General features: G+C 41.4%; 10 protein-coding genes and 3 pseudogenes across 10 annotated transcripts in view; 10 read left to right on the forward strand and 3 right to left on the reverse strand.

Moving 5' to 3' along the window:
• The first annotated feature begins 2983 nt into the window (after positions 1 to 2983).
• LOC114702033 (putative vomeronasal receptor-like protein 4) lies at positions 2984 to 3886 on the forward strand. The gene has a single exon (XM_028882272.1). It carries the CDS (start codon positions 2984 to 2986, stop codon positions 3884 to 3886), a length of 903 nt encoding a protein of 300 aa, XP_028738105.1.
• Positions 3887 to 21974: 18088 nt separating this feature from the next.
• LOC114700254 lies at positions 21975 to 23060 on the forward strand (annotated as a pseudogene).
• Positions 23061 to 27514: 4454 nt separating this feature from the next.
• LOC114700377 lies at positions 27515 to 28412 on the reverse strand (annotated as a pseudogene).
• Positions 28413 to 40547: 12135 nt separating this feature from the next.
• LOC114702029 (putative vomeronasal receptor-like protein 4) lies at positions 40548 to 41450 on the forward strand. The gene has a single exon (XM_028882257.1). It carries the CDS (start codon positions 40548 to 40550, stop codon positions 41448 to 41450), a length of 903 nt encoding a protein of 300 aa, XP_028738090.1.
• A 16783-nt stretch (positions 41451 to 58233) lies between these two features.
• LOC114700262 lies at positions 58234 to 59319 on the forward strand (annotated as a pseudogene).
• Positions 59320 to 69388: 10069 nt separating this feature from the next.
• LOC114700323 (vomeronasal type-1 receptor 4-like) lies at positions 69389 to 70367 on the forward strand. Its single transcript, XM_028879903.2, has one exon. The coding sequence runs from the start codon at positions 69389 to 69391 to the stop codon at positions 70310 to 70312; it is 924 nt and encodes a 307-aa protein (XP_028735736.1). The 3' UTR covers positions 70313 to 70367.
• A 5969-nt stretch (positions 70368 to 76336) lies between these two features.
• LOC114700464 (putative vomeronasal receptor-like protein 4) lies at positions 76337 to 77257 on the forward strand. Its single transcript, XM_028880094.1, has one exon. It carries the CDS (start codon positions 76352 to 76354, stop codon positions 77255 to 77257), a length of 906 nt encoding a protein of 301 aa, XP_028735927.1. The 5' UTR covers positions 76337 to 76351.
• Positions 77258 to 95807: 18550 nt separating this feature from the next.
• On the reverse strand, positions 95808 to 96876 carry LOC114700372 (putative vomeronasal receptor-like protein 4). Its single transcript, XM_028879970.2, has one exon. It carries the CDS (start codon positions 96874 to 96876, stop codon positions 95977 to 95979), a length of 900 nt encoding a protein of 299 aa, XP_028735803.1. The 3' UTR covers positions 95808 to 95976.
• A 20524-nt stretch (positions 96877 to 117400) lies between these two features.
• LOC114700409 (lysine-rich coiled-coil protein 1-like) lies at positions 117401 to 119006 on the reverse strand. Its single transcript, XM_028880040.2, is given in 3 exon segments — positions 117401 to 118446; positions 118448 to 118681; positions 118683 to 119006. Coding segments are annotated over 3 exon segments (762 nt in total). The 5' UTR covers positions 118733 to 119006; the 3' UTR covers positions 117401 to 117968.
• A 6286-nt stretch (positions 119007 to 125292) lies between these two features.
• On the forward strand, positions 125293 to 126617 carry LOC114700274 (vomeronasal type-1 receptor 4-like). Its single transcript, XM_028879860.2, has one exon. It carries the CDS (start codon positions 125611 to 125613, stop codon positions 126544 to 126546), a length of 936 nt encoding a protein of 311 aa, XP_028735693.1. The 5' UTR covers positions 125293 to 125610; the 3' UTR covers positions 126547 to 126617.
• Positions 126618 to 135691: 9074 nt separating this feature from the next.
• Positions 135692 to 137300, forward strand: LOC114700360 (putative vomeronasal receptor-like protein 4). The gene has a single exon (XM_028879943.2). It carries the CDS (start codon positions 136398 to 136400, stop codon positions 137298 to 137300), a length of 903 nt encoding a protein of 300 aa, XP_028735776.1. The 5' UTR covers positions 135692 to 136397.
• A 2100-nt stretch (positions 137301 to 139400) lies between these two features.
• On the forward strand, positions 139401 to 140588 carry LOC114700403 (transcription initiation factor TFIID subunit 9). The gene has a single exon (XM_028880028.2). The coding sequence runs from the start codon at positions 139588 to 139590 to the stop codon at positions 140371 to 140373; it is 786 nt and encodes a 261-aa protein (XP_028735861.1). The 5' UTR covers positions 139401 to 139587; the 3' UTR covers positions 140374 to 140588.
• A 143-nt stretch (positions 140589 to 140731) lies between these two features.
• The window catches only part of LOC114700386 (vomeronasal type-1 receptor 3-like), a 3563-nt gene continuing 115 nt past the window's right edge, over positions 140732 to 144179 (forward strand). The window contains 3 exon segments of the mRNA XM_028879988.2: positions 140732 to 140757; positions 143498 to 144126; positions 144129 to 144179. The exon segment at positions 144129 to 144179 is cut by the window's right edge and continues 115 nt beyond it. Coding sequence (XP_028735821.2) covers positions 140732 to 140757; positions 143498 to 144126; positions 144129 to 144179 — 706 coding nt within the window.

Here is a 144179-nt window from a genome sequence, read left to right on the forward strand (position 1 = left end):
ATGATTTCTTTAGAAAAATAATTCTGTTTCTGATACTTGACACCTCACAGTATGTTTGCATGGGACAAAGCAGCATCCTCAGGTTACAGAGGAGAACACTGGATGTGAGGAAGCCAGATTACATGATCAACGTGATATAAGCAGAAATGAGAGACTGGATTTGAGTCTGGAGTGGTTGATTGTAAACAAGGTTCTTGTGCATGCTTAACTTAGTGTGTGTGTGTGTGTGTGTGTGTGTGTGTGTGTGTGTGTGTGTGTGTTTCTCTGTGTGTGTCTGTGTGTCTGTGTATACAGGGTGGGGAGAACATGTTGGTATGTGCAAGTGGTGGGGGTACATTGGTATATGCAGGTAGAGGTGTCTGCATGTGTGTGCATGCATGAGTGTGTATGATTGTGTGTGGACAAGATATCAACCTCGCATGTCTGCAGCTCACTGCTTCTCCTCGACTGGCTGGCTAGAGACTCCAAGAGATCTTCCTCTCTCTGCATCCACAATGCTGGAATTAAAAGCAGGATGCCACATGGCATTTTTGTGGGGTTTCTGGGCATGGAACTCAGGTCCTCATGCCTCTACGGGGGTATTTTACCAAGTGAAGCATCTTCTCAGCACCATGTACTTTAAACTTCTAAAGTTTATGGTATTTCTCAAGCATTTGGTATATTTTTAACACACTCCCACATATTTTGTGACAAAAACCTTGATTTCATTTCATTCATGCAGAGTAAATTTACTGTTACATGCCTTAGGTGAGAAACATGTGAAAGCTTATTAAAATATGGCATAGCGGCCCTGAATTAGACAAGTGCTTATAGACATTAGACTTGAAGCTCTTTCAGTTCAGATGCAGCACTGTTAAGGAGATCAAGGGCTACTTCATTCTTACAAATTCTATTACCAATGGCTCCAAGAACTTAGAAGTATCTGAAAACCTCATCAAATCACAAAAAAAATTATTACAGAGATATTGCAAGTCAATTTAAACCACTATACTTTTATTAAAGGATAATTCATATCTTTCACTAAATTGATGGAAGCTTGCAAATTCGTGTACCAAATGTGTCACCCAAACTAAGTTGACTTCTTCAGGCCATTCAGTTTTTAAATATCATAAGAAAGAGACCAATTTGAGTGTTTCTACACGTGGGCTGCCAGCTTTCCTCTGTGTTTAGTGTGCAGTTTTAAAAAGAAGTGCCTCATTTAATAACTTGTTCATAAACTAGTTTTGAGTATGCATTAGCAGATTCTCCAAACCAAAGCAGTGTCTATGAGGCATGCTCACTATCCAGGGCAGGAAGGCAGCAGACCCACAGGGAAGACAGCCTGGAGAGTTCAGGGAAAGCACAGCAGGTGAAACTCGGAGCTGATATGGATAAGATGGAGAGTAGGTCGCTGTGAAGCATGATGCCCTGACAAAGATCAACCAGGGTATATTATGCACAGTCCTGTGGCTAGGAAAGCACCAGTGCTACATTTGAGGGGGTGAAGGGAATTCAGGAATAATTGTGATAAGGAAAGGATGCTAAATAGTGAAGGACAAAGACAATTAAGGTTGAATTGCATTCTGAATGTTTTCTAAGAGGTGAAGCAGATAGCATATTTGTCTGTTCCAACAGCATTGTGTGTTATGTGTAGGTGTTTTTTGGGGGGAGGGGGGTATGTGTGTGCAGTTAATCTTGCACACATGTGTGTGCAATTAGAGGCCAGAGATCAGCATTGGGGTCTGCTTCAATAGCTTTCCCCCATCAGTTTTCAGTCAGGTCTCTCTGAACATAGAGCTCCCTGATTCTGCTAGGCTAGCTGAGCAGAGAACTCCAAGGACATGTCTCTCTCCATATCAAACTCCTTCCCACCAGCACTGGGCTTCAAATCTGCACTTCTTTGGCCAGTTTGTATTTGGTTGCTAGGGATCAGACTTGGGTCCTCATATTTGGACAGCATTCCTTTTACAGACTACGCTGTATCCCCAGCTCCTAAAAGAATATTTTGACTTGAATATATAAGGAGAAATATGAAAAGGATTCATAAACAGTTTACACATTTGCATGGAATATTAGAGAGATGTAGTTCATTGGTTGTGGCATTTCTAACTGAGAAATTGTTCATCTCAACACACCTTAAAGCATATAATCAGCTGCATGCCTCTTGGGTTAGAGTCCATATAGCCAGTGCCTGAGCTAGGAAATGTTTGCGTGGTGTTTTCTTTTAGAGGAAGTCTCAGTAGAAAGAGAGAGCAAGAACAAGGTAGGTGGGAGGAAAAGGAAATTACCTTCCAGGTTTGTCGTACCTAGAAAGCTGGGAACACAAATTCCATCAGACTTACTCCCACCTTGATGAGAGAGGACAGGACTCCTGTCCTCTACATCCCACAAAACATTCACTTCTGTGCCACTTATGGAAAGGGATATGAGAAGTGGAGTATGTCATACAATCTCCCCTGAGAAGCCAGTCCATTTGGTCAAGAACAGTTTTCTGGAGGAGTGTCAAGCTCTTTATTAGTTCCACAACCACTTGAGTGATAGTTGCATATGGACAGTGAAGAGGACCAGGATGAGGCGCCAACACAGTCCAGGAGCCTGAGGTCACACTGGGTGTGAGGAGGGAAAAGGAAGAGGCCTGTCAGGCTAATAATCAGGACTGTGTTGTTTGGAAAACTGACAAAGTGATGCCATGCTTTTAGCTTTGTTCTAGGAAGAGCATGGTCACATGAAATTGAGGGAACGAGGATCATCATGAAAGGTAGGATTTATACCCTTATTGTAGCTATATCATTTCCATGGGAATGGAAAAAATATAAACCAAAAACAAATAAACAAACAAACAAAAAAAAAAGAAACCTAAAGACCAAGAATATGACCAGGCATCATTAAGAAAAGAACAGCATGTGCTTACATACTTGAAACCATTCTTTTCGTTGGAATAAGCAGAGAAGATCTGACATGTTTCTCACATGATTTTCCCTAGCGCTGTGCATGAAGTCAGAAGATGAAGTGGAGTAACATTATCCAGACAATAATCTTCCTTTGTCTTATTGGTCCTGGAATTGTGGGAAATATCCTAATGTTTGTGAGACAGGTGTACACGTCTGCCTTGGGCACTGAGAAAAAGCCTGTGGACCTCATTCTCATCCACTTGGCATTTTCTAATATGATCATTATTTGCACCACAGGGGTCAGAGACATAGCCACAGTGTTTTATTTCAGAAACTTCCTTGGAGATACTGGCTGTAAAGCTGTGGTTTATCTGGCAAGGACGGCCCGGGGCCTCTCCATCTGCACCACCTGTCTCCTCAGCATGGTCCAGGCTCTCACCATCAGTCCCAGGACCACCATTTGGAGAAAGCTCAAACCACAGACCTCATGGCAAATTCTTACCTATGTCTTACTCTTTTGGATCTTTAATGGCCTCACAAGTTCCAACTTGTTGTACTATATGACAGCAGGCGGCAGCTTGAACAGATCTAGAGTTGTAGGGTATATTGGATATTGCTATATGCTTCCATCCAGGGACACAGTCAAGTGGCTTTTCCTCTCACTCATGGCTGTTCGTGACCTCATCTTTCAGAGTCTCATGGGCTGGAGCAGTGGACACATTTCTTTTTACCTGTATAAACATCACAAGCAAGTCCTCTACCTCCATAGCTGCAGGCCTGTAAATAGTTTCAGTCCAGAGATCAAAGCTGCACAGAGCATTCTCATTCTCATGGCCTGTTTCCTTGTCTTTTATTGGGCAGACTTCATTTTCTCCTTTTACATAGGTTACATGGTGACTCATGACTCCATCATACTAAATATTAAAACATGTCTAGTACTTGGTTATGCTGTTCTCAGCCCCTTTGTCCTGATGAGCAGAGCTGTTCCTGTTGCTAAAGCCTTGTGTTCACACTGAGAAACACTAGGATTACATTTCTCTATGAGCTCAAGATACACAGTGTTATTTATTTGCCTTAATTTTGGAGGGCACATGGTGAGCACATAGCTTTGCTATGTATTGTAAGCTGTCCTGGAAGCATCTTTATAGTCCAGGCCCTGACCTAGTACCTTCCTGGGCATTACAAGCACTTGCCATCATACCACTATTTGCCTTGGTATGCTAATATATCCAAACATTAAATCAGTTAAGCATTATAATAATTTACTTTTAAAAATAAGTCTACTATGGTAGCTTGAATGTAATTGGCTTTCATAAGCTCATAGGGAGTGGCACTATTAGGAGGTGTGGCCTTAGAGGAAGTATGTCACTGTGGGGCCAGGCTTTAAGGCCTCCTTTGCTCAAGCTACACAGTGTGTGGACACAGACACCTTCTATTTTCTACTGCCTGTGGATAAAGATACAGAACTCTCAGCTCCTTCTCCAGCACCATGTCTGCCTGAGCACCACCAATTCCCACCATGATGATAATGAACTAAACCTCTGAAACTGTAAGCCACCCCAATTAAATGTTTTCCTTTATAAGAGTTGCCCTGGTCATGGTGTCTCTTCACAGCAATAGAAACCCTAACTAAGACAACTAGTACTAAGCGACTTAAGAGAAGTTTAGGGTTTCTAGGCAGGTGGAAAGTAGATTGTTACTATCTTTCCATTAACCATCCCTATCCTGTGACTTGTAGCTTCTCATTAGCATTGGGGAAAATGCTGGAGGCAACACTGTCAGAAATCAACAGTTTTCCCCTTCAAAGAAGAGGAAGAGAGCAAGACAGTGTAGGAGCCCAGGAGGAGGGGACCTTTTCTGGGGTAGTTTGTACAGCAGTGAGGAGGACAGGGAGACAGGAGATTTCATCACAGTCCTGCAGGTTTGCTCACCAGTTGTTTGACCTTGTCAGGTTCCAGAATGGTTAGGAAACTCGTGATGTCAACGCAGGACAATTCTCATCATGTTAGTTCTTAAATAATCACCACGGGAGGCTTGGCCACCGGGTTCTATCAAACGATGCCATCGCGGGTCCGTAGACCACGCTCCAGGCCAGAGCCTCACTGGCACACTGATGTGTAAATGTCTCACTAACAGATTGTTAGTAACACTGGGGTTTCCACCTCTCGCTCCCTGTCACTCACAATGATTTAAACTGCACATCTGGGGTTGGCTAAACCACTTTGCCTGGAATCCCAGGCTCCTTTGCGCCCTATGCTGCACAGACGCAGAGGAACATATGCAGCTGAGCTGTGGACTAGGAGACCAGGGAACTGAGGACGCACTGGAGATCTGCTTGGTGGAGGTCAGGAGGCACAGCCTTGCCAAGCAGAAGGATACTGGTGGTTGTGAGAACTCCACAGCCTCTGGCCAAAGAGGAAGTGGAGGGTCCAGAAAGCACCCCGACCCTGTGCCCTCCAGAATCCTGTGCTGTGGACTTCCCCTGGAAGATTCGAACAGTGCAGTGTGTTCACGGCCCAGAGGGCAACGAGGCTGGTCGCCAAAGCTGTCCATCAGCTCACTGCAGTTCCTGCAGGAAGAGAAACGGAAACACCTCCACAGTTCCCGAAGAAGTGGAGCCAAACCAACTCCCTGCAGCTCAGTATCAAACAAGCACCTGGCAGGAAGGAAGCTCAGTCCTCCTGGTCTCTCCCGGGCCCAAAAGTTGAAACTCTCCAGAGCACAGCAAGCGAAAGCCCAGGGCGTGGGTCTGTAAAATACTGCTCTTTTAAAGATAAACTAGGGTTTTACTAAGGTCTACCTAGGTTAAAAGCCACTTTCAGAGTATTATGAAGTAGATGCATGGCTAGGGAGGAGGACTGTTTCTCTACAGCAATTTTATTTACAGTTTGTGTGAGTCTTTCTTATGAGTGGACAGTGTGAACAGAATGACAGATCTGTTCCTAACCTAGCGTTTCTATCCAGATCTGTATATTGTCTACATTTTCTCTTACATCTTTAAAAGTAAAGGTGATATATAACTAACCTTCAAGAAATGTACCTTTGATACACAGTGTGTGATGATTCCCTTGGAAACGCTGAAATCACTTATCCACTTACTCTGGACTGTTATTTGGTGGGTATAGTGAAAACCCTTGAAAATTCTCCTAGGGAATTCCCAGTGTCCATTACAGTGGAAACAGTAGTCCCCTGCTCTGCAGGAGGTCTCTTTAGATAAAGAACAGCTAATGGTTGCCCACGTTTGTGCCCCCAGTTAGCTTCAGTAGTTATCAAGTAAGGGAACTTACCCAGCACTTCCTCCTTGTCACAGGCTCTCCCAGGAGCCATGAGCATGAGAACAACAGGGGAAGCGGTGTAAGGAGATCGGATACTTTAGAGAGAGACGTGTCCCCTCCTCTGAACTTCAGAATATTGATATACCCAAGGAATTACCATTTGGCTGTTTCCCTACTGCTTGTGTGTTTATCTCAAGAAAATATTCCATCTTTGGGCACACACTATAACTTTGGACGTTCAGGAGGAAGATTTTTGTATAAGTTGCATAATTCTGATGATTAGAAATAATATTAGCATAGTTTTTTATAACTGACACAGGAAAGCAACAGAATTCTCAGTCACAAAGACAGTTAATTTTAGATTTCAGAACAAATTCAAAACAGACTAATTGCCCCTGCAGAGAATTCACAAACCTACGTGTTCCAGGTGTTTATCACTAAATCGAGGTCAGAACTGAAGCACCTTTGGTAGCTCTAACCCTGTGCAGTAATTCTCTTTCCGCAGGTACCCAACCACTCAAGGTTGAGGCAAGTACTCTTATTGTTAAGTCCTGAATTTCAGTGTCATTCTCTGTCTGGGAACGCTAACCACTCAGGTCACCTGGTTGGCCAAGTGTTACTCATTGGCCGGTCAGCATGACCTTCTGCCCTGAGAAAAACTATGTGACCTATCATGAGAATGGGTCGGCCCCTAAAAATGTAACATATAATTGTCCAGAATTTGACTATGAGAAAGAGAAGGAGGAGTGAGTGTATGTGTGTGTGTGTGTGTGTGTGTGTGTGTGTGTGTGTGTGTGTGTGTCTGTGCGTGTGTCTGTGTGTTGGGTGGGTATATAGAAGGAGTTGAAGAAAGAACATGAGTAGGCAAGAGAGAGAGAGCAAGAGAGATTTTTCAGAGAGGATTTTTTTCAAGATGAAGTAAAAGAAAGTTACCATCAGAAAGCCTGTGTGTTTCCTTATTTTTCCCCTCAGATAGAAAAAATCTAGCCCTTGCTGCCTTCATGGATTATTTATATATACCATGGGCCCTCCAGCTACAGGTACCTGGTTAGGCCAAACCAAAAGAAGGCCATTTGCTTTGTCAGTTTGTTTCCGAATTTCCTTAAAGAAGCAGTGGCCTTGTGAAATTCTTTGCAGTTTCCATTTTTCATGTGTGTGTTTGTGCATGTTTGGAATGTGTGTCCATGCTTACAAGTGGATGGGCACAGGTGTGTGTGAAGTTGTACACATGCACATTTGTGCTCACCTGTATGCATGAGGCTGAGGTTGGTGTCAGGAATCATCCTCCATTTCCCATTTTACTGAGTCAGGGTCTTTTAGGCAAGCACAGAGCTCACCAAAATAATTAATCTCACTACCCAGCTTCCTCTAGGTCTAGTCTGTCCCTGGCTTCTGAGACTGGAATTACAGGCAGGCTGCCACCCCACCAGGCATTTAAATGAATTGGAACTCACACTTGGAAGCCAAGCACTTTGACCACTGAGCAAGCTCTCCAGGTAGGGTTTGTTAATATTAAACGCCACCCTGTTACAAGGAAATATCCTCTATATGGGATCAGCTTGTGGGACGATATGGAGGACACCAGTGAAAGAAGCGAACTCCCTGTCGTATAATAATTTCAGATGGTGGTGCTTTGCCATTACTTGCTTGAAAATTGCAAAAAAAAAAAAAAAAAAAAAAAAAAAAAAAAAAAAAAAAAAAAAAAAAAAAGTAAGAATAAATGAACTAAGATAAATCCAGACACACTGAAGACCTCGTAGCATGGTAACACAGAAGGGCCATGGCCCCAAAGCAAAGACAGGCCCATCAGGTGTGTTTCCCAGCCCACCACCCCACACACATTGGTCAGGTAGTTGGTTTCAATCCAGACCTGGATCTTGGCCAGAGAGGATGATGTCAAGAAAGCCATGACAGCCACCAGAAAGGTGCACAAAGGGAACCAGCAGGTGACCGCGGGTGACAAGCATATGTGAATCTTCAAGTAGGTCCTTTGGATGGAGCCAAAAGGGAAAGAGGAAAACAAGAAGAAGAGAGGTAAGGTTGTGATGTGTGAATCCAAGACCTCTCTGAAGACAGCTCCTCCCCAGGATGATAGACATGGACAGTGATGTCACCAAGCCGAGTTGCACAACAGACATCCCCCCTATCAGACAGACCGCAGCAGTGGCTCAGGCCTCCCCCAGTGCCCAGCGCAGTGTGTTCCTGGGAGGGCCTGGACACCAAGGCAGAGGAGACCCAGGAGCGAGTGCCTCACAGCTGAAGACACTTCCGGCAAGCAGGACTCAGGCTTCCATGGAAAACCTGATGAGCAGCTCAGGAAAAGCAGATCTAGGGCTGGCAGCAGAGACTTTCAGCGCTCTCTAAGGAGTGCTCGCTCTAAACAGATGCAACAGTCAGGCGCATAGCTCAGAAAGAGTGCCTCCATTCTGTAGGTTGTCTCTTTACCGCAGTAAATATTTTCATTGAGCTACCGAAGTTTTGAACTTTGTGGGGTCCCTCCTGTCAATCATTTGCTACTTTACTGAGCAACTGGAGCCACACTGAGAATGTGTTTGTCTATATCTTAAAGTTGTTTGTGTTTTGTTTTTTATATATTTTTTTTTTATTTCCTCAAGTAATTTCTTAATTCGCTATCTCACATTAAGGTCTTTGGAGCTGATTCGTTGGAGGATAACATGTACAGATCTAGTATACATCTTCTACCTGTGTGTTCCCAGTTTCCCCAGCACCATTTGTCCTTCTCTGGGGACCAAGCATGCTGAACTACCAAGGTGACACACAGGACATGCCCAACTGTTGCGATAAAGGCATGACTGACAGGGAAACAACCAGATGCTCTCTGGCTGGATCTGAAACCCCATAAACGAAGGGACTTCACATCTGATACAACAGAGCTGGTCTAAAGCCTGTGGTGGGGTGGGGTGTCCACAGCCCTAGTGGGGAGGCTGCAGCTGTTACTTTGCTAACTAGACATGATGGGCCTGTCAGATCCCACTGTAAATACTTGACTATACCCAAGTCAGTGTTGCCATAGGTTTAGTCATGGAAGCTTCTTTTTTGCAGTGGGTAGTTACTTCAAAACCTCAAAGCTAGAAACAATGCAGATAGTAAGTTTTATAATCGTCAACATTTTGCCAGTCATATTTCTTGTGTCTTCATGTGAGGCTGATTATGTTGTAATGGAGCTAGTTTAAAATAAAATCCATTTTGTCCTAAGATTTAGTGTAGCATAAATCTTAAAAGTTCTTATCAATAAAAACAAACCTGAGGCCAATTATTGGGGTGAACGCTGGAAGATCAGAGAGACAGAACAGGCCACAGCCACTTCACCTCACCAGTTCTTCAGCTGGTCCTGTTTCCTCAGACTAGAAGCCTCTGAGTCCTCATCCAGAATGAATCTCAGCTGAACTGCTGCTAGAAGCCTGAAAGCTTAACCAGCCAAATACTTCTAGTTTCTGGTCCTCACACCTTATATATCTTTCTGCCTTTTGCCATCACTCCCTGGGTTTAAAGGCTCACTTCTTGGGATTAAAGGCGTGAGTCACCATGCCTGGCTGTTTCCTATGTGGCCTTGAACTCCAGAGATCCAGAGGGATTTCTACCTCTGGAATGCTAGGATTAAAGGTGTGAGTGCCACCATTTTCTAGACTTTGTATCTAGTGGCTGTTCTGTCTCTGACCCCAGATAAGTTTATTAGGGTGTACAATATTTTGGGGAACACAATGCCACCACAATTTAGAGTTGATAGAGTATTAGAATTAAGGATGTTGTATTTTATGTAATACTGTCCTCTTATTTTTTTATTTTTTATTTTTTTTTTATTTTATAATACCATTCAGTTCTACATATCAGTCACGGGTTCCCCTATTCTCCCCCCTCCCACCCCCTCCCCTTACCCCCAGCCTACCCCCCATTCCCACCTCCTCCAGGGCAAATCCTCCCCCGAGGACTAAGATCAACCTGATAGACTCAGTCCAGGCAGGTCCAGTTCCTTCCTCCCAGACTGAGCCAAGTGTTCCTGCACAAGCTCTAGGTTTCAAACAGCCAACTCATGCAATGAGCACAGGACTCGGGCCCACTGCCTAGTTGCCTCCCAAACTGATCAAGCCAATCAATTGTCTCACCTATTCAGAGGGCCTGATCCAGCTGGGGGCCCCTCAGCCTTTGGTTCACAGTTCATGTGTTTCCATTCATTTGGCTATTTTTTTTCAATAATTGAGTAGAACCGAAATTTATTAATAAGCCACAGTCATCCTAGGGGCCTCCATGCTATATATATATAGCCTCTATGGTTCTAAGGGTTGTGGTCTTATTGTTCTTTATTTTATATCTAGAATCCACTTATGAGTGAGTACATGCCATGCCTGTCTTTCTGGTTTGGGTTACCTCACTCAGGATGATTTTTTTCTAGTTCCATCCATTTGCCTGCAAATTTCATGCTTTCATTGTTTTTCTCTGCTGAGTAGTACTCCATTGTGTGTATGTACCACATTTTTTCCATCCATTCTTCCGTTGATGGGCATCTGGGTTGTTTCCAGGTTCTGGCTATTACAAATAGTGCTGCTATGAACATAGCTGAGCATGTATCTTTATGGTATGAATCAGCATTCCTTGGGTATATGCCCAAGAGTGGGATGGCTGGGTCTTGAGGTAGTTCGATTCCTAATTTTCTGAGAAACCGCCATACTGATTTCCACAGTGGTTGTACAAGTTTACATTCCCACCAACAGTGGAGGAGTGTTCCCTTTGCTCCACATCCTCTCCAACATTGGCTGTCATTGGTGTTTTTGATCATAGCCATCATGACAGATGTAAGGTGGTATCTCAGAGTCGTTTTGATTTGCATTTCTCTGATGATTAAGGATGTTGAGCATTTCTTTAAATGTCTTTCAGCCATTTGTAGTTCTTGTTTTGTGAATTCTCTGTTTAGCTCTTTAGCCCATTTTTTAGTTGGACTGTTCAGTATTTTGATGTCTAGTTTCTTGAGTTCTTTATATACTGTGGAGATCAATCCTCTGTCAGATGTGGGGTTGGTGAAGATCTTTTCCCAATCTGTTGGCTGTCTTTTTGTCTTATTGACTGTGTCTTTTTCCCTGCAAAAGCTTCTCAGTTTAGAGATGTCCCATTTATTAATTGTTGTGCTCAGGGTCTGTGCTGTTGGTGTTTTATTTAGGAAATGGTCTCCGGTGCCAATGCGTTCAAGAGTGCTTCCTACTTTCTTTTCTATTAAGTTTAGTGTAACTGGATTTATGTTCAGGTCTTTGATCCACTTGGACTTGAATTTTGTGCATGGTGACAGATATGGATCTATTTGTAATCTTTTACATATTGACATCCAATTATGCCAGCACCATTTGTTGAAGATACTTTCTTTTTTCCATTGTATATTTTGGCTCCTTTGTCAAAAACCAGGTGTTCATATGTGCATGGATTAATGTCAGGGTCTTCAATTCAATTCCATTGGTCTGTATGTCAGTTTTTATACCAGTACCAAGCTGTTTTTATTACTATAGCTCTATAGTAGAGTTTGAGGTCAGGGATGGTGATGCCTCCAAAGGTTGCTTTATCGTATAGGATTCTTTTAGCTATACTGGGTCTTTTGTTTTTCCATATGAAGTTGAGTATTTTTCTTTCCAAGTCTGTGAAGAATTGTGTTGGGATTTTGATGGGGATTGCATTGAATCTGTAGATTGCTTTTGGTAAGATTGCCGTTTTTACTATGTTACTCCTACCTATCCATGAGCATGGGAGATCCTTCCATTTTCTGATATCTTCTTCAATTTCTTTCTTTAGAGATTTAAAGTTCTTATCAAAAAGGTCCTTCACTTGTTTAGTTGGTGATATCCCAAGGTATTTTATATTATTTGTGGCTATTGTAAAGGGTGATGTTTCTCTGACTTCTTTCTCAGCCCTTTTGTGTATCATTTGTGTATAGGAGGGCTACTGATTTTTTTGAGTTGATCTTGTATCCTGCCACTTTACTGAAGGAGTTTATCAGCTGTAGGAGTTCCCTGGTAGAGTTTTTGGGGTCACTTATGTATACTATCATATCGTCTGCAAATAGTGAAAGTTTGACTTCTTCCTTGCCAATTTGTATCCCTTTGATCTCCTTTTGTTGTCTTATTGCTCTCGCTAGAACTTCTAGTACTATATTGAATAAATATGGGGAGAGTGGACAGCCTTGTCTTCTTCCTGAATTTAGTGATATCGCTTTGAGTTTCTCTCCATTTAATTTGATGTTTGCTGTTGGTTTGCTATAAATTGCTTTTATTATGTTTAGAAATGTTCCTTGTATTCCTGATCTTTCTAAGACCTTTATCATGAAGGGGTGTTGGATTTTGTCAAAGGCTTTTTCAGCATCTAAGGAGATGATCATGTGGTTTTTTTCTTTCAGTTTGTTTATATGGTGTATTACATTGACTGATTTTCATATGTTGAACCATCCTTGCATCCCTGGGATGAATCCTGCTTGGTCGTGATGGATGATTGTTTTGATGTATTCTTGGATTCTGTTTGCCAATATTTTGTTGAGTATGTTTGCATCAATGTTCATGAGGGAAATTGGTCTATAGTTCTCTTTCTTTGTTGCATCTTTGTGTGGTTTGGGTATCAGGGTAATTGTAGCCTCATAAAAAGAGTGGTAGTGTTCCTTCTGTTTCTATTGTGTCGAACACTTTGAAGAGGATTGGTATTAGTTCTTCTTTGAAAGTCTGGTAGAATTCTGCACTGAAACCATCTGGTCCTGGGCTTTTTTTGGTTGGGAGACTTTTGATGACTGTTTCTATTTCTTTAGGGGTTATTGGTCTATTTAATTGGTTTATCTGGTCTTGATTTGATTTTGGTATGTGGTATTTATCCAGAAAATTGTCCATTTCTTCCTGGTCTTCCATTTTTGTGGAGTACAGGTTTTGGAAGTATGATATGATGATTCTCTGGATTTCCTCGTTGTCTGTTGTTATGTCTCCCTTTTCATTTCTGATTTTGTTAATTTGGGTGCTCTCTCTTTGCCTTTTGGTTAATTTGGCTAGGGGTTTGTCTATCTTGTTGATTTTTTCAAAGAACCAACACTTTGTTTCATTGATTTTTTTGTATAGTTCTCTTGTTTTCTACTTCGTTGATTTCAGCCCTCAATTTGATTATTTCCTGGCATCTATTTCTCCTGGATGAGTTTGTTTCTTTTTGTTCTAGAGCTTTCAGTTGTGCTGTTAATTCATTGGTATGGGATTGCTCCATCTTCTTTATGTGTGCATTTAGAGCTATGAATTTTCCTCTTAGCACTGCTTTCATAGTGTCCCATAAGTTTGGGTATGTTGTACTTTCATTTTAATTGAATTCTAGGAAATCTTTAATTTTTTTCTTTATTTCTTCCTTGATGTTTCAGGTGGGCATTATTCAGTTTCCATGAGTTTGTGGGTTTTCTATAATTTTTGTTGTTGTTGAGGTCTAACTTTAAGGCATGGTAGTCTGATAAGATACAGGAGGTTATTCCATTTTTTTTGTATCTGTTGAGATTTGTTTTGTGTCCAAGCATGTGGTCAATTTTTGAGAAGGTTCCATGGGGTGCTGAGAAGAAGGTATATTCTTTTGTGTTAGGATGGAATGTTCTGTAGATATCTATTAGGTCCATTTGAGTCATAACATCTTTTAGGTCCTTTATTTCTTTGTTAAGTTTCAGTCTGGTAGATCTGTCTTTTGGTGAGAGTGGTGTGTTAAAATCTCCCACTACTAATGTGTGGGGTTTGATGTGCATTTTAAACTTTAGTAGTGTTTCTTTTATGAATGTGGGTGCTTTTGTATTTGGAGCATAAATGTTTAGAATCGAGACTTCATCTTGGTGGATTTTTCCCATGATAAATATGTAATGTCCATCCTGATCTCTTTTGATTGATTTTAGTTTGAAGTCCATTTTATTAGATATTAGGATAGCTACACCAACTTGTTTCTTAGGTCCATTTGCTTGGAAAGCCTTTTCCCATCCCTTTACTCGGAGGTAGTGTCTGTCTTTGAAGTTAAGGTGTGTTTCTTGTATGCAGCAGATGGATGGGTCCTGTTTTCTTAATCATTCTGTTAGCCTGTCTTTTTATAGGTGAGTTGAGACCATTGATATTGATGGATGTTAATGACCAGTGATTGTTAATTCCTGTTTTTTTTGTGGTTGTGTTGTGTTGTCCTTCTGTGGTGTATGTTGGTGTGGGATTATCTATTGCTTGATTTTTCATGGATGTGTTTAGCTTCTTTGGGTTGGATTTTCCCTTCTAGTGCTTTCTGTAGGGCTGGGTTTGTGGACAGGTATTGATTAAATCTGGTTTTATCCTGGAATATTTTGTTTACTCCACCTATGGTGATTGAGAGTTTTGCTGGGTATAATAGTCTGGGTTGGCATCCGTGGTCTCTTAGTGTCTGCATGAGATTTGTCCATGATCTTCTAGCTTTCATAGTCTCTATTGAGTAGTCTGGTGTTATTCTGATGGGTTTGCCTTTATATGTTACTTGGTCTTTTTCCTTTGCGGCTCTTAATATTTTTTCTTTGTTCTGTGTGTTTATTGTTTTGATTATTATGTGGCGAGGGGACTTTTTTTTTTGGATCCAGCCTATTGGGTGTTCTGTAAGCTTCTTGTATCTTCATAGGTATTTCTTTCTTTAGGTTAGGAAAGTTTTCTTCTATGATTTTGTTGAATATATTTTCTGTGCCTTCGATTTGGTATTCTTCTCCTTCCTTTATCCCTATTATTCTTAGTATTGGTCTTTTCATGGTGTCCCAAATTTCTTGGACGTTTTGTGTTACGACTTTTTTGTCTTTAGTGTTTTCTTTGACTGATGAATCCATTTTCTCTATTGTGTCTTCAGTGTCAGAGATTCTCTGTTCCATCTCTTGCAATCGGTTGGTTATACTTGTTTCTGTAGTTCCTGTTCGTTTAGTCAGGATTTCTATTTCCAGCATTCCCTCAGCATTCCCTCTTTATTGTCTCAAATTCATTTATCAGATCTTGGAATGTTTCTTTCATCTGTTTAATTGCTTTTTCTTGGCTTTCTTTGATTTCATCCCATTTTTTGTTCGTTTTTTCTTCCATTTCTTTAAGGGAATTTTTTATTTCCACTTTAAGGGAGTTTTTCATTTCCTCTTTAAGGAAAGTTTTTATTTCCTCTTTGAGGGAATGTTTTATTTCTTCTTTAAGGGCCTCTATCATCTTCTTAAAGTCATTTTTAGGGTTGATTTCTTCTGTTTCTTCTGTCTTGTTATGTTCAGGTCTTGCAGGTGTAGAATCACTAAGTTCTGATGTTGCCATATAGGTCTTTATGTTGTTGCCTGTATTTTTGCACTGGCGTCTACTCATCTCTTCCTCTGTGTGGTGCAGGTGGTGTCTGTGTCTGAGAGTGCCTCTCTTGTTCTAATTTTTAGTCTTGGTGCTATTGGGCTATTTCTTTAGGGGCAGCTGATCTCAGTCGGTGAAGTATATACTTATGATTCTGGTGATCTAGTTTGGTGGCTGGGCAGCACCTTCTTCTGTGTTCCCAGGTCACATTTTGTTCATTCGTCAACTCCTCAGCTGATCTTGTTTCTTCAGACTTCCAACTGTAGGTATCTGAATCCTCTCCCAGATGGGTTTCAGCTGAGCGGGGTAGTCTCACCAACACCTCCAAGTTGTTGGGTTTCGCAGCATCAGCAGCTGGGCCCTGGGTTGTCCTCAGACGGAGTGTTCAGATTCGTTCTGGTTCTGTCCCACGGAGATAGCTTCTTCCCTGGGTGTTGGGGTTGGAGGCGTCCCTGTTCCACGCTGCATCTCCATTGCCGGGCCTGTCTACCTCTGCGGTCTGCCGCTGGGCCTGTATGTCCCTGTCAGCTGCCATTGGGTCTGTTTGCCTCTGCGGGCCACTGCCAGGCCTGTATATTTTTGCCAGCTGCCGCCAGGCCCGTCTACCTCTGCAGGCCACCGCCACGGACCTACCTGTGTCTGCTTGTCTCTGCCAAGTGGCCCATCTACCTCTGTGGGCTGCCACTGGGCCTGTATGTCTCTGCCGGCTTCCGCCAGGGCTGAATGTCCCTGTCAGCTGCTGCTGCCGGGCCCATCTACTTCTGCAGCCCATCGCTGGGCCCGTCTACCTCTGCGGGCTGCCGCCCTGGGCCTACCTGTGTCTGCTTGTCTCCGCCGCCACCGGTCCTGTCTCTGTCCTCTTATTTTATTAGCACACATACACTATTATAATGATCAGAAATTAAGCAATGATCTTTTAGTGTAAGATGTGAATTGAAGTGCAGGCTGGTACAGACTGAGGCCCATCCCTCTCACCAGGCAAACAGCAATCCTATAGCATATATAAAAGGTGATGGTGCTTGGCTGCATTCTTTGGAAAATGGGCATTTCAGCTGCCAAAGTCACATTCTTGAGATACTGTGTATACATTACTTCCTGGGGATCCCGTATAGACCTGTAATCCACAATACACAAACACTCCCCACCATGCCTAGTGCCATTAGGAAAAGACAACTGCTTCACTGACGAATCTCGGAACCAATTCCACTTTTCTAAAGGAAAACCTGGATCCAGGTAACACCTTTCTGAAGACAACAACAGGAATCAGTACATATCTGCAGCAAAGGTTTTATATTACGGAAAGTTTCTGGAGTGGAAGAGGCAGTCATGGTGAATGCCATCATGCAGATATTTGACAAAGGACTCTATCCTTTATTCTGTGGAACCATTTGTGGGTCAGTCTGAGTCTCTTATGCCTTCTAGATGAATGATGTTCAAACATCTATTTCTCAGTTCAGAATGTTCATGAGCTTCATGTCATCCAGACCAATGCACTTATTAAGTTGTTAGAGAAATGATGGTGAGAACCATGTCATTGAACTCAAAATAAATAAACTATTCTTTATGAAGTTAGCATGCCTCATGTGTTTTTCATAACAAAACTAGACAAATAAACACCATGACTATAGAATTATCCCCGAGCACATGACTTTTTCTTTGTTGACCACTCTCCATGTCTGCTGATGCAGAAATTGACAAACACTTAAGTAAGTAAGTAAGAAAATAAGGCTCAAAATTATAGAGAGTTGCTAATAGTCTGTTTAGAAGAAATGGATGCTCTGTCAAGATAGGACCTTCAATGTGAGAAGAAAATAAACAAGTAGTATGAGATTAATAAAAGTGGTAATGATTATTATTTTCTTCCTGTCAGAAAGCTGCAAAATAAAATGGATTTTTTTCATTATAATAATTCTGAGAGATGGCCTATTGCATGGCATCATGGCTGGCCCACTGGCTACATAGTATTTCTGCTCCAAGAATACCACCAGAATGCCCTCTGCCTATAGGTGACTAATTTTTTTTCTACAGAACTTGTCCTAGATGGAAGCACCATGAAGGTAGGTCTCTCTTTCTGATATTTTCTTGCCTTTTATTGAATAAATCAGGCAAACTTCTACAAGCTTTAAATTGCTTTATTTTTCTTTATACTTCAAAGGTAAGAAATTTTCTACACAAATTAACAGAGAGAACAGAGGAAAGTGCTCCTTGTTGAACCAGAAATAATTATTTTATTTTTCAACTTCTGTCCACCCTGACATATGTAATGTACAACTGAGTTTCTGTGCACCTGGATTTCCCCATTCAGTAGAGAGGGTGGAATTCCTGGTTTCCTCAAAAGCTGTCATTTCATTTACAGCAGAAGCATTTCTGATTTCTATTAGATGTCAGCTTCACCCACGTGTGTAGAGACACCACCACACAATGCACAAAGAGAGACGAGTGACCTCGAACTCATCTCCCAAGAAGCCCAGTGGTGCTTTCTCCTCAAGAACAAGACGATGATGCCATCATTTCTACAGTCAGCCTACACCCACATTTATTTACATCATTTTGCATTTGGGATAGGAAGGGCTCCTGGGCACTAGAATGCAAAATACACAGAAGGACCACTCTTGGACACACGTGAGTTTTAGAAGTGTCCTTGAAGTTTCATAACAAGTTAACATTGTTTTTGGAATAAGGTCGTGGTTGGGGAACGTTGGACTTTATATTTCAAGTCTCATATGATATTTAAAGTGCAGGAATGAAACAGTCAATTACAGCGAACACCTTAACTACCAACGGGCACAGGGAGAACAAGGGACCCTAAACTCATCCTGGTCCATGTTTGGAACTTGCTCAATAAGCAGAATCCCCAGTGCTGAGCATCATTTATTCTAATTCTGTAAAAGGAGGGATTTAAGAAAGAGAAGCAGGTGACTTATCTAAGAGTTAGAAGCCGGTCCCCTGCCAGATCATAGCTTGTCTCTTTGGGAAGGTGAAAAACAGTCTGGAGATTCTGGGAGCTCTGTACAAAGAAACTCAGTTAGTTGTTCATTTTCTCATCTCACATCCTTCCTCTGAAAATAATTTAAACCTAATTAAGCTTGAAATAACCTCTGAGGAAAACAGATGTAGTAATTGTGGAGAGAGGGGAAGCTGTACTTCAGGGACTGGGGCCCTGCAGAGGCCTTCCTTCCCCCCGACACTGTGACAACTTGAAACTTGAAGTCTGCACTACCTGATGGCAGCCAAGAGCCCCACAAATCCTGACAGTACAAATAGGACCTGGCAAGTGTCACCTCCCAGAGCTGCTCCAGAGACTGTCTGCACCACAGAGGTCCAGGTGAGTTCATGGAGGTAAGATCTTCAATCCCCTCAGCTGTGCCAGGGAGAGTTTCACTAAAGCAGAAGTCTCTCCCTTTGACTAAGCCATGGATCAGTTGAGAGGCTGTGATCCTCAGGACCTCTGCTCTCCTTCTGGCCCTGAGAAGATAGGTCCCTAGCTCCAGAAAGATCAAAGAAGACTAGTTCCTGGAGACACAGAAATAGAACAGAAATGCTGAGGCATCTCTATCCATCCTCAGGCTGGAGGATCATGACAGAGCTCTGGCTGGGTCTTTGCCTATGGTTACCTCCTTTCATTTTTTTTTTTAAAATGAAGCTATAGGATGTATAAAAATTTCAAGAGTGTATCAAAATATTGAGACAGGGACTGGAAAGATGACTCTGTGGTTAAAAGCACTTGCTGCTCTCCCACAGAACCTGGGTTTGTCTCAGCACTCACACCATATCTCACAATCACCTGAATCTTAGTTCTGGGAGATCTGATGTCTTCTTCTGGCCTCCACATGCACCAGGCATGCATGTTGCATATACATATGTGCAGACAAAACACCCATACATATAAATTGATAAAAAATGAACTAAAACAAAACAAAATAAATACTGAGACAGGCAGAATAGAACACTCCTACTATATCAGTACTAGGGTAATGAATTAGAAAGATTACATGCTGAGGACCAGCCTGTTACATAAGAAGACCTTGTCTCAAAAAAGAGAGAGAAAGCCAAACAAAATGTTGTTTTTTTTTCAGTCTCCAGATTTACTAGCATAATGATTCTAACATGTTATTACCATTGTGCTTATAAAATTTGTACTTTTCAATTTTGGTGCATTTCCATATTTCAAATATTGGCAAATGTTTTCTTTTACAAAGTATTGGTAGGTCCTAAAAACACTGAAGATGAACTGGAAGGTTTTTGTTAGAGTGTCTTGATTCTGTCTAATGATATCGTACACACTTGTAAGTCAATTTTAATCATTGTGTGCTGGAAGATGGGGAGAAGTATAAACCACTAGAGCAGCAGCTGCCGTTACCATCTTGAGAATCCCTGCCATAAAGGATCCAGGCTGTGAAGGAAACATCCTGAAACAGCTCGTCGTAATTTTATCCCAGTGCTAAGGAAAAGGAGCAATAATCTTATATTTATTGGCAAAGAAATCACTAATGTACCTCAGGGTTCTAGTGTTATGCAGTTTGTGGTATTCTTTGTCTCTGTAGACAGAAATCATGTCTCCTAAAATATTTCACAAGATAATCTAGGAGATGAGCTGTCTCTACTTCCCTGTGATTCTTCATATGAAAAGAGAAATCACTTTTGAGATGTCCCAGAGGATGGCTTCAAACAGGATGCAGAGCTTTAAAGTTTGGAGAAAAAGAAAAGAGTGTTAGAAAGTAGAATCCCTAGTCCCTTGGAGTAAAGAAAAGAGTTAGAAAGTAGAATCCTTAGTCTGTGAACAAGTGGAAAACATTCAATATTTTCCATCGGGACTAGAAGTGAAAGGATTGCAGGGATTTCTACAGATTCCAATCTCTGGGTGAAGAGTTAATGATTATTCCAAATGTAGTAATGAATGTAGTGATGCTGATATGCCTGCTATTAATGTCTGCAGCATGTTTCATTATTTACAGACATATAGGATGGTATCCTGAGTTCTAGCATGCAATAGCACAGGAGATAATTACTCCTTTGTTAGAGGAGTAGTTGAAAGGTCATAATTGACATTACTAGAGTCATTAGGCTACATGAACCCACAAGGCTATGTTCATGCAGGTCACAGGTGATATCATCAAGACGCAGACATTTAAAGCAATCCTGTAAGTGTAACAGGAGGGGGCATAGGGAACCAAGGCATTCCAAGTACTCAGAACACACAAACCCATGGAGCCACTGAAATATCGAGTTTCCTCTCATTCTAGAAGGTGCCCAAACTTACCATAAGTCCCTAAGAAATGAGAACGGAGTTCCTGAACATGAAGAATAACATCCTGCTGAGATCTAAGGTTCTTGAATCAGCTCACACCCTTGCACAACAAAGCAGCCTGCCTGATAAACAGGTTGGAGAAGAATCAGGAGAAGCAGCTGCAAAGCAAACTGACAAACTGCTGCTCACAAGGCCCCACAGAGGCAAATGACACTGTGAACTCTTAGATGGGATCCCTGGTCACACAGTATGCCCCAACCTACGGTACTGTATGTAGAAAATACTGAGGAGTCATAAGTCATGAACTGCACTCATTTCATAGCATCACATAATACTTCATTAATCTCCTTCTCCCATCCAGGTCATCATCATCCCCTGGTCCAGAGCTATTCCAAACTCTTTTAGATGCCCTTAGGTTGCTCATTGGGGTCACAGATTCCCTGAAGACATCCACCGAGATCACAGCCCACTGCTACCCACTCTTCTAGGAAATGTCCCAAGATTCCTCTTGATGCTCTTCCTAATTACAACGGGGTAGTAACATGACTTTTTAACCCAGGACTCTTTTTCAGGATGTCTTTTGATGATTCAGCTTTAATTGTTGGACCCTATCTGAAAAGATTATTCAATATGACTTTTCACTGAGGATTTTTTTTTTAAAGCATAATCATTTATATGGAGTGAAATCACAGAATAGTTAATGTCAAAACATTTAAATGGAGAAATCCAAATTATAAAGCTTTGAAGCCAAATGCAGATCTGGGAATGGTTCTACTAATCCAGATGCAGACAAGAAAGGAATATCAACAAAGGAGGAGACAGTGTGGAGGGTGAGGTACCAAATCTGAGATAAGTTACAGGTGGTGATCCAGCAGGAAATCCAGTGTCTGTGAGGTGATGTGAGGAAGGCACACAGATTCAGCAAGAGCCTCAGGCTTTGGGAGTCAGGTGAGAAAATATGATGAAATAGAATGAGAAACAGAGGAAGAAGTGTTGGTTAGATAAACTTGGAGTTCAATTCAGCTATGTTGAGAGTTAACTAGGATAATTCATGCACATAAACAGACAGACAGACACACACACACACACATACACACACACACAACCAAGTCAACTTTGCTAGTGCATGGCTCAAAAATCAAAATCTCCTTTGAAACTTTAGATTGTGAATAGCAGTTACCAAACTCATCTGTCAAAGAACACACAATATCTCAGAGTCCACAGTGGGAAAAAGGAGGCATTTCAAGGATCTAATCTGAAACATTACATGTTTCCATTGCTACCTCTTGCACACTAGAAAATGCCATTGTGCAAAATGTGTTTTTCAGATCCATGTCTAGCATTACTGATGCTTTTTTGAAAAGTGTTTACAGCGTGGAAACAAGTTTTTCTACCTAACAAGGAAGAAATGGTTCTGAAGGTTATTAAGGAAATAGTTTTCTTCTTCATGACTGTGCTTGGCACTCTGGGAAACATTTCTGTTTCTGTGAATTATATGTTCAGTTGGTGGAGAAGCCCTGAGAGGAAACCCATACACCTTATTCTCATCCACTTGGCTTTTGCAAACATCATAATCCTTCTTGCTAAAGGATTGCCAAAGACAATAGCAAATTTTGGTTTGAGAAACTTCTTAGATGACATAGGCTGTAAGATCATCGTTTACCTGTCAAGGGTGGCCCGAGGTGTCTCCATCTGCACCAGCAGTCTCCTCACTGTGGTCCAGGCCATCATCATCAGTCCCAGAGCATCTGGGTGGAGGAGGCTCAGACCAAAGTCTGCATGGCACATCCTTCTATTCTTTTTTTTCTTTTGGATACTCAATGCTTTAATAAGTGTGAACCTAATCCACTCCATCACAAGTATAAACCTGAATATATCACAGCTTAAGAGTGAAGTCAACTATTGTTATTTTATGCTAGGAAGTCAGAAAACAAAGTGGCTTGTTCTCCCTCTCATGGTCCTGAGAGATGCAGTGTTTCAGGGAGCCATGGGAGGGGCCAGTGGCTACATGGTATCTCTTCTCCACAAGCACCACCAGCATGTCCTCTACCTTCAGAAGGCCAAGCTTCTCTACAGAACTCCCCCTGAGCTGAGAGCTGCCCAGAGTGTCCTCCTTCTGATGCTCTGTTTTGTTTTTTTCTATTGGACTGACTGTGCTTTTTCTATATTTTTAAGTCTCTCTTCAGACTTATCTCAAAACGATTCTGAGATAATGATTATTCAAAAATTTCTGGTCCATGGTTATGCAGTCTTCAGCCCCCTTGTGCTGATTCACAGCAATGGACTTCCGACTGAGTGTTGGCATGCTCAGTGGAAGAAATTGAGGAAATGTCCCTCTCGTTTATTTGTTTAATAAGCATAAAAGAAATCTCGGGGGCTGGAGAGATGGCTCAGAGGTTAAGAGCACTGCTTGTTCTTCCAAAGGTCCTGAGTTCAATTCCCAGCAACCACATGGTGGCTCACAACCATCTGTAATGAGATCTGGTGCCCTCTTCTGGCTTGCAGGTATACATGCAGGCAGAACACTGTATACATAATAAATAAATAAATCTTTTGAAAAAAAAAAAAAGAAATCTCAGTTCTCTAATATTGTGGGTAAGACAAAATTCAACCAAAGCACTTTTAAGATGTTTTTATTCTTAGACAGTATTCCTAGTGACTCACAGCCTTGACTTGAGAGAGTTCTAAGCAAACTACAATGATATGGATATTTTCTCCAGCTACACACCCTGGAGAAGTGCCTTTAACAGTAGATTATGAAAATGATTTTCTCAGCACTGTGAGTCCAGGAGTGGGATGTGTGAGGACAAATTGGGTAAATTTTATCAAAAGAACTCGTCTTTCTCTCTTTTAGCTAGGAATTTCTTATCTTAGATCTATAGCCACAGGTAGATTTGTTCTTTGAGAATTTCACTGGGGGAAAATGTTATACATTATGGAATTGTTGTTTCCTAAAAACAATAATGTAACCACAAAAAGCCCATTTTTAACTGCTTGAAAGCAGGTTAATTATCAAGCCACTGAAAGGATCTTATGGAATTGTAAAGAAATGGTGAAGAATCAAGACACCTTTATCTGGAATGACATGTACTATGAAATTTCAGTCAATAGAATCCATTGACACCAATCACAGAACTGAAATGCATGGAAACATTAATCGATGCATGAAGAGAGTCTGCAGTAACATAGATTATAGACTGTGTAACCAGGTATTGTATGCACAGTAAAGTGCCATTCTATATCCCTCTATAATTGCTTTATTCATAAAAATGTGAATTCATTTTTCAATATTGATAAATAAATGTGTTTGCAAGCAAGACAGGACTTGTTGGTAGCTGCCCTTTGTTGCACCCTGACTCTTCACAACACTAATCATCTCTCCGTCATTAAAGAACTGCATAAGAATCTGATTCTAATTTAATTTAATTGACAATTTCTGCAATTACAGCCACACAGTAAGGTACTGGGTAGAAAATATGGGTCTAGTTATCAGATATCGGATGAACCTATTATGAAAAATACTTACTGATAGTTAACTTATTATATTATCTTTGAACTTAAAACTCTAGAATTGTTAGATACAGATTTGTACACTATTTGAAAATACCATTTCTATCACCTATGGCGAGAACCCCTGTGAACATCTGGGTACATCATGGTTCTACTTTACAATGGTGAATACATATTTATTTTGTGTTTGGTTGCACCAAAAAATGTTAGCAATTTCTGTTATAATTTTATGATATAGTTCCTTAAGTAGCTTGGCTTTCTAGTATAAATATTACCTTGCAGTATGAATGTAAAAATATCTTAGATTTCAAATTTTTTCTTCAGTTATTATTTATTCCAACATTATGAAAGGTTTCCTAGGCAATCATCACTGCAGGATTTGTTTTTATAGTTTTATTTTACTGGCAACAAAATCTATGAAGAGAAGAGAGTGAACGCAGCTCCAATTCCAGGCTGTCCTCTCTCGCGCTGTGTCAATGGTCATGCATCTGCTGTCTGCTCTTAATGCTCAGCAACCTTCCCTCATGTTCAGATGCAGCACACTGTGTGTCACCCCATCCCCAGGATCTTACATCACTTCCTTTGAGTCAGCGCTCAAAGACTGATTTAGAAAGTGCTTGTGTGAACTCTGGTTCCTTCAGATCAAGGCGTTTTGCCCAGTGTGGTGTGCATGCCTGCAATCTCAGGACTGAAGGGGTTAAGAAAGGAGCGACAGGGAGGGTGAGGATAAAGGAGGAAGAGGAGAAGGAGGTGGAGGCCAAGCTGGGAAGATGACTACACACACACACACACACACACACACACACACACACACACACACACAGTTTAAATAGAGCTACCCGACACAGAGGATAATAATCCTCCCAAAAGCAATGGACATAGAACCCTAGTGCTTAGTAAGGGATACTGCTCTTTGAGTTATTGGTCAAGGATATCCAAAGACCCCCAAAACAATATAGACTATAGCCATCATCCTTGCTTTGCAGTGGGATGTATTTCTATATGCTGTGAATATGTGTGGCTCGTGGGAAATCCAAGCAGAGATACAGAGAGAAGGGTGGAGTCAAGAGAGACAACAGCTCCTCCACAGGAGTAAGGAGATGCCAGCAGACCAGTAACGCCACAGCCACATGGCAACGTGTAGATTAATAGGAATGGGTTAATTTAAGATGAAAGAGCTAGCTAGCAAGAAGCCGAAGCCATCAGCCATACAGTTTGTAAATAATATAAGCCTTTGACGCTCGGTGGTGATAGTACACACTTTCATCCCAGCACTCAGCAGGCAGAGGTAGGCAGATCTCTGTGAGTCTGAGGCCAGCCTAGGCTACAGAGTGAGTTCCAGGAAAGGTGCCAAAGCTACACAGAGAAACCCTGTCAAAAGAAAGAAAGAAAGAGAGAAAGAAAGAGAGAGAGAGAGAGAGGGAGGGAGGGAGGGAGGGAAGAAGGAAGGAAGAAAGGAAGGAAGAAGGAAGGAAGGAAGGAAGGAAGGAAGGAAGGAAGGAAGGAAGGAAGGAAGGAAGAAGTGCAGATTGGTAGTTAGTCACCTATTACAACCAAGCTTATAGTCAAGTTACATATATTATCAATGTCAAACAGAGATATATTTTAGATAGATAGGTAGTCTTTAAATGATTCAAATATCAACAGAATATGGCATTCAAGATGTTTTAATAATATAAGACTTTTTATGACAATGAGAAATGTCTGCTCCTGGCAGTACCAATCTACATCAGAGAAGATGATGGGCATTGAAGAAAGTCTCCTTTGTGGCAAAAGTTAGCTACTGGACAAGAAATTGATCCTCCCTTAACTCCTGAAAGTATGCTGTCTAAATTTGTGAAGTGGGACCCAAAAGAAAGTGAATGCCAAATACCATGACAAGGCAGGACAGTCCTTCAAAATTCCTGCTTCACAGAAAAGTCTGTCAGATATGCCAGGTCTGTAGGCTGAAGATAAATGCCCCAGTGTTACAGAGGAACCTTGGGTGTTTGTCCAGGAGGTCTGCTGTCTCTGTCATTTCTTGGTTTTGGAAGTTGTTGCTCTGCACTTCCTGTTTACTCAGGTAATATCATATTCTTCTCAGGTCTCTGACAGAGTTGAAAACTGGATAGTTATAGTTATAGTCTTCCTTGTTACCAGATTCAGAAAAGAACTTACAAAAGGGGTGTAAAGGGTATAAGCTTGAGAGACAAAAAGTATAGTTTTGGGTTGGTAATATAAGTTAGGATAGAAAGTGAATTAGGTACAACACTTTGGACTCACCACTATAAAACAGAAAATGGAATATTTTCTCTGAATTTGCCAAATGCAAATGGCTAGAATTTGTGAATGTAATTCTTACCTGATATTTATTTTTAGTGTATATATTTTTATTAAGTTAAACTTAAAATCCTTCATTTTTAATTTGACAAAAGGAAGGAAATGCTGTGGAATAATCCTTTTGTATACCGTGAAGACATATTGCTCTCATTGTTACCAAAAAGATGATTGGCCAATGACTAGGCAGGATTTACGGGGCAGAGCAAATGCTGGGGGGAAAAGTGGAGTCAGAAGAGGTGCCATGAGATGTAGAAAGAGCAGAATGTGAAATACATAGATGGGGTGAATGAGCCTCAGGGAAGCACATAGGTTATTAGAAATGGGTTGATTTAAGTTATAAGAGCTACCTAAAAAACAAGGCTGAGTTATTGACCAAACATTTATAATTACTATTAAATCTGTGTAGTTATTTGGGGATTGGCTGGTAGGACAAAGCTAGTTGGCAGTCTAGACAGAAAACTCCTCCTACATTGGCCGGCCTGTGGGTGTCTTTAACTCACCTGGGGCTGAGTAGCACAAGGCAGGCCTGTGGATATCTTCAGCCAACCAGGATTGTGAGGACCCAGGCTGACCTGTACACTGCATTTATTTTCATTCTAAAAATAACATATAAATTGTATTATTCAATGGGAGTCACTGTGATATTTATGTATTGCCTCTATTGTGTATTGACGGTGTGCTTCCATGACTCTTTCTACTACCAGAAGTGGTGATCATGAATGATCCATTATACACACAAGAGAATATCAGCTATTTCATGGAGGAAGGCAAGATGGAGGAAGGGACAGTTGTGGCTTTGAACTTTCTTCAGCCTCATTATTAGCTAAGCACAGTCACCATTTGTTGAGTGTTTATCCACCACTATGTGTTGAGATACTCTTAGTAGATATGGTACTATGTGCACCTAAACAAAACTATCAAGTTTTGTGTTTTGTATGCTGAAAGGATACTTGGACATTTATCAATGCCTGACCTTTCTTACTGAGTGTGACAACATTTAGTCAGATGTCCATCTCTCTGAATAAGTATGAAGGGGCTGATAACTGCATAACCAAGTGTTAGAAACTCTGGAACATATAGTAATTTGGAATAATTCTCTATGAAGAAAGTAAAATATAAAGAAATAAAACAATCTGCCCAGTAGAAGAAAAGAAAACAGAACATCAGAAGGAGGACACTCTGGGCAGCTCTCAGTTCAAGGGGAGTTCTGTAGAGAAGCTTGGCCTTCTGAAGGTAGAGGACATGCTGGTGGTGCTTGTGGAGAAGAGATACCATGTAGCCACTGGCCCCTCCCATGGCTCCCTGAAACACTGCATCTCTCAGGACCATGAGGGTGAGAAAAATCCATCTTATTATCCAGCTTTCTGGCAGAAAATAGCAATAATTGCTGCCTTTTTTAACCTGTGTTATGTTCACACTGTTGATACTTTTGATGTAATATGGTAAATTCATGCTGATCAAGAAACTGAGTATCCAAAAGAAGAGCAACAAGGAAAGAATGTGCTATGGAGTCTTTAGGGTGAGCCTCTGCCACCTGGAGTGTCTGGGGCTGATGGTGATGGCCTGGACCACAGTGAGGAGATTGCTGGTGCAGATGGAGAGGCCCCGGGATGTTCTTGCCAGGTAAACAGCAACTTTACAACTGTTGTCATCTAAGAAGTTTCCAAAATTAAAGGCTTCTATAGTCTTCGGCATCCCTTTTGAAAGAAGCATTATGATGTATGTGAGTGCCAAGTGAGCAAGAATGAGGTGTATAGGTTTAATTCTCTGTGTTTTGGAACATGTGCATGTAACCCACAAAAACTGAGATGTTCCCCATGGTGCCAAGCCCAGTGAGACAGAAGAAGACTGTGCCCTTCACAGGGTCCAAAACCATCCTTATTTCTGAGGCAGAAATACTTGATCCAGCAAGCACCTTTTTGAAGAAATCAGTAAATCATGATAAGTATCAGAAAAAAAATGTTTTAAAGCCACTCAGTTTTCTGGAGAATAAGGGAATGATCTATATTATTGTTCAGATTTGTTGACCCAAAATTTCCTTGAAGACTTGTTTACAGAAATCTAAATTTCCAAGCTACGTGTTTAACTTAATTACCTAGTCTCAAATTATTCTAGTAACAACAAAATCAAGATGTTGACACAAAAACCAGTTGTAGATCAAGAAGATAAAGCAGAGAGTCTAAATACAAACCAATGCACCTTCACCCAAAACACACTGAGGAAAGTGTAGCCTCAGACAGAAGGCAGAAGCTAGATCCATATCCCTTATACTTCACCAAAAAAAGTGAAAACGTGTTCAAAGCCATGATGTAGGAACTGAAGCACTGGGAATGTACAAAAAAAGCTCAGGGAAAACAACTCAGGGCACAGCAGGATCCTCAGAGTAAGCTCCTCTCCCAGCCTGCACTCAAGTCAGCCCGCACCCATCACAGACTCCCCACTCATGTTAGCTGTGTTGGAAAGGCAGGATAAAACAGCCACAGAACCACCTGGCAACACTGCTGCTCCTGATGTCATGTTGTCATCAAGCAGCTGCAAAGAGCCACCCTGAGGATACAACCCAATCAACACCCAGGCAAACCAGTTGAACATTTCTGTAAGAGGCAGCAGAAATGGCCAATGAACACAGGAACAATGCTCTCTACTTTTAGCCACTGGGAAAAAGGCCTTTGAAAAAAATCAAATTATCAGCAGGCTGCCCCCAGGGAGGGTGCCATGTAGGAACCATGGGATTCTGCTATGGAGGGTGTTCAGAGGAACACTGGACTCCCAGTGAGTGGCTTTGGAACCCTTAAGGGAGCCTGGAGCAGTTCTAGATGTTTAGAAGTTTATCGTGTGGATTAAAAGATTAATTAGGCATGGTGTTATAAAACAAAGACATATTCAAGTAAGGGATTCCATAGAATTCTATTTAAAAATAAATAAAAGACCTGGCACCCATTATGGTCTCTGCCAGGATAAGTCGTGAAAGCAGGGCAATTCCTAGCAGGCAAAGCACACAGAGAGATATTTAAAGATAAAATAAATCTTATAAAAATAACTGATTGGCACATCCCTGGTGTGAATTGATCATTCACAGGAACAGTCAGGGTGGACTTTGCAGCTGCCCTGTGACATCAGGAGCAACAGTGTTTCCAGGTGGTTCTGTAGCTGTTTTATCCCTGCCTTTCCAACACAGGTAACACCACAGGAGACTGTGAATGTTGCAGGCTGTTCTCACTGCAGTCTGGGAGAGGATCTTGCTCTTCTAACTCTAAGAGCTTCCGTCTCCCTAACTAGGAATTCATGTCAAATGATGGGCACTTTCTACAGAGTGAAAGAGATCAGGATGCTTCATTCAAACTTTGGGATTTGTGCATGTTTTATATTCTTGAAATGCAATTCTGCAAGCCTCCTGCCTTTCCTTTGTATAAAGTATTAAATATTGTTGTATATTGGTGAAATTATAAGGCCACTCCACGTAGTTAAAAGGGAGGTTTATTTATTGGCGTAACTTACAAACAAAGGGATAGGAAGGTTGCAGGGTCTGGGAAAGATGTATCACAGTCCGGCGGTGTTCTCTGGAGAACTCTGCTCCATCTACCTCCAGCATCCAGAGTCCAGGAACCAAGAGAGACAGTGCATCCAGATCTCAGGTGTTCAGGGTCCTCTCTTGGCCCTGCCTTGTAAGCATGACAGTTACTGAAGCCTCAATGGGGCTTGGAACTTCCAGATCAAGGTTGGAATGGCTACCCACTACAGTTGTAGATCTCTGTCCTGAAGGTCTCTGACAACATGAACTATGGAAACTAGGCTTGTACCAGGTAGATACAGGCATCCACACTCTTCTAGGAATATCAGTTATTCCTTTCATCTCCCCTGACAAATGGGGTTATTAGTACCTGAGCCATTGCATTATAGAGAGCAGAACACTGCTGCAAATCCTTAGCACATAATGAAACATGCTGCAGCACTTATAGCAACTGCAGTAGTGCAAATGAACAAGCTTGAAATAAAAACCAAGTATTTAGTCGGAGATTAGAATGTACTAAAAGTGTCGACACTCAATGCATCTCAGAGTCCTGATGGACTTTTCAATTCTTTTCAAAGCCTTTCTGTCTGTCCATCTGTCTGGGACTGCATGCTTCTTTCCAGCCTTCTGTTCCTTTCCACAAACCTCAATGATCATATTTAATAAGTGATGTCTCTTTTTCTGAATGAAATGAACACTGTCAGAGGAAGACGGTACCATAATACTACAGAAAGTCCTTTAGAAAAGTAGGGGGTTTTTTCCTCCTTTTTTCTTTATTCTTCTCTCATAAAATACATCCTGACCACAACCTCCCCTTCCTCCACTCTTCCCACCCTCCACTTCCCCTCTCCCCCATATCCACTGTACCTCCATTTCCCTTCAGAAAAGAGCCAGTCTTCCAGGAATACCAACCAAACAAGTTGCAATAAGACTAGACACAAACTATATTAAGGCTGGATGAGGCAGCCAGTGGGAGGAAAGGGGTCCCAAAATCAGACAAAAGAGTCAGAGATACCCACCCTTCTCACTGTTAGGAGACCCTCAAAACCCAAAACTAAACAACTGTAGCATATATATATATGTATATGTATATATATATGTATATGTATATATATACATACACATACATACATACACATATATATACACAGAGGACCTGGCACAGACCCGTTGCCATCTCCGTGGTTGCTTCAGTCTCTAAAAGCCCCTGGGACGCCAGGGCAGTTGATTCTTTGGGCTGTGTTCTCCTAGTGTCCTTGACCCCTCTGGCTTCTAGAACTGTTCCTCCTCATAGAGAGTTGTGCATCCTAGTCTTGGATCAGCATAGGACTACTTATCCAATAGGTATCCCAGAGACCTGGCACCCATGGAGTCTCACTTGGCAAGGATCAGTTGACCCGGGACAGAATAAGAATTTACAAAATTCCTGCATTTTGCAGGTTCTTTTCTCTCTCCTTATATATTCTTTGGGCAGTTTTTCAGTTTTACTCTGTCAGTCACACATGCAACAGCTGTAATTTTACCTAGAAATTCTGTTTTTTCCAGAATATTTTCCAATAAGATTCATCAGGGGACTAATGCCTCTCAAATCTCTTATCTGGAATTGCTAACTACAACTCCTGGTAGCTTTTCTGACTCAGTAGAGACAGTTAGATACATATGAGAAAACAGCACTTGGAACTTTAACCATGTCTCACAGTTCTGGAAAGGAGAGTAAGGAATGTGTACACAGAATAGGGAAAAAGTCTCAGGAACGCACATGGTGCCTACCATTGAGAGTAAGTTCCCTGGACACCAAGCATTCAGAATCAATGGTAGGCTCTGGTAGGCTCCAAGAGGAAAATGTGCAGTGTAAAATATGGGATGGACAGAGCCATCTTTACTATACATAGGAGCTTATATGGTGGAAGAGTATGGTATAGTGAGTGGGGAAAAAAGTGCCTTATCAAAGTCTGCAGAGATAGAGATAGAGATAGAGTTGGGACCTTCTTGTGGAAAAGGGAACTATATAAAAACATACCTTGCAGACAGGAAAGAATTGTGTGGGTTTTAATATTGTTGTCCTTAAAGTGTTGTATCCATGTTCATTACTTTCTGACTTTGTAACTGCAAGTAGCTGCCAGATGAGGTAAGTACTGCAAGAGCAGGATGTGTCTGGCTCCAGATTTAGTTAAGCCTGCAAAATACTGAACTCTGTGTCTACAAGAAGGTTATGTAGGGGGTGGGAAAGTGTATTTGGGGAAGCATAAAGGGGAACAAGGGGGTCTTTTATAGTGATTACAATGTATTTCTTAAAATATAAAATATTTCTTAAAAGTCAAAAATAAGGGCCAATATTTATGCAAGCCTGGTAGAAAAAAAAAAAAAAAACTCTGTTAAAGTATAAATAAAGACAGCTCGAGCTATTCCAGGGCACTTAAGTGCAATCCACCTGGTGGTCAGATGTTTTCCTTCCTCTAAGGCCCCTTCCCCTTCTCAGGACCTGAACCTGAGCCAAAGCTGGACCCTGGCCAGCACTCCTCCTTTTCTGCGGGTTTCCCTGAGCTCTGCCTGACATTTGGTTATGGGTCTCTGCATGAACCTCGGGGCACAACAGTGGTGCCTCTGATTCCAGGAAGGTAGTTTCAAAAATAGACTTCGCAGGGAGGACCAGTGGGAGGGGAAAGAAGAAGGAACAGCAGTAAGGACAAACACAGGAAAACACAATGACATGTGCATGAAAATGTCTCAGTGGTTCCCGTTGCTTCACACAGTAACAGAAGAAAAACAGCAGCAGCAGAAAAAACAAAAAACAAAAAACAGGGTGGGCTTTGCATTCTGATGGGGGGTAATGTCCCACCCGGACTGGCTTCCAAATCAGCTGGCAGGGAAGTGAATCTATTTCTTAAATTAAAACATAAGGTTATTGCTCCTTGATTCACGTACTGGGGTGAGATCATCAGGAGTTATAGCAACTCAAGTTTGGCAAGTTTGTAACTATGTTTTTAATCTTTTGTTGTAGTTGTTGTTGTTGTTGTTATGAGATGCCTGGGTCTCTCCTAGACTGGTCTTGACCTCACAGAGATCCACCTGCCTCTGCCTGTCTGGTGCTGGGATTAAAGGTGTGTGCTACCATGCCAGGCTTACTTTTCCATCTTTGTAGTTCTTAACAGTCCTCACCACGGTCTAGGAACACAATGAAGATACTGACTTACTACTTCAGTACAACATCATGTGTCAGGATGGAGACTTTGAGGATGGATTCACCAAAGAAACCTTCATGGTGAACAGCAGCAGCCTGGAGAGTTAGCCGGCAGACTAGAACAGACACAGTTGCTGACAAAGGCCATGTAGAAATTCATCAAAAATGAAATGGATGGACTAAATTTACAACACTGACATCCTTATAAGGCAAGTGAACTTGAGATTAGAGAAAATGGACATTTTCCATAGAAATTTGAAAAGTTTCTATTTATTTTTTAGTTACTGGAAGAAAGGAGAGAACATTAGACAAAGATTCACCCCAAACTCTCTCAGGGTGGCAGACCCTGGGCACAGGGTAGGAAGCACCCTGCATCCTGGTGTTTTGTGTCCTGGAAATGGCCCCAGTTATTTCAAGTGTCAGCAGAAGGCTGAAGGTGACCAGGCTCAGCCTCTCCTCTCCTCCTCAGCTCATCAAAGAGTCACATGCATGTCTTTAAGCAAAACACTGCCTGGCACATGAGATTAAATGAAACTGTGACGTCTACTCACCACGATGATGAGGTGCACATGGGCTCTGGGTACTTCTGGCAAGTGAGCCTGCCCAGGTCATATTTGTACCTTCAGTGTGTGTACAGCACTTGTCACCATAAAGTATCCTCAAGACACTAACACATCGTGCTGTAGAGAAAAGGGAGCCCTCTGCAGAACCTGGTCCCTAAAGCATGGCTTTCCCTCTCCCTCCTCAATTACAACATCTGTTTGCCTCCAAAGTTACCCCTGGATTAATTAGGTTTTCATTACATCATAGAAACATATGAAGTGAGAAAGTGAACAACAGCAAAGTTTCCATGTCTAGAGTTCCCCCATATTCCTGATCCCTTCTTTACCTTTCTAAACTAAGTCTATGAATCAGAATAGAGACCTGCCTCTGGTACAGAGAGAAGTCAGTTCTCTTTCTCTAGCCCTTGTTGTGTGGAGGACATAATAGATGACATCCGTCACTTTACATCCATCCCAACCACACACGTGAGCAGAACAAGGTGTCTTTGCCTCATCTGCACATGTTCTAGGTCACCATAGTCTGCTGTGGGATGTTCTGTATGTCCTGTGGGAGCCCTTCTTGGGTTCTTTGTGGCGTTACCCAGCAGGTCCGCATAGAGGATGATTAGGACCATGGGCCTGAGTGCAGGTGTCTGAGATGGTCTGCACTTGGCTGTGCTGGGGGATGGTCTGTATGTCAAGTTGTTCTGATTGATCAATAAATAAAACCTGATCGGCTGTGGCTAGGCAGGAAGGATAGGCGGGACTAACAGAGAGGAGAAATAAAAGGACAGGAAGGCAGAAGGACTGACTGCCAGATGCCGCCAGCACAAGAAGCATGTGAAGATGCTGGTAAGCCACGAGCCACGTGGCAAGGTATAGATTTCTAGAAATGGGTTACTTTAAGATATAAGAAAAGTTAGCAAGAAGCCTGCCAGGGCCATACAGTTTGTATGCAATATAAGTCTCTGTGTTTGCTTGGTTGGATCTGAGCGGCTGTGGGACTGGCGGGTGACAAGGATTTGTCCTGACTGTGGGCAAGGCAGGAAGACTCTGGCAACAATAGTCTGCCATAAGAAATGGTTTTACTCCTTCTTCATTAAATAAATGGTATCCCCAACCAGATGGACCTCCCTTTTCAAATTCTGTCTTAATAACACTGTATCCTTGTAAACAAAGGCACTCATGATACCCAATGCAGGATAAACACACTTGGCTATAATTGAAGGAAATTCCTTTATCATCTTCATCCTTACTTTTGAACAGGAAATTGAATCTTGGATGGACCAAAGGTTCCATCATATTTTCAAGGGTGAATACAAATATAAAAATGAAAATCCTAATTCTCCCTGAAGCAAAAGGTCATGATTAATCTCAACTTCTTCTTTTAAAACATTTTCATCATACATTGTGTATATTTTTTCTCTTACCCCTTTGATATGTTTGCAAAGTTTCAATTTCATCAAGACAATAACCCTCCATTCTCTTAATGAACCTAGAATCAATCCTAGGGAAGATCCTGGTATTTGTATGACATGTAGATATTTTTATCATTGGTGCCAAGACAAAAAAAAAGACTTTATTCTCTTCCACTTGACTTTCTGAAGCATTTTTGTCATGGAGAGATTGACTGCAGAGAGAGACACAGGTTTTTTACTTTTTGACCAGTGGAGAGGGGCATTTACTGGAACTTGGAGACACAAAATGCAGGCCTGTGCTTCTGTTCTTGACTGTCAAAATATGTGATTGCAAGGTGTCTTTTAGGATGAGTCCCCATAGGGGCACCAGAGAGCCAAGAAATGCTGGGGATCCATTCTTCTGTGTCTGCCTTGAGGAATATACCATCTGGAGTCTCTGAGGTGTTCTCTTGCTAAAAGCCCTACAGAAGGGAGAGGATTCTCCCTTTACACGCCTTTTTGCCTTGCACCAGATGCTAGAGTCCGTGCTATCTCATTACAGATCTAAAACTGAGTATTTCTGAATTCACCTCACCTCTCTTCATCTACTCTTTACTATAACACAGCAGTGCCTTTCCCTCCCGCACAGTTCTCCTTTTAGTAAGAGCATCTGATGTTTTATTTCCGTCTTGTGGAGACTCCAGCCAGAGCTGACTGTTTCTAACCTGCCATCCTCCCCACATCACTGTTGCTATCTGTCATAACCAGCAAAGCCTTCGCTGTCACAGTAACACACGGAGAGGACATTCCACCCAACACACTGGGAAGCAATGGAAACAGGGGCAGGGTTTCCTTGGAAACTGCAGTTCTTTTTCTAAGGATGCTTTCCTGGCATTAGCATTTGAGAAACAGTCAACATTGGGGTTCCTTTAGTGACATGTGTCTTAGTTAGGGTTTCTATTGCTGCGACAAAACACCATGACCAAAAAGCAAGTTGGAGGAAAGGGTTTATTAGGCTTACAACTGGATCTCATCCTGGCGTTTCCTCAACTGAATCCTCTCTCTCTCTCTCTCTCTCTCTCTCTCTCTCTCTCTCTCTCTCTCTCTCTCTCTCTCTCTCCCCCACCTTGCTTGCTGGTCATGATTTCAGCTACTACTCCAGCTCCATGCTTGCCTCCATGTCACCATGTCCCCTGCCGTGGTGGTCATGGACTCACCCTATGAAACTGTAAGCAACTCCCCAATTCAATACCTTCCATCATAAGTTGTCTTAGTCACGGTGTCGCATCACAGCAGTAGAATAGTGTTTAAGAAACCTTGAAACTGCTTTCTTCACAAAACTCTGAAGCAGGCCTTGGATTCCTTGCCATTTTAAACTAAAGGAGAACCTAACAAGATATAGATGAAGTGATTAATAAAATGACCCTCAACCAGGAATCAGCGATTAGCCGTGACTCAGTACTTGATCATCTTCTATTATCAGTGCTACTATACTTTGCAGACATTCAGAAATTGACCCGTTGGGATCAGGAATGTTTCTTTCCAATCTGTTCCTGGCTTCAGTGTAATGGGAGGTGAGAGGAAACTGGAACCAAGTCTGAGAAAGCAGCACCCTCAGGACACTGCTCACCCTCACTTCCCACCTCATCACCCACAGACTCTGCAATTACAATCATAATGATTTGTGAATCAGCAAATGACAGAGAACCAGGGAGAGGGCTGGCCTCAGGGATGGAGATGGGAAGAAGGAGCCCTTTTCCCCTGTGAACCAAACTCCTGACAGCAGGGAGAGCTGCTGTGAACACAGGGAGTGGGGATGATAAACAGGGCCTGGCTGGTGCAGTGAGGACACACACTGAGCCCTGCACAGACTGCCCAGGTGAGTGCTGCTCTGTCACTGTAGACTGAAGCTGCCTTGGACTTTGGAAGGGACACTGTGAGGCAGGGTGACTTTAGGTGTGAATAAGAAGGGTCTCAGTTCATCTGTCACTGTGCAAAAAGGAAGGCGGCAGGACCCGGGGAGCAAACAGTTTATCACTTTCAACCTGTCATCCAGAACCTTGGTTAGTCAGAGTTTGCAGCAGTCTGTGGTGCATGGAGGCAGAGCTGCTCATCCCATGGCCCGGCAGAGACAGGACATGGGGGTCTGGGGGCATTTGAGTCTGGATGTGGGGAAGGACTTACGCTTTCCACATTTTACATTCAAAAAAAAAAAAAAAATCAAAGGCTTTGTTTGAGCTGAGCATCTCATTTCTCATGTTTTTCAGTCTTTTAAGATAGGGCTCTCTTGCCTCTGACTCTGGTTTTGTTTTTCTGAACTTGCCAAACTATAACACAGTGAACACAGTGTACAATTGCACAGACTTGGAGAAAGTGGACATTACTCTCAGGTAAGAGAAAAAAATGATTTCTTTAGAAAAATAATTCTGTTTCTGATACTTGACACCTCACAGTATGTTTGCATGGGACAAAGCAGCATCCTCAGGTTACAGAGGAGAACACTGGATGTGAGGAAGCCAGATTACATGATCAATGTGATACAAGCAGAAATGAGAGACTGGATTTGAGTCTGGAGTGGTTGATTGTAAACAAGGTTCTTGTGCATGCTTAACTTAGTGTGTGTGTGTGTGTGTGTGTGTGTGTGTGTGTGTGTGTGTGTGTGTGTTTCTCTGTGTGTGTCTGTGTGTCTGTGTATACAGGGTGGGGAGAACATGTTGGTATGTGCAAGTGGTGGGGGTACATTGGTATATGCAGGTAGAGGTGTCTGCATGTGTGTGCATGCATGAGTGTGTATGATTGTGTGTGGACAAGATATCAACCTCGCATGTCTGCAGCTCACTGCTTCTCCTCGACTGGCTGGCTAGAGACTCCAAGAGATCTTCCTCTCTCTGCATCCACAATGCTGGAATTAAAAGCAGGATGCCACATGGCATTTTTGTGGGGTTTCTGGGCATGGAACTCAGGTCCTCATGCCTCTACGGGGGTATTTTACCAAGTGAAGCATCTTCTCAGCACCATGTACTTTAAACTTCTAAAGTTTATGGTATTTCTCAAGCATTTGGTATATTTTTAACACACTCCCACATATTTTGTGACAAAAACCTTGATTTCATTTCATTCATGCAGAGTAAATTTACTGTTACATGCCTTAGGTGAGAAACATGTGAAAGCTTATTAAAATATGGCATAGCGGCCCTGAATTAGACAAGTGCTTATAGACATTAGACTTGAAGCTCTTTCAGTTCAGATGCAGCACTGTTAAGGAGATCAAGGGCTACTTCATTCTTACAAATTCTATTACCAATGGCTCCAAGAACTTAGAAGTATCTGAAAACCTCATCAAATCACAAAAAAAATTATTACAGAGATATTGCAAGTCAATTTAAACCACTATACTTTTATTAAAGGATAATTCATATCTTTCACTAAATTGATGGAAGCTTGCAAATTCGTGTACCAAATGTGTCACCCAAACTAAGTTGACTTCTTCAGGCCATTCAGTTTTTAAATATCATAAGAAAGAGACCAATTTGAGTGTTTCTACACGTGGGCTGCCAGCTTTCCTCTGTGTTTAGTGTGCAGTTTTAAAAAGAAGTGCCTCATTTAATAACTTGTTCATAAACTAGTTTTGAGTATGCATTAGCAGATTCTCCAAACCAAAGCAGTGTCTATGAGGCATGCTCACTATCCAGGGCAGGAAGGCAGCAGACCCACAGGGAAGACAGCCTGGAGAGTTCAGGGAAAGCACAGCAGGTGAAACTCGGAGCTGATATGGATAAGATGGAGAGTAGGTCGCTGTGAAGCATGATGCCCTGACAAAGATCAACCAGGGTATATTATGCACAGTCCTGTGGCTAGGAAAGCACCAGTGCTACATTTGAGGGGGTGAAGGGAATTCAGGAATAATTGTGATAAGGAAAGGATGCTAAATAGTGAAGGACAAAGACAATTAAGGTTGAATTGCATTCTGAATGTTTTCTAAGAGGTGAAGCAGATAGCATATTTGTCTGTTCCAACAGCATTGTGTGTTATGTGTAGGTGTTTTTTGAGGGGAGGGGGGGTATGTGTGTGCAGTTAATCTTGCACAAGTGTGTGTACAAGCAGAGGCCAGAGATCAGCATTGGGGTCTGCTTCAATAGCTTTCCACCATCAGTTTTCAGTCAGGTCTCTCTGAACATAGAGCTCCCTGATTCTGCTAGGCTAGCTGAGCAGGGAACTCCAAGGACATGTCTCTCTCCATATCAAACCCTTCCCACCAGCACTGGGGCTTCAAATCTGCACTTCTTTGGCCAGTTTTTATTTGGTTGCTGGGGATCAGACTTGGATCCTCATATTTGGACAGCATGCCTTTTACAGACTACGCTGTATCCCCAGCTCCTAAAAGAATATTTTGACTTGAATATATAAGGAGAAATATGAAAAGGATACCATTCATAAACAGTTTACACATTTGCATGGAATATTAGAGAGATGTAGATCATTGGTTGTGGCATTTCTAACTGAGAAATTGTTCTTCTCAACACACCTTAAAGCATATAATCAGCTGCATGCCTCTTGGGTTAGAGTCCATATAGCCAGTGCCTGAGCTAGGAAATGTTTGCGTGGTGTTTTCTTTTAGAGGAAGTCTCAGTAGAAAGAGAGAGCAAGAACAAGGTAGGTGGGAGGAAAAGAAAATTACCTTCCAGGTTTGTCGTACCTAGAAAGCTGGGAACACAAATCCCATCAGACTTACTCCCACCTTGATGAGAGAGGACAGGACTCCTGTCCTCTACATCCCACAAAACATTCACTCCTGTGCCACTTATGGAAAGGGATATGAGAAGTGGAGTATGTCATACAATCTCCCCTGAGAAGCCAGTCCATTTGTTCAAGAACAGTTTTCTGGAGGAGTGTCAAGCTCTTTATTAGTTCCACATCCACTTCAGTGATGGTTGCATATGGACAGTGAAGAGGACCAGGATGAGGCGCCAACACAGTCCAGGAGCCTGAGGTCACACTGGGTGTGAGGAGGGAAAAGGAAGAGGCCTGTCAGGCTAATAATCAGGACTGTGTTGTTTGGAGAACTGACAAAGTGATGCCATGCTTTTAGCTTTGTTCTAGGAAGAGCATGGTCACATGAAATTGAGGGAATGAGGATCATCATGAAAGGTAGGATTTATACCCTTATTGTAGCTATATCATTTCCATGGGAATGGAAAAAATACAAACCAAAAACAAATAAACAAACAAAAAACAAAAGACCAAGAATATGACCAAGCATCATTAAGAAAAGATAGTATGTGCTTACATACTTGAAACCATTCTTTTCGTTGGAATAAGCAGAGAACATCTGACATGTTTCTCATATGATTTTCCCTAGCACTGTGCATGAAGTCAGAAGATGAAGTGGAGTAACATTATCCAGACAATAATCTTCCTTTGTTTTATTGGGCCTGGAATTGTGGGAAATATCCTAATGTTTGTGAGACAGGTGTACATGTCTGCCTTGGGCACTGAGAAAAAGCCTGTGGACCTCATTCTCATCCACTTGGCATTTTCTAATATGATCATTATTTGCACCACAGGGGTCAGAGACTTAGCCACAGTGTTTTATTTCAGAAACTTCCTCGGAGATATTGGCTGTAAAGCTGTGGTTTATCTGGCAAGGACGGCCCGGGGCCTCTCCATCTGCACCACCTGTCTCCTCAGCGTGGTCCAGGCTCTCACCATCAGTCCCGGGACCACCATTTGGAGGAAGCTCAAACCACAGACCTCATGGCAAATTCTTACCTATGTCTTACTCTTTTGGATCTTTAATGCCCTCACAAGTTCCAACTTGTTGTACTATATGACAGCAGGCGGCAGCTTGAACAGATCTGGAGTTGCAGGGTATATTGGATATTGCTATATGCTTCCATCCAGGGACACAATCAAGTGGCTTTTCCTCTCGCTCATGGCTGTTCGTGACCTCATCTTTCAGAGTCTCATGGGCTGGAGCAGTGGACACATTTCTTTTTATCTGTATAAACATCACAAGCAAGTCCTCTACCTCCACAGCTGCAGGCCTGTAAATAGTTTCAGTCCAGAGATCAAAGCTGCACAGAGCATTCTCATTCTCATGGCCTGTTTCCTTGTCTTTTATTGGGCAGACTTCATTTTCTCCTTTTACACAGGTTCCATGGTGACTCATGACTCCATCATACTAAATATTAAAACATGTCTAGTACTTGGTTATGCTGTTCTCAGCCCCTTTGTCCTGATGAGCAGAGCTGTTCCTGTTGCTAAAGCCTTGTGTTCACACTGAGAAACACTAGGATTACATTTCTCTATGAGCTCAAGATACACAGTGTTATTTATTTGCCTTAATTTTGGAGGGCACGTGGTGAGCACGTAGCTTTGCTATGTATTGTAAGCTGTCCTGGAAGCATCTTTATAGCCCAGGTCCTGACCTAGCACCTTCCTGGGCATTACAAGCATTACCCATCATACCACAATTTACCTTGGTATGCTAACATATCCAAACATTAAATCAGTTAAGCATTATAATAATTTACTTTTAAAAATAAGACTACTATGGTAGCTTGAATGTAATTGGCTTTCATAAGCTCATAGGGAGTGGCACTATTAGGAGGTGTGGCCTTAGAGGAAGTGTGTCACTGTGGGGCCAGGCTTTAAGGCCTCCTATGCTCAAGCTACACAGAGTGTGGACACAGATACCTTCTATTTTCTACTGCCTGTGGATAAAGATACAGAACTCTCAGCTCCTTCTCCAGCGCCATGTCTGCCTGAGCACCACCAATTCCCACCATGATGATAATGGACTAAACCTCTGAAACTGTAAGCCACCCCAATTAAATGTTTTCCTTTATAAGAGTTGCCTTGACACTTGGCTCAGTCTGGGAGGAAGGGACTGGACCTGCCTGGACTGAGTCTACCAGGTTGATCGCAGTCCTCAGGGGGGAGGACTTGTCCTGGAGGAGGTGGGAATGGGGGGTAGGCTGGGGTAAGGGGAGGGGTGGGAGGGGGGAGAATAGGGAAACCCATGGCTGCTATGTAGAACTGAATGGTATTGTAAAATAAAATATATATATAAAAAAAAGAAAAAAATAATAATTTAAAGGCCATCAATGAGAAACAAAGCAGAGGGGAAATGTGAGAAAGTGTAGAATCAAAAGACGCGAGTGACTGGAGGTAGGAGACATGGAAATGGTTGGAGAGAGGAAAGGAAAGGAGAAAATGATGTAATTGTATTTTAATTAAAATTAAAAGAAGTGGTTTTTTTTATTTTTTTTTAATTTTACAACACCATTCAGTTCAACATAATAGCCACAGATTTCCCTGTTCTCCCCCTCTCGCCCCCCCTCCCCCTTCCCCCAGCCCACCCCCCATTCCCACCTCCTCCAGATCAAGGTCTCCCCCGAGGACCGGGATCGACCTGGTAGACTCAGTCCAGCCAGGTCCAGTCCCCCGCTCCCAGACCGAGCCAAGCGTCCCTGCATAAGTCCCAGGATTCAAACAGCCAACTCATGCAAGGAGCCCAGGACCCGGCACCAACGCACAGCTGCCTCCCTAACAGATCAAACCAAATGACTGTCTCACCCATTCAGAGGGCCTGACCCAGTTGGGGGCCCCTCAGCCTTTGGTTCATAGATCGTGTGCTTCCATTCATTTGGATATTTGACCCTGTGCTTTATCCAACCTTGGCTTCAACAATTCTCGCTCATATAAAACCCTCTTCTTTCTCACTAATTAGACTCCCAGTGCTCCACCAGGGGCCCAGCCGTGGATGTCTGCATCCAGATTCCTCAGTCCTTGGATGGGGTTTATGGCACGACTATTAGGGTGTTTGGCCATCCCATCACCAGAGTAGGTCAGTTCCTGCCGTCTCTCGACCATTGCCAGCAGTCTTTTGTGGGGGTATCTTTGTGGATCTCCGTGGGCCTCCCTAGCTCTCTGCTTCCTCCCCTTCTCATGTGGTCTTCATTTACCATGGTCTCCTATTCCTTGTTCTCCCTCTCTTTTCTTGATCCAGCTAGGATCTCCCACTCTCTTTCCCTCGACCGTCGCCCTTCATTGTTCCCACTCATGACCAGGCTGTTCATGTAGATCTCATCCATTTCTCCGTGTATTTGATGTAATTGTATTTTAATTAAAATTAAAAGAAGTGTATTTAAAAAATTAAAAGAAAAAAAAAAAGAGTTGCCCTGGTCATGGTGTCTCTTCACAGCAATAGAAACCCTCACTAAGACAACTAGTACTAAGCCACTTAAGAGGAGTTTAGGGTTTCTAGGCAGGTGGAAAGTAGATTGTTACTATCTTTCCATTAACCGTCCCTATGGTGTGACTTGTAGCTTCTCATTAGCATTGGGGAAAATGCTGGAGGCCACACTGTCAGAAATACAACAGTTTTCCCCTTCAAAGGAGAGGAAGAGAGCAAGACAGTGTAGGTGCCGAGGAGGAGGGGACCTTTTCTGGGGTAGTTTGTACAGCAGTGAGGAGGACAGGGAGACAGGAGATGTCATCACAGTCCAGCAGGTTTGCTCACCAGTTATTTGACCTTGTCAGGTTCCAGAATGGTTAGGAAACTCGTGATGTCAACGCAGGACAATTCTCATCATGTTAGTTCTTAAATAATCACCACGGGAGGCTTGGCCACCGGGTTCTCTAAAATGATGCCATCGCGGGTCCGGAGACCACGCTCCAGGCCAGAGCCTCACTGGCACACTGATGTGTAAATGTCTCACTAACAGATTGTTAGTAACACTGGGGTTTCCACCTCTCGCCCCTGTCACTCACATTGATTTAAACTGCACATCTGGGGTTGGCTAAACCACTTTGCCTGGAATCCCAGCCTCCTTTGTGTCCTATGCTGCACAGGCGCAGAGGAACACACGCTGCTGAGCTGTGGCCTAGGAGACCAGGGAACTGAGGACGCACTGGAGATCTGCTTGGTGAAGGTCAGGAGGCACAGCCTTGCCAAGCAGAAGGATACTGGTGGTTGTGAGAACTCCACAGCCTCTGGCCAAAGAGGAAGTGGAGGGTCCAGAAAGCCCCCCGACCCTGTGCCCTCCAGAATCCTGTGCTGTGGACTTCCCCTGGAAGCTTCGATCAGTGCAGTGTGTTCACCGCCCAGAGGGCAGCGAGGCTGGTCACCAAAGCTGTCCATCAGCTCGCTACAGTTCCTGCAGGAAGAGAAACGGAAACACCTCCACAGTTCCCGAAGAAGTAGAGCCGAACCAACTCCCTGCAGCTCAGTATCAAACAAGCACCTGGCAGGAAGGAAGCTCAGTCCTCCTGGTCTCTCCCGGGCCCAAAAGTTGAAACTCTCCAGAGCACAGCAAGAGAAAGCCCAGGCCGTGGGTCTGTAAAATACTGCTCTTTTTAAGATAAACTAGGGTTTTACTAAGGTCTACCTAGGTTAAAAGCCACTTTCAGAGTATTATGAAGTAGATGCATGGCTAGGGAGGAGAGCTGTTTCTCTACAGCAGTTATATTTACAGGTTGTATGAGTCTTTCTTATGAGTGGACAGTGTGAACAGAATGACAGATCTGTTCCTAACTTAGCATTTCTATCCAGATCTGTATATTGTCTTCATTTTCTCTTACATCTTTAAAAGTAAGGTGATATATAACTAACCTTCAAGAAATGTACCTTTGTTACACAGTGTGTGATGATTTTTTTGGAAAAGCTGAAATCACTTATCCACTTACTCTGGACTGTTATTTGGTGGGTATAGTGAAAACCCTTGAAAATTCTCCTAGCGAATTCCCAGTGTCCATTACAGTGGAAACAGTAGTCCCCTGCTCTGCAGGAGGTCTCTTTAGATAAAGAACAGCTAATGGTTGCCCACGTTTGTGCCCCCAGTTAGCTTCAGTAGTTATCATGTAAGGGAACTTACCCAGCACTTCCTCCTTGTCACAGGCTCTCCCAGGATCCATGACCAGGAGCAAAACAGGGGGAGCAGTGTAAGGAGATCTCATACTTTAGAGAGAGACGTGTCCCCTCCTCTGAACTTCAGAATATTGACATACCCAAGGAATTACCATTTGGCTGTTTCCCTACTGCTTGTGTGTTTATCTCAAGAAAATATTCCATCTTTGGGCACACACTATAACTTTGGATGGTCAGGAAGAAGATTTTTGTATAAGTTGCATAATTCTGATGATTAGAAATAACATTGGAATATTTTTTATAACTGTCCCTGGCTTCTGAGACTGGAATTACAGGCAGGATGCCACCCCACCAGGCATTTAAATGAATTGGAACTCACACTTGGAAGCCAAGCACTTTGACCATTGAGCAAGCTCTCCAGGTAGGGTTTGTTAATATTAAACGCCACCCTGTTACAAGGAAATATCCTCTATATGGGATCAGCTTGTGGGACGATATGGAGGACACCAGTGAAAGAAGCGAACTCCCTGCTGTATAATAATTTCAGATGGTGGTGCTTTCCCATTACTTGCTTGAAAATTGAAAAAAAAAAAAAAAAAAAAAAAAAAGTAAGAATAAATGAACTAAGATAAATGCAGACACACTGAAGACCTCGTAGCGTGGTAACATAGAAGGGCCATGGCCCCGGAGCACACAAATGCCCATCAGGTGTGTTTCCCAGCCCACCACCCCACACACATTGGTCAGGTAGTTGGTTTCAATCCAGACCTGGATCTTGGCCAGAGACGATGATGTCAAGAAAGCCATGACAGCCACCAGAAAGGTGCACAAAGGGAACCAGCAGGTGACCTCGGGTGACAAGCATATGTGAGTCTTCAAGTAGGTCCTTTGGATGGAGCCAAACGGGAAAGAGGAAAACAAGAAGAAGAGAGGTAAGGGTGTGATGCGTGGCTCCAAGACCTCTCTGAAGACAGCTCCTCCCCAGGATGATAGACATGGACAGTGATGTCACCAAGGCGAGTTGCACAACAGACATCCCCCCTATCAGACAGACCGCAGCAGTGGCCCAGGCCTCCCCCAGTGCCCAGCTCAGTGTGTTCCTGGGATGGCATGGACACCAAGGCAGAGGAGACCCAGGAGCGAGTGCCTCACTGCTGAAGACACTTCCAGCAAGCAGGACTCAGGCTTCCATGGAAAACCTGATGAGCAGCTCAGGAAAGGCAGATCTAGTGAGGTGGGGCTGGCAGCAGAGACTTTCGGCTCTCTCTAAGGAGTGCTCCCTCTAAACAGATGCAACAGTCAGGCGCATAGCTCAGAAAGAGTGCCTCCATTCTGTAGGTTGTCTCTTTACCGCAGTAAATATTTTCATTGAGCTACAAAGTTTTGAACTTTGTGGGGTCCTTCCTGTCAATCATTTGCTACTTTACTGGGCAACTGGAGTCACACTGAGAATGTGCTTGTCTATATCTTCAAGTTGTTTGTGTTTTGTTTTTTACATTTTTTTGCATTTCCTCAAGTAATTTCTTAATTCGCTATCTCACATTAAGGTCTTTGGAGCTGATTCGTTGGAGGATAACATGTACAGATCTAGAATACATCTTCTACCTGTGTGTTCTCAGTTTCCCCAGCACCATTTGTCCTTCTCTGGGGACCAAGCATGCTGAACTACCAAGGTGACACACAGGACATGCCCAACTGTTGCGATAAAGGCATGACTGACAGGGAAACAACCAGATGCTCTCTGGCTGGATCTGAAACCCCATAAACAGAACGGACTTCACATCTGATACCACAGAGCTGGTCTAAAGCCTGTGGTGGGGTGGGGTATCCACAGCCCTAGTGGGGAGACTGCAGCTGTTACTTTGCTAACTAGACATGATGGGCCTGTCAGATCCCACTGTAAATACTTGACTATACCCAAGTCAGTGTTGCCATAGGTTTAGTCACGGAAGCTTCTTTTTTGCAGTGGGTAGTTACTTCAAAACCTCAAAGCTAGAAACAATGCTGATAGTAAGTTTTATAATCGTCAACATCTTGCCAGTCATATTTCTTGTGTCTTCATGTGAGGCTGATTATGTTGTAATGGAGCTAGTTTAAAATAAAATCCATTTTGTCCTAAGATTTAGTGTAGCATAAATCTTAAAAGTTCTTATCAATAAAAACAAACCTGAGGTCAATTATTGGGGTGAACGCTGGAAGATCAGAGAGACAGAACAGGCCACAGCCACCTCACCTCACCAGTTCTTCAGCTGGTCCTGTTTCCTCACACTGGAGGAAGCCTCTGAGTCCTCATCCAGAATGAATCTCAGCTGAACTGCTGCTAGAAGCCTGAAAGCTTAACCAGCCAAATGCTTCTAGTTTCTGGTCCTCACACCTTATATATCTTTCTGCTTTTGCCATCACTCCCTGAGATTAAAGGCTCACTTCTTTGGATTAAAGGCATGAGTCACCATGCCTGGCTGTTTCCAATGTGGCCTTGAACTCATAGAGATCCAGAGGGATTTCTACCTCTGGAATGCTAGGATTAAAGGTGTGAGTGCCACCATTTTCTAGCCTTTGTATCTAGTGGCTGTTCTGTCTCTGACCCCACATAAGTTTATTAGGGTGTACAATATTTTGGGGAACACAATGTCACCACAATTTAGAGTTGATATAGTGTTAGAATTAAGGATGTTGTATTTTATGTAATACTGTCCTCTTATTTTTTTATTTTTTATTATTTTTTTTTTATTTTACAATACCATTCAGTTCTACATATCAGCCATGGGTTCCCCTATTCTCCCCCTCCCGCACCCTCCCCTTACCCCCAGCCTACCCCCCATTCCCACCTCCTCCAGGGCAAATCCTCCCCCGAGGACTGTGATCAACCTGATAGACTCAGTCCAGGCAGGTCCAGTCCCTTCCTCCCAGACTGAGCCAAGTGTTCCTGCACAAGCTCCAGGTTTCAAACAGCCAACTCATGCAACGAGCACAGGACTTGGTCCCACTGCCTAGTTGCCTCCCAAACTGATCAAGCCAATCAATTGTCTCACCTATTCAGAGGGCCTGATCCAGCTGGGGGCCCCTCAGCCTTTGGTTCACAGTTCATGTGTTTCCATTCATTTGGCTAATTTTTTTCAATAATTGAGTAGAACCGAAATTTATTATAAGCCACAGTCATCCTTGGGGCCTCCATGCTATATATATATAGCCTCTATGGTTCTAAGGGTTGTGGTCTGATTGTTCTTTATTTTATATCTAGAATCCACTTATGAGTGAGTACATGCCATGACTGTCTTTCTGGGTTTGGGTTACCTCACTCAGGATGATTTTTTTCTAGTTCCATCCATTGGCCTGCAAATTTCATGCTTTCATTGTTTTTCTCTGCTGAGTAGTACTCCATTGTGTGTATGTACCACAATTTTCCTTCCATTCTTCCGTTGATGGGCATCTAGGTTGTTTCCAGGTTCTGGCTATTACAAATAGTGCTGCTATGAACATAGCTGAGCATGTATCTTTATGGTATGAATCAGCATTCCTTGGGTATATGCCCAAGAGTGGGATGGCTGGGTCTTGAGGTAGTTCGATTCCTAATTTTCTGAGAAACCGCCATACTGATTTCCACAGTGGTTGTACAAGTGTACATTCCCACCAACAGAGGAAGTGTTCCCTTTGCTCCACATCCTCTCCAACTTTGGCTGTCATTGGTGTTTTTGATGGTAGCCATTCTGACAGGTGTAAGGTGGTATCTCAGAGTCGTTTTGATTTGCATTTCTCTGATGATTAAGGATGTTGAGCATTTCTTTAAATGTCTTTCAGCCATTTGTAGTTCTTGTTTTGTGAATTCTCTGTTTAGTTCTTTAGCCCATTTTTTAGTTGGATTGTTCGGTATTTTGATGTCTAGTTTCTTGAGTTCTTTATATACTGTGGAGATCAGTCCTCTGTCAGATGTGGGGTTGGTGAAGATCTTTTCCCATTCTGTTGGTTGTCTTTTTGTCTTATTGACTGTGTCTTTTGCCCTGCAAAAGCTTCTCAATTTTGAGAGGTCCCATTTATTAATTATTGTGCTCAGGGTCTGTGCTGTTGGTGTTTTATTTAGGAAATGGTCTCCGGTGCCAATGCGTTCAAGAGTGCTTCCTACTTTCTTTTCTATTAAGTTTAGTGTAACTGGATTTATGTTCAGGTCTTTGATCCACTTGGACTTGAGTTTTGTGCATGGTGACAGATATGGATCTATTTGTAATCTTGTACATATTGACATCCAGTTATGCCAGCACCATTTGTTGAAGATGCTTTCTTTTTTCCATTGTATAGTTTTGGCTCCTTTGTCAAAAACCAGGTGTTCATATGTGCATGGATTAATGTCAGGGTCTTCAATTTGATTCCATTAGTCTGTATGTCGGTTTTTATACCAGTACCAAGCTGTTTTTATTACTATATCTCTATAGTAGAGTTTGAGGTCAGGGATGGTGATGCCTCCAAAGGTTGCTTTATCATATAGGATTCTTTTAGCTATACTGGGTCTTTTGTTTTTCCATATGAAGTTGAGTATTTTTCTTTCCAAGTCTGTGAAGAATTGTGTTGGGATTTTGATGGGGATTGCCCTGAATCTGTAGATTGCTTTTGGTAAGATTGCCATTTTTACTATGTTACTCCTACCTATCCATGAGCATGGGAGATGCTTCCATTTTCTGATATCTTATTCAATTTCTTTCTTTAGAGATTTAAAGTTCTTATCAAAAAGGTCCTTCACTTGTTTAGTTAGTGTTATCCCAAGGTATTTTATATTATTTGTGGCTATTGTAAAGGGTGATGTTTCTCTGACTTCTTTCTCAGCCCTTTTATCATTTGTGTATAGGAGGGCTACTGATTTTTTTGAGTTGATCTCCTATCCTGCCACTTTACTGAAGGAGTTTATCAGCTGTAGGAATTCCCTGGTAGAGTTTTTGGGGTCACTTATGTATACTATCATATCGTCTGCAAATAGTGAAAGTTTGACTTCTTCCTTGCCAATTTGTATCCCTTTGATCTCCTTTTGTTGTCTTATTGCTCTAGCTAGAACTTCTAGTACTATATTGAATAAATATGGGGAGAGTGGACAGCCTTGTCTTGTTCTTGAATTTAGTGATATCGCTTTGAGTTTCTCTCCATTTAATTTGATGTTTGCTGTTGGTTTGCTATAAATTGCTTTTATTATGTTTAGAAATGTTCCTTGTATTCCTGATCTTTCTAAGACCTTTATCATGAAGGGGTGTTGGATTTTGTCAAAGGCTTTTTCAGCATCTAAGGAGATGATCATGTGGTTTTTTTCTTTCAGTTTGTTTATATGGTGTATTACATTGACTGATTTTCATATGTTGAACCATCCTTGCATCCCTGGGATGAATCCTACTTGGTCGTGACGGATGATTGTTTTGATGTATTCTTGGATTCGGTTTGCCAATATTTTGTTGAGTATTTTTGCATCAATGTTCATGAGGGAAATTGGTCTATAGTTCTCTTTCTTTGTTGCATCTTTGTGTGGTTTGGGTATCAGGGTAATTGTAGCCTCATAAAAAGAGTTTGGTAGTGTTCCTTCTGTTTCTATTGTGTGGAACACTTTGAAGAGGATTGGTATTAGTTCTTTGAAAGTCTGGTAGACATCTGCACTGAAACCATCTGGTCCTGGGCTTTTTTTGTTTGAGAGACTTTTGATGACTGTTTCTATTTCTTTAGGGGTTATTGGTCTATTTAAATGGTTTATCTGGTCTTGATTTAATTTTGGTATGTGGTATTTGTCCAGAAAATTGTCCATTTCTTCCTGGTCTTCCATTTTTGTGAAGTACAGGTTTTGGAAGTATGATATGATGATTCTCTGGATTTCCTCGTTGTCTGTTGTTATGTCTCCCTTTTCATTTCTGATTTTGTTAATTTGGGTGCTCTCTCTTTGCCTTTTGGTTAATTTGGCTAGGGGTTTGTCTATCTTGTTGATTTTTTCAAAGAACCAACTCTCTGTTTCATTGATTTTTTTGTATTGTTCTCTTGTTTTCTACTTCGTTGATTTCAGCCCTCAATTTGATGATTTCCTGGCATCTATTTCTCCTGGGTGAGTTTGTTTCTTTTTGTTCTAGAGCTTTCAGTTGTGCTGTTAATTCATTGGTATGGGATTGCTCCATCTTCTTTATGTGTGCATTTAGAGCTATGAATTTTCCTCTTAGCACTGCTTTCATAGTGTCCCATAAGTTTGGGTATGTTGTACTTTCATTTTAATTGAATTCTAGGAAATCTTTAATTTTTTTCTTTATTTCTTCCTTGACTCATTGATGTTTCAGGTGGGCATTATTCAGTTTCCATGAGTTTGTGGGTTTTCTATAATTTTTGTTGTTGTTGAGGTCTAACATTTAACGCATGGTGGTCTGATAAGATACAGGAGGTTATTCCAATTTTTTTGTATCTGTTGAGATTTGTTTTGTGTCCAAGCATGTGGTCAATTTTTGAGACGGTTCCATGGGGTGCTGAGAAGAAGGTATATTCTTTTGTGTTAGGATGGAATGTTCTGTAGATATCTATTAGGTCCATTTGAGTCATAACATCTGTTAGGTCCTTTATTTCTTTGTTAAGTTTCAGTCTGGTAGATCTGTCTTTTGGTGAGAGTGGTGTGTTAAAATCTCCCACTACTAATGTGTGGGGTTTGATGTGCGTTTTAAACTTTAGTAGTGTTTCTTTTATGAATGTGGGTGCTTTTGTATTTGGAGCATAAATGTTTAGAATCGAGACTTCATCTTGGTGGATTTTTCCCATGATAAATATGTAATGTCCATCCTGATCTCTTTTGATTGATTTTAGTTTGAAGTCTATTTTATTAGATATTAGGATAGCTACACCAGCTTGTTTCTTAGGTCCATTTGCTTGGAAAGCCTTTTCCCATCCCTTTACTCGGAGGTAGTGTCTGTCTTTGAAGTTAAGGTGTGTTTCTTGTATGCAGCAGATGGATGGGTCCTGTTTTCTTAATCATTCTGTTAGCCTGTGTCTTTTTATAGGTGAGTGAGACCATTGATATTGATGGATGTTAATGACCAGTGATTGTTAATTCCTGTTATTTTTTGTGGTTGTGTTGTGTTGTCCTTCTGTGGTGTATGTTGGTGTGGGATTATCTATTGCTTGATTTTTAATGGATGTTTTTAGCTTCTTTGGGTTGGATTTTCCCTTCTAGTGCTTTCTGTAGGGCTGGGTTTGTGGACAGGTATTGATTAAATCTGGTTTTATCCTGGAATATTTTGTTTACTCCGACTATGGTGGTTGAGAGTTTTGCTGGGTATAATAGTCTGGGTTGGCATCCGTGGTCTCTTAGTGTCTGCATGAGATTTGTCCATGATCTTCTAGCTTTCATAGTCTCTATTGAGTAGTCTGGTGTTATTCTGATGGGTTTGCCTTTATATGTTACTTGGTCTTTTTCCTTTGCGGCTCTTAATATTTTTTCTTTGTTCTGTGTGTTTACTGTTTTGATTATTATGTGGCGAGGGGACTTTTTTTTGGATCCAGCCTATTCCGTGTTCTGTAAGCTTCTTGTATCTTCATAGGTATTTCTTTCTTTAGGTTAGGAAAGTTTTCTTCTATGATTTGTTGAATATATTTTCTGTGCCTTTGAGTTGGTATTCTTCTCCTTCTTCTATCCCTATTATTCTTAGGTTTTGTCTTTTCATGGTGTCCCAAATTTCTTGGACGTTTTGTGTTACGACTTTTTTGTCTTTAGTGTTTTCTTTGACTGATGAATCTATTTTCTCTATTATGTCTTCAGTGTCAGAGATTCTCTGTTCCATCTCTTGTAATCGGTTGGTTATACTTGTTTCTGTAGTTCCTGTTCGTTTAGTCAGGATTTCTATTTCCAGCATTCCCTCAGCATGTGTTTTCTTTATTGTCTCAAATTCATTTTTCAGATCTTGGAATGTTTCTTTCATCTGTTTAATTGCTTTTTCTTGGCTTGATTTGATTTCTTCCCATTTTTTGTTTGTTCTTTCTTCCATTTCTTTAAGGGAGTTTTTTATTTCCTAATTAAGGGAGTTTTTCATTTCCTCTTTAAGGAAAGTTTTTATTTCCTCTTTGAGGGCATGTTTTATTTCTTCTTTAAGGGCCTCTATCATCTTCTTAAAGTCATTTTTAGGGTTGATTTCTTCTGTTTCTTCTGTCTTGGTATGTTCAGGTCTTGCAGGTGTAGAATCACTAAGTTCTGATGTTGCCATATAGGTCTTTATGTTGTTGCCTGTATTTTTGCACTGGCGTCTACTCATCTCTTCCTCTGTGTGGTGCAGGTGGTGTCTGTGTCTGAGAGTGCCTCTCTTGTTCTAATTTTTAGTCTTGGTGCTATTGGGCTATTTCTTTAGGGGCAGCTGATCTCAGTCGGTGAAGTATATACTTATGATTCTGGTGATCTGGTTTGGTGGCTGGGCAGCACCTTCTTCTGTGTTCCCAGGTCACATTTTGTTCATTCGTCAACTCCTCAGCTGATCTTGTTTCTTCAGACTTCCAACTGTAGGTATCTGAATCCTCTCCCAGATGGGTTTCAGCTGAGCGGGGTAGTCTCACTAATACCTCCAAGTTGTTGGGTTTCGCAGCATCAGCAGCTGGGCCCTGGGTTGGCCCTAGACGGAGTGTTCAGATTCGTTCTGGTTCCGTCCCACGGAGATAGCTTCTTTTTTTCTACAGAACTTGTCCTAGATGGAAGCACCATGAAGGTAGGTCTCTCTTTCTGATATTTTCTTGCCTTCTATTGAATAAATCAGTCAAACTACTACAAGCTATAAATTGCTTTATTTTTCTTTATACTTCAAAGGTAAAAAAGATACTAAGAAATTTTCTACACAAATTAACAGAGAGAACAGAGGAAAGTGCTCCTTGTTGGACCAGAAATAATTATTTTTCAACTTCTGTCCACCCTGACATATGTAATGTACAACTGAGTTTCTGTGCACCTGGATTTCCCCATTCAGTAGAGAGGATGGAATTCCTGGTTTCCTCAAAAGCTGTCATTTCATTTATAGCAGAAGAATTTCTGATTTCTATTAGATGTCAGCTTCACCCACGTGTGTAGAGACACCACCACACAATGCACAAAGAGAGACGAGTGACCGCGAACTCATCTCCCAAGGAAACCCAGTGGTGCTTTCTCCTCAAGAACAAGACGATGATGCCATCATTTCTACAGTCAGCCTACACCCACATTTATTTACATCATTTTGCATTTGGGATAGAAAGGGCTTCTGGGCACTAGAATGCAAAATACACAGAAGGACCACTCTTGGACACACGTGAGTTTTAGAAGTGTCCTTGAAGTTTCGTAACAAGTTAACATTGTTGTTGGAATGAAGTCGAGGTTGGGGAAGGTTAAACTTTATATTTCAAGTCTCATATGATATTTAAAGTGCAGGAAATGAAACAGTCAATTACAGCGAACACCTTAACTACCAACGGGCACAGGGAGAACAAGGGACCCTAAACTCATCCTGGTCCATGTTTGGAACTTGCTCAATAAGCAGAATCCCCAGTGCTGAGTATCATTTATTCTAATTTTGTCTAAGGAGGGATTTAAGAAAGAGAAGCAAGTGACTTATCTAAGTGTTAGAAGCTGGTCCCCTGCCAGATCATAGCTTGTCTCTTTGGGAAGGTGAAAAACAGTCTGGAGATTCGGGGAGCTCTGTACAAAGAAACTTAGTTAGTTGTTCATTTTCTCATCTCACATCCTTCCTCACAAATTCATTAAACCCTAATTAAGCTTGAAAAACTTACCGGCAAAACAGATGTGGTAATTGTGGAGAAAGGGGGAAGCTGTACTTCAGGGACTGGAGCCCTGCAGAGGCCTTCCTTCCCCCTGACACTGTGACAACATGAAACTTGAAGTCCTCACTACCTGATGGCAGCCAAGAGCCCCACAAATCCTGACAGTACAAATAGGACCTGGCAAATGTCACCTTCCAGAGCTGCTCCAGAGACTGTCTGCACCGCAGAGGTCCAGGTGAGTTCATGGAGGTAAGATCTTCGATCCCTCAACTGTGCCAGGGAGAGTTTCACTAAAGCAGAAGTCTCTCTCTTTGCCTAAGCCAGGGAAAGTTGAGAGGCTGTGACCCTCAGGACCTCTGCTTTCCTTCTGGCCCTGAGGAGACTGGTCCCTGACTCCAGAAAGATCAAAGGAGTCAAGTTCCTGGAAACACAGAAATGGAACAGAAATGCTGAGGCATCTCTATCCATCCTCAGGCTGGAGGATCATGACAGAGCTCTGGCTGGGTCTTTGCCTATGGTTACCTCCCTCCTTGCCTTTTTTTAAAAAAATGAAGCTATAGGATGCATAAAAATTTCAAGAGTGTATCAAAATATTGGACAGGGACTGGAAAGATGACTCTGTGGTTAAAAGCACTTGCTGCTCTCCCACAGAACCTGGGTTTGTCTCAACACTCACACCATATCTCACAATCATCTGAATCTATAGTTCTGGGAGATCTGATGTCTTCTTCTGGCCTCCACACACACCAGGCATGCATGTTGCGTATACATACATGCAGACAAAACATCCATGCATATAAATTCATAAAAAATGAACTAAAACAATACAAAATAAACATTGAGACAGGCAGAATAGAACACTCCTATTATCAGTACTAGGGTAATGAATTAGAAAGATTACATGTTGAGGACCAGCCTGTTACATAAGAAGACCTTGTCTAAAAAAAAAAAAAAAAAAAAAAAAAAAAAGCAAAAGAGAGAAAGAGAGAGAAAGCCAGACAAAATGTTGTTTTTTTTCAGTCTCCATATTTACTAGCATAATGATTCTAACATGTTATTACCATTGTGCTTATAAAATTTGTACTTTTTAATTTTGGTACATTTCCATATTTCAAATATTGGCAAATGTTTTCTTTTGCAAAGTGTTGGTAGGTCTTAAACACACTGAAAATAAACTTGAAGGGTTTGGTTAAAGTTTCTTGATTCTGTCACATGATATCGTACACACTTGTAAGTCAATTTTAATCATTGTGTGCTGGGAGATGGGGAGAAGTATAAACCACTAGAGCAGCAGCTGCCGTTACCATCTTGAGAATCCCTGCCATAAAGGATCCAGGCTGTGAAGGATACATCCTGAAACAGCTCGTCGTAATTTTATCCCAGTGCTAAGGAAGAGGAGCAATAATCTTATATTTATTGGCATGGAAGAAATCACTAATGTACCTCAGGGTTCTAGTGTTATGCAGTTTGTGGTATTCTTTGTCTCTGTAGACAGAAATCATGTCTCCTAAAACATTTCACAAGATAATCTAGGAGATGAGCTGTCTCTACTTCCCTGTGATTCTTCATATGAAAACAGAAATCACTTTTGAGATGTCCCAGAAGCTGGCTTCAAACAAAACAGAGCTTTAACGTTTGGAGAAAAAGAAAAGAGTGTTAGAAAGTAGAATCCCTAGTCCCTTGGAGAAAAGAAAAGAGTTAGAAAGTAGAATCCTTAGTCTGTGAACAAGTGGAAAACATTCAATATTTTCCATCGGGACTAGAAGTGAAAGGATTGCAGGGATTTCTACAGATTCCAATCTCTGGGTGAAGAGTTAATGATTATTCCAAATGTAGTAATGAATGTAGTGATGCTGATATACCTGCTATTAATGTCTGCAGCATGTTTAATTATTTACAGACATATAGGATGGTATCCTGAGTTCTAGCATGCAATAGCACAGGAGATAATTACCCCTTTGTTAGAGGAGCAGTTGAAAGGTCATAATTGACATTACTAGAGTCATTAGACTACATGAACCCACAAGGCTATGTTCATGCAGGTCACAGGTGATATCATCAAGACGCAGACATTTAAAGCAATTCTGTAAGTGTAACAGGGGGGAGCATAGGGAACCGAGGCATTCCAAGTACTCAGAACACACAAACCCCTGGAGCCACTGAAATATCGAGTTTCCTCTCATTCTAGAAGGTGCCCAAACTTACCATAAGTCCCTAAGAAATGAGAACGGAGTTCCTGAACATGAAGAATAACATCCTGCTGAGATCTAAGGTTCTGGAATCAGCTCACACCTATGCAGAACAAAGCAGCCTGCCTGATAAACAGGTTGGAGAAGAATCAGGAGAAGCAGCTGCAAAGCAAACTGACAAACTGCTGCTCACAAGGCCCCACAGAGGCAAATGACACTGTGAACTCTTAGATGGGAATCCCCGGTCACACAGTATGCCCCAACCTACGGTACTGTATGTAGAAAATACTGAGGAGTCGTAAGTCATGAACTGCACTCATTTCATAGCATCACATAATACTTCATTAATCCCCTTCTCCCATCCACGTTATCATCATCCCCTGGTCCAGAGATATTCCAAACTCTTTTAGATGCCCTTAGGTTGCTCATTGGGGGTCACAGATTCCCTGAAGATATCCACCGAGATCACAGCCCTCTGCTACCCACTCTCCTAGGAAATGTCCCAAGATTCCTCTTGATGCTCTTCCTAATTACAACGGGGTAGTAACTTGACTTTTTAACCCAGGACTCCTTTTCAGGATGTCTTTTGATGATTCAGGTTTAATTGTTGGACCCTATCTGAAAAGATTATTCAATATGACTTTTCACTGAGGATTTTTTTTAAAGCATAATCATTTATATGGAGTGAAATCACAGAATAGTTAATGTCAAAACATTTAAATGGAGAAATCCAAATTATAAAGCTTTGAAGCCAAATGCAGACCTGGGAATAGGTCTACTAATCCAGATGCAGACAAGAAAGGAATATCAACAAAGGAGGAGACAATGTGGAGGGTGAGGTACCAAATCTGAGATAAGTTACAGGTGGTGACCCAGCAGGGATTCCAGTGTCTGGGAAGTGATGTGGGGAAGGCACACAGATTTGGGAGTCAGGTGGGGAAATGGAACAAGAAACAGAGAAAGAAATGTTGGTTGGAGAAACTTGGAGTTCAATTCAGCTATGTTGAGAATTAACTAGGATAATCCATGCACATAGACAGACAGACAGACAGACAGACAGACAGACAGACAGACACACACACACACACACACACACACACACACACACAAGACCAAGTCAACTTTGCTAGTGCATGGCTCAAAAATCAAAATCTCCTTTGAAACTTTAGATTTTGAATAGCAGTTACCAAACTCATCTGTCAAAGAACACACAATATCCCAGAGTCCACAGTGGGAAAAAGGAGGCATTTCAAGGATCTACTCTGAAACATTACATGTTTCCATTGCTACCTCTTGCACACTAGAAAATGCCATTGTGCAAAATGTGTTTTTCAGATCCATGTCTAGCATTACTGATGCTTTTTTGAAAAGTGTTTACAGCGTGGAAACAAGTTTTTCTACCTAACAAGGAAGAAATGGTTCTGAAGGTTATTAAGGAAATAGTTTTCTTCTTCATGACTGTGCTTGGCACTCTGGGAAACATTTCTGTTTCTGTGAATTATATGTTCAGTTGGTGGAGAAGCCCTGAGAGGAAACCCATACACCTTATTCTCATCCACTTGGCTTTTGCAAACATCATAATCCTTCTTGCTAAAGGATTGCCAAATACAATAGCAGTTTTTGGTTTGAGAAACTTCCTAGATGACATAGGCTGTAAGATCATTGTTTACCTGGAGAGGGTGGCCCGTGGCCTCTCCATCTGCACCAGCAGTCTCCTCACTGTGGTCCAGGCCATCATCATCAGTCCCAGAGCATCTGGGTGGAGGAGGCTCAGACCAAAGTCTTCATGGCACATCCTTCCATTCTTTTCATTCTTTTGGATACTCAATGCTTTGATAAGTGTGAACCTAATCCACTCCATCACAAGTATAAACCTGAATATGTCACAGCTTGAAAATGGTGAAAACCATTGTTATTTTATGCTAGAAAGTCAGAAAACAAAGTGGATTGTTCTCCCTCTCATGGTTCTGAGAGATGCTGTGTTTCAGGGAGCCATGGGAGGGGCCAGTGGCTACATGGTATCTCTTCTCCACAAGCACCACCAGCATGTCCTCTACTTTCAAAAGGCCAAGCTTCTCTACAGAACTCCCCCTGAGCTGAGAGCTGCCCAGAGTGTCCTCCTTCTAATGCTCTGTTTTGTTTTTTTCTATTGTACTGACTGTGCTTTTTCTCTATTTTTAAGTCTCTCTTCAGACTTATCTCAATACGATTCTGAGATAATGATTATTCGAAAATTTCTGGTCTATGGTTATGCAGTCTTCAGCCCCCTTGTGCTGATTCACAGGGATGGACTTCCGGCTGAGTGTTGGCAAGCTCAGTGGAAGAAATTGAGGAAATGTCCCTCTCGTTTATCCGTTTAATAAGCATAAAAGAAATCTCAGTTCTCTAATATTGTGTGGCTAAGAAAAAATTCAACCAAAGCACTTTAAAGATGTTTTTATTCTTAGACAGTTATCCTAGTGACTCACAGCCTTGACTTGAGAGAGTTCTAAGCAAATCACAATGATATGGATATTTTCTCCAGCTAAGTACCCTGGAGAAGTGCCTTTAACTGCAGATTATGAAAATGAATTTCTCAGCACTGTGACTCCAGGAGTGGGATATGTGAGGACAAATTAGGTAAATTTTTTCAAAAGAACTCGTCTTTTTCTCTTTTAGCCAGGAATTTCTTATCTTAGATCTATAGCCACAGGTAGATTTGTTCTTTGAGAATTTCATTGGGGGAAAATATTATACATTATAGAATTGTTGTTTCCTAAACACAATAATTTAACCACAAAAAGCCCATTTTGTACTGCTTAAAAGCAGGTTAATTATCCAGCCACAGAAAGGATCTTATGGAATTGTAAAGAAATGATAAAGAATCAAGACACCTTTATTTGGAATGACATGTACTGTGAAATTTCAGTCAATAGAATCCATTGACACCAATCACAGAACTGAAATGCATGGAAACACTTAATCGATACATGAAGAGAGTCTGCAGTAACATAGACTATAGACTGTGTAACCAGGTAATGTATGCACAGTAAAGTGCCATTCTATATCCCTCTATGATTGCTTTATTCATAAAATTGTGAATTCCTTTTTTCAATATTGATAAATAAATGTGTTTGCAAGCAGTCAGGGCCTATTGGTAGCTGCCCTTTGTTGCACCCTGACTCTCCACAACACTATTCACTATCATGAAAGAACTGCATAAGGATCTGATTCTAATTTAATTTAATTGACAATTTTTGCAATTGGATTCACACAATAAGATACTGGGTAGAGAATATGGGTCTAGTTATCAGATATTGGATGAACCCATTATGAAAAATATTTACTGATAGTTAACTTATTATATTATCTTTGAACATAAAACTCTAGAATTGTTAGAGACAGATTTGTACCCTATTTGAAAATACCATTTCTATCACCTATGGTGAGAACCCCTTAAACATCTGCGTACATCATACTTCTACTTTACAATGGTGAATACATATTTATTTTGTGTTTGGTTACACCAAAAAATGTTAGCAATTTCTGTTATAATTTTATGCTATAGTTCCTTAAGTAGCTTGGCTTTCTAGTGTAAATATTACCTTGCAGTGTGAATGTAAAAATATCTTAGATTTCAAATATTTTCTTCAGTTATCATTTATTCCAACATTATCAAAGGTTTTGTAGGCAATCATCACTGCAGGATTTGTTTTTATATTTTTATTTTACTGGCAACACAATCTATGAAGAGAAGAGAGTAAACGCAGCTCCAATTCCAGTCTGTCCTCTCTCGCGCTGTGTCAATGGTCCTGCATCTGCTGTCTGCTCTTAATGCTCAGCAACCTTCCCTCGTGTTCAGATGCAGCACACTGTGTGTCACCCCATCCCCAGGATCTTACATCACTTCCTTTGAGTCAGCGCTCAAAGACTGATTTAGAAAGTACTTGTGTGAACTCTGGTTCCTTCAGATCAAGGCGTTTTGCCCAGTGTGGTGTGCATGCCTGCAATCTCAGGACTGAAGGGGTTAAGAAAGGGGTGACAGGGAGGGTGAGGATAAAGGAGGAAGAGGAGAAGGAGGTGGAGGCCAAGCTGGGAAGATGACTCTATCAGTAACGTGCTGGCTGTGCATTATGAGACCCTGAGTTCAGATCCCTAGGATCCGTGTAATAAAATAAGCCATGCACAGTGGCCTGTGTAACTCTAGGACAGAAAGGTGGAGAAAGACAGATCTTGGCAGCTCACTGGCAGCCAGTCTATCCAATCTGTAAGCTCTGAGACAGACCCTGTCTTAAAAGATAAGATGTAGAGGGCAGATGAGAGAGCTCACCAGGTAAGGGAACTTGTCACTAAGCATGATGAAACAAGTTCGGTCCTTGGGACCCACATAGTGCAAGGACAGAACTGACTCCCATACCTTCCCCTCTGACCTCCATGTGCATCACATGCACACACACACACACACACACACACACACACACACACACACACACGAATCAAAAAATAATGAAAGTAATGTTAATGTGTAGAGTTACTGTGGAAGATGATACCAGATAATATCAACCTCCATATTTACATGTGGGGAGAGAGAGGGAGAGAGAGAGAGAGAGAGAGAGAGAGAGAGAGAGAGAGAGAGAGAGAGAGAGAGAGAGAGAGAACGAGAGAGAGCATGCAAGGCTTCAGCAGTAAGTGAGTAAGTTCACACCCAGGCACATCATAAATTGCTAAATATTAAATCAATAAATTAACCTGAGAGAAACAAGACACTTCTTATGAAGAAACCTGGATTCTCAAATGACACTGGAGTTTTCACAGGGCACAGTGAATGTTATACAGAATTTGCGTTGATCACCTTTCCTTATGGAACCTCTACTCAGATTGGTGGGGCACAGTGACATTCTACACCTCTAAAAACTAGTGTGGGGGCCTGGAGAGATGTCTCAGAGGTTAAAAGAACGGAATGTTCTTCTACAGGACCCCATTTCAATGCCCAGCACCCATAGGGTAGCTCAAACCATCTCTAACTCCATTCCCAGGGGCCCTGATGCTCACTTCAAACTTCCACAGACACTGCATGCATGTAGTACAGATACTCATGCAAGCAAATACTCATAAATGTAAAATAAAAATAAAATATAAAAAAATATAAATATATTTCAGTTTAGCCGGGCGGTGGTGGCGCACGCCTTTAATCCCAGCACTCGGGAGGCAGAGCCAGGCGGATCTCTGTGAGTTCGAGGCCAGCCTGGGCTACCAAGTGAGCTCCAGGAAAGGTGCAAAACTACACAGAGAAACCCTGTATCGAAAAACCAAAAAAAAAAAAAAAAAAAAAAAAAAATTTCAGTTTAGACTAGTGTCCTATCAAACCTGAAAGGTGTAAGTAAGTTCATTTCTCACCACAAAGTAACCTAGCAAATGAGTGCAGTTTATTTGACCAGAAGGGACATTGACTGACAGCACATATTTGTGGTGGCGTCTACGAATGGGAATCTGGCTTCACCCTCTTTGCAGGAGCTTTGAGACTGAACACTGACTCATATCTGGGAACTTACTGATGAACAGTTCCAGTGTTTCAAGTGAGATGAATCCAGATCTGGTGATTTCCCCCTTGTATATAGCATATAGAATTCTGGTGGAGTTCTAGGACACTTGAATATTACAGTTATCAGATACCATGATCAGCCGATCAGCACAAGAGGTTTCTCTGCATTGATTGAACTGTTCTGATCACTGTTATTTCCATGACTGTAGCAACCTTCCCTATGGTGACTGGGTCTCATCACTTGTTCCCTAGCCCCTTGGAATCAGATCATCACAGTTTGACTAGAGATTCCATGTCAACTGGTGAGCCCCAGCACAGAGCTCATCAGAATGCTGGGGCCTGTCCATTCTCATTAATAATTTCTCACAGTCACAGTGCAAGGTTGTGCATCACTAAGACTATATAGTGTATAAAGTGATGTTCTGACACCTATGTGTACATGTGTCCCCACATACACAAGCACATTGTGAATTGTGAAAAATAAACGATCAACATGTTTACAAGATCGTCTCTTCTCACAGTGCTAACTAATGTGTGTGTAATCAGGTCCTGAACTTTTGACTCTGAATCTCTCTGAATCTTCCTCCCCTGGCTTCAAACATTTACAACCTTCTAATGTTGATCTTTAAAGGATTCCATATTGATTAGGTGATCATTGGAACCAGAAGGCTTATGAAGAAATCTGCTAAATACCAAGTGAACAATGGGTAAGTTAGGGTAAAATACAGAATTATCTAGGAAGTTTTCAACTGTCACTAGATAAATTAATAATGATCATTTGAAAAATAAATTTTGTCTGAAATAGAAAGGGGAGGATGATGGAAAGTAATACAAAGGGGTAAAAAAGGAGTAAGATAAATAACACTATAGGAAACTTCATAAGCTTACATTAAGATACTTATTATTTATCTTTGTATGTATATATACATGTGTGTGTGTGTATATATATATATACTTAAATATACACATACTACACACACACACACACACACACACACACACCAGTTTAAATAGAGCTAGCCCACACAGAGGATAATAATCCTCCCAGAAGCAATGGACAAAGAACCCTAGTGCTTAGTAAGGGATACTGCTCTTTGAGTTATTGGTCAAGGATATCCAAAGACCCCCAAAATAATATAGACTATCGCCATCATCCTTGCTTTGCAGTGGGATGTATTTCTATATGCTGTGAATATGTGTGGCTCGTGGGAAATCCAAGCAGAGATACAGAGAGAAGGGTGGAGTCAAGAGAGACGACAGCTCCTCCACAGGAGTAACGAGATGCCAGCAGACCAGTGACGCCACAGCCATATGGCAACATGTAGATTAATAGGAATGGGTTAATTTAAGATGAAAGAGCTAGCTAGCAAGAAGCCGACGCCATCGGCCATACAGTTTGTAAATAATATAAGCCTTTGACGCCGGGTGGTGATAGTACACACTTTGATCCCAGCACTCAGCAGGCAGAGGTAGGCAGATCTCTGTGAGTTTGAGGCCAGCCTGGGCTACAGAGTGAGTTCCAGGAAAGGTGCCAAAGCTACAGAGATAAACCCTGTCTCGAACAAACAAAAAAAAAAGAAAAGAAAAGAAAAGAAAACAAAAAAATATAAGCCTCTGAGTATTTATTTTATAAGCGACTGTGGGACTGCAGGTGGGAGAGCTTTGTCTGGACTGCTGGGCGAGGCAGGACCAGAGAAATTTCCAGGTACTTGGTTACCTCCCAGAAGTTGAGGGCAAGACTCTATTGCTGAGGATATACCAAATTCACATAAAAGAACTTGGGGGAATTAACCTGGTAAGTGACCTGGAAGCCTCCTTCCTGAGAGCTACCTCTTAATAGTGTTATAAGGTGATGTACACACTGCTGAGGGAGAAAAGCGAACAGTAGTAGTATTCAGGGGTAAAGCCTGCAAACCACAATGGGTGACCTGGCAAGGTATGTCTAATGGCTCAACAGAGACACATATATATTGGGTAACCAACAGCATCTGGGGGATAACCAACAGCATCTGGGGGATAACCAACAGCATCTTGGGGATAACTAACAGCATCTTGGGGATAACCAACAGCATCTGGGGGATAACCAACAGCATCTGGGGGATAACTAACAGCATCTGGGGGATAACCAACAGCATCTTGGGGATCACCAACAGCATCTTGGGGATAACTAACAGCATCTGGGGGATAACCAACAGCATCTTGGGGATCACCAACAGCATCTGGGGGATAACCAACAGCATCTTGGGGATCACCAACAGCATCTTGGGGATCACCAACAGCATCTTGGGGATAACCAACAGCATCTTGGGGATAACTAACAGCATCTGGGGGATAACCAACAGCATCTGGGGGATAACCAACAGCATCTGGTGGATAACCAACAGCATCTGGGGGATAACCAACAGCATCTGAGGGATAATCAACAGCATCTGAGGGATAACCAACAGCATCTGAGGGATAACCAGCAGCATCTGGGGGATAACCAACAGCATCTGGGGGATAACCAACAGCATCTTGGGGATAACTAACAGCATCTTGGGGATAACCAACAGCATCTTGGGATAACCAACAGCATCTTGGGGATAACTAACAGCATCTGGGGGATAACTAACAGCATCTGGGGGATAATTAACATCATCTGGGGGATAACTAACAGCATCTGGGGGATAACCAACAGCATCTTGGGGATAACTAACAGCATCTTGGGGATAACTAACAGCATCTGGGAGATAACCAACAGCATCTTGGGGATCACCAACAGCATCTGGGGGATAACTAACAGCATCTGGGGGGATAACTAACAGCTGTCTAAATGGATTTAATGGATGCTCAATAGGAGAAAACTCATGCTTGGCCCTATCTGTAAAGCTAGCTAAGATCACATGGGTGGAAAGGTCACAGACTGTAGAGGAGAAACCTACTACTGCCATTTTCCTAAATCAATAAAGCTCTAAACTGTGTTCCAAATATTTATGCTTATGCCCACAGATAAGTATACCTCTCACTAACTGTGATAGTTTGAATGAAAATGGACGCTATATACTCATAGGGAGCGGCATTTGAAAGAATTAGGGCATGTGGCCTTGTTAAAGTAGGTGTGGTCTCTTGTGTCACTAGGGATGGGCTTTTGGGCCCAGGACATCACCTTTCCATGATCATGGATCTCCTCATATCTGGCATTGGCCCTGATGGCTTCCACCAGCTTAGCCAGAGCTCCTTTGTCTATTTAATTAGCAGTAATATACTTGTCCCATGGACTGGCCAGCTTGCCCTTCCCCATGATGATGTAGTATTAGACTTCCATCTTGAAACATGGAAGGCAGGGAGACCACCATCGTGATGGAGCCTGTCATTATCAACTAGGCCTACTTGTTCTCCACCAAGTAGTGACAGTATTGACCTCTGCTTGAAAGACAGGCAGCCATTAGTGAGAATGCACAAAGCCAACAGAGAAACCTTTCCAAGATAAACTATGACTCAATGACAAATAAGGGGCATAACATTCTGTAAAAACACAGTTTATCCTAAATTCACCTGGTACTTTGGCTCCTTGTGTAAATTTACTGCCTCTACCAATAAATCTGCCAATAACTTTCCCGTATGTACTGACAGTCATTACGGGACAGGGCGAATCTTTCACATGGAGTTCCAGTGGGTTTTGGGGTCCTAGTTGCTGTTTAATGGACAAAGAAGGAAACAGTCATTCATGGAAGACCTTGAACCATCAACATGTCTACAGTAAGGAGAGCCTCTTGCTTTCAACTACGTATCTGAGACTTTTTCAGAAAGTGTAATCTCCAGAGGTAGTTGACATTTGCCATACTCTCACGTGTGGAACAGGTCAAGGAAAGAATAGGACATTGCTTTTTCTGTACCTGTAAAGCAAGTCCTTTCTAATTCCCAGCTTCAAAACTTTGTGACAGCGAAGAGACACAGACTGGAGACATAGGCAGCGAGACTCAGAACCTAGCTGCTGTTCACTTCCTCACTGCGTGTCCATTAAAGTAATTCAACTCCAGACTGTACTTCTAGGGATCACTTCTATAGTTTGTTACATACGGTAATTAAATTCCAATTAAGTCTGAAAGAGCTTCTAGAAGAAACCTATGTAGTAATTGTGGAGGGAGAGAGATGTGCCCCAGGGATGATTCTGCAGAGTAAAATACAGAGAGTGAAAACTGAAGCCCAGTGACAGGTTGTTGAAAACAAGACTGAATCCAGAAGGTTCAAACACAGCCCTGGAAGGCTCACCCGGCCAGAGGACTCACCCAGAGCCTGTCTTCCACCTCGGCCCTGCAGTGAGCACACCTGACCACTCTTTGATGTTCCTCCCTGGGGCTGCAAAATTTCCCTCTGAAGCACATCAGCTCCTTTTTCTTTGATGGTGAGGCACAGGGCTGGGCAAACCTGATCTCCACAGGCTGGAAAGATGGTTAAGTGCCAGGCTTCCATGCTTAGGAGCCAGTGCCTTTGGGGAGCTGGGGGCAGAGGGGTGTCTTTCCGTGTGTTGCCTCCTTCTTTTTGGGGAGAATAAGAAAGATACAAGAACATCTCCAGTTCCTAGGGGGAAACAAACCAGAAACCCTTCTCTTCTGTAAGCTCTGCTTCACCTGTACCATGACTGCACCATTATCAGTTTCCACACAATGTCTTCATGGCATATTTGTCCCTTACATATGGACAAACTTTGTCTTAACCCATTAAGATCTTAATTCTACAAATGGTCCCCCTCTGTCCCCCTGTCTTTCTCTCTCTCTCTGTGTATGTGTATTTATCTTAAATGTTTTTCTGCACTCATCCTCAAAGTCTCCCCTAATCTTATAAATAACATACTGTACCTCTGAGTCAACTTCATTATATACCAATATGATGGAGAAAACTACTAACAATTTGTATTGAAAATTATAATTATTCTTTATCTTGGCCGGGCTACAAGTTAATATGACCCATTGTAAATTAGACTTAGTTTTCTGAAGCATCAAGCACTGTTGCCATTGTTAGTTGAGAAAACTGTGTCTGAAATGGGCACAGTAGCCTGCCTGAGTTGTTACCTAACTCAGTGTACAGCACACCCTTTTAAGTAGTTTCCAACAATAATTCAAAAGCTGTTTAGGGAGGTAATTCCCTATTGTCCCTGCTACTGTTCAAATTGTTGGTCAAAAACTGCTGAAGTATTGTAATAGGTGTCTCAAAGCTTACCCCAAATCTGATTTGGAGCTTTGGGTCCTCACTAACATTAAGGTAGGAATCCTGGGAAGATGGGAAACACTAGACCAAAATCATAAAATCATAAATGTATTTGTTAATGACATGAGGGTATTGGGATTTGTTTGAAATTTGTTTTAAGATTCTCGATGTCTGACTAAAGTCTTAATTACCTCTTATTTAAATATACTAGTTACAGCTGTTCTTGCTGATGTGCCTGGCGCTTTATTGCACTATGGGCTGAGAATTTCAAACTCCAGCATTCTTTATTTAATGCATGGCTACAGATCGTAATCTCTCATCTTGCAGTCAAGGAAACTGAGGCTGAAAGACAGTACTTTGTGAGTGTTTCTACTAATGAGGATGCATCATCCCAGACTTGGGAACAAGCCAATATTCACACAGTTCTTGCTGCCAGTGATCTTGGAGATAAAAGATAAAAGACAGGCATAGAGGCACACATCTATGGAGTATAAAGATATATGAATCAAAGATACAGTAACTGGAGACAGGACATAAAACAGGTCTGTAGGGGGAAGTTTGTGCCACCCAGGCCCATGGTCTGGACAGATATCTCCACCCGCAGTCCCACAGCCACTTATAAAATAATTACTCAGACGCTTACATATCAATTACAGACTGTTTGGTCTATGGCTCAGCTTACTAGCTAGCTCTTGTATCTGAAATTAACCCATTTCTTTTCATCTCTGTGTCACCACATGTCTCAAGACTTTACCTTTGTTACATTGCATCTGGCTTCCCGACTTCCCTGGGCAACTTTCAGCATCTCCTCCAGCCCTGGCATTCTTCTCCATGTATCTCTGCTTGGGTTTCCCACCTGCCTCCTAGCTGCTTTGCCATAGAGAAGCTTACTATTAAGCAATGATAACAACACATAGTCACGGCATAAAGGAAGACCATCCCACAGCACAGATCTTTTCTATATTTATTTTAAAAGAAAAGCCATATAGTAACAAAACAAAAGGAATTACAGAAGAAGAAAGGTCTCCCACTCTGAAAGATGATGATGTTGATGCACTAAGATAGGGTTATTTTGCTTCATATTGATTTTTCTTTTGCTTTTGGGGCTGCTCTAGGGTTTTCTTAGGGTGGGGGTTCAGACAAGGTCTTGTTATGTGACTGTGGCTGACCTGAAACTCTCTATGTGATTGCAGGGAATCCACAGTAATCCTGCCTCACCCTTCTTCAAGAGCTGGGATTACAGAAGTGAATGACCAGGGTTGACACAGTTTTTAAAAGAAGTGTCTGTTGATTAGCTGTGCAGGAGAGGAGTTTAAGGGAGTGTCCAGGTTGGAAACAGACTCACAGCAGAGGTAACAAAATGAAATAGAAAACACAAGGAGACATTCAGGTTGGTGAACATTTGAGTTTATTTCAACACGCGCTGGGGTTCAAAATACATGGAATATGTAAACATCTGAACATGTAATTTAATTTTGCTAATATGGAAGTCTATTTGCTAATATAAATCTGTTTTGTGATTTCAAATATTTTTATCTTCTCCCACAGATTCCACTTAAGGTATAAGATGTCCCATAAAGACTAACAAGAAAAAAGTAGAATATTTTAGATAGAAAATATGTTCCATTACACATCAGGGCTGTCTTTTATATACCAGAAAGATATTATGACATTAAATATATTTTATAAATACATATCATTTCCTCAGACTCTACTTGAAGATGCGAAATTTTCTCCCTACGAAGTTAGAAATGGTTTTGAATATTAGTGAAATAACAATATTCCTTCTTATAACTGGACTTGGCACTATGGTGAATATTTCTGTCTTTGTGAATCACATAGGCGCTTTTGTGGGTTCTGGAAAGAAATCTATACACCTTATTCTCATGCACTTGGCTTTTACAAATATTTTAATGCTTTTCTCCAAGAGCATGCCAACGACAATTGCAGCTTTAGGTCTGAGACACTTCCTAGGTGATGTGGGCTGTCACATTATTGTTTATTTAGAAAGGATGGCCCGGGGCCTCTCCATCTGCACCAGCAGTCTCCTCACTGTGGTCCAGGCCATCATCATGAGCCCCAGAGACTCCTGGTGGGGGAGGCTCAGACTGAGGTCCACATGGAATATGCTTCTCTCCCTGCTCTTCTTTTGGATTCTCAATTCCTTGATCAGCATGAACCTCCTCCACTCCATCAGAAACAGAGTCACAAATACATTACAACTGAGTAACAATAGTTTATACTGTTATTTCAAAAAAGAAAGTCAGAAAATAAACAGCATGTTTCTCCTTCTTATGGTCCTGAGAGATGCAGTGTTTCAGGGAGCCATGGGAGGGGCCAGTGGCTACATGGTATCTCTTCTCCACAAGCACCACCAGCATGTCCTCTACCTTCAGAAGGCCAAGCTTCTCTACAGAACTCCCCCTGAGCTGAGAGCTGCCCAGAGTGTCCTTCTTCTGATGCTCTGTTTTCTTTCCTTCTATTGGGCAGATTGTGTGGTCTCTTTGTATTTATCTTTCTCTTTGAAGAATGACTCCTTCACAATGCATTTTCAAGAATTTCTGACCCTTGGTTATGCAGTTCTCAGCCCGTTTATCCTGATTCACAGGGAAGGACACCTGGCTGAATGTTGGCATGCTCAGTAAGATTGGAGGAGCCACGTTGCTTCAGAAAAGGAGGTTTGAAATGGCTCTTAGTATTTTCTATGCCTTGTGTATGTTTTTTAATCAAGTAAGAAAAGCTTAAGCAGGTAAAGACAGGCTCACACAGTACAGCTAGAGGTGAGCAGCCTATGTCTGATACGAGGGTCAGATCAAAGAGAGAGGGACCCAGGTATCTTCTCATTTACTCTCACATCATCCTTCAACATTCAGTGTGAACTCTGCACAGACAGATGGAGGTCATTCGGTGTGAACTCTGCATAGATAGATGGAGGTCATTCGGTGTGAACTCTGCATAGATAGATGGAGGTCATTCAGTGTGAACTCTGCATAGATGGAGGTCATTCAATGTGAACTCTGCAGAGATAGATGGAGGTCATTCTGTGTGAATTATGTATAGATAGATGGAGGTCATTTGGTGTAAATTCTGCATAGATAGATGGAGGTCATTTGGTGTAAATTCTGCATAGATAGATGGAGGTCATTCAGTGTGAACTCTGCACAGATAGATGGAGGCCATTCAGTGTGAACTCTGCACAGATAAATGGAGGTCATTCAGTGTGAACTCTGCATAGATAGATGGAGGTCATTTGGTGTAAATTCTGCATAGATAGATGGAGGTCATTTGGTGTGAACTCTGCATAGATAGATGGAGGTCTTACTCCACTGAGCTTTAGGTAGTGAAGATCAGCAGAGTGATGTGTCAGCATCTGCACAAATTACTGAAGTGAATCCCTTTGACTTAGGAACCCCATTTCTAGGAACTATTCCTTCAGATACAGGTGTTCACTGAAGAAATACAATTTACAAATTGTCTACATCATTCCAAACACATTGCCTAAATACCAAACGAGATGTGCATTTGTTAGCTACTTTATAATATTCGGGGGCTGGGGAGTAACTCAGTGTCAGGGTGACTTTCTCTATGGACAAGGCCCAGGTTCAGCCTCCAGAACCAAAGCAAAGAGAACAACACAACAGGAAACACATCCGCAATTCCACACTTACAAGAGAATTATGGCATTGAGGACCGGTGGAGATGGCTCAGCAGGGAAAGGCACTTACCACTAGACTGACACCTGAGCTTGACCCCAGGAACCACACGATTAAAGAAGTAAACGGACTTTCTTAAGCTGCCCTCTGATCTCTATATGTAGAATGGCACATGCATGCTCCCCTCCCACAAATAAATGTATTTTAAAATTTTACAAGATTTTTTGGTGTGATATTTATAAGATGGTAAATAAGCTCAAAGTATATTGATATAGAATGAAATATTCAAGTGCATTTCAATATAATAAAATAAAAGCATGAAAATAATGGAATATAGTCATAGCTTTAAATAGATTTGCTCTATCATTTGCAAGAGTAAAAAAAAACTATAAGAATTATTACATTTGAGAAAAACTAGAATAACAGAAGTTTAATAAGCACTTCCTTTTACCTTTCTGAGTTATTTTGTTTTTTAAAAATATGAGGAAACTGAAGACATAGGTCAGCAGTAAAGATCACACACTGCTCTTGCAAAGAACCCATGTTTGATTCCCAGTACATCAAGTGGTTCACAACTGCATTAACTCCAGGTCCGGGGGGAATCCGGCATCTCTGCACTTCTCTGGTACCTGTACTCATGTGCACAGACACACACACACACACACACACACATAACTACAAATAAAAGTAAACATTTTGGCTATTGAACCCAAATTGACCTCTTGCTTTAAGGCAGAGGCTGGCTGTCTTAATTAGGGTTTTATTGTTGTGAAGAGACTTCATGACCACAGCAACTCTCATAAAGAAAAACATTTCACTGGGGCTGGCTTACAGTTCAGGGGTTTAGCCCATTATCATCATGGTGGGAAGCCTGGTGGCATGCAGGCAGACACAGCACTAGAGAGGGAGCTGAGAGTTCAACATCTGGATCTGCAGGCAGCAGTAAGTGAATGTCTACTAGACCTGGCTTGAGCATTTGAGATCTCAAAACCCACCCCCTCGTGATGCACTTCCTCCAACAAGGCCACACCTTCTAGTAATGCCACTCCCTACCAGCTAATGGGGGGCCATTTTTATTCAAATCAACACACTGGCCTTGAACTCTTGATCTGTCAGCCTCAAGCTTTCCAACTGCTGGGACTATGCATATACCATTAGAGGTATATGCCACTGTGCTTGGCTCACATTTATGTTGGTGCCTGTGGTGACGATCGGAGAGATGTAGGAATGGTGCTGGTCAGTGCTCCTACTGACAGAAATAGCAAGTCAAACTGGTAGAAGGTGGAAAGAGCTACAGTAGCGTCTTTCACGGTGGGAATTTCCCTGCTCTGTTGAGGACATGATAGGAGAGGGGCATGGAAGGGCTTCTGGCTTACTGTGAAGATTTGGGTGTGGTTTTGTAGATATGTACTGTTTCTAAGAGTCACTTACTGCATTTAAGGTCAGTGTAGTCTTCTTCCTTATGATCCAGCAATCCCAACTACTCAATATACAGCCAAAGGAAATGAAATCAGAATGTTTGAGACACTTGCACTCTATCTTTAGTCACAAAAGCATTCACTATGCACATGGATTCAACCTAAGCGTCTGTCAATAGATCAATACATAAAACTGTCATATATAAACTGAATGAAATATTATTCATCCACACAAAGAAAGAAATCCTAAGGGTCTAGATGGGAATAGGAAGTGAGGAGCAATAAAAGAAGAGGAAATTGGGAGAGGATCAACCAAAACCCAGCAGGTATTAAAATGCCATAATGGAGCCAACTATTCTGAATGCTGAAATAAAAATGCTGAAATAGATAAACAAATGGATAAAAACAAACATCACCACCCAAAAGGAAAGAAATAATAACATGAATAAAGAGCAAAACATCCAGCCCACAATAAAGTTGGCAATGGTGGAGAGAAATACAAACAGACCTTCATAGCCTAAAAGGAAGTTGGAGGGGGAGGTATTCAAAACAGTAGTGAGGGCACAGAGGATCCCACAGTGTCCTGGTGATTGTCCTAAACATGACCTTGACCATAGCCCCTGCCTGTAGTACTAAATGACCTTTTGTTATTAATAAAGAATATGCTTGAAAATTATTCAGAAAGTGATCACTTTCGAGTATCAGATATTTCTTGTGAAGCAGCTCTTGCTTTAGGGGATAAATGAATGGAAAGCGGAAAGAATGGATTTAAGTTCAAAGAGCCCAGACCCCTCATGCCCTGCTCATCACCTACTCACAGGCACTGTAATTAAGTTCCTGGGTTCAGGAAATGACAGAGCACCAGGGAGAAGGCAGAGCGGCCTCAGGGATGGAGATGTGCAGGAGGAGCCTTTTCCCCTGATGAAGCCAAACTCCTGATGGTGACATCTTGACACCTCTCTTGAGTTAAGGTCTCGGGTTGATAAACAGGGCCTGGCTGGTGCCGTGAGGACATCCACCCCGCGCTGCTGCACAGACTGCACGGTGAGTGCTGCACATCATGGTGGGGTGGAGCTGCCTTTGGTGTGGACAGAAATCTGTGGAGGGCAGAGATGCAGGAGACAAGGATGTGGGCTCCCTGTCACTCTGGGAGAGGGAAGAGGCAGGATTCAGGGAGAAGATGGTCTATCATTTCCTACCTGCAATCCAGGATGGCTGCATCAGCCGTGTGGACAGTGTGTGCGGCCACTGGGCCAGAGTTGCTCATTACACAGGACAGGCAGAGCAGGAGACAGGGAGACCTGCACTGCAGCCTGGAGGAGGAAGCTCCGGCTCCCACAGCTTCTGCACAATCTTTGTGTGTTTTTCCCTCCAAGGACTGGGATCTTCCATCTGAGCTGTGTAACCTCTAGTGACTACAATCTTTTGCAGATGGAGCATTCTTTCCTTCTTTACCCTGATTTCATTTCTTGTGAATTTCTCTTCCCTAGATCCAATGTAAACCATAGAATATGAGAATTGTGGATAAAGCAGACATGAGGCAAAATACTAACACTAATAACTGATTTTAGAAAATGGTTCTTTAAAGCATGCTGGGCTCTTCCCTAGTCGCTACACGTTAGTTCATTGACTCTCTAAAATATACCTGTATTGCACAAAATACAATTTACATATAAAAATATTTTTAAGGAAGCCAAATAATATTCTCAATATGATGAATATATGAATTGGGAAAGTCACAATCAAAACCACAGTGAGTAGTCACAAAGCAGGTTCTTGTGAATCCTGAACTTTCTATTTCTAAAGTTTTGAAATTCCTCCAGTTTCTAGAATATGTGTAAGCCTCCACCACATCATTGCAGCACAATCCCTCATTTAACTGGACGCACACAGACTGCATTGGTTCCAGCATGGCAGAGGTAAGGAGCCTGTGAAAGCGTGTTAAATTGTCCATATGTGGACTGAAGAGCTGGCTCCCTGGTTAAGAGAACTGGCTTCTCTTGCAGAGTTCCCTGATTCAATTCTTAGCCCCTACATGGCATTTAACAGCCATGTGCCCCTCTAGTTTCAGGGCATCCAATGCCTTATTCTGGCCTCTGCAAGCACCAGGCACACGTGTGGTATCCAGACATACATGCAGGAAAAATACCCAATACACAAAAATGACTAAAATTAAAAAGATATAATGTAAAATATAAATTTCTCTCTGACAGTTCCTTGAGTAGATGTTTTTGCAGTCCAGGAGTGACAAAAATTCAGAAAAAAAAATTTCAGTAAACAATTCAATATGTATTATTGTTATATTCAAAAACCAAGAGATACATCTGCAAAAATACAAGGTAACTGATGTACTAAAGCATCTCTTGGGGTTTCCCAGCACAGAGGGGTTGATAAAACAGACTAACAGACAGCACAGTCCAGAGGATTCAGGGAAATTGTAGGAGACACATTTGTGACCTGTGGGCAGCACAGAGCTGTGTAGTGTGGAGGCGGGAGTCAGATCACATAGAGAATATTACATGTACTGTTGTGGCAAGGTAGGTGCCAGTATCACATATGTTTGGGAGGAGCCAAAATAATTCAGAGACAAATTTGGTGAACAGCACAGAATATTAAAGTGTGGAAGTCAAATATACTTAAGGATCCTATATAAAACTATTTATGATTTGTAAAAATGTAAGTAAAAATTAATGCATTTATGTTTTAATCCTGATTTGAACTTTAAACAGAATGAGAAGAAAGAAAATGGATATCATGTGTAAAAAATACAAATCAGTACTAGGTATTAAGTTGCTTGTCCTTTATAGAATGGAGCAATACTGATGGATAAAATCACTGCATTTGCTGAACCTTGAAAATCAAAACAGTAGGATGTGCCTTTGTTTAGATTCCAAATGAACAATGACTATGCTGAGAGCTAAGATTTGGGAGAAAGTTCTTAGGGAATGGTCAGCAAATACACATAAATAGGAGAGTTTGTTACTTTTAATATGATCCCATGCAAGAGATGATAGGGAACCAAAATTAATCACACCGTCCAGGTGAGGGAATGGGCTGCTGCTGCCCTGCCCAATTAAACTATGTGTCCTTTATTCCAAGGTCAATTCAGAGTTGGAGACAGAGAAAAGCCACCTGACTTTCCCTGGAAAGCATCCCAATTTGGACAAGTATTACATAACTTTAGAGTATCTCCAATTTTTTATTAGTTCAATACTTGAGGGATGAATGTGTACAGGATGGCAAAGAGGATCTGGGAAGAGAGGCATCTAAGTTGATGCTCCATATCATGTCTCAGAAATTGAGTGATGCTGTCCTTTGTTTGGGTGTCCTCATGGAAAAAAGTTTAGAGATGGAGGGTATAAAGAACTGTCTTCTGTAAAGCAGTGAGTGCATCAGCATGGTGTTTATGTCCAATCACCATCAGCACCATTGCTGTATCCCTGGAAACAAGAACAGGAGGGGCAAGAACGAACTCAGGCATCTGTAACAAAGGACTCTGCATTTACATAATACACTGTTCTCTTCACTAAAGAAAACAGAACACCCACAGGCCTGAACCATTTCATGTTTACTTGTGTTTCTCAAAAGGGTTTTTTCTAGTGCTGGAAATATTATGAAGATGATCTGGAGAGACCTCATCCAGAGACTAATTTTCATTTCACTTACTGGACTTGGAGTTTTAGGGAACATCATCTTATTTGTGAGACATGTATATACTCTCATGGGTCCTGAGAGAAAAAATGTAGATGTTATGCTCATCCACTTGGCTTTTGTGAACATAATCATTATTCATTGCATAGGGGTCAGAGACATAGCCACAATTTTTTATTTCAGAAACTTCCTAGGTGACAATGGTTGTAAAACTATAATTTACCTAGAAAGGGTTGCCCGTGGCCTCTCCATCTGCACCACCTGTCTCCTCAGTGTGGTCCAGGCTGTCACCATCAGTCCTAGGACAATCCTTTGCAGAAAGCTCAAACCACAGACTGCATGGAAAGTTCTTCCCTTTCTCCTCCTCTTTTGGATCTTTAATTCCCTGATAAGCTCCAACTTGCTTCACTATATCACAGCAGCCAGCAGCACAAACAGGTCTGAAGTCGGGATGTATACCAGGTATTGCTGCATGCTGCCATCCACACACACAGTGAGGTGGCTTTTCCTCTCTCTCATGGCTCTTCGTGATGTCGTTTTCCAGAGTCTCATGGGCTGGAGCAGTGGGTCTATGGCTCTCCATCTGTATAAACATCACGTACGTGTCCTGTACCTTCACAGTTCCAGGTTTGCAAATGATTCCAGGCCAGACATCAGAGCTGCCCTTAGAGTTCTCACTCTCATGGCCTGTTTCCTTTTCTTTTACTGGGCAGATTTCATTTTCTCCTTCTACACAGGCTCCACAGCGACACATGAACCCACAATACCAAATATGAAAGCATTTTTAGTACTTAGTTATGCTGGCCTCAGTCCCTTTGTCCTGATCATCAGGGATGTCCATGTTGCTAAGCACTGCTGTATCCCCTGAGAAATAAGAAATTCCTTTCTACACTCAGTTCTTTATGAACTGAAGCTAACACTGGAATGGCTTTGCCTTGTCATTCTAATGTATCACAGCAATAAAGTAATTGAGATAGTAGGTTTGGGTTTTTTTTTTTTTTTTTTTTTTTTTTTTTTTTTTTTTTTTTCCAGGCAGCTGGTGCTAGATAATTGAAGACTGGCTCAGTTTCCAGGGACTTGGCAGGGATTCTCACTATGCCACTCTGGTGGTATTGTGTACCCTAATTAATTTATCTGGGGTCAGAGAACAGAAAAGCCACTAGATTCTTAGGATAGGCAGTGGTAGCGCACGCCTTTTATCCTAGCATTCCAGAGGCAGAAATCTATCTGTTCAAGGATACAGCCAAGCATGGTGACTCACGCCTTTAATCCCAGGGAGTGGTGGTAGAAAGCAGAAAGGTATATAAGGCGTAAGGACCGGAAACTAGAAGCATTTGACTGGTTAAGCATTTGACTGGCCAAGCTTTTAGCAGGTTAAGCTTCAGACTTTCAGGCAGCAGTTCAGCTGAGAGCCATTGGGATGAGGACACAGAAGCTTCCACTCTGAGGAAACAAGATCAGCTGAGAAGTTGGCCAGGTGAGGTTAGCTGTGACTTGTTCTGTCTCTCTGATCTTCCAGAGTGCACACCAATACCTGGCCTCAGGTTTGATTTTATTAATAAGAACTGTTAAGATTCCTGCTCCATCCCACCATCCCACCATGTCTATCTTGCAGTTTACTTAGCTTGCTGCATCCTTCATCGGGAAATGCAGAAATTCTACCTGAAAGTAGAATTGTATTTTTCTGTATGCTGGAGTTTCACTCTTAAAAGGCTAACAAACATTTCCTATCTTCTTGTTCCTTCTAATGTTCTTCCGTGATCATCGACTTCTTTACTTATTTACAAAGCACTTGCTATGTGTCAGAGGCTATTCTAAATCCAATGAGCAGGAGAGCAAGTGTAGGAGAAGGATGTCAGGAAGCATCGTTTATCAGAAGGTCACTTGCAAAGTGGGATGACCAGGGAGAAAAGCGAATTCACAGCAGCAGGTGAATGCTTGGCATTGCTGGGTGCCAAGCTCTAAAGAACTGGTAAGAATAAACACTGAAAAGTAATTCCCAAGATATTGACATGTAATTGTGATTGCTCCATTTTATGGTAGATATCTACGTTGTTAGCACTAGTCATTTGTCTCTGACTTCAGCCCCTGGATAATAAATTCTCAGCTGCCTTGACTCAGTGACCCCAAGCCGGAAATTTACAGCATGAACATCAACCTGTTATGATATGACTAACTGCTATTTCAGCGTCTGTAACCTGCTTATGCAGACACTGAAATATTGCTTTGTGGTGCCTTAATCATTTAAACTTGGCAGTTCTTATTTTCTTTGGTAGAGACTGAAGGTTTCCCTGTGTTTTTCACCTTAAAAAATAAAGTCCTTCCCCATTCCCCTGTTTCACAACATGCCTGAGATTCAGCTTTAAGGCTGTTACCCTGTCAGCAGCTAATCAATGGATCTTTTAAATACAGTTGCGACCCTGGAATCTGGCCGGGGGGTCCAGGATAGGCCCCAGAGGGAGCAAGTCCGAATGGACTTGATAGGCCATGGGGAGCCCAGACCACAAATGCCCCAGACTTGCAAATTGCAAGCAAAACAAAAGAATTGCCAACCCATGTACTTCTCAAGTTTGGACCGATTGTGAGCTGTCTTCTGTTTTGGAGGTCCAGCATTTGGAGAGACCAAAAAAAAAAAAAAAACTGAACACAAATGTAGACCCAATCTCTGGGACACACGTATATGTAACTTAAAATCAAATCTTATGTCTCTTTCGGAGACTAAATAGACAACAAGAGGTCTGCAAGATATTTTAGATTAGGATAGATTTTTTAAATGATGATTTTTGTCCTAAAATAAAAAAAATGTAAATAAAAAACAACTATGCTTATTAAATAAAACATATTTAATAAGAAATGTTTATAAATTCCTATTCTCTACTCAGGTTAACAATAAATGACTTAAAGGTATATGTATAGTCTCTTGGTTTTTGCTAACCTCATTAAGCTTTAGCTATTTGGATAAGTGAGACTTAGCAGAAACTGTGATATTCTATAATGGTACACTGTGAAAAGATCAAGAAAATAAGATTCCCAGTCTCTCTGTGGGCTATATTTATGGCTTTATAAAATTTCCAATCTCTCTATGGGCTGCTTATATGATTTAAAGTTTTATTTTGTTACTAAAAGAGTTTCAATTTAAAAAATGTAATTTCTAAAGCTAAGATTTAACAGGGATAAAACTGTAAAATCCTAACCTTATAAAAGCTGCTAATTTGCTATAAATTATTAAAGATAATTAATACATACAAGTTAATAGTCATTCACCTTATAAATGATCAAATTCTTTAATGTGCTCAGGACTATGTTTGTAGTCATGCTAAGGACAAATGTAATTCAACTACATCAACAAGCTTTATAGCCTTCTCTGTATGTTTTCAAGGTTAAGCCTGAAGCAAGTAACTAAAAACAAAGTTTATTTAAAATCAAGTATACTAAATAAATTAAATGTTGGCCCTCAAATGCCTCAGAGTTCTACTGAATGTGGCATTTAAAATGTTTAACAAAAAAGCTTCCATTAGACAAAACTGTCAGCTCCTAGAGGCAGCCTCAAGGTTTCCTCCAGAGTAGATGACAGGGTTCAAACAGCTCCACCTGGTTTGTCACGACACTAACCACTGGGCCAAGAACTGCTCCACGCCATGCCAGCCATCAGGACACTGCCCAAAATCTGGACAAGCAGGACACTGGAGAATTGACTGTCCCTCTTTGCCTTACCAAGGTAGGCCAGTCTTTCAAGTTCCTCATCCATAGGAATTCTGTCTTATCTTCTGGGTCTGGCACCTAAAGTTAATAAAACCCTATGTGGCAATGGAAGAATTAATTCTGTCCTATATAATTGCCAAAGACCAACAAACTTTGCCCCAAAGACCACCATGGAGGAGCCTACAGTAACCATCTAGGTATGTCTCTGCCGTTTTAATTGATACAGAGGCCGGGCTGCAGAGATGGCTCAGCCGTTAAAGGCTAGGCTCACAACCAAAAATATAATTGATACAGAGGCCATTTGGATTATAATTCCTGCTCAAATTACCCTCAGATCTCAGATGATATTGACGGCTAACTGTAGCTTTATTAGGTTGACAACAGCAAGCACCCTGTTCCTCCCCAAGGCTGATGCTGGCTGGTCAGTCCATTGCATATATTAAAAAAAAAAAAAATCAGGCTTTGATTTTTCTAGAGATACTAGGTCTCCAGCTAAAAAAGTCAGACTCATACAGTTTACCTTGCAAACAGGCTTCACATTCTAAGAGATTTGGAGTTTCTAAAGGTTGTATCTAGGAAAATGATTTAAAATGCGGGCTCTAAAGATCTAAGGATATAAAAGCTTAAATAAATTATGAGAGTCTAAGAAAGAAATTTAAGGTATATAAATGCAAATTATAGAGGTCCGGGCATATAAAAGCTTAAGTAAATTGTGAGGGTCTGAAAAGGTAACTTAAGGTATGTAAAGGCAAACTGTAAAGATCTAAAAATGATTTAAGGTTTATGGAAAAAAAATAAAAAATGTTTCAGAGTTCTTTCCCTCTCAGTGTGCTATTATTATAATAAGACTTCAAAAGTTCAGAATTTTAACATTAATAAATGAAGTTAAAATTTCCCCTGATATCTTTGACTTTACCTTCTGTTCCTAGTCTGTATTTGCTCCAGCAGATTTCCAAGCAACTGGAGACTGTAAACTGCTCCAAACCCACCAGCCTCAGGTGGTCCTTCAAAACTAGCAAGCCCTGGACTTACTAAAAGCCATTTTAAGCCAGATGCTTCTGAGAAAATTTCCTATCAACTTGAGCTCCAGTTTCAAACCAGCATTCAAGACTGCTCCAAAGTTAGTTGCACTTTGATAACCCCAGTGGTCCAACATAACCAGGACAGCAAAACCGATGTATCCTGCCCCCTCCCAGCCTTTGGTGGGCATTCCAGCCTTCCTGAGCCTTGAACATGGCATCCTAACTTCAGATGAAAGAAAGTACCCTGCCCCTTATCATTAACAAAATGCTGGGATATTAGATCCAAAGGAAATTAGTTTCCCTCCCCCTACCAAAAGGAGTCACTTCCCTTCTCTCTGACAAAAGGGACAAATAGCTATGGATGATGTCTATTTCATACCAAAGTTCAGAAGTTCCTTTTGGTTATGCTGTTTATCACAGCAGTGGAAGCCTTGCCTAAAGAAATGCAAAATTAACACAATTACAAATATGAATGTGTAGGAGATTGAGAATTGAATCTGGAAATAATTTTGTATTGGTAAGTATTCAGGGCATAAACTAGTAGGTTTCTCCATGACGGTCTCACATGCATAGTTCAGGTGCTTGGCTCATGTCCCTCCCATCACTATACTCTCACATCCACTCTGTTTTTACAGCAGGAACACAAATGTCTAACTAGAAGTCACACTGACCGTCTTTCATCTCTTAGATGATTACAGGTTTCTTTTTTTATAGTAAGATAGATGTAGAAACATGAAATCCATATTTTAGCAGTAAAATATATATGGATAGTAATTAAAAAGAGATTGAAGTTTGATGTACTAAACCTTTAAATCAAGAAATCCAGGAAACCTCATGCAGGATATATCTCAGTATGTCTGCATCCAAGCATATATAAACAAATTTCTAAAATTCAAAAGTGAGCATAATCTTGAACGTGTTCTGAGAGAAACAAGAGATTATCTGTAAGGAAACAAAGGCTTCCAAATAGTGCTGTTTTCTCATAAGACACCATGAAAGTGAGACAGAACTCAATTGATCATCTTCCCGTAGGAAATACCTTCTCTGACCCATGGTGCAGAATGGCAAACTGGGTCTCCAGAAACTAGTGTCATTTGTACCAAATACTCATTCACCTCTGAAAGTCCTCACTAAGTTTTAGTCCCAACTACACCTACATGATACCTAACTAAATGACCAAGGGAATGTTTGTGACAGATAATAATGTTTGTGTCAGTGTGTGTATAGGACAGCATGGCTGACGTAGTCTTTCTCATTTCCGTGGGGGTGAAGCTTAAAGAGACTGAGCACTAACTCAAACCTGGGACCTTACTGAATACCTGTTCTAGAGACTCAAGTAAGATTTGTTTAACTGGGTTTTCCTCTTTGATCTGATCAAGTAAGACTAAGGCAGAGCTCTCTCTTAGTCAAGGTTTTTATTGCTGTGATAAAACACCATGACCAAAAGCAATTTGTGGAGGAAATGATTTATTTCAGCTTACACTCACTCTCAAATCACATGAGACTCAAATCAGGAACCTAGAAGCAGGAACTGAAGCAGAGACCACAGAGGATTACTGCTTATAAGCTTGTGACCTATGGCTTGCTAAGCCTACTTTCTTATAGAATTCAAGATGGTCCACAATGAGCTGGGTCAATCATTAGTCAAGACAACACTCCACAGATTTGCCTTCATGCCTATCTCATAGAAGTGTGTTCTCAATTACGAGTCCCTCTTCCTATGTATGTCAGGTTTATGTCAAGTTGACAAAAACCAACCAATAGAGGCTCTCCCTTACTTCAGGTCCACAGATACCCAACTCTGTGTTCAACCAGTCAGTACCAAAGATTGCTGTGAGTAGAGCTACTATGATCTCTGCCTGTTATTGTAACCATGCCAACTTGTCCCCTCAGATTCAGATTATCCCAATGTGACCAGGGATTCCATGTCAATAGGGAAGACCCACCACTGAGTTTTGGTGCTGAAGCTGTCCATCCTGGTGAAGTTCTTGCTCATGGGAATAACCTGGACAGGGTCTCACTATGTAGCCTTGGCTGGCCTGGAAGTCACAGAGATCTGCCTTTCAAGTGCCAGGATTACCACCACACTCTGCCAAGAATCTAACAGATAGAAAGAGAGCTAAAGAACTTTTGAAGAAAGCACAGTTTGGATTTCATTGGAGTCTTACTTCAAATAAATTAAGGGAAATTAATGAAAACAGATAATTGAATAATTGATAACTGAACAACTACTGTGTGAAAACTGCTAGATGTCATATTTTAATAAAGAATTAGTATTACTACAGTGTGTGGTATTTCCATACTTGTCATTATTTATCATCCTTTATTAAGTTATTTATTCAAGTTTTTAGCACTGGAATAAAAGAATAAATTGGGTTTTCTTTAAAATACCCTAGTGTAGTGAGGAGAAAATGAGTCAGATAACTGAAGAAGTAATCTGAAAGAGGCGACAAATGGAGGCTGCTGGCAGATCCTCAGTCCTTTAGGGTGAGACTCTGTAGAAATGCATATTTCCCATTTCCCATGATTACACAGATGTGTCAAGACACAAGCTGAGGAAACCTGAAGGCAAAAAGGGTTCTCCAGCCCACTCAACCTTCTGGGACCTGAGAAAACTTGAAGCAGGCCACTTTCCTGGAAACCGAATGGTAGAACGTTCTGAGGTCCAAGGGGATAAGAAGCCACCAAAGCAGCTGCATTGATCCTCACAGTCTGCTTCCTCCAATCATAGGAAGCAAAACAGTTGACTCTCACCAACCAGCTGTGGACCAATGATTGCTTTAGTGAATCTAAAACGTCTTTAAACCTTTCTGTGTTTTGTGCATTGGTCATTTGGAGAAATCTATCAAGTAGTTTGCAGGTATTTATGGTTTAGGACTAGTCTTTTAGTCTGTTTATGGATAAACTGGGATTATGAGTTTAGGGAGACAATGCAAAAGAGATGAGGTGCCCTTCTTGTCTCCTCTGTTGTAGACTGGATTTTTCTTTCCCACCCCACCCTACCCCAAAAACTGTATGTTGGAATTCTAACCTGTATCAGGATACTACCAGGAAGAATGTCATTTGGAAGCTGGGCAGTAGTGGCTCACTCTTTTAATTCCAGCACTGGGGAAGTAGAGGAGGCAGGCAGAGCTCTGTGAGTTCGAGGCCAGCCTGGTGTACAAAGTGAGTTCCAAAACAACCAGAGCTATTACAAAAAGAAATCCTTTCTCAAAAAGACAAAGAAACAACCATTTGGGGGTGGACTGGCCTTGAGGGAAGTTTGGCCTTGAGGGAAGAGACATCATGTGGGGTGGACCCTGTTGACATGACATACCACTGGTGACTTTAAACTTGATCACTAATGACAAATCAGTGTTGCTCAGATTTCTCTCTTTTTATACAGATTCATTATATTTTAGATTTTCTATATTTTTGGAAATGTAGGTGGCTTGGCTCAGCCATCATTTAACAAAGTGAGGATGATGGTGTCTCCAGCTTTATTTCAAAGTTTTCTGTCAAAAAATTTATATTTATTTATTTATGCAAAAATCATCATGCAGAAGCATGTTCTCATGGATTATATTATGTTTCAGGTTATATTTCCATGGTATGAACTTTGGGCTTTTTTTCCTTTCTTTATATTGTAGAATTTGTTGTTGTTAAAATTTCTCTACCATATAAGCTTATAATTTGGGGCATGAAATAGATTGGAAAGATTTACTGAAGGGTGAGGTATGACTACTTTGTGAGGACATGGACCCTAAAGACAGCAGTGCCTCCCCCAAGTGGTGAGTTCATAAAATAAGTTAGGGTGTGTGTTAATAGTTGACAGAAATGGTAAGACCTTGAGGGGAAATTATTTGTAATTCATACCATAGCAGTTACCATGCACATGTTTTTGTATGTGAGGTTTTTGACAACATGAAAGATCCATTATAACTGAACCATGAATAGGCCTTATTATGATGCTGTGTGTATGTAAGTGACTCAAGATCAGGTTTTCCCTGTCTGATGAATGCAAATGTGTGACTATTCTGCATTATCTTGTCAGATAACAATATCTTCTCAAGCGTGAAAGATAGCTTAAGCTCTCCATTTATGCCAGGGAAATTCTGGGTTCTATAAGAAAGCAGGCTAAGCAAGCCACAGGGAGCAAGCTAGTAAGCAGCGTTCTTCATGGCCTCTGCCTCCAGTTTCCTGACTTCTTGAGTCCCTGCCCTGACTGCTTTTGATGATGAACTGTGATATAAAACTGTGAGCGGAATAAGCCCTTTCTTCCCCGAGTTGTTTTTGGTCATAGTGTTTCATCACAGCAATTATAACCTTAACTAAGGTGTACCTCATGTCCATAGATTAAAAGACAATATTGCTGTGATGTCAATGCTAAATTCAATGCAAGCGTTTCATAATCACTATAATACCCTAGAAAAAGAAACAAAAAGCTACAATATAAAATTCAAAAGGAACCATGGAGAAACCCAAATGTCACTCTTGAAAAAGGACAAACTTTCAGGTAACACACTAATTTTTTAAACTTTCTTCTATATGAATCAACAAACAGTGAAGTATTTCTGAAGTATTTCAAAGGAGGATAATTTTATCTCTTCCTTTCCTATTTCTACCTTTTTTTTGCCTTATCACTTAGGCTAATAATTCAAGCACTATATTGATTATGAGTGAAGATGGTGACTACCCTTGCATCAAATGACATTATGTTACACTTTTTTTCTTTTCTTTTTCTTTTATTTTACAATACAATTCAGTTCTACATATCAGCCACAGATTCCCTTGTTCTCCCCCCTCCAGCCCCTCTCCCTTTTCCCCCAGGCTAACCCCATTCCCACCTCCTCCTGGACAAAACCTCCCCCGAGGACTGAGATCGGCCTGGTAGACTCAGTCCAGGCAGGTCCAGTCCCCTCCTCCCAGGCTGAGCCAAGCAACCCTGCATAAGCCTCAGGTATCAAACAGCCAACTCATGCAATGAGCACAGGACTCGGTCCCACTGCCTGGATGCCTCCCATACAGATCAAGTTAATCAACTGTCTCACCCATTCAGAGGGCCTGATCCAGTTGAGGGCCCCTCAGCCATTGGTTCATAGTTCATGTGTTTCTATTCGTTTGGCTATTTGTCCCTGTGCTTTATCCAACCTTGGTCTCAACAATTCTCGCTCATATAAACCCTCCTCTTTCTCGCTAATTGGACTCCCGTAGCTCCACCCAGGGCCTAGCCGTGGATCTCTGCATCCAGATCCCTCAGTCGTTGGATGGGGTTTCTAGCATGACAATTAAGGTGTTTGGCCATCCCATCACCAGCGTAGGTCGGTTCGGGCTGTCTCTCGACTATTGCCAGCAGTCTATTGTGGGGGGTATCTTTGTGGATTTCTGTGGGCCTCTCTAGCACTTTGCTTCTCCCTATTCTCATGTGGTTTTCATTTACCATGGTCTCCTATTCCTTGTTCTCCCTCTCTGTTCTTGATCCAGCTGGGATCTCCCGCTCCCACAAGCTCTCTTTCCCTCGACCCTCACCCTTCATTACCCCACTCATGTCCAGGTTGTTCATGTAGATCTCAGCCATTTCTCCGTCATTGGGCAATCCCCGTGTCTTTCTTGGGGTCCTGTTTTCCAGGTAGCCTCTCTGGTGATGTGAGTAGGAGTCCAGTCATCCCTGTTCCACATCTAGTATCCTCCTATGAGTGAGTACATACCATGTTTGATGATGTTACACTTAAATGACCCTAAAGATTCCACTAGAAATTTCTTGGATCTGACCATTACAAAAACAAAAAACAAAAAACAAAACAAAACGAAAACCCATAGAATATAAAGTCAATATACAAATCCAAAGGTATTTTATGTGCTAATAAAAACAACATTGAGACAAAATCAGCAAAACAATACTTTTAGGAATAGTCTCAAACAATAAAAAGAAATAACTAAAAATAAACTTCAATAAATCCTCCTGGAAAAATAAGTCAACATGTAAAGAATGATCCTGGACCCTATTTTTCATCCTGTGTAAAAGGCAATTCAAGACAAATCACAAACCTTCATGTGAAGCCCCAAATTCTAACACTACAGCAGAAAAAATACTTCAAGATGTAGATGTAGGCAAACATGTTCTACACAAAACATTCTTGTACAAATCATGAGACATTGCTCAGATCTATATGTCTCTTCCCTGAGATCGAGCTAAAACCAAAATATAAAAATACATCTGTAAAGAAATGTCAACTTACATAAAAAACAATGTAGTAAAAAATAAATAATTAAGCCTAGGAAAACTTGAGAGTTAGATGAAATAATTGTGGGAGGATGGAGATGAAAATTGTGTATCAGGCACTGAGATTCCACAGTGGCCTTGCTTCTTCCTGACATGGTGACAACTTGGGAAATTGAAGTTTCACTGATATTTTATGGTAGCCAATAACTTTGTAAACCCTGGAGATACACACGTTAACAAACATCACCCGATCAGGAAACAGGGAAAGGTGAGCCTGAGGATCTTCCCTCCCTACCTGAGATGGAAAGGTGAGTGCCGGGGGCCAGAATGCTGGCCATTCCACTGACAGATGTCCTCCAGCAGTCTTGAGTGGATATCCTCATGGCACCAGCCAGGCCCTGTTTATCAACCTGAGACCTTAACTCAAGAGAGGTGTCAAGATGTCACCATCAGGAGTTTGGCTTCATCAGGGGAAAAGGCTCCTCCTGCACATCTCCATCCCTGAGGCCACTCCGCCTTCTCCCTGGTGCTCTGTCGTTTCCTGAACCCAGGAACTTGCTGATTGTAATTATGGTCTCTGTGAGTAAGGAGAAGTAGGGGTCAGGCATTTGAACTTAACTCTAGTCTGTCCTCATGCCTCAATTTACCTCCTTAACCAAGAACTGCTTTGGAAGAAATATCTGATACTCCAAAGTGATCACTTTCTGAATAATTTTCAAACATATTCTTTATTAATAACAAAAGATCATTTAGTGCTACAGGCAAGGGCTACTACGGTCAGTGTCATGTTTAGGACAATCACCAGGAGACTGTGGGAGCCTCTGTGCTCTTAGTACTGTTTTGAGTGTCTGCTGCATGCTTTACAGTCAGTCCTGAGTATTTTTGTTTTTGTTTTATTTCTGTACTATTTTCTTTTTCTTATTTAAATCTTTATACAATATATTTTGATCCTGTTGTTCTGTTCCCCCAATACCTCCTGCTTCCTCCACACCTTCCTATGCATCTAACTCTATATTTGCTCTCTTGTGCTCTCTCCCACAAAAATAACAAAACAAAACCCCGAATAAAAGTAAATGAAAGGAATCAAAATAAAATTTAAAAAAAAAATCCCAAACAAAATGAAACAAAAAGCCCACAAAACAAAACTGTGGAGTTCATTTTATGTTAGACAACTATTCCTGGGCATGGGACCTGTCCTGGAGTATGGCTGAGTGTCACTCAGAAGTATTAATACAGAAGTGAAAGACTCAAATATATACAGTAAGGGAAGAGAGAACCAGGAGGAGTGTAAATCTCTGCATCGATTCTAGTCTGTTCTTAAATATAGGAAATCAGTAAAAGCATCGCAAATCTTTCAAAGAGGCTTGACCAAATAACTTATTGTCAAAACTATGCAATCTACCTAAATATATTTTGGGTTCTGTTTGAGAAAAATCAAAAGCAAATCATCATTCATTTGGGAGCCAGGATCTTTTCTAGGTCTCTGCAACAGAGGCTAGCAACAATAGGAAGTTCAAGGCAATAACAACTCCTCCAAAAGAGACACAAATTGTTTTCAAATCAGTATTTTGTTTATTGATAAAAATTCATATGAATGTATTAATCATGAACACTGGGAGGAAAATATTAAATCCATCTTCATTAGTTTCCATAAATTTAGGTTCTTTCAAATGAGGCAAGTACTTTTTCCATTCTTTCTTATTACTTACATGGATTGTATTGTGGGTGATATACAATTAAATATTGTTCTATTGTCTTTTAAACCAAACTATGAAGCAGAGCTATAAAGTGAAGTTTCTCCAGTCCCACCTGGTCCTCCAGTCCCGTGTTTCTCTAGTTCTGCCTGGCCCTGTGGTCTTGTCGTTCTTTCTAAAATAATCACTCAGAGGCTTAATATTAATTACAAACTGGATGGCCTATGGCTAAGAATTCTTTTTTTTTTTTTTTTTTTTTTTTTTTTTTTTTTTTTTTTTTTTTGGTTTTTTGAGACAGGGTTTCTCTGTGTAGCTTTGCGCCTTTCCTGGAACTCGCTTTGTAGACCAGGCTGGCCAGCCTGGAACTCACAGAGGTCTGTCTGTCTCTGCCTCCCGAGTGCTTGCTAGCTAGCTCTATCATCTTAAATTAACCCATTTCTATTAATCTATGTATTTCCACATGGCCATGGGGTTACCAGTCTGCTGGCATTTTCCCCCTTGGGCTGTGGCCTGCATCTCTCCTGCCTCTGGCTTTCTTCTTTCTGTCTCTCTCTTGGATTTCCTGCCTGGCTATAACCTGACTTGCCATAGGCCAGAGCAGCTTCTTTATTAACCAATCATAGCAATACATATTCACAGCATACAAAAAGACATCCCACAGTACATAGTTTTTCGAATGAATTATGAGCATACCTTAAGTATCATAATATAAGACTGACATCGCCCATTCTTTCATGTTTTCAATGAGAAAAATCTGAGATGGACCTGTATAGCTGCCTATAAATAACAAGCAAAAGGATCGGTCACTATGGTTTTGAAAATAATGTTGCAATGTGTGAAGGTTTTTGCTGTTTGTCGGATAGGAACAGTTTGAAGTAAAGGCAGGAGGAACCCACAGCCAGGATCAGCCTGTGCAGACAGTCAACCTCAAGTCAGCCAGAGCTACAGGAAATGACTCTTTCTCACTCAAACTAATACTGATACAAATAAAACAATTAAATCTGCAAGATGGAATCGAGACCTGAAATCCCTAAGTCAAGTGTGACTGTGAAAGTAATCAGGGCACAATTTCTAACTTGTTGTTAGTTTGTTTCTTCCCAAAGTATGTTTTTTTGTATTTGTATTTATTTATTTATTGGAGGTTCAAATATCTTTATTTGCAGACGATGATAGTTATACATAAATGACCCAAAACATCCTGCCAGAAAACATAAGTGACCCCCCAAAACTCCTACAGGTGATAAACTCTTTCAGCAAAGTGGCTGGATACAAACTTAACTCACAAAATCAGTAATCCCTCTAAATACAAATGACTAACAGACGGAGAAATAAATTAGAGAAAAAAACACCATTCAAAATAGCCTCAAATACCATAAAATATCTTTTTTAAAAAATTAATCACATAATATTTTATTGATTCCTTGAGAATTTCACGTCATGTGCCCCAATCCTGCTCACCTCCCAGTCCTTCCATAGCTGCCCCTCTCCCCCGCAGCATCTCCCCAGAAGGAAACCCCCTAAATTAATTAAAAACAAAAACAAACAAAAACTCTTTCTTCCATCCTTCCCACCTCTCCGACACCTCTTCATTCGTCATAGTGACACTGGGAGCTTCAGTGTGTCATGCAGTGTACCCTTTTGTCCAATCAGCCCCACACAAACGTGCTCATTCCAGTGAGTCATTGGTCCGTCAAGACCTCTGGCCTCTGGCACACCATCATCACTGGACCCTCACTGACACTCTTCTACCATATCCTGCTGTTGCCCCATGTCTGGAGATCCTGTGGCTATTGTTCTACAGTAGCAGTCCCTTCAAGTTCTCCAGCATGTCATAGATGGGGTAGACGTTAGGGTGGGCCAACTCAAGGCCCAGGTTGTGGGTCCTGGGTGGTAGATGAGCAGTCAGTCCGGGCCACTGGGACTGGTCCCTCAGGTGAGGGGCATAGCCAGCTCTCCTAGGCCCATGCCATTGGTGCCAGCTCTCGCTAGTGCAGTGGTGGGGGGCAGCTCTCCAATAAAAGGTGGGACCAGCTCTCCTGCTGCTGTGTTCAGCAAAGGGCAAGGTCAGCTATCCCATGGTCACTGCAACAGTGTGGCCTTCGGACACCAATTAGGCCCCAGGTGGTGGCCCAGACTCCTGGCATCAGTGTGGCCTTCAATTGTAACAGGAGCCATGGACATCAACATAGACCTCAGCTTCTGTAGGGCCACAGACCCAGACATGGCCCTCAGTTGTAGCTAGAGCCCAGATGTCACCGTGGCACTTTGTGGCAGCACAGGCCATGCAGATCTGTGTGGCACAAACTGCAACATGACCCTCAGACACCAACATGGCCTCAAGTGGCAGCTGAGACCCAGGCATCCTTGTGGCCTTGGGTGGCAACAGGGGTCATGGACGTCAACACAGACCTCAACTACTGTAAGACCACGGACCTAGACATGGCCCTTAGCAGCAGCCTGGGCCTGGATATTACTCTGGCCCTGGGTGCCAAGCAGGCCACCCACACCAGCCTCTTCCTAAACGCCTTTGTTTCTTCAGTTCTGCCTCTTCCTACAGCACATGAACAGTTCTGCTTCCCTTTCTTTCCCATTTCTCCAGCATATATTTGCTCATCATAATGGCTTCTACCTGCCCAATACCAGGTGGACCTGTGGATGTCTTCAGCCATCCAGGACTGTGAGGACCCAGGCTTGCTGTGGAAGTCCTCTGTACTCTGTGAAGATGTGTTGCTCACATTGTTAATAAAAAGCTGATTGGCTGATGGCTAGGCAGGATTTCCAGGGCAGAGAGAATACTGGGGAGAAGAAGGGCAGACTCAGAGGCAGCGCCATGAGACCCAGAGCAAGCAGGATGAGAAATACATAGATGAAGTATATGAGCCTTGAGGCAGCACATAGATGAATAGAAATGGAATGATTTAAGTTATAAGAGCTAGGTTTAAAAAAAAAAAAAAAAAAAGCCCGAGCCATTGGCCAAGCATTTATAATTAATATTAAGTCTCTGTTTGGTTATTTGGGGATTGGCTGGTGGGACAGAGCTGATTGGTAGTTGAGATGGAAAACTCCACCTACAAATGTTGCCCAATGTTTAAGGCCACATATATCCACACAAAACCTTAAAAAAAAAAAAAAACCTTTTAAAAAAAGCTTCCAAATAAACAAAAATGGAGCCAAACACAATTTTCTAGTCCTACAATCTTTTGTGCAGGCCATGGTTCAGGGAGGAATCTCCCAGCCACTGCCTGTATCCTTGAGCTGTCAGCATGAGCCCTGCCAAAACGCTGTGAGCTAAGCCACATGGCAGGTTTAAGGTTTTGTTCATGCAGACAAAAAATATAGATATGCAATGAAGACAGAAACAGAAAAAAGAAACCTTTAAACAGGTTACAGTGTGTTTAAAAATGTACATGGGCTTGGGAAAGAAAAGAGAAAGGATATGTACAGTCATAAAAAAAGAATAGTTTAAAAATAATCAAGTCATTATTACAGGTGTAAAGTAATATTAAAAAAATAATAAACCATTTAGAGATAGAAAATATACAGGGAGACCAGAACCTGTATGTTATTATGTTGTCTTTAAATTTTCTGATTGCTGATGAATAAGCCATAGCTGATAAGAGACATTGGATTGTGAAAGCTTCTAGATTAAACTAACCTATATATTTTTAAAATGTCTTGACTTCAAAATGGAAGTCAAAAGATGTGTTGCTTTGGGCAAGAGGTTATGCTTTTGTTCCCCCCAGGAAGTGAAAGGCTATGGATTTGTTCTGGGTTAAAGAAGTTCAAGTTCGATCCAGGAAGAACCCCTGAAAATCATGGCTACAGACATAAAAAAATAAATCTAGAAAACCTACAAGACATATGATGTATATTTTACCTGCTCAAACATAAAACAAAATATTATCTTTGACTGACTTGTGTATAACACACAGTCTATTTTTGTATTAATGCAGATATTTACGTTACCTTTAAAAGTTTATGTATTTTCAGAACAAGGGAACAAGACATCCTTGAAAACAAATGGTCCAGGTGGTCCAGAATCTCAGAATACCTCTGTTGCAGTTTCCTCAGAGATCTGCATCCAGAACAGTTTCAAGGCTACTGACTGAGATGGTCCAGCCTCACAGACTACTCCAGCCAAGACTTAACCATTATCTTGATTTTCTCAAGGTTCCCCCAAAGATTCCAGTGCCCCCAGACAGCAGAAAGCAGTTTAGATAAAATAATGCCCACATTCCTAAAAGATGAGTTATAGATGTTTGTCATCAATTGGAGCAGTTGGTTACAAATTGTTATTGGTCTTGGTTAAAAAAAAAAAAAAAAAGGAAACTAAAGAGTTGGATTCAAGGATCTCTTTCTGAAGGAAAAGGGGAGGATATAATATACAAATGATGGGATAAAAGGGTAGATAACTGAATCTACTTTAATCCAAAAAGCAACTACTAGTCTTAAATACCTTGGTATGGATTTTTGTATATTGATTCAAATTTAAGGTTACTTTTTGTTAGAATATGTTGTACATACATTTCTACTCTTGTTTAAGGTGTTGTTGTACCTATACAACTCATTAAACAATGCAATGCAAATTTCTAGTCCTTGAAAGTTATTATTATATTTAGGATAAGAAAGAAATGTAGGTTGGTAGTTAAGTCACAAATTACAACCAAACTTGTAGTTATGGTAGGTATGTTTTCAAGGCCAAAGAGAGATATATTTTAGATTGACAGGTAGTCTTCAAACACTGCAGAAATCTACAGCCTTGGAATTTAAGATGTTTTAATAATATAAGGCTTTTTATGACAATGTGACATGTCTACTCCTTGCAGTACCAATCTACATCAGAGAAGATGATGGGCATTGAAGAAACTCTATATGGAGTTTGCTTTCTTTGAGAGAGAAGTTAGTGACTGGACAAGAAACTGCTCCTGCCTCAACTGCTGACAGTATGCTGTCCAAATTTGTCAAGTAGGGCCCAAAAGAAAGGATTGCCAAACTTTTTCAAGAAAAGGTAGAACAGTCCTTCAAAATTCCTGCTTCACAGAAAAATCTGTCAGGTAATCTAGGTCTGTAGGCCAAAGATAAATGCCCCAACATTACAGAGGAACTTTGGGTAACTGTTCAGGCAGCCAGCTGTTTCTGTCATTTCTTGGTTTTGGAAGTTGTTGCTGTGCACTTCCTGTTTACTCAGGTAATGTCATATCCTTCTCAGGTCTCTGACAGAGTTGAAGACTGGATAGTTATAGTTATAGTCTTCCTTGTTACCAAATTCAGAGAAGAACTCACAAAAGAGAAATAAAGTGTATAAGGTTGGGAGACAAAAGAATAGTTTTGGGTTGGTAACACATGTTAGGTTATAAAGTGAATTAAGTACAACACTTTGGACTCACCAAGATAGAAAAGAAAATGGAAATTTTTCTCTGAATTTGCCCAATACAAATGGACTGGATTTTGTGAGTGTAATTCTTACCTGATATTTATTCTTAGTGTAGATAATTTTATTATGTTAAAGTTAAAAACCTTCCTTTTTAATTAAACAAAAAAAATCAGGAAATGCTGTGGAGTAATCCTTTTGTATACTGTGAAGATGAGTTGCTCTCATTGTTAGTAAAAAGCTGATTGGCTGATGGCTAGGCAGGATTTTCAGTGCAGAGAGCATGCTGGGGAGAAGAAGGGCAGATTCAGAGGAAGTGCCACGAGATGCAGAGCAAGCAGGATGAGAAATACATAGATGACGTAAATGAGCCTTGGGGCAGCACATAGATTAATAGAAATGGGTTGATTTGAGTTATAAGAGCTAGGTAAAAACAAGCCTGAGATATTGGTTGAACATTTATAATTAATATTAACTCTGTGTGGTTCTTTGGGGAGTGACTGGTGGGATAGAGCTGATTTGTAGTCTAGTTGGGGAACTCTGCCTACACAGGATGGCCTATGGGTGTCTTTCACCCACCTGGGCCATGTGGCACAAAGCAGGCCTGTGGATGTCTTCAGTCAGCCAGGACTGTAGGACCAGGCTGACCTGTAGATCTGTTTTTTCAAACCTAAATGTAATGCATTTATTTTCATTATAATCATTAACAGATTAATTGTATCATTCAGTGGGAGTAACTGTGATATTTACACATTGTCTCTATCATGTATTAATGGTGTGCTTCTATAACTCTTTCTACTACCAGAAGTGGTGATCAGAATGATCCTTTATAGACACAGGAAGGCAAGATGGAGAAAGAGACAGTTGGGGCTTTGGACTTTCCTCAGTCTCATTATTAGCTAAGGACAATCAACATTTGTTGAGTATGAATCCACCCTTATGTGCTGAGATACTCTTAGTAGATATGGTAATATGTGCAGCTAAACAAAACTATCAAGTTTTCAGTTTTGTATGCTTGTGGAGCATACATGGGCTGCAAAGAGGGTGCCAAGAGAAACTCAGATAAATAGAGCTTAAGCTTTAAGCTGTTTGCGTAGAGAGTGGATACAAATGGTACCAGAGGAAGTTAGTTTAAGCTGTTTGTGCAGAGAATAGATACAAAGGATGGCTGAGAGGAAGTTAGCTTGGGTTGTTTGTATGGAGATTAGAGACAAATGGTGAGGAAGGAAGTTAGCTCAAGTTATTTATGCTAAGATAAGATACTAAAAACAGGAGATGGTGTCAGGACATAAACAACTTGTAAATAGGGTGACCTTTAAATGATTGGTTGGTTCCTTCACCCCCTCCCAGGGTTCTGAGGTTTTCTGGTGTAGAAGAGACTTACTGCCTATCAGTAAATGAGTTCTTGCTTGACTTGACTCCCCAGTACATCTGATTGTCTCCGGGTAAGAGGGAGGCTGGGGAATGGGCGAGCTGTGTGCACTTACCCTTCCTCGGTTCCAGGCCACCTCTTCACAGGTGACCTAAGTTCCTGGTGGGGCAGGTCCCCGAATATGCTGAGATGATCAATGGACATTTATCAATGTCTGATCTCTCTTACTGAGTATGACAATATTTAGTTGTCAGATGTCCATCTCTCTGAATAAGTATGAAGGGGCTGATAACTGCATATCCAAGAGTTAGAAACTCTGGAACATACAGTATTTTGGAATAATTTTCTAAGAAGAAAGTAAAAATTAAAGAAATAAAACAATCTGCCCAATAGAAGAAAAGAAAACAGAACATCAGAAGGAGGACACTCTGGGCAGCTCTCAGCTCAGGGGGAGTTCTGCAGAGAAGCTTGGCCTTCTGAAGGTAGAGGACATGCTGGTGGTGCTTGTGGAGAAGAGATACCATGTAGCCACTGGCCCCTCCCATGGCTCCCTGAAACACAGCATCTCTCAGGACCATGAGGATGAGAAAAATCCATCTTGTTATCCAGCTTTCTGGCAGAAAATAGCAATAGTTGCCACTTTTTCTAACCTGTGTTATGTTCGTACTGTTGATACTTTTGATGTAATATGGTAAATTCATGCTGATCAAGAAATTGAGTATCCAAAAGAAAAGCAGTGAGGAAACAATGTGCTGTGGAGTCTTTAGGGTGAACCTCTGCCACCTGGAGTGTCTGGGGCTGATGGTGATGGCCTGGACCACAGTGAGGAGACTGCTGGTGCAGATGGAGAGGCCCCGGGATGCTCTTGCCAGGTAAACAACAACTTTACAACTGGTGTCATCTAAGAAGTTTCCAAAATTAAAGGCTTCTATAGTCTTCGGCATCCCTTTCGAAAGAAGCATTATGATGTTTGTGAGTGCCAAGTGAGCAAGAATGAGGTATATAGGTTTCTTTTCAGTGCTTTGGAACATGTGCATGTAACTCACAAAAACTGAGATGTTCCCCATGGTGCCAAGCCCAGTGAGACAGAAGAAGACTGTGCCCTTCACAGGGTCCAAAACCATCCTTATATCTGAGGCAGAAATACTTGACCCAGCAAGCACCTTTTTGAAGAAATCAATAAATCATGATAAGTATCAGAAAAAAAAAAAAAAAAGTTTTAAAGCCACTCAGTTTTCTGGAGGATAAAATAATGATACATATTATTGTTCAGATATTGACCCAGAACTTCCTTAAAGACTTGTTTTCAGAAAAATCTTTCCAAGCTATATATTTAACTTATACTATAAAATCTTCTACTTGTTCAAAATTGATATATCTCACCTATGTTCTCTCTCAGCATGGCTGAAGTAACACCAGTGGCCCCTACCAGAATTTTTCCAAGCATTTTATATTTTGCTCTGTCACATTCCTGTAATCCAATTCTGTAAATAATGCTAACCTGTCTGCCTGTGCCATGTGCCATGTACAAACATCTGTGAAGTCCTGTGGTTTTAACGTATTGAACACCTCTCAAATTTAACCACATTTTGATTTCTACAGCACCTCTTATTTGCCCAGTATTCCCTTATGTCTTTCAATGATGAGTGTAGCATTTCCTATGTTCCTTCCATCTTATTGTATATTAGATGCTTAGACCCCAGTATTTCCAGATACATATTAAACACAAACACTGATTCTATGATTGTATAATGAGCCACTCAAACTAAGATTTAAAATTATCTTTCCCAAGCTCAATTTTCTACTGGAACTATCATACTGAGAGTGGATGTGGTCAACCCCCAAAGCCCTGGGCCCTGGTATCAGTAGAAAGGCTTTTCTCCACTCTGAAAACTGAGCTGCAAAGCTACATATGTATGCCTATTTACTAACCTTTGTTGCATAATTTCTGTAAAGTTTAGGACCACTATGGGGCAATGTGGAGACAGACTGAAAGCAACTCTCCCCAGTTTTAGCCCAAATTGTAAATAAAAATTTCCATTTGCATGTACATATGCACATATAAATTTCATTTTCTCTTAATGCCAGTAAGCTAGATCCAATTTTCTCTTGATGTCATGTAGCTAGATCCAATGATAGCAATTTTATTACTTAGAAATATTTACTGGTCTTCTGTAGTTCCACAACATTGAGTCAAAGTGTATCCCTACTAGATAAGATCTACTGGTTACCATAGAATCAGCAAAGGCATCAAGGAATCAATTTGCTGTATTACTATCCACGTTCATAAACTGTACCAAACCATAGTTTCCAGTGTGGCATTTTCACGCATATATACCTTGTATTCTCCTCAAAACCACCTTTAGTGCCCTACCTCATCCTTTTCCTTGGCACCTTAGCCAGGTAATAAAGGAAGAGAAACATACAGAAAGGAAATAGAGAATAAATACAGATGTTTTTACTTGCAGATATCAACCTTTTTTTTTTTACTTGCACATCACAAAGACTATACCAGAATACTCTTGAAGATGTGATAAATTATTTCAGAAAGCCACAGAATATATAATCAGCATACAGAAATCAACATTTTTTAGTACCAGCTAAGAAAGAAAACAATAGCTTTCACAATACTTACATTAAATAAAACAAAAACCACCCAGTTAAAAAAACAAATGTGTAACAGAACATGGCAAGCTGTTATCTTTGCTTTTCCTCTGAATCTTTACCCTAAGTCTATCCCCAAATTTTTCATTCATCCTTCCTTCTCCCTGGTTATTCTAAATTCTTAAGTGTGGTTTATATAAAATGTCTTTTCTCTTCATCTCCAATAAATTGAGTTGCAGAAGATTAATATGTTGTCTAAAAGGAAAATGCAAGTGTCACTTGAGTGTTAATTCTGAAATTTGCCAGAACAACCAGTTACACAATTTTGGCCAACTTTAAGCAAGCTTTTACTAAAATTTTAAGTACTGACCAAGATGATTTATTCAAGAAAATCAGTAGCCCTCCAATATACAAATGAAAAAGAGGCCAAGAAAGCAGTCAGAGAAATGTTACCCTTTACAATAGCCACAAATAATATAAAATACCTTGGGGTAACTCTAACTAAGCAAGTGAAAGACCTGTATGATAAGAACTTTAAGTCTCTGAAGAAAGAAATTGAAGAAGATATCAGAAAATGGAAAGATTTCCCATGCTCATGGATAGGTAGAATCAACATAGTAAAAATGGCAATCTTACCAAAAACAATATACAGATTCAGTGCAATCCCCATGAAAATCCTAACACAATTCTTCACAGACTTGGAAAGAACAATACTTAACTTTATATGGAAAAACAAAAAACCCAGGATAGCTAAAAGAATCCTATATGATAAAGCAACCCTTGGAGGCATCCCCATCCCTGACCTCAAGATCTACTATAGAGCTATAGTAATAAAAACAGCCTGGTAATGGCATAAAAACTGACATGTGGACCAATGGAATCAAATTGAAGACTCTGACATTAATCCACACACCTATGAATATATGATTTTTGACAAAGAAGCCAAAACTGTACCATGGAAAAAAGAAAGTATCTTCAACAAATGGTGCTGGCATAACTGGATGTCAACATGTAAAAGATTACAATAGATCCATATCTGTCACCATGCACAAAACTTAAGTTCAAGTGGATCAAAGACCTCAACATAAATTCAGTTACTCTGAACCTGATAAAAGAGAAAGTAGGAAGTAGTCTTGAACGCATTGGCACCAGAGATCACTTCCTAAATATAACACCAGTAGCACTGAGAGCGACAATTAATAAATGGGACCTCTTGAAAATAAGAAGGTTTGTAGGTCAAAAGACATAGTCAATAAGACAAAAAGACAGCCTACAGAATGGAAAAGACCTTCACCAACCCCACATCTGATGGAGGACTGATCTCCAAAGTACATAAAGAACTCAAGAAACTAGACATCAAAATATTGAACAATTCAATTAAAAAATGGGCTAAAGAGCTAAACAGGGAATTCTCAAAAGAAGAATCTCAAATGGCTGAAAGGCATTTAAGGAATTGCTCAACATCCTTAGTCATCAGGGAAATGCAAATCAAAACAACTCTGAGATACCATCTTACTTCTGTCAGAATGGCTAAGATCAAAAACACTAAAGACAGCTTATGTTGGAGAGGATGTGGAGCAAGGGGAACACTCCTCCACTCTTAGTGGGAATGCAAACTTGTACAGCCACTCTGGAAGTCAGTATGGTGGTTTCTCAGAAAATTGGGAATAAGTCTTCCTCAAGACCCAGTTATATTACTCTTGGGCATATACCCAAGGAATGCTCAATCTTACCACAAGGACACATGCTCAACTATGTTCATATTAGCATTATTCATAATAGCAAGAACCTGGAAACAACCTAGATGCCTCTCAACTGAAGAATGGATAAAGAAAATATGGCACATATACACAATGGAGTACTACCCAGCAAAAAAAAAAAAAAAAAATGATATCATGAAATTTACAAGCAAATGGATGGAACTAGAAAATATCATCTTGAGTGAGACTCAGAAGGACAAACATAGTATGTACTCACTCATAAGTGGATACTAAATGTGAGGGGATGGCCAGACTGCAACCCACAACTCCAGAGAGGCCAGCTAACAGGAAAAGGCCCTAGGAGGGACACATGGATGACCCTGTGAAGGAGAAGTGGATGAGATCTACATGAGTGGACTGGGTGTGTGTGTGGGGGGGGTGGCGGAGAGTGAGGAGTGGGGGAAGAGAACTTAGGGAAATGGGAGGGTCAAGCTGAAACAGGGACAGAGTGGGAGGGCAAGGAGGAAGATATCATGATAGATAAGGACATCATGGGAATAGGAAGAGGCAGGGTGCGGGGAGTCTCTCAGGAATCCACAAGGTTGACCCCACCTTGGTCTGCTGGCAGTGGTTCAGAGGGTACCTGGACCAGTCTATTCTGGTGACCAGCCTAGCAAATAACCTAGCTGTCATCATAGAGCCTTTGTCCAGTGACTAATGGAGGCAGATACGGAGCTCCACGGTCAGGCACCAGGCTTAGTTCCGGGAATCCAATTGATGAGAGAGAAAAGAGATAATGCAGGCGAGGGACGTCGAGATCATGATGGGAGGACATGCAGAGATGACTGGCCACACTAGTGGAAGCCCATGAACTGTGGACTGGTGGCTGTGGAGCCCCCATGGGACTGGACTAGGCCCTCTGGATACGGAAGACTGTTGTTTGGCTCAAACTGTTTGGGGGACACCCAGGCAGGGGGATCGGGATCTGTCCCTGGTGCATGGGCAGGCTTCTGGAATCTGGTGCCTGTGGTGTGACACCATGCACAGTCTTGGTGCAGTGGGAAGCAGCTTGGACCTGCCTAGGCTCGGTGAGCTGGGCTCTGCTGACTCCCCATGGGAGACCTCGATTTGGGGGATGTGGGGATGTAGGGTGGCTTGGGAAAGAGGACTGAGGGGTGGGAGGAGGGGGGAATCTGTGGATAGTATGTGGAGTGAGTAGAAAATTTCTTAATAAAGAAAAATGAAAAAGTAAAATAAAATTTTAAGTACTGACCAAGATGGAATTTGATCATGATCACCACCTGGAAACTTTCCAGCTATGTGGCCTGGAGACTCTTGTTGATGGGGTTTATATGGGCAAAAACCATAGGCTATCATGTAAGTGTTACAGTTCTGGAGGGACAGGTATCCTGGCCATCAGAAGCCAGGCTATACCTGTAAGTGTTGCAGCTCTGGAGGGAAAGGTATCCTGACCATCAGAAGCCAGGCTATACCTGTAGCTCTGAAGGAAAAAGTATCCTGGTTGTCAGAAACCATGTGATACCTACAGATCTGTTCTGCTGGTGGATGGTTTCCCTGCAGGAACGTAGCAGTTCTGCTCCTCTGGGCAAGCTATTACTTCTCTGCTCCACTCTGCTAAGAAAGTTTCCCTGCAGAGAGCAGTTACTTCTCGGCTCCACTCAGCTAAGGGAGTTTCCCCACAGAAATGTAGCAGTTCTCTTCCTGCTCAGGTTAAAATTGTTACTTCTCAGACCCTCTTTACTCTGGTGAAAGGTCTTCACCCAACTCTCACTCAGGAGACTGATTGGGAGGGAAGAATCCAGTGCATAGGACGTCTTAGGGAAGGAGTTTTTCCAGGGTGAAGATTTTTCAGGGTGGGAATTGGTCAGATTTCAATCCCTGAGCTTGGACAAACTCAGAGATTGACTGGATTTCATGCTAAGGGATTGGTTAGTTTTCATGCTCAGGGATTGATTGGTTTTCATGCTCAGGGATTAGTTTGTTTTCATTCTTAGGGATTTGTTCGTTTTTTGTGCTGAGTTGGTCAGGGGTAGAGTGTATCTCTTTGGCACTGGTCTCAGGTCCAAAGTGTGTTTCTTTATCTGGCCCTTGTTAACCTTTTTGGCTCTGGTTTTAGGGCCAGTTAAATGGCTCTGGTTTCAGGGTCAAGATGAATTTCTTTCAGGACCAAAGTATGTTTCTTTGACTCTGGTCTTAGGGTCAGGGTGTATTTCTTTGGCTGGCCCTTTTACCCTACATCCATACTTCCCAGGAGGCTTTGTTGTTATTTTCCAAAAACTACAACTTCCAGAATCCTAGGAAGATACTTTGTTCTTGGGCAGGTGTTATCCTTCATGAACTACAACTTCCAGAATCCCAGGAAGTTACCTAGTCTTTGGACAAGTGGGTCTTACAGATTAATTTCAGGTCTAACATTTCCCGATGAAGTTGTATCCTGGGTCAAATCTCTGACTCTATGATGGTACCAGTTTATAGTTAGATTTAATAATCATTAGTATAATAGTTCCCAAGCAGGAATTATCATTTAGTTATTGTATCAACAGTAATTAATAGAAATAGTAATAATTAATAGTAATAGTAGAGCCAACAGTAATTAAAGAAAGCAGAAGAGCCAAAGGCCTTGTGATGGATACTATCTCTTTGTTCTACATAGAGCAGGTCAAGTGTCCTATCATATTGCAGAAACATTTTAGTTAGAGAATCTATTGCTGATAAATCTGAGCCCTTTTTTTTTTTTTTTTTTTTTTGCTGTATCAATTGGCATTAGTGGAAGCCATTTTGTCCCCTATGTCAAGGAGTTTTCTTTATACTTAGCATTTTTTCAACCTGTCATGAAGGCAGGGATGATGTACTCTCTTCTGTGGCTGCTTCCAGCTCAATTGGGGCATTGGTTGTCAGGCCCCAGGAAGGTTGAGCAATGGGGCATTTATCAGAAACATCTGATTACCTGAATCCGGTGAATGGATAGAGAGCAATCAATTGGCTGGACTGGTCCATATCAGCTTTTTGAAATTCAATGGCTCACAGTCTTTTGGAGAAGGTTGTAGTCAGTTGCTATTCCCTGGATGATGTCTGTCAGTTAAGGGGAAATCTGCCGAGAAAGATATAGACTAGGGGCAGAAGTTAAAATCTAGGAACTTAAAGGAAAAATATTACATTTGGAACTTTTAGGTCCATAGTCCTAGTAATTGTGGAAGAGGAGGAGTCCCAAGAGACTCAGGAGAGAGAGAGAGAGAGAGAGAGAGAGAGAGAGAGAGAGAGAGAGAGAGAGAGAGAGAGAGTCCATCCTCAGGAACAGACTGGTGGGGAAATTTAGGCTGCACTTACCTGGAGTTCTTTTGATCTGTGAAAGGTGGATCCAAGCCTTATGATTTCTTGATTCCTTGAAGCTTACAAGAATTTCAGTTTACCAGAGGAGATAAAAACTTTAGATATATTAACATTACTCTTACACTGACATCAATATTGTAGAAAAAAAAAGTTAACAGGACTCTGTAAAACAGGTGGAACAGATTTACATCTTGGTATCTTAGCAAAGGCTATGGCTTTTGGTAAGAAGCATGAACATTTATTCCTATGTCTAAAGAGCCCGATACATATTTTAGCGCAATGAAAAGCACTTTTAAGTCTGTGTTTAGAAGATGGCTGATGGAAATTTAAAATCTTGAGGTTGTGATTGAAAAGTAATCAGTCAGTGGTCTACCAATTTACCAGAACTCTATTTGTCCAGCTCGAGCTATTCCAGGGCACTTGAGTGCAATCCACCTGGTGGTCAGATGCTTTCCTTCCTCTAAGGCCCCTTCCCCCTCTCAGGACCTGAACCTGAGCCAAAGCTGGACCCTGGCCGGCACTCCTCCTTTTCTGCGGGGTTCCCTGAGCTCTGCCTGACATTTGGTTATGGGTCTCTGCATTGACCTCGGGGCACAACAGTGGTGCCTCTGATTCCAGGAAGGTAGTTTCAAAAATAGACTTCCCTGGGAGGACCAGTGGGAGGGGAAAGAAGAAGGAACAGCAGTAAGGACAAACACAGGAAAACACAATGACATGTGCATGAAAATGTCTCAATGGTTCCCATTGCTTCACACAGTAACAGAAGAAAAACAGCAGCAGCAAAAAAACAAAAAGCAAAAAACAAACAAACAAAAAAAAAAAAAAAAAACAGGGTGGGCTTTGCATTCTGATAGGGGATAATGTCCCATTGGATTGGCTTCCAAATCAGCTCTCAAGTTAAAACATAAGGTTATTGCTCCTTGATTCTCTGTACTGGGGGTGAGATCATCTTGAGTTATAGCAACTCAAGTCTGGCAAGTTTGTGACTATGTTTTTAATCTTTTGTTGTTGTTGTTGTTGTTATGAGATGCCTGGGTCTCTCCTAGACTGGCCTTGACCTCACAGAGATCCACCTGCCTCTGCCTGTCTGGTGCTGGGATAAAGGTGTGTGCTGCCATGCCAGGCTTACTTTTCCATCTTTGTAGTTCTTAACAGTCCTCACCACGGTCTAAGAACACAATGAAGATACTGACTTACTACTTCAGTACAACATCACGTGTCAGGATGGAGACTTTGAGGATGGATTCACAAAAGAAACCTTCATGGTGAACAGCAACAGCCTGGAGTTAGCCGGCAGACTAGAACAGACACAGTTGCTGACACAGGCCATGTAGAAATTCATCAAAAATGAAATGGATGGACTAAATTTACATCACTGACATCCTTATAAGGCAAATGAACTTGAGATTAGAGAAAATGGACATTTTCCATAGAAATTTGAAAAGTTTCTATTTATTTTTAGTTATTGGAAGAAAGGAGAGAACATTAGACAAAGATTCACCCCAAACTCTCTCAGGGTGGCAGACCCTGGGCACAGGGTAGGAAGCACCCTGCATCCTGGCGTCATGTGTCCTGGAAATGGCCCCAGTTATTTCAAGTGTCAGCAGAAAGCTGAAGATGACCAGGCTCAGCCTCTCCTCTCCTCCTCAGCTCAGTCCAAGAGAGCCACATGGGTGTCTTTAAGCGAAATGTTGCATAACACATGAGATTAAATGAAACTGTGACGTCTACTCACCACGATGATGAGGTGCACATGGGCTCCGGGTACTTCTAGCAAGTGAGCCTGCCCAGGTCATATTTGTACCTTCAGTGTGTGTACAGCACTTGTCACCATCAAGTATCCTCAAGACACTAACACATCGTGCTGTCAGAGAAAAGGGAGCCCTCTGCAGAACCTGGTCCCTAAAGCATGGCTTTCCCTCTCCCTCCTCAATTATGACATTTGTTTGCCTCCAAAGTTACCCCTGGATTAATTAGGTTTTCATTACATCACAGAAACATGTGAAGTGAGAAAGTGAACAACAGCAAAGTTTCCATGTCTAGAGTTCCCCCATATTCCTGATCCCTTCTTTACCTTTCTAAACCAAGTCTACGAATAAGAATAGAGACCTGCCTCTTGCACAGAGGGAAATCAGTTCTTTTTCCAGCCCTTTGTTGTGTGGAGGACATAATAGATGACATCTGTCACTTTACACTCTACTTTCTGAGCACATCCCAGCCACACACCTGAGCAGAACAAGGTGTCTTTGCCTCATCTGCACACGTTCTAGGTCACCATAGTCTGCCATAAGCAATGGTTTTACTCCTTCTTCCTTAAATAAATGGTATCCCCAACCAGATGGACCTCCCTTTTCAAATTCTGTCCTAACAACACTGTATCCTTGTAAACAAAGGGACTCCTGATACCCAATGCAGGATAAACACACTTGACTGTAATTAAAGGAAATTCTTTTATCATCTTTATCCTTACTTTTGAATGGGAAATTGAATCCTGGATGGATCAAAGGTCCCATCGCATTTTCAAGGGTGAATACAAATATAAAAATGAAAACCCTAATTCTCCCTGAAGCAAAAGAGCATGATTAATCTCAACTTCTTCTCTTAAAACATTTTCATCATACATTGTGTATATTTTTTTTTCTCTTACCCTTTTGAGATATTTGCCAAGTTTTGATTTCATCAAGACAATAACCTTCCATTCTCTTAATGAACCTAGAATCAATCCTAGAGAAGATCCTGGTGTTTGTAAGACATGTATATATTTTTGTCATTGGTGCCAAGAAAAAAATAAAGACTTTATTCTCTTCCACTTGACTTTCTGAAGCATTTTTAGAGACATGGGTTTTTTACTTTTTATTTTTGACCAGTGGAGAGGGGCATTTACTGGGACTTGGAGACACAAAATGCAGGTCTGTGCTTCTGTTCTTGGCTGTCAAAATATGTGATTGCAAGGCATCTTTTAAGATGAGTACCCAAAAGGGCACCAGAGGGCCAAGAAACCTTGGGAACCAATTCTTCTGTGTCTGCCTTGAGGATCAGGATCTCTTGGATTAAACCATACTTTCCACTGTGCTGTAATATACCATCTGGAGTCTCTGAGGCGTTTCTCTTGCTAGAAGCCCTACAGAAGGGAGAGGATTCTCCCTTTACACACCATTTTGCCTTGAACTAGATGCTAGAGTCCATGTTATCTTATTACAGATCTAAAACTGAGTATTTCTGAATTCACCTCACCTCTCATCATCTACTCTTTACTGTGGTGGTAATCTAATTGTACTGAAATATTATTTTGATTGTATGTTAATAAATAAAGTTGTCTGGGGGTCAGAGCTATTAGAGCCATAGCAAGAGTGTGGCGGTGGTGGCACACGCCTTTAATCCCATAAGATCTCTGTGTGTTCAGGGTCAGAGCTATTAGAGCCATAGCAAGAGTGTGGCGGTGGTGGCACACGCCTTTAATCCCATAAGATCTCTGTGTGTTCAGGGATACAGTCAGCATTGGAGACATATACCTTTAAGACCTAGGGGGCTGTACATTCAGACGGTGACGAGGCAGTCATGTGTTTGGGTTTACAACCAATGAGAAGGCAGAACAACATACTTTAAAAAAACTAACCGACAGGAAGTAGGTCTCTTTTCGCGAAGCTGGGACAGCAGAAGGAAGGGTGAGATTTAGCTCTGAGCTCTGACCTCTTGGCTTTCTCTTTTACATTGTTTCTGTGTTTCTTATTTAATAAGACGGTTGGTTACATCAACATCTGGCGCCCAACGTGACAAGAATCCATTAAAAACTGCTTGGCTTGGCGGCAGGTCCGCTTTCCCGCAAGGGCGGCAGACGGCCCGCGGCGGCGGCGGTGGCACGCGGCGGCCGGCGGCGATCGGCTTCTTAGTCCGAGCCTGGGTCTAGTTCTGCTTGACCTCAGGCTGGACTATCGGTGAGCTGCTTGCTTAAATCCTGCTTGCTTAAAGCCGGTGCTACAAACAACTCAGAGTTGCCCTGCCGAACAGGGCCCTGCCTGTAAATCCAACGCACGTGGTCGGAGCTTAAGGAAGCCAGACCCAAGCCTTGATTCGGCACAAGAGGGAACACGTGGCTGCATTTAAACTTTAGCCAGCTACGCTTTCTTGCGCTCGCTCTCTCTCTCTCTCTCTCTCTCTCTCTCTCTCTCTCTCTCTCTCTCTTTCTCTTTGGATTTACACCTGGGACACTAGGTGGCTGTTTTGAAAATCCCCTCGGATTTCTACTGTTCTACGCAGATTTGGTAAGTCATAATATATCAGATATTTTAAAGGAAACTATCTAAAAGAGAATTTTTTTCCACGTTTAAAAAAAAATGGGTTTTATGTGTACATTGGAAGAAAATTGGTTTTTGTTCGAAATTTTAGGCAGTCTGGCAATGGAACAACTATATAATATTAGTATTGGTGGAATTATGCACCTTATCACTATAATAATCCACATTTTAATATTTAAAAAGATAGTCAATTTAAGTGCCAGGATAACAGCTTTAGAAGAACTTGCTAAACCTGTAAAAATTCAGACAGAAGAAATTAACAGTGAAGTTGTTTCAAGTCGGGATCATAAGGTTGCAGAAAGAAAGCCTGTTTTCACACAGTCACCCTTAATTTATCCTGTAACCGTACAGCAGATGCCTGATCAAATGGCTACACAAAATAATTGGGCTCCAATTGAAATGTTGGATTTAAAAAGGTTTAAGGAGGCAATAGTATCTTATGGCATGCATTCCCCATATGTAAAGCAAATGTTAAACTCTTGGTCAACATATAATAGGATAGTACCACAGGACTGGCGGGACCTCGCACAAGGTGTTCTGGAACCCAGCCAGAGACTTCAATTTCTGACTTGGTTTAAGGAGGAGGCTAAAAACATAGAAAGACAATGGAGGGATAAAGGAATACAAGTTTGCCAGGATCAACTTATGGGCGAAGGCCAATATGCTTCAGCACAAACACAATGTTTATATGATGTCCAAACCCTAATTTTATGTCGAACGGCAGCCTTGAATGCATGGGACAAAGTTGAGGAACCAGGAAAAAAATCTGAGTCATTTACAAAGGTGAAGCAAGGCCCAAAAGAGTCTTTTACAGATTTTTTACAAAGACTGGCTTCAGCAGTAAAGAGAATGGTCTCGGATTCAGAAGCTAGTAAGGCAATAATTGAATCTTTGGCCTTTGAGAATGCGAATGCAGCATGCAAAACAATAATCAGGCCATTAAGGGCAAGATCTGCACCTATGGAAGATTGGATTAGAGAAACAATTAATGTTGAAGCTGATGAGCATGATGATACATGGGTAGGAGAAGTAATTTCAAAAGGTTTGAGGAGTGTTAGATGTTTTGGATGTGGAAAGCAAGGACATTTGAAAAGGGACTGTAGACAGGTCATTCCCAGAAACAATGTTTCTTCAAGGAACAATGGCAACAGAAGGCCCCTTCCTTCTGGAGTATGCAGAAGGTGTGGTAAGGGAAAACACTGGACCAACGAATGTAGATCAACAAAGGACAGACAGGGTAATCCTTTGCCTCAGTCTTCGGGAAACTCCCAGAGGGGCCTCAGGCAGGCCCCCAGTGCAAATCCAGTTCAAACCTTTCCTGCAGCCATAGAGGAAATGCCTGCTCTGGAGAGCGATTAAATAACCAAATGCCTATTGGAATAAATCATGCTGGTCAGGAAGATGAAACAGAGAGAATAGAAAATTCAGGAGAAAACATAAAGAAAATTTTTTGGCAAACTTCTATTAATGAACAAAGACCAAAATTAACAATAAAAATAAATGGTGTTTTGTTGTCTGGTCTGGTAGACACAGGTGCGGACGTTACCATAATTGCACCAGAATTTTGGCATCCAACTTGGCCTCTTCAGGAGGTAAACGTTCAACTGTTAGGAATTGGGACATTATCTCAGGTGAAACAGAGTGCAAGATGGCTCGAATGTATAGGTCCAGAAGGACAGAGAGGAAAATTAAAACCATATGTGGCCAACATACCTATGAACCTGTGGGGTCGAGACTTGTTGCAACAATGGAATACTCAGATTAACATCCCTCCAATCTCAGAAACAAATCATAAACTAGCACATGTTACTGAGAGAAATATTAGAAGATATTGTTCTAATGAGTGGTCACCAGCCATCCATATTATACAAGAACAGGGCACAATAACTGATGATCTTCCAAAGACACCAACAGCTCTACCTTTAAAATGGTTAACAGACAAGCCTGTATGGGTCCAGCAATGGCCTTTAACAACAGAGAAACTCCAGGCTTTAGAAGAGCTGGTAGAAGAACAGTTAAATGCTCAGCATATTGAAGAATCAACCAGCCCTTGGAATTCTCCTGTATTTGTTATTAAAAAGAAATCTGGTAAATGGAGAATGGTAACAGACCTTAGAGCAATTAACAAAGTAATTCAGCCAATGGGCTCTCTACAATCTGGGATGCCTTTGCCTACTCTGTTACCAAAAGGATGGCCTCTCATAGTTATTGATTTAAAAGACTGTTTCTTTTCAATACCCTTACAAGAAAAAGACAAAGAAAGATTTGCTTTTACAGTGCCTACTTATAATAATTCTCAACCGGTTAAAAGATTTCAATGGAGGGTCCTCCCACAGGGAATGTTGAATAGCCCAACTCTGTGCCAATATTTTGTACAACAGCCATTGGAAGTGATACGTAAAAAATTTCCTAAATCTATAATTTATCATTATATGGACGATATTTTACTAGCTGACTCAAATGCAGATACTTTAGAAATAATGTTTGAAGAAGTAAAGAAAATTTTGCCTTGCTGGGGATTACAAATTGCTCCTGAAAAGATACAAAGAGGAGATTCTATTAATTATTTAGGATATAAAATAGAGCTACAAAAAATTAGACCCCAAAAGGTGCAAATTCGGAGAGATAGACTACAGACTCTTAATGACTTTCAAAGATTATTTGGAGATATTTCTCATCTACGAACTATTGTTGGGGTAAAAAATGATGAACTGACTAATTTGTTCAAAACCTTAGAAGGTGACAAGGACTTAAATAGTCCAAGAGAATTATCACCTGAAGCTGAGAAAGAATTAGCCTTGGTAGAAAAGAAAGTGCATGAAGGACACGTGAATCGTATTGATCCAAAGCTGGATTGCATTTTGGTTATCTTACCTTCTAGGCGTTCTCCTACTGGAATATTAATGCAGAGGGAAGATATTATATTGGAATGGATATTTTTACCAAATAAACCAAATAAAAAATTAAAAACTTATGTGGAAAAAATCTCTGACTTGATTTACAAAGGAAAATTGAGACTTCGTCAATTAGCAGGCATAGACCCAGCAGAAATTGTCGTACCATTAACTAAGGAGGACATTGAAAAATTATGGACAGAAAGTGAACCTTGGCAAAGAGCTTGCAGTAATTTTTTGGGAGAAATTAACAGCAAATATCCCAAAAGCAATAGAATTGATCTTATAAAGAGAGCTGAATGGATCTTGCCTCAAATTGTACGGCAAAAACCCATATCTGGAGTTCGTACATTTTATACAGATGCCAACAAAGAAGGAAAGGCTGGTTACAAATCAGAAAATTTAAGTAAAGTGGTTCAAAGTCCGTATAATTCAGTTCAAAAATCAGAATTGTATGCTATTCTGTTGGTATTAATGGATTTTTCAGAACCTCTCAACATAGTAACTGACTCTCAGTATGCTGAAAGAGTGGTGTTACATATTGAGACTGCAGAATTTATCCCTGATGCTTCAGAATTAACTTCACTATTTATTCAATTACAAGATACAATCAGGAAAAGGGATCATCCTTTATATATAACTCACATTCGATCCCATACTGGTCTGCCAGGCCCTCTGGCACAAGGCAATGATGAGATTGATAAATTATTGATAGGAAATGTGCTGGAAGCCTCAGAATTTCATAAAAAACATCACGTCAATAGTAAAGGTTTAAAAAAGGATTTTTCCATAACCTGGCAACAAGCCAAAGAAATAGTAAAGAAATGTCCTACTTGTTCCGTCTACAATCAAATGCCATTACCAGCAGGATGTAACCCAAAGGGTACTCAGAGAAATGAAATCTGGCAGATGGACGTGTTTCACTTTGCAGAATTTGGAAAATTGAAATATGTACACCACACTATCGATACTTATTCAGGATTTCAATGGGCAACTGCTTTGAGTTCTGAAAAAGCTGATTCTGTAATCACTCATTTGCTAGAAGTTATGGCCATCATGGGTATACCTGCACAAATCAAAACTGACAATGCTCCATCATATGTCTCTGTTAAAATGAAACAGTTTTTTGCTTATTACAATATAAAGCATATTACAGGCATACCACATAATCCTACAGGTCAAGCAGTTATAGAAAGATCAAACAGAACTCTAAAGGATATGCTAAATAAACAGAAATGGGTAACAAAAACCCCCAGAAATAGACTACATAATGCTCTTCTAACTTTGAATTTTCTGAATGCCAATGAGAAAGGAACAACAGCTGCAGAGAGACATTGGATAATAGAAAAAACTACAGAATTAAATCAGCCTATATACTTTAAGGATGTGCTGACCTCAGAATGGAAACCAGGGTATGTATTACATTGGGGACGTGGTTTTGCTTTTGTTTCCACAGGAGAAGATAAGCTGTGGGTACCATCAAAATTGATAAAGGTTCGATTTGAACAAGAGAGACCTCTTAATTGAGGAGGTGATAGTTCATCAACCAGCATGAACATCCAATTTAAACTAACTTGTATCAATAAAACATGCCTTTTCATTTAATCAGATAATAACTTGCGAAAAAGGAACATCCCCAAAATTAGTCTTGGGGAAAGGTTTTTGTTTTTGTCTTTTAGGAAAATGAAGGTTAAGGAATCTGAAGAACACTGGACAAATGAGACAACTGAAGAAAAGGGACAAATCATCTATCCCAAGAAACAGAATGAAACGGTGTATGGGTATATATTATCTAAAAAATTTTATGTCTTCCTAAATGTTTGTTTCTGCTTTTCTCTAAAGATTTAACACTATTGGTTTTCTAATAGTCCCAGTTCAATTAAAATTTAAAGCTGACTTTGGAGTTGGAGAATGGCTCTCTCCTTCTTTAAAATCAAGCATGTTGTTAAAAGGTAAATGCAAACTCCCTGTATCATGCCAGAATAAGAGCCATCTTCTGCTATGGTACAGGACAAAAGCAAAATTAATTAAGGGACTATTCTATTACTAATCTCAACTCTTTGATTCTATTCTGATTCTTTAAACTTTTCTCAAAGTATAAATTTTATATCAAAATTTATAAGATTAATATATATATATACATTTTAAACTTTGTTAAGATATGAATGGTCACATAGAGTACTAACTAATTCTAGAAAATAGGCTAGCTGCATATATATGTTTTTGTGTTCGAGTCTCTTATCAGTTTTCTGCAGGAAATCACGGCCAGGCCTAACATCAACTGAAGTCTCCAGAAAGAAGATGGGGCCCCACAACAACAACAATTCCACGTGGACAATAATAATATCATTAAGCTGACAAACATCATCCACAGATCAGCTTTGAACTACAAGGTGCTCAGAGCAAATTTGAGATGACTAGCTGAGATGATCCAGTCTCAAAGACTACTTGAATAAGGACTTGAGATAAACCCTGAACTTTGGCATTATATACAGACTGGATAATGAAGGATATAGTTACCTCTCCTAGAATTTGACAATTAACCTAAAATTTTTCTTTCAGGATAAAGAAAACTTCGCCCATACCCAGCAGGAAGCAATTTTAAGAATACGACGCCCACATTCCCAAAGAGGTGGTGTGGGGCGGGTGGTTTTTTGGTCTTTTTAATGGGTTTTGGGTCTGGGATAATTTTCAGTATTTAGGGGGGTTGGTTACAAGTTATTGTCAAGGGTTAGGAAAAAGGCTAAGCAAAGGAGATTAGATTTAAGGTTCTTGTTTAAAAAAAAAAAAAAAAAAAGAAAGAAAAGAAAAGAAAAAGACAATTACTAATTTTAAATACTTTACATTGGATTGGATTGTTTTATATTGTATACAAATTTGAAACTGATATTGTTAGAAAATGCTATATGTATATTTCTAATTGTATTTATTCCATCCATTTAACAATGTAATGCAAATTTCTGATCCTTGAATGTTATTATTATCAACTATTAGGATATAAAGAAATGAAAGTTAGTAGTTAGACATTACAATAGAACTTGTAGTCATATTAGATATGTTTTAAAAATTGAGCAGAGATGTTTTAGACAGGTCATCTTCAAACCCTTCAGAGATCTACAGAATATGGCATTTAAAATGTTTTAATAACTTAGAAAAATTTTCTTTTTTGAGACATGTCAGCTCCTGGCAGTACTAATCTACTTCAGGGAAAATATGGGCATTGAAGAAACTGCATATGGAGTCAACTTTCGTTGTGGCAAAGTTAGCCACTGGACAACAAAGTATCCTCAAATAAACAAGACAAAATGGACAGACAAAATACGAAACAAGGGACTACTGATTTTTGCCAAAACAAGTGTGGTTATGGCTTTATTAAAAGGCATCTTCTGAGGCCAGGACAATACGGCCCCATCCCTGAAATGGCCTTCGCATCCGGAAAAGGTACGGTGCCCTTTTCTTCAAAGCAGCTTAACAGGCAGAGGGCCGATGGATTCTGTTGTACAATGGAACAGCAGCTGAAAGCTCACACCTCTCAATAGTAGACTGGCATTTAATAGAGGGATGTGGAGAAGAAGGGGATGCTGAGATGAAGCCATATATACACAGCCAAGAAGAATGGACAGCTGAATTAAAAAACTGTCAACAATTTCCAGAATTTAAAATCCTGAATCATGACAGGACACTAGTGGAATTCAGGTGTTTCTGGTACGTGGACTGCTCTCACCCAATGTGAGGTTGAACTGTTGACCTTGTGTACATCCTACTTCACAAATGAGTCTGTCAGATACACTAAGCCTATAGGCTGAAGATGATGCCCCAACACTGCGGAGAAACCTCAGGTGACTGCCCAGGCAGCTGGCTGTTTCTGTCAACTCACAAAATTTTTTTGGAAGTTGCTTGCATGCACTTCCTGTTTTTATTTTTGTTAGCTAATATTATTCCCTTCTTGGGTCTCTGAGGGAGTTGAAGATTAGTTAGTTATGGTTGAAGATTAGTTAGTTATAGTTGAAAATTAATTAGGATAGAAAGTGCATTAGATACATCTTGGATTTACCAAAATAGGATAGATAATGGAATTATTTTCTCTGATTTGTCAAATACCTGTTTAGGTATTTATTACTTGTATATATTGTATATAGTTATTTTACTTTTGTATATAGTTTTTCTTTTGTTAGTTATAACCTTTTGCTTTTTTTCTTTTTATTAAAATAGAAAAGGGGAAATGTGGTGGTAATCTAATTGTACTGAAATATTATTTTGATTGTATGTTAATAAATAAAGTTGTCTGGGGGTCAGAGCTATTAGAGCCATAGCAAGAGTGTGGCGGTGGTGGCACACGCCTTTAATCCCATAAGATCTCTGTGTGTTCAGGGTCAGAGCTATTAGAGCCATAGCAAGAGTGTGGCGGTGGTGGCACACGCCTTTAATCCCATAAGATCTCTGTGTGTTCAGGGATACAGTCAGCATTGGAGACATATACCTTTAAGACCTAGGGGGCTGTACATTCAGACGGTGACGAGGCAGTCATGTGTTTGGGTTTACAACCAATGAGAAGGCAGAACAACATACTTTAAAAAAACTAACCGACAGGAAGTAGGTCTCCTTTTCGCGAAGCTGGGACAGCAGAAGGAAGGGTGAGATTTAGCTCTGAGCTCTGACCTCTTGGCTTTCTCTTTTACATTGTTTCTGTGTTTCTTATTTAATAAGACGGTTGGTTACATCAACACTTTACTATAACACAGCAGTGCCTTTCCCTCCCGCACAGTTCTCCTTTTAGTAAGAGCATCTGATGTTTTATTTCAGTCTTGTGGAGACTCCAGCCAGAGCTGACTGTTTCTAACCTGCCATCCTCCCCACATCACTGTTGCTATCTGTCATAACCAGCAAAGCCTTCGCTGTCACAGGAACACACGGAGAGGACATTCCACCCAACACACTGGGAAGCAATGGAAACAGGGGCAGGGGTTCCTTGGAAACTGCACAGTTCTTTTTCTAAGGATGCTTTCCTGGCATTAGCATTTGAGAAACAATCAACATTGGGGTTCCTTTAGTGACATGTGTCTTAGTTAGGGTTTCTATTGCTGCGACAAAACACCATGACCAAAACTGAAGGAAAGGGTTTATTTCGCTTAGGCATACTATTCCTCACTGAAGGAAGTCAAGACAGGAACAGAAACAGGGCTGGACCCCGGAGACAGGAGCTGCAGAGACCATGGAGGGGAGCTATTTACTGGCTGGCTTCCCATCCCTTGCTCATCCCCCAGCACTTTGCCTTTTATATCTAATCAAAAAGGAAAGTTTTAGCTTTAATATGGTAAAATTATATATAACAAACGTTATCAAGCAAGAATTAAGTTACAGTATCTAGTCTATTTGTATTTGACAATAATAAAGAAAATTTTCTATCTATCCTGTATTTGTGAGTCTAAGGTTTCATATCTAATTTATCTTTTATAGGAAAACTATAATTATAACTATCTAGTCTTCAACTACATCAGAGACCCCAGAAGGATATAATATTACCTCAGTAAACAGGAAGTACGTTGTAAGCAACTTTCAAAAATCTAGAATGACAGAGACAGCTGGCTACCTGGACAGTCATCTAAAGTTCGCCTGCAATGTTGGGGCATCCATCTTCAGCCCATAGGCCTAGAATTTCTCAGTTTCTTCTCCCTGTATCCTGCAGAATGTCTGGCAGTCTCATCTGTGAAGCAGAAACCTGAAGGATCATCTTGCCTTGTTTTGGCAAAATTTAGTGGCCATTTTTCCATGGGTCCTGTATGTCCAGTGGATACAACATTTTGTCGAGCAGTCCAGGCAAGGAAAATTTCTTGCCCAAATGGCCAGTTCTGCCAAGAAGGAGATAAACTCTATATGGAGTGTTCTCCATGTCCATTTTCCTCTTTGAAGTAAATCAGTGCTTGCCAGAAGCAGATGTGTCTTATTGACCAGAAAGTAAGTTTTTAAAACATTTAAATGCCATATTCTGAAAGTCTTTGGAGTGTTTGAAGATTACCTATCTAACTGAAATATATCTATGTATACCTAGAAAACTTAACTAACATGACTATAAATTTATTATCATGGATGACTAATTATTAATCTGTATTTCTTAATTATACATTATAATTTCAAATGAGCTGCACAAGCATACCTTAAACAAGAATAGAAATATACATACAGTTTAGCAAAATTAACTTTAAATTTGTAATAAACTAAAATCTATAGCAATGTAAAATGTTTTAAACAAGTAGTTGCTCCTTAAAAGTAGATTCAATAATCTACCCTTTCATCCTATCATATCTATAATATCATCCCTTTTCTTCTTTAGAAAGCGATTGCATTTATAATCAACCTGCTTTAAATAAAAATAAACATTCATTTACAATATTTTGGAAATTTGGGTGTAGCTTCTCATACTACTTTCTGCTAGTTAAGGGTGCTAGCAATGTTATAGGGATCCTGAGAAAATTAAGAATTATGGTCAAGTCCTAACTGGAGTAGTCTGTGAGGCTGCATTGCCTCAGCCAGTTGCTTTGAAGCTGTTTTGGATGTTGGATCATCTGGGCCATGGCTGTCATTGGAGAACTTTCAGGGGGGTCTTGGTTGATCAAACCATATTAGCCTAGAAGCAATCCACAGGCTCTCATCTTCTGTGGAAACAAAAGCAGAACCTCTTTTCCAAAATTTATTTCTTTATATAACTGTATACCCCTTTTCCTCTCTCTTCCAAGCCTATGTACATTTTTACATACACTGCAAACCATTTAGAGTTTTATTCCATCTGAACCTTCTTTTTTTCCCCAGAAGTTAAAATACTTTATTATTATAAACATTTTCAGAATATAAACTGATTTGGTGTGAAGACTCTGAAACTTTTAAAACTATATATAAGATAAGATTATTATAATGTATTTCACTTTCCAACCCAGAAAATACTGCAAGTTAGATCTACAAAAAGATATCTAAATTGTTTCATAGAGAAAGCCAGTGAGCATAAAAATATGTGACTCAAAACTAAAACAAACCCAACCAAGAAACAGATTCCACAAAGTCTGTTAATCCTCCAATTTTAAATAAATGATCTCCCAAGGGAAAATAATTCCACTTCCACAGCAATTTGGTGAATTAAAGCAGAGTCACTCTTTTCTTAAAGGGAAATTCTATCATATGTAAAAAAAAATAATAAAGCTTTTAGAAAATAGGAAAGTAATCTCCATGTTGGAAAGCAAGCATACTAAATTCCTCATGTTCACTTCGTTAGAAGTTGAAACTTCTGTCCACATAGGAAAGTGACATGAACATGAATGCATAGAGCCAAGCTCCTCAGATGTTATTTCAGTTGAGCCTCAGGAGAACTGACTTAGGAGCTTCAAAATCCAAGGATAGACTGGTCCCAAAGCATCTCCTCCTCTGTCCTTTCTTCGCCTTGCTCCTTTTTCTCTTTTCTACACTTACGGTCCTCTTTCTTAGAGGAAACATCTCGGCCTTTTCTCTCTTTTCGGTTCTTAAGCTTTTCTGTACCGTCTTGTACAGTTTCTGTTTCTGCCTTTGTTTTCTTTCTTTGGATGCTCCTGTGTTTGTTTAAATCCATTTCCTCTGAACTCCTTTTCCTCTCGTGTTTGGGCCGCTCTTCCTCCTTTTCTCTGCTCTCCTCTAGATGTCTTTTCCTCTTCTGGTACATTTGTCTATGACTGGCTTGAGGATCAATGGTACTGTGCCCTGAGCTGAGGTGCTTGTGAACTACAGATTCTACACTATATGAGCCACAGTTGTATTCTTGCTGACTAAGGTTGAAGGGGACTGGTTTTTCTGAGAAGCCGTCTTTGGTAAATTGACAGTAGCTCAGAGTCTAATCTCAGCTTTCCATGAGCTGGTAACCACTGGGGCAAGCGGTCTTCTGTCTGTGAACTACTGCATGATCTTGGGTCGGTATGGTTGGTTCCAGATGGGAGTCTTTGATCAAACATGCTATACGTGGGCCTGGAATCAAACTCTTCTCTGTACCCACAGCTTTCCAAATAGTCCCCTCTCATCCTTCTGAAACATGTCTTTGGCTCTAAGTCTCTGGCTTTCTGTACTTTAATCTTCAAGTTCATCTTGAAAAGAGTCATATGACTTGTTTGAATGCTTCATTAGGTTGACCAAAAGGGATTCTCATTATCAGGCTGAGAACTTGATGGTGAAGTGTGATCATATTCAACCATTAACTGCTTCAATATTTCAGCACGAATGCTCCACAAAGTGAAGACTACAACAATCAGGGAGCTAAATCTCGGAGTAGAGAATTCATCTACTTTTTCTAATATTCAACTCTCATTCACCTTCTCCGAGGCAGGGGCGGGCGTCTACAACTACTGTCCCCCTCCCCGCCAACAACGCCGGCTGGGCGGGGCAGAGGCTGCGGAGGAGGTGGTGGAGGGGCAGGGACGCCGCCGCCGCTGCCGCCGCCGCCTCCGCCGCAGAGCAGGCCGGGTGGGGTGGGGGTGGGGGAGGCGGAGACCAAACTTCCCGAGGGGAAGTAGCCGGGAAGTAGCCGCCACCACGCCACCACGCCACCACCCAGGGCTGGACGCCACCACTGGGCGGAGCCAGCGCCATGGCGGCGGGGCGCGCCGGCGCGCGTGCGCCCCATCTGAACCTTCTTATTGTGAATCTATGAAACTGCTAAACTGTGTTGCTAGGCCCACATGGCAGCCTTGGCTGCTGACTCTGCCCATCTTAGCTTTTCAACATGGTGGAGGTATGCCTACCACCAACTCCAGGAAGTAGTGGTTCTATGCCTCCAACAAGCACCATGTAGCCCAGAAACCTTTTTGTTGTTGTTGTTGTTTTGTTTTTTTTTCTGGTATGTACTAGCAAAAGCTAAATCCACCATGCTGTAGCTCAAGCCTGCACACCACAAACCCATCATAGTGTACCTCATGGCTTGCATGAGCAACACATTTAGGAAGCTGTTTTTAGCTTCATTTTAGAATTTTTTTTTTTTTAAGGCATTCTCAGATTTTTGGTGGAAATTCTTGCTACCACGTCTGTGCACCAAATGTAACATGAATTGCTAAAAGATGTTATTAATAAAAAACCCAGAGCCAGATATTGGGATAAGAACTGAGACATCAGAAAAGCAGAAAGAAGCCAGCCATGTTTTTTTTTTTTTTTTTTTTTTTTTTTTTTTTTTTTTTTTTTTTTAATTTTACAATACCATTCAGTTCCACATATCAGCCACGGATTCCCTTGTTCTCCCCCCTCCTGCCCCCCTCCCCTTCCCTCAGCCCACCCCTCATTCCCACCTCCTCCAGGGCAAAGCCTCCCCTGAGGACTGAGATCAACCTGGTAGACTCAATCCAGGCAGGTCCAGTCCCCTCCTCCCAGACTGAGCCAAGCGTCCCTGCATAAGCCCCAGGTTTCAAACAGCCAACTCATGCAATGAGCACAGGACCCGGTACCACTGCCTGGATGCCTCCCAGACAGATCAAGCCAATCAACTGTCTCACCTATTCAGAGGGCCTGATCCAGTTGGGGGCCCCTCAGCCTTTGGTTCATAGTTCATGTGTTTCCATTCGTTTCGCTATTTGTCCCTGTGCTTTATCCAACCTTGGTTTCAACAATTCTCGCTCATATAAACCCTCCTCTTTCTCACTAATTAGACTCCCGGAGCTCCACCCGGGGCCTAGCCGTGGACATGAGTGGGAGTAATGAAGGGCGAGGGTTGAGGGAAAGAGAGCCTGTGGGAGCGGGAGATCCCAGCTGGATCAAGAACAGAGAGGGAGAACAAGGAATAGGAGACCATGGTAAATGAAGACCACATGAGAATAGGAAGAAGCAAAGTGCTAGAGAGGCCCACAGAAATCCACAGATACCCCCACGATAGACTGCTGGCAATGGTCTAGAGATAGCCGGAACTGACCTACTCTGGGGATGGGATGGGCAAATACCCTAATAGTCGTACCAGAAACCCCATCCAAGGACTGAGGAATCTGGATGCCAGCCATGTTCTTACCACTTGGATATCCTCAGCCAAAAAGACCTACTTCCTGTATACCCATACCTATATGCCTTTGTGTTCAGCATCTCACTTCCTCTCTCCAACCAGCTACATCACTTCTTGTCTGTCTGTACAGGCCTCCAGACCTCTATGGTTAGTGCTGGGATTAAAATCATGTGCCACCACTCCTGGCTCTGTTCCCAGTGTGGCCTTGATCTCACAGAGGATGGATCTCTGCCTCTGGAATGCTAGGATTAAAAGCCTGTGCTACCACTACCTGACTTCTATGTTTAATATAGTGGCTGGCTTTTTCCTCTGATCCTTAGATAAGCTTTATTAGGGTACACAATATATATATATATATCACCACAGCCTACAGTTGACAAATTTTCTCCACAGAACTCATCCCCGATGGAAGCCACATGACGGACTCTCTGCTATTTTCTTGCCTTTTATTGAATAAATCAGTCAAACTACTACAAGCTTTAAATTGCTTTATTTTTCTTTATACTTCAAAGGTAAAAAAGACACTTAGAAATTTTCTACACAAATTAACAGAGAAAACAGAGGAAAGTGTTCTTTGTTGGAACAGAAATAATTATTTTATTTTTCAACTTCTGTCCACCCTGACATATGTAATGTACAACTGAGTTTCTGTGCACCTGGATTTCCCCATTCAATAGAGAGGGTGGAATTCCTGGTTTCCTCAAAAGCTGTCATTTCATTTACAGCAGAAGCATTTCTGATTTCTATTAGATGTCAGCTTCACCCACGTGTGTAGAGACACCACCACACAATGCACAAAGAGAGACGAGTGACCGCGAACTCATCTCCCAAGGAAACCCAGTGGTGCTTTCTCCTCAAGAACAAAACGATGATGCCATCATTTCTACAGTCAGCCTACACCCACATTTATTTACATCATTTTGCATTTGGGATAGGAAGGGCTCCTGGGCACTAGAATGCAAAGTACACAGAAGGACCACTCGTGGACACACGTGAGTTTTAGAAGTGTCCTTGAAGTCTTACAACAAGTTAACGTTGTTTTTGGAATGAAGTCGAGGTTGGGGAAGGTTAAACTTTATATTTCAAGTCTCATATGATATTTAAAGTGCAGGAAATGAAACAGTCAATTACAGCGAACACCTTAACTACCAACGGGCACAGGGGGAACAAGGGACCCTAAACTCATCCTGGTCCATGTTTGGAACGTGCTCAATAAGCAGAATCCCCAGTGCTGAGCATCATTTATTCTAATTCTGTCTAAGGAGGGATTTAAGAAAGAGAAGCAGGTGACTTAGTCCAAGTGTCAGAAGCCGGTCCCTTGCCAGATCATAGCTTGTCTCTTTGGGAAGGTGAAAAACAGTCTGGAGATTCGGAGAGCTCTGTACAAAGAAACTCAGTTAGTTGTTCATTTTCTCATCTCACATCCTTCCTCACAAAATAATTAAACCTTAATTAAACTTGGAATAACTTCTGAGGAAAACAATGTAGTAATTGTGGAGAGAGGGGAAGCTGTACTTCAGGGACTGGGGCCCTGCAGAGGCCTTCCTCCCCCCTGACACCGTGACAACATGAAACTTGAAGGCCGCACTACCTGATGGCAGCCAAGAGCCCCACAAATCCTGACAGTACAAATAGGACCTGGCAAGTGTCACCTTCCAGAGCTGCTCCAGAGACTGTCTGCACCGCAGAGGTCCAGGTGAGTTCATGGAGGTAAGATCTTCGATCCCCTCAGCTGTGCCAGGGAGAGTTTCACTAAAGCAGAAGTCTCTCCCTTTGACCTAGCCAGGGAGCAGTTGAGAGGCTCTGTGATCCTCAGGACCTCTGCTAGGCTCTGTGATCCTCAGGACCTCTGCTTTCCTTTTGACCCTGAGGAGATAGCTCCCTAGGTCCAGAAAGATCAAAGAAGACTAGTTCCTGGAGACACAGAAATAGAACAGAAATGCTGAGGCATCTCTATCCATCCTCAGGCTGGAGGATCATGACAGAGCTCTGGCTGGGTCTTTGCCTATGGTTATCTCCTTGCCTTTTTAAAAGGAATCTATAAGATGTATAAAAATTTTAAAAGTATATCAAAACCTAGAGACAGGAACTGAAGAAATGAGTCAGGGGTTAGGAGGACTTGCTGATTTCCCACAGAATTTGGGTTTGTCCCAGCACCCCATGATATCTCACAATCATCTGAGTATAGTTCTTGAAGATCTGATATCTTCCTCTGGCCTCCACAGGTACCAGGCAAGCATGTAGTGCATATACATACATGCAAACAAAACACCTATACACATAAAATTGGTTAAAAAAAATGTTGAGAAAGGCAGAATGGTATACACCTCCTATATCAGCACTAGGGAAATGAGTCAGGAAGATTACATGCTAAAGACCAGCCTGTTACATAGGAAGGCCTTGGAAGAAGAAGAAGAAGAAGAAGAAGAAGAAGAAGAAGAAGAAGAAGAAGAAGAAGAAGAAGAAGCCAAAACAAAATGTTGTTGTTTTTCAATCTCCAGATTTACTATCATAATGATTCTAACATGTTATTACCATTGTGCTTATAAAATTTGTACTTTTTAATTTGGTGCATTTCCATATTTCAAATATTGGCAAATGTTTTCTTTTACAATGTGGTGGTACTTCCTAAACACATTTATGATGAACTTGAAGGGTTTTGTTAAAGTTTCTTGATTCTGTCACATGATATCGTACACACTTGTAAGTCAATTTTAATCATTGTGTGCTGGAAGATGGGGAGAAGTATAAACCACTAGAGCAGCAGCTGCCATTACCATCTTGAGAATTCCTGCCATAAAGGATGCAGGCTGTGAAGGATATATCCTGAAACAGCTCGTCGTAATTTTATCCCAGTGCTAAGGAAAAGGAACAATAAACTTGTATTTATTGGCATGGAAGAAATCACTAATGTACCTCGGGGTTCTAGTGTTATGCAGTTTGTGGTATTCTTTGTCTCTGTAGATAGAAATCATGTCTCCTAAAACATTTCACAAGATAATCTAGGAGATGAGCTGTCTCTACTTCCCTGTGATTCTTCATATGAAAAGAGAAATCACTTTTGAGATGTCCCAGAAGCTGGTGTCAAACAGGATGCAGAGCTTTAAAGTTTGGAGAAAAAGAAAAGAGTGTTAGAAAGTAGAATCCCTAGTCCATAAACAAGTAGAAAACATTCAATATTTTCCATTGGGACTAGAGGTGAAAAGATTGCAGGGATTTCTACAGATTCCAATCTCTAGGTGAAGAGTTAATGAATATTCCAAATGTAGTAATGAATGTAGTGATGCTGATATGCCTACTATTAATGTCTGCAGCATGTTTCATTATTTACAGACATATATGAAGGTATTGTGAATTTTAGGGTGCAATAGAACAGGAGTTATTTACCCCTTTGTTAGAGGAACAGATCAAAGGCCATAAATGACATTACTAGAGTCTTTAGACTACATCAACCCACAAGGCTATGTTCATGCAGGTCACAGGTGATATCATCAAGACGCAGACATTTAAAGCAATCCTGTGAGTGTAACAGGAGGGAGCATAGGGAACCGAGGCATTCCAAGTACTCAGAACACACAAACCCATGGAGCCACTGAAATATCGAGTTTCCTCTCATTCTAGAAAAGGTGCCCAAAGCTTACCATAAGTCCCTAAGAAATGAGAATGGAGTTCCTGAACATGAAGAATAACATCCTGCTGAGATCTAAGGTTCTGGAATCAGCTCAGACTGATGTAGAACAAAGCAGCCTGCCTGATAAACAGGTTGGAGAAGAATCAGGAGAAGCAGCTGCAAAGCAAACTGACAAACTGCTGCTCACAAGGCCCCACAGAGGCAAATGACACTGTGAACTCTTAGATGGGAATCCCTGGTCACACAGTATGCCCCAACCTATGGTACTGTGTGTAGAAAATACTGAGGACTAAAAACTTCACTCATTTCATAGTAGCATTTAATACTTCATTAATCCCCTTCTCCCATCCACCTAATCATCATCCCCTGGTCCAGAGATATTCCAAACTCTTTTAGATGCCCTTAGGTTGCTCATTGGGGGTCACAGATTCCCTGAAGACATCCACCAAGATCACAGCCCTCTGCTACTTGCTCTCCTAGGAAGTGTCCCAAGATTCCTCTCAATGCCCTCCCTAGTTGCAAAAGGGTAGTTATATGACTTTCTATCACAGGACTCTTTTTCAGGATGTCTTTTGATGATTCAGCTTTAATTGTTGGACCCTATCTGAAAAGGTTATTCAATATGACTTGTCACTGAGGATTTCTTTTAAAGCATAATCATTTATATGGAGTGAAATCACAGAATAGTTAATATCAAAAAATTTAAATGGAGAAATCAAAATTATAAAGCTTTGAAGCCAAATGCAGACCTGGGAATAGGTCTACGAATCCAGATGCAGACAAGAAAGGAATATCAACAAAGGAGGAGACAGTGTGGAGGGTGAGGTACCAAATCTGAGATAAGTTACAGGTGGTGACCCAGCAGGGATTCCAGTGTCTGGGAGGTGATGTGGGGAAGGCACACAGATTCAGCATGAGCCTCAGGCTTTGGGAGTCAGGTGGGGAAATATGATGAAATGGAATGAGAAACAGAGGAAGAAATTTTGGTTAGAGAAACTGGAGTTCAATTCAGCTATGCTGAGAGTTAAACAGGATAACCCATGCACGCGCACGCGCGCGCGCACACACACACACACACACACACATGACCAAGTCAATTTTGCTAGTGCACAATTCAAAAATCAAAATCTCCTTTAAAACTTTAGATTTTGAATAGCAGTTAGCAAACTCACCTGTCAGAGCACACACAATATGTCAGAGTCCACAGTGGGAAAAAGGAGGCATTTCAAGGACCTAATCTGCATACATCACCTGTGTCCATGGCTGCCTCCTGCACATTAGAAAACCTCTTATGCAAAATGTGTTTTTCAGATCCATGTCTAACATTTACTGATGCTTTTTTGAAAAGTATTTGCAGTCTGGAATAAAGTTTTTCTACCTAGGAAAGAAGACATGGTTTTGAAATTTATTACGGAAATAGTTTTCCTCTTCACCACTGTGCTTGGCACTCTGGGAAACATTTCTGTTTCTGTGAATTATATGTTCAGTTGGTGGGGAGGCCCTGAGAAGAAACCCATACACCTTATTCTCATCCACTTGGCTTTTACAAACATCATAATCCTTCTTGCTAAAGGACTGCCAAAAACAATAGCAGCTTTTGGTTTGAGAAACTTCCTAAATGACATAGGCTGTAAAATCCTCATTTACCTGGAGAGGGTGGCCCGTGGCCTCTCCATCTGCACCAGCAGTCTCCTCACTGTGGTCCAGGCCATCATCATCAGTCCTAGAGCATCTGGATGGAGGAGGCTCAGACCAAAGTCTTCATGTCACATCCTTCCATTCTTTTCATTCTTTTGGATACTCAATGCTTTAATAAGTATGAACCTAATCCACTCCATCACAAGTATAAACCTGAATATATCACAGTTTAAGAATGACTACAACTATTGTTATTTTATGCTTGAAAATAAAAAAACAAAGTGGCTTGTTCTCCCTCTCATGGTCCTGAGAGATGCAGTGTTTCAGGGAGCCATGGGAGGGGCCAGTGGCTACATGGTATCTCTTCTCCACAAGCACCACCAGCATGTCCTCTACCTTCAGAAGGCCAAGCTTCTCTACAGAACTCCCCCTGAGCTGAGAGCTGCCCAGAGTGTCCTCCTTCTGATGCTCTGCTTTGTTTTTTTCTACTGGACTGACTGTGCTTTTTCTCTATTTTTAAGTCTCTCTTCAGGGAACAATCCTGAGATAATAATTATTCGGGAATTTATGGTCCTTGGTTATGCAGTCTTCAGCCCCCTTGTGCTGATTCACAGGGATGGACTTCTGGCTGAGTGTTGGCACGCTCAGTGGAAGAAATTGAGGAAATGTCCCTCTTGTTTATCTGTTTAATAAGCATAAAAGAAATCTCAGCTCTCTGAGATTGTGGGTAAGACAAAATCCAACCAAAGGTGTTTTTATTCTTAGACAGTAATCCTAGTGACTCACAGCCTTGATTTGAGAGAGTTGTAAGCAAATCACAATGATATGGATATTTTCTCCAGCTAGGCATCCTGGAGAAGTGCCTTTAACTGCAGATTATGAAAATGATTTTCTCAGCACTGTGAGTCCAGGAGTGGGATATGTGAAGACAAATTAAGTAAATTTTATCAAAAGAACTCGTCTTTCTCTCTTTTAGCCAGGGATTTCTTATCTTAGATCTATAGCCACAGGTAGATTTGTTCTTTGAGAATTTCATTGGGGGAAAAATGTTATACATTATAGAATTGTTGTTTCCTAAACACAATAATTTAACCACAAAAGGCCTATTTTGTGCTGCTTGAAAGCAGGTTAATTATCCAGGCACAGAAAGGATCTTATGGAATTGTAAAGAAATGATAAAGAATCAAGACACCTTTATCTGGAATGACATGTACTATGAAATTTCAGTCAATAGACTCCATTGACACCAATCACAGAACTGAAATGCATAGAAACATTCATCGATGCATGAAGAGAGTCTGCAGTAACATAGACTATAGACTGTGTAACCAGGTAATGTATGCACAGTAAAGTGCCATTCTATATCCCTCTATAATTGCTTTATTCATAAAAATGTGAATTCCTTTTTTCAATATTGATAAATAAATGTGTTTGCAAGCAGTCAGGGCCTATTGGTAGCTGCCCTTTGTTGCACCCTGACTCTCCACAACACTATTCATCTCTCTGTCTTGAAAGAACTGCATAAGAATCTGATTCTAGGCCGGGCGTTGGTGGCGCACGCCTTTAATCCCAGCACTTGGGAGGCAGAGGCAGGCGGATCTCTGTGAGTTCGAGGCCAGCCTGGGCTACCAAGTGAGCTCCAGGAAAGGCGCAAAGCTACACAGAGAAACCCTGTCTCGAAAAAACCAAAAAAAAAAAAAAAAAAGAATCTGATTCTAATTTAATTTAATTGACAATTTTTGCAATTGGATCCACACAATAAGATACTGGGTAGAGAAAATGGGTCTAGCTATCAGATACCGAAGGAGCCCATTATGAAAAATACTTACTGATAGTTAACTTATTATATTATCTTTGAACATAAAACTATAGAATTGTTAGAAACAGATTTGTACACTATTTGAAAATAACATTTCTGTCACCTCTGGCAAGAACTCCTGTAAACATCTGGGTGCATCATGGTTCTACTTTACAATGGTGAATACATATTTATTTTGTGTTTGGTTGCACCAATAAATGTTAGCAATTTCTGTTATAATTTTATGCTATAGTTCCTTAAGTAGCTTGGCTTTTTAGTATAAATATTACCTTGCACTGTGAATGTAAAAATATTACTTATCTTAGATTTCAAATATTTTCTTCAGTTATCATTTGTTCCAACATTATGAAAGGTTTTGTAGGCAATCATCACTGCAGGATTTGTTTTTATAGTTTTATTTTACTGGCAACACAATCTATGAAGAGAAGAGTGAATGCAGCTCCAATTCCAGTCTGCCCTCTCTCACGCTGTGTCAATGGTCCTGCATCTGCTGTCTGCTCTTAATGCTCAGCAACCTTCTCTCGTGTTCAGATGCAGCACACTGTGTGTCACCCCATCCCCAGGATCTTACATCACTTCCTTTGAGTCAGCGCTCAAAGACTGATTTAGAAAGTGCTTGTGTGAACTCTGGTTCCTTCAGATCAAGGCGTTTTGCCCAGTGTGGTGTGCATGCCTGCAATCTCAGGACTGAAGGGGTTAAGAAAGGGGCGGCAGGGAGGGTGAGGATAAAGGAGGAAGAGAAGGAGGTAGAGGCCAAGCTGGAAAGATGACTCTATCAGTAAAGTGCTGGCTGTGCATTATGAGACCCTGAGTTCAGATCCCTGTAACTCCATTCCCAGGGGCTCTGATGCTCACTTCAAACTTCCACAGATACTGCATGCATGTAGTACAGATACTCATGCAAGCAAATACTCATAAATGTAAAATAAGATTAAAATCTAAAAAAAAATTTCTAAAAATTAATGTCAGTTTTAGACTAGTGTCCTATCAAATCTGAAAAGATGTAAGTAAGTTCATTTCTCACCACAAAGTAACCTAGCAAATGAGTGCAATTTATTTGACCAGAAGGGACATTGACTGACAGCACATATTTGTGGTGGCATCTACGAATGGGAATCTGGCTTCACCCTCTTTGCAGGAGCTTTGAGACGGAACATTGACTCATATCTGGGAACTCACTGATGAACAGTTCTAGTGTTTCAAGTGAGATGAATCCAGATCTGGTGATTTCCCCCCTATATATAGCATATAAAATTCTGGTGGAGTTCTAGGCCACTTGAATTTTACAATTTTCAGATACCATGATCAGCTGATCAGCACTGCATTGATTGAACTGTTCTGATCACTGTTATTTCCACAACCATAGCAACCTTCCCTATGGTGATTGGGTCTCATCACTTGTTCCCTAGCCCCTTGGAATCAGATCATCACAGTTTGACTAGAGATTCCATGTCAACTGGTGAGCCCCAGCACAGAGCTCATCAGAATGCTGGGGCCTGTCCATTCTATTAAATGATTTCTCACAGTCACAGTGCAAGGTTGTGTACCACTAAGACTATACAGTGTATAAAGTGATGTTCTGACACCTGTATATACATGTGTCCCCACATACACAAGCACATTGTGAACTGTGAAAAATAAATGATCAACATGTTTACAAGTTTATTGTTTCTTTTCACAGTGCTAACTAGTGTGTGTGTAAACCAGGTCCAAAACCTGAATCGTTCTCAATCTTTCTCCCCTGTCTTTAAACATTTACAACCTTCTAATGTTGATCTTTAAAGGATTGCACATAGATTATGTGAATTAAGTGAAACCAGAAGCCTTATGAAGAAATCTGCCAAATACCAAGTGAACAATGGGTTAGTTAAGGTAAAATACAAAAATATCTAGGAAGTTTTCATCTGTCACTGGATAAATTCATAATGGTCATTTGAAAAATAAATTTTGCCGGGCGGTGGTGGCGCACGCCTTTAATCCCAGCACTTGGGAGGCAGAGGCAGGCGGATCTCTGTGATTTCGAGGCCAGCCTGGGCTACCAAATGAGTTCCAGGAAAGGGGCAAAGCTACATAGAGAAACCCTGTCTCGAAAAACCAAAAAAAAAAAAAGAAAAATAAATTTTGTCTGAAAAAGAAACATGAGGGGAGGATGATGGAAAGTAATACAAAGGGGTAAAAGGGAAAATATATATATACATATATATACATATATATATATATACTTAAATATATACATACATCACAAACACACAGTTAAAATAGAGTTACCCCACACAGAGGATAATAATCCTCCCAGAAGCAATGGACTAACAACCCTAGTGCCTAGCAAGGGAAACTGCTCTTTGAGTTTTTGGTCAAGGGTATCCAAGGGCCCCCAGAACAATATAGACTATCGCCATCATCCTTGGTTACCTCCCAGAACTTGAAGGCAAGACCCTATTGCTGAAGATACAAAAAACTTCACATAAAAGAACTTGGGGGAATCAACCTGGTAAGTGACCTGGAAGCCTCCTTCCTGAGAGCTACCTCTTAATAGTGTTATAAGGTGATGTACACACTGCTGAGGGAGAAAAGCGAACAGTAGTAGTATTCAGCGGTAAAGCCTGCAAACCACAATGGGTGACCTGGCAAGGTGTGTCTAATGGCTCAACAGAGGCACGTATATATTGGGTAACCAAGAGCATCTTGGGGATCACCAACAGCATCTGGGGGATAACCAACAGCATCTGGGGGATAACTAACAGCATCTGGGGGATAACCAACAGCATCTGGGGGATAACCAACAGCATCTGGGAGATAACCAACAGCTGTCTATTTGGATTTAATGGATGCTCAATAGGAGAAAACTCATGCTTGGCCCTATCTGTAAAGCTAGCTAAGACCCCATGGGTGGAAAGGTCACAGACTGTAGAGGAGAAACCTACTACTGCCATTTTCCTAAATCAATAAAGCTTTAAACTGTGTTCCAAATATTTATGCTTATGCCCACAGATAAGTATACCTCTCACCCACTGTGGTAGTTTGAATGAAAATGGGCCCCATAGACTCATAGGGAGTGGCACTATTTGAAAGGATCAGGGCATGTGGCCTTGTTGGAGTAGGTGTGGTCTCTTGTTGGGGGAAGTGTGTCACTAGGGGCGGGCTTTCATGGTTCAGAAGCTCAATCCCGGCCCAGTGTCACTCTCTTCCTGCTGCCTGCTGATCCGGATGTGGAACTCTCAGAGGCCTCTCCAGCACCATGTCTGCCTGATACCCCCATGCTCCTTACCATGACAATAATGGACCAAACCTCTGAACTGTAAGCCAGCCCCAATTAAATGTATTCCTTTATAAGAGGTGCTATGGTCATGGCAATAAAACCCTAAATAAGACACTCCTCATCAAAAAAAAAAAAAAAAAAAAAAATTCTTTGAGGCAGACAAAGGCCACCACAGAGATCTACAACTGGTCAAAGAGTGTGGAATAAGAGACAACAGGGTGCCCATACACCTAAGGGTCAAGGAACTTTCCAGAATAGCAGAAAAAAAGGTTGTGTCAGAGGACCAGCACACCTGCTCAGAGATAGTGTCTGCTAAATATGACAGGGATATTACACCCAGGCAACCTCAAAAATACATTTGCCTGCACAAGACCTGCACATTGACCACGCCAATACACATGTCAGCTTAGACCAAAGGAAACTCCTCCCAAGGCCCCACCCTAGATGAAGAGTCACAGGTGATGAAGGAGTGAGGGGCAGGGAAGGGTGGAAATTGTGTGAGTGCAGTGTACTCATGTATGGTTCTTAAAAAAGTAAAAACAACAACAGAGATGTTTTTTTAAAAAGGAACATGAAAAGTCAGTGAGCGGTGGAGAGCAAGGGAAAGCAGTCTTCATGCCCAAGGGCTGCTCCTGGCAGAACTGTGGGCCCAGAGCAGATCCTAGGAGGAAGCCTCTGAACACGTAAAACCTAACTAACTAAAGCAAAATCTGAAGCCATGTCTTCAGAGCACAGTGCACTAGTAGCCCATTGCTTTACACACGGGGCCATCTGGTCATAAAATGACACTTTAGAGCTTGAACGGAATCGGAACTCAGTGGTGTCTTTGGAAGATGTTTGCATGTGCTAGAGACATCTAGTTGTGCAGGGAGCAGGTGCGCGTGCGCGCGCGCGCGCGCGCGCAAGACTCTGGAGTGGGAAGCTGTTAGGAGAAAATGAAGAATGGATTGGGGTTTCACAGCACTCACAAATGAGGTTCAGATCCGCCAGCAACATCAGTGCTTCTCCTGGTTCTCGGAAAGCTGCCCTCTTGTCCTTCTTACAGGATGCAGTTCGTAGGAAATTCACAGTGATAGGAAAAGGACATCAAAGGAAGCATCAGCTCCCCAGCGCTTTTGTGTGAAGGGACCTGTGTACTGAGCTCTGGATCAAGTCATGATCTGGGATCCAGCTGCTCACTTCCTTCTGAGATATCACTGTTGACAGCGACATGTCCCAAGCACTTCTCGGGGATGGGAGGAGAGGGTGACAAGCTCCATGCTTAGGTGCAGTACTGTCTACCAAGTGACAGCCAAAAGATGCCTTCTGTGTACATTTGTTCAGCTTCCTCCACAGCCTTTTCTTGACTGTGAAAATGGGTTTGTACCTACAATAGGGTCCCCTTCTGACCCTCTACCACCTCAGTAGTTGTCCTTTCAAAGGCAGGAACTCCTTTCCCATGCTGTTACATCCGTGAGACATTATCAGATGTTCTGCCTGATCCTCAGCTCTCCTGGTGCTACACACACCTCAGCTGTCTGACTTGTCTTCTGTCGGATTCTAGTCCACGTACCACCTGGATGAGAAGGACCAAGTTCCCTTATGCACAGGTCTAGAAAATGGGAAAGTCTGGACATAGACACTTCAGTTATTGTTTTCTTTCTCATTTCACACACTTCTATGGACACAATGAAACCCTAATGACTACTGAGGTAATTGCTGAGGCACGGTGATGAAGTCATTGTGGAGGGAGAGGGAAGGCCGCACTTCAGGGACAGGTTCTGCAGAGACTTCCTTCTCTGTGACAGCACTGCACTGACAGACTTGGCATCCCAGGGACACGTGATGACAGCCACGGCCCAGCAAACCCTAAAGGTACAAATGCAGCGTGGGAAGGCTCGTCTTCCAGGACTCCCCAGAACCTGACTACACCTCAGCTACGAACGTGAGTAGACCTGGAGCTCTCTGGTTTACACTCGAGCCACATAAATTTCCCTCTGAGACTTGTTAACCTCTTTGTTAGTAAGCCAGAGAGTCATAACAGGGTTCAAAAGATTTAAGACTTTCCCCTAACTGTCTATATCTAAATTTATGTGGCTGAGCAAGAAACTGAAGGGGACCAATTCTAGCACCTGCCAGTCCACCATCGCTTGAGCATCTCTATCTGAGTCCAGATCATGCATCTTTAGAGAGCCCTGGAGTCTCGACATAGGTCCTCATCGTATGCTCTTTTGGAAAACAGAAAGACAATGTGTCTGGGTTTCTAGCCAGAACTAGTTTGTTTTGGCCTCATTTTTCACCTGTACAATGCTTCTGTTGTCAGGATTAGTTACATCCATTTCTTCACCTGATTTTTGGTGTGTCACTGTGTTTTAAATGGACCATCTTTCTCTTTTTCTTAAGTCCCATGAACACTGAGATTAATTTGAAGGTGTTATTTGGACATTCATCCTTAGCATCCCCCCATCTCCATTCATGGTATTGTACATGTAAGTCAGCTTCACTTACTACATGCCTGTTTGTTGAGGGCTCTGTTGTCAAGAAGTTGTTCTTTTGAGGATCCCTACTGTTTTGCCAGGTTGTTTAGTATTCTTTGGGGGTAACTCCCTTAAATTTAGCCCAGTATTGATTTCAAGGAGTTCTAATCTCATCTTTATTTGAGGCTCCAGAGCCTGGGGTGGATGCACTTGATGGTATCCTATGCATCGATCTGAAAGCAAGGCTTATCTTCTAGAACAGTTTGCTGTAGTGTTCCAGAAGGCATTTGCAGAGTGGGGGCTGTAGCTCAGAGGTAGAGTGTTTGCCTTCAAAGAGTGGTGCCTGAAATTCAATCCCCAGGGCTGCCAAAAAGAAAACGGTTAGCATAACACTTGCCCCTCCTTCCTCTGACTCTTCATTACTCTGTGGTAATGAAAAAAGTGACTTCTTGGATATCTCAAGTGAATAACAAATCTGATTCTGAGTTACGGACTATTGGTAAGGTGAAAAAATAACCCCTAGAAAAACAGGAAAAAATAGGCCAAAGAAAATATTTGATGAGTCCATAAAGACATTGAGGTATATGGAGTGACAAAATAATGAATCATTTTATAGTCCAGACTTATTACTTAAAACAGATGGGCTAGTTAAAGCTGGTCACATCCTGCATTACATGACAGATTATGCACTGGTTCAGTCTTTACTCTCCCCACTTGTCATCTGTCAGAAGAAACAAGGATCAAAAGGCAGCAGCTGCTGTGCCTGAAGTCATGGGCTGCCTAGTACCAAGCAGGGAAGCAGCTGTGTTGCCAGAAACCTTCAGGACAGAGAGATCTGTCCTCGTTTAACAGTTAGAAGATAGTGAAGGCCAGAGAGAGCAAAACAGATGACTTGTAGAATCTCATTCTGAACATGCAGAATGCATGCGAAGTGCAGTATCCCAGGGATAGGCTCAGGCATCCTGGAGTCTTTGACTCCTGAGAAACAGTCCCAAGTCTTACATGACTTCATAGCTGAGAGTCATAGAACACTTTCCTTGACTAAAACATTCCACCTCGCAGTGAAGCTTTTTAAGCAAAAAGGTAAACAGTTCAAAATAACTTCAGAAAGTCCCTAAATCCAACCAGATCCACTAGGCTCCTCCCTGCCAGAGTAAACAAGAAAAGCTGAGAGTCCTTCTCAGGCTAACTGAGCTAAGCTACGAAAAAGATGAAATACAAAAAAAGACTCAGACTCTCAGCCAAGCTGCAAAGAATACGGAGGCCAGACCAGCTGCCTGGGAGAAGCAGAAACCAGCCTGGCTGCCTGGAAGAGGTTTAGACCAACTGAGTCACCTGGAGAGGACAGTCTCCAATCTGTCCAGCAGCGCATGGTGCACTCCAGGTTTTCCAGCATTTGTGAGCTGTTGCTCATGCTGGGTGAGCCTCAGTGATGCAGCTGTCTTTGAGTTATCATGTAAGTAATCCCTCACCCATACTCTTGTTAAGTAACCCCAAGGATATTTATTGGTTCACCAAGTTGAACTTTGGCAATATCCATTGAAGGAGAGCCCTGCACAGCAGGGGTTCCCTCCGGGACCAGATTAGCACAAACCCTACCCAAACACCTGTTTTCACAGAGAGATCCTTTATTAATTGGGGAGGAACTTAAAGTGTCTACTTTCCAACTCAGGCAGAAAAACAGCAGCAAATGACCTTGCAGGTGTAATTCTCAGAAAGAGAAAAAAAGGGAGGTCTGTGTCAGAATGGGCTAGGATGTGGTGGTATATTTTGATTGGATGTGATAATTAGGTGAACCAAAGGGGGCTTTTGCTGGACTTTAATACTTTGATAGCTGGACCATGGTAGTCAGTCTCAGAAGGAAAAAGCGGTATAGACCTTGGTGGCTAGCCTTAGGAATGTAATCCAACAGTTTTTAGCAAGGCAGACGGAATCTGGTAGAAGGGCAAGGCCTGCTAGAGCCATGCTTGCCACGCTTGAGCTGGCCAGTCCCTTCATCCACACTTTGGTCTGTTGCGGGATCCCTGTCTGGGATGAGTAGATGGGTGTCGAATCTCCCTAAGAAAAGCTCTGTCACACAGCAGTGAGACACCAGATCGGCACTCACAGATAACAAAAAACAAACCCCTCAACTAGGCACATCCAGTAAACCCAGCACTTAGGAGGTGGGGACAGGAAGGTTAGCAGTTCAAGTTCATCCTCACCTACATCCCAAGTTCAAAGCCAGCTCAACAGGTTAGAGAGTGTCTTCACATAGCTCAGTAGGTCTGAGCCTGTTCTTGACAGCTTAGGGGATCTCTGCTTCTTTCAGGCATCCAGGTTTGTCTGAAAATGTTTGTCAGCAGTCCTCATCATAGACACAGTAGGAGGGGCGGGGCCTAGTGAAGCTGGGATCAGTTTCAGGGACTTCCTGCAACTACTGAGTTGTTTACTTTTCGTGTTTAATGAGCTTCCTTCCCTGCAGAATGAAATGTTTCACCCCAGCCCCTTAGAACACTTTTTACCTCCCTTTCACATCACGTGTCTCAAGGAGCTTCGCTCCAAGAAGGAAAGTCTTAATCTTGGAGAAAACTGATACACAACAGGTGTGCAGAGTGAAAACAAGAGAGAAGCTAATACTTGGGATCGCACTGGTTTAAAAACATTTAGTTGCACATTTAGTGTGCAACGCTGCTCATGTTTAGTTTTTTTCTAGGAAAAAATAATCATGTAAATTTTAGAAGTGAGGGACACAAAGAAGTATTTTTTTAGGAAAGCAAATAGATGAATTAATGTGGGATTTGTGTCTAAAATATCACTATCATCAGCATGTCAGTGGAAATAAGAAAATGAAAAAGAAAAGCAAATACAATAATCATCTGCTTGCTAGAAAAGAACCATGTACATGTTCATATTTCATAAATTCCTCATGTAACATAGAGACAATCCAGGGAGTTGAAGTATGTCGGCTTCACTCATTTGTGTTTCTCAAAATGAATTTCCCTAGTTCTCATCATGAAGTCAAAAGATGATCTGGAGTGATCTCATCCAGCAAGTAATCTTCCTTTCTCTTATTGGACTTGGAATTTTAGGAAACATCCTTTTATTTATGAGACATGTACATATGTTTATCATGGGTTCTGAGAAAAAACCGATAGACCTTATCTTCACTCATCTGGCGATTTCAAACATAATCATTCTTTATACTTCAGGGATCAAATACATAACCACAGGCCTTCATTTCAAAAATGTTCTGGGTGACGCAGGTTGTAAAACTTTGGTTTATCTGGGAAGGGTGTCTCGGGGCCTCTCCATCTGCACTACCTGTCTCCTCAGCGTGGTCCAGGCTGCCACCATCAGTCCCAGGACTTCCTTGTGGAGAAAGCTCAAACCACAGAGCTCAAGGCAAGTTCTTCCCTTTCTCCTCCTCCTTTGGATCTTTAATGTTCCCATAAGCTCCAACTTGCTTTATCACATCACAGCAGGCAGCAGTCTGAACAGATCTAGAGCTGGGCTATACAGTGAGTATTGCTATATGCTGCCATCCGGGTATACAGTTAAATGGCTTTTTCTGTCTCTCATGGCTCTTCGTGATGTCATCTTTCAAAGTCTCATGGGCTGGAGCAGTGGGTCCATGGCTCTCTATCTGTATAGACATCACAAGCGTGTCCTCTACCTTCACAGCTCCAGGCTTGCAAATAGGGCCAGCCCAGAAGTCAGAGCTACATGGAGTGTTCTCGTTCTTATGACCTGCTTCCTCCTCTATTACTTGGGAGATTTCATTTCCTCCTTCTACATTGGGTCTGTCTTCACCCTTGATTCCATAATGCTAAATGCTAAGTTGTTTCTGGGAGTTGGCTATGCTGCTCTCAGCCCCTTTATCCTGATGATAAAGGGTTTCCACTTGGCTAGCTGCTGGCATGCTCACTGAGGAGTCAGGATGTTCTGTGACAGCCCCTCCAGGTACTAAAGGAGACACTGCACATTGTGACTTAAGAAAAGGACAGAGGGAAGATTAAAGAGTAGCCCCAGACTTCTTGCAGTGCATGTGGAGTTAACAAGTCATCCTACAGCTTCTCTCAATTCAGAGAGAGAGAGAGAAGAAAAGAAAGAGAAGAGAAGAGAAGAAAAGCCTGGTGTGGTGGTGCATGCCTTTAAATCCAGCACTCGGGAGGCAGAGGCACATGAATTCAAAGCTAGCGTGATTTTTGATTTGCATAGCAAGTTTCAGGGCAACCAAAAGAAAGAAAAGGAAGGGAGGAAAGGAAGGGGATGGAGGGAAGGGGAGGGAATGGAAGGGAACGTAACAGAAGGGAAGGAAAGGGAGAAAGAAAAGTTCAAAGGGCAGCATTCAGCCTCATTCAGTTCCAAACAGTGAGACACAAAGATGTCCTCGTAGGAAGTAAAGATGAGCAATTTAAGTACATGGGGTGCCACAGTTCTAAAGAATGGGAAGTTCCTGCTGTATTCACAGACACCAGTCTCCAGAAGATGGTGCAAATCCCAAAAGCAAGGAACATGAGCACTGCACAGCTGGTACTGAAGACTAATGAGAATTTCAGATTTCTAAAGGCGAAAACACGTGTATGTCTACATAAATCAGACCTGAAGAAATGCAAAAACGCAAGGAGGAATCACAAGCAAGAAGTGGAATCAGCCAAGATGTTGCACAGCAGAAGAAGGAATAAAGAAGCACAAATACACAATGGAGTTCATTCCAGATGTAAATAAAAATAAAATTATTATGACATTTTCAAAGTGGATGGAACTAGAAATTATTGTGGCAAGCAAGATAATCCACATTCAGAAAGACAAATACTGCATATTTTCCCTCATATCAGTCCTAGATTTAAATGTTTATATTTGTATCTCTGAGGGGGAGTTATGAAATTGGAGAGGGGGCCATGGGAAGGAAAAGAGAGGACTTAAGAGGGGGAGAAAAGAGGGTAATAGAACACATGCGATGTGAAAGAGGACGAGGCTAACCGAGGGAGGAAGAAGCAGCAAGCAGTGGGCAGGAGGGACAGAGTGAGGAGGAGGAGGAGTAACAGGAAGTGTCCAGGAAGTGTCATAAGGAAGCACACTACTGTGTATACTGTTTTCCAAAATCCGATGTTTTCAATGAATTATGTATTGGAAAAATCATGTTAGTATAGCATGCATGAGCTGGTAGTTTTTATGTCAGCTTGACACAGGTTAGAGTCATTTTGGAAGAGGAACCTCAATTGAGAAAATGCCCCCACCAGATCACCTGTAAGCCAGCCTGTGGTGCATTTTCTTGACTGATGATTAACGTGGGAGGGCCTTGCTAACTATGGACAGTGCCACCTCTGAGCTGATGGCCCTGGGTGCCATGAGAGAGCAAAGAGAGCAAGCCATTAGGAGCAAGCTAGCAAGCAGCACTCCTTCATGGCCTCTCATCAGGTCCTGCCTCAAGTTCCTGCCTCCCTTCCGTTGTTGATGGACTGCTTCCTGGATGTGGAAGCAAAATAAACTCCAGGTTTCCTCCCCAGGTTGCTTTTGGTCATGGCGTTTTATCACAGCAATAGAAATCCTAAGATAACACATAAAAAAAAAATACTGAAAATATACTGACAGAGAATAGTAGGCACATATTGCAAGATAAAATTTAAAACATAAGCCAGGCAGATTAATTATTTGAAAGAAAACATAATTTACAAATATGGCAGGAAGAGAAAGCATAAAAGCCTGAAGCTCTGGCTGAGCATGGTGGTACACATTTTTATTCTCAGCACTCTAGAAGCAGAGACAGATGGATCTCTGTGAGTTCAGATCCACACAACATGGGAAGAAACACATCAAAACAAAGAGCATTTTAAAAAAATCTGAAGCTTTTTTTTAGTGAATAAATTAAATATTTATGCACAAACATTACTACCTGATATGAAAATAAATTCCAACCCCAAGAGCATTCCCTCATGAATTCTTCCAAACATTTATTCAGGAAAAGGGCCACTACTACACAAAGGCTTCATTCACCATGGCATGTAAAAGAACACTTCCAGGCATCGGGCACGCAGAGCCGAGGCGCTGGCGGCTGCCCCCGGGGAGGGAGGACTATGAAGCTTCCGAACATCCTGCTCACCGGTACACCAGGGGTTGGAAAAACCACACTAGGCAAAGAACTTGCATCAAGATCAGGACTGAAGTACATTAATGTGGGGGATTTAGCTCAAGAAGTCTGATCACCGGATATCATGGAGTCTGGCAAGATGGCTTCTCCCAAGAGCATGCCGAAAGATGCACAGATGATGGCACAAATCCTGAAGGATATGGGGATAACAGAATATGAGCCAAGAGTTATAAATCAGATGTTGGAGTTTGCCTTCCGATATGTGACCACAATTCTAGATGATGCTAAAATATATTCGAGCCATGCTAAGAAGGCGACTGTTGATGCAGATGATGTGCGATTGGCCATCCAGTGCCGTGCCGACCAGTCGTTCACTTCTCCTCCCCCGAGAGATTTTTTATTAGATATTGCAAGACAAAGAAATCAAACCCCTTTGCCATTGATCAAGCCATATTCAGGTCCTAGATTGCCACCCGATAGATATTGTTTAACTGCCCCAAATTATAGGCTTAAATCTTTACAAAAAAAGGCATCTACTTTTGCAGGAAGAATAACAGTTCCACGGTTAAGTGTTGGTTCAGTTTCTAGCAGACCAAGTACTCCCACACTAGGCACACCAACACCACAAACCGTGTCTGTCTCAACAAAAGTAGGCACTCCAATGTCCCTCACAGGACAGAGGTTTACAGTGCAGATGCCTGCTTCTCAGTCCCCTGCCGTGAAAGCTTCAATTCCTGCAACATCAGCAGTTCAGAATGTTCTGATCAATCCATCATTAATTGGGTCCAAAAACATCCTTATTACCACTAATATGGTATCACAAAATACAGCCAATGCCCTGAAAAGAAAGCGTGAAGATGACGATGATGACGATGATGATGATGATGATGATGACTATGATAATTTGTAATCTAGCCTGGATGCATGTAATATGTGTACTTGGTCTTGAATCCATTGTACTGAAATGAAACAAGCATGTTGGATGTTCTAAATCTGTATTTTAGAAAATGGTATTTAATAAGTACACGTACTATGTTTTTCAATTGAAATGTTCAGTTTTAATAGAACTAGTAATGGTTTTTCATCAACCTTTATGCATAAAAAATAAAATTGTCATTTATCAATTTGAAAAAAAAAAAAAAGAACACTTCCAGACTCATTTGGTAAAACCAGCACCATGTCAGTACCATCAAGGTGCCTATATCAAGGAGAGCCTCTTGCTCTCAACTGTGTATCTGAGACTTTCTCAGAAAGTGGAATCTCCGGAGATGGATGACATTTGTCGTACTCTCAGGTGTGGAACAGGTCAAGGGAAAGAATAGGACGTGGCCTTTTCTGTGCCTGTAAAGCAAGTCCTTTCTAATTCCCTGCTTCAGAACTTTGTGATGGTGAAGAGACACAGACTGGGGACATAGGCAGCGAGACTCAGAACCTAGCTGCTGTTCACTTCCTCACTGCGTGTCCATTAAAGTAATTCAACTCCAGACTGTACTTCCAGGGATCACTTCTATAGTTTGTTACATACGGTAATTAAATTCCGATTAAGTCTGAAAGAGCTTCCAGAAGAAACCTATGTAGTAATTGTGGAGGGAGAGAGATGTGCCCCAGGGACGAGATTCCGCAGAGAACTTCTTTCTCCCCTACACACTGAGAAGTATGAAACCTGAAGCCCAGTGACAGGTTGTTGAAAACAAGACTGAATCCAGAAGGTTCAAACACAGCCCTGGAAGGCTCACCCGGCCAGAGGACTCACCCAGAGCCTGTCTTCCACCTCGGCCCTGCAGTGAGCACACCTGACCACTCTTTGATGTTCCTCCCTGGGGCTGCAAAATTCCCCTCTGAAGCACATCAGCTCCTTTTTCTTTGACTGTGAGGAATAGGGCTGGGCGAACCTGATCTCCACAGGTATGTACCACAGGCTGGAAAGATGGTTAAGTGCCAGGCTTCCATGCTTAGGAGCCAGTGCCTTTGGGGAGCTGGGGGCAGAGGGGTGTCTTTCCGTGTGTTGCCTCTTTCTTTTTGGGGAGAATAAGAAAGATACAAAAACGTCTCCAGTTCCTAGGGGGAAACAAACCAGAAACCCTTCCTTCTGTAAGCTCTGCCTTCACCTGTACCATGACTGCACCATTATCAGTTTCCACATAATGTCTTCATGGCATATTTGTCCCTTACACATGGACAAACTTTCTCTTAACCTATTAAGATCTTAATTCTACAAACCCCTGCCCTCGTGTGTGTGTGTGTGTGTGTGTGTGTGTGTGTGTGTGTTTAATGTTATGCTCTTATGCTCAAAGTCTCTCCTAATCTCATAAATAACATACTGTACCTCTGAATCAACTTCATCATTATATACTAGTATGATGGAGAAAACTGTTAACAATTAGTATTGAAAAATATTCTTTATCTTGGCCAGGTTATGCGTTGATATAATCCATTGTAAATTAGACTTAGTTTTCTGAAGCATCAAGCACTGTTGCCATTGTTAGTTGAGAAAACTGTGTCTGAAATGGGCACAGTTGCCTGCCTGAGTTGTTACCTAACTCAATGTACAGCACACCCTTTTAAGTAGTTTCCAACAATAATTCAAAAGCTGTTTAGGGAGGTAATTCCCTATTGTCCCTGCTACTGTTCAAATTGTTGGTCAAAAACTGCTGAAGTATTGTAATAGGTGTCTCAAAGCTTACCCCAAATCTGATTTGGAGCTTTGGGTCCTCACTAACACTATGTTAGGAATCCTGGGAAGATGGGAAATACTAGAACAGAATCATAAAATCATAAATATATTTGTTAATGACATGAGGGTATTGGGGAATAGTTTGAATTTTGTTTTTTTTTTAAGATTCTAGATGTCTGACTAAATTTTTAATCAACTCTTATTTAAACATACCAGTTACAGCTGTTCTTAATAGTATGCCTGGTGTTTTATTGCACTATGGGCTGAGAATTTCAAATTCCAAGATGCTATGTTTGTATGTATGGCTACAGATTGTAATCTCTCATCTTGCAGTCAAGGAAACTGAGGCTGAAAGACAGTACTTTGTGAGTGTTTCTGCTCATGAAGCTGCATCATCCCAGACTTGAGAAGACGCCAATATTCACACAGTTCTTGCTGCCAGTGATCTTGGAGATAAAAGATAAAAGACAGGTATAGAGGCACACAACTCTGGAGTATAAAGATATATGAGTCAAAGATAGAGTAACTAGAAACAGGACATAAAACAGATCTTTGCTATATTCATTTTAAAAGAAAATCAACATAGTAACAAAGCAAAAGGTGTTACAGAAAAAGAAAGGTCTCTCACTCTGAAAGATACTAATGCTGATGCAGTAAGATAGGGTTGTTTTCTTTCATATTGACTTTTGTTTTGCTTTTTGGACTGTTCTAGGGTTTTCATGGGGTGAGGGTTCAGACAGGTTCTTGTTATGTGACTGTGGCTGACCTGAAACTCTCTATATTGCCTAAGCTGAATATGACTATAGTGAATCTACAGTCATCCTCCTGCCCCACCCTTCTTCAAGAGCAAGTGAGCCACCATGCTTGGCATTTTTTTTCTAAAGAAGTGTCCACTAGGTGTGTGGGACAGGAGGTGGTAACAAAATTAAATAGGAAATGCAAGGAGGTATTTGGTGAGCATTTGAGTTTATTTCAACATATGCTGAGGTTCAAAATACATGGAATATGTAAACATTTAAACATGTGATTTAATTTTGCTAATATGGAAGTCTATTTGCTAATATAAATATGTTTTGTAATTTCAAATATTTTTATTTTCTCCCACAGATTCCACTTAAGGTACAAGATGCCCCATAAAGACAACAAGAAAAATAGGATTCTTTTGATTAAAGAAGAAAATCTTTTCTATTGCACATGTCAGGGCTATCTTTTATGTACCAGAAACACACTATGATATAAAATATATTTTATAGATACATATCATTTCCTCGAACTCTACTTAAAAGATCCCAAATTTTCTGCCCATATAGTTAGAAATGTTTTTTAATATTAGTGAAATAACAATATTCCTTCTTATAAGTGGACTTGGCACTGTGGTAAATATTTTTGTTTTTGTGAATCACATATGCACTTTTGTGGGCTCTGGGAAGAAATCTATATACCTTATTCTCATGCACTTGGCTTTTACAAATATTATAACGCTTTTCTCCAAGAGCATGCCAACGACAATTGCAGCTTTAGGTCTGAGACACTTCCTAGGTGATGTGGGCTGTCACATTATTGTTTATTTAGAAAGGATGGCCCGGGGCCTCTCCATCTGCACCAGCAGTCTCCTCACAGTGGTCCAGGCCATCATCATGAGCCCCAGAGACTCCTGGTGGGGGAGGCTCAGACTGAGGTCCACATGGTATATGCTTCTCTCCCTGCTCTTCTTTTGGATTCTCAATTCCTTGATCAGCATGAACCTCCTCCACTCCATCAGAAACAGAGTCACAAATACATTACAACTGAGTAACAATAGTTTATACTGTTATTTCAAAAAAGAAAGTCAGAAAATAAACAGCATGTTTCTCCTTCTTATGGTCCTGAGAGATGCTGTGTTTCAGGGAGCCATGGGAGGGGCCAGTGGCTACATGGTATCTCTTCTCCACAAGCACCACCAGCACATCCTCTACCTTCAGAAGGCCAAGCTTCTCTACAGAACTCCCCCTGAGCTGAGAGCTGCCCAGAGTGTCCTCCTTCTAATGCTCTGTTTTCTTTCC

This window comes from Peromyscus leucopus, chromosome 5 (assembly GCF_004664715.2).
Source record: "Peromyscus leucopus breed LL Stock chromosome 5, UCI_PerLeu_2.1, whole genome shotgun sequence".
Lineage (NCBI taxonomy): Eukaryota > Metazoa > Chordata > Mammalia > Rodentia > Cricetidae > Peromyscus > Peromyscus leucopus.

Excerpts from the sequence above, each read along its gene's own strand:
- LOC114702033 (XM_028882272.1), top strand. The coding sequence starts at position 2,984 with ATGAAGTGGAGTAACATTATCCAGACAATAATCTTCCTTTGTCTTATT.
- LOC114702029 (XM_028882257.1), top strand. The coding sequence starts at position 40,548 with ATGAAGTGGAGTAACATTATCCAGACAATAATCTTCCTTTGTTTTATT.
- LOC114700323 (XM_028879903.2), top strand. The coding sequence starts at position 69,389 with ATGCGAAATTTTCTCCCTACGAAGTTAGAAATGGTTTTGAATATTAGT.
- LOC114700464 (XM_028880094.1), top strand. The coding sequence starts at position 76,352 with ATGAAGATGATCTGGAGAGACCTCATCCAGAGACTAATTTTCATTTCA.
- LOC114700372 (XM_028879970.2), bottom strand. The coding sequence starts at position 96,876 with ATGGTTTTGGACCCTGTGAAGGGCACAGTCTTCTTCTGTCTCACTGGG.
- LOC114700274 (XM_028879860.2), top strand. The coding sequence starts at position 125,611 with ATGGTTTTGAAATTTATTACGGAAATAGTTTTCCTCTTCACCACTGTG.
- LOC114700360 (XM_028879943.2), top strand. The coding sequence starts at position 136,398 with ATGATCTGGAGTGATCTCATCCAGCAAGTAATCTTCCTTTCTCTTATT.
- LOC114700403 (XM_028880028.2), top strand. The coding sequence starts at position 139,588 with ATGGAGTCTGGCAAGATGGCTTCTCCCAAGAGCATGCCGAAAGATGCA.